Source organism: Schistocerca americana, chromosome X (genome assembly GCF_021461395.2).
Source record: "Schistocerca americana isolate TAMUIC-IGC-003095 chromosome X, iqSchAmer2.1, whole genome shotgun sequence".
In the NCBI taxonomy this organism is placed as follows: Eukaryota; Metazoa; Arthropoda; class Insecta; order Orthoptera; family Acrididae; genus Schistocerca; species Schistocerca americana.
This window is the reverse complement of record NC_060130.1, coordinates 851,807,210-851,951,388: the sequence shown is the minus strand read 5'-3', so window position 1 is coordinate 851,951,388 and position 144,179 is coordinate 851,807,210. Positions and strand designations below refer to the sequence as shown.

General features: G+C 40.2%; 2 protein-coding genes across 8 annotated transcripts; one reads left to right on the top strand and one right to left on the bottom strand.

The window, feature by feature from the left end:
• The first annotated feature begins 7,742 nt into the window (after positions 1-7,742).
• On the top strand, positions 7,743-19,891 carry LOC124556864 (thymosin beta). 4 transcript variants are annotated; one of them, XM_047130888.1, is made up of 7 exons: positions 7,743-7,900; positions 12,833-12,981; positions 13,250-13,363; positions 15,157-15,270; positions 15,611-15,724; positions 18,798-18,911; positions 18,999-19,891. In XM_047130888.1, exons 2-7 carry the CDS (start codon positions 12,843-12,845, stop codon positions 19,022-19,024), a joined length of 621 nt encoding a protein of 206 aa, XP_046986844.1. In that variant the 5' UTR covers positions 7,743-7,900; positions 12,833-12,842; the 3' UTR covers positions 19,025-19,891. The 4 variants fall into 4 exon arrangements, with proteins under 4 accessions (XP_046986844.1, XP_046986847.1, XP_046986846.1 ...); XM_047130889.1 differs by lacking the exon at positions 7,743-7,900 and adding an exon at positions 11,666-11,787; XM_047130891.1 differs by lacking the exon at positions 13,250-13,363.
• A 24,673-nt stretch (positions 19,892-44,564) lies between these two features.
• On the bottom strand, positions 44,565-142,503 carry LOC124555050 (annexin B9-like). Of its 4 annotated transcripts, none has more exons than XM_047128823.1 (9): positions 142,166-142,503; positions 140,294-140,340; positions 127,739-127,915; positions 120,144-120,348; positions 113,445-113,524; positions 97,604-97,676; positions 86,129-86,302; positions 75,897-76,078; positions 44,565-44,837 (listed from the first exon to the last, which is right to left on the bottom strand). In XM_047128823.1, the coding sequence occupies exons 2-9, from the start codon at positions 140,321-140,323 to the stop codon at positions 44,787-44,789; spliced, it is 972 nt and encodes a 323-aa protein (XP_046984779.1). In that variant the 5' UTR covers positions 140,324-140,340; positions 142,166-142,503; the 3' UTR covers positions 44,565-44,786. The 4 variants fall into 4 exon arrangements, with proteins under 4 accessions (XP_046984779.1, XP_046984777.1, XP_046984778.1 ...); XM_047128821.1 differs by having other exon boundaries at positions 142,146-142,502; XM_047128822.1 differs by having other exon boundaries at positions 142,194-142,502.
• Positions 142,504-144,179: the final 1,676 nt, after the last annotated feature.

Genomic DNA, 144,179 nt, shown 5'->3' with positions numbered 1-144,179 from the left:
AACACGATGCGTTTCAAGATGGTTCAAATGGTTCAAATTGCTCTGAGCACTATGGGACTCAACTGCTGTGGTCATAACTCCCCTAGAACTTAGAACTACTTACACCTAACTAACCTAAGGACATCACACACATCCATGCCCGAGGCAGGATTCGAACCTGCGACCGTAGCGGTCGTGCGGTTCCAGACTGTAGCGCCTTTAACCGCTCGGCCACTCCGGCTGGCGTTTCAAGATGCTGTGTCAAGATTTCATGACGTGATCCAGCTGAAATGTTACATTCTTCTGCAGTCTCTCGGACAGTCTGTCTTGATTGGCACCCACAATTTTGTTGACGTTCCTGAAATGAGCGTCGTCGGTAGACGTCGGAGGGCGTCCTGAACGTGGGTCATCTTTAACTTCCGCCCGGTCATTTTTGAACATGTGAAACATTCTTAACACCAAGTACGGCTTTAAGCACTCATCACCGTAGGCTTCCTGCATCATTTGGTATGTCTCTGTAAAGGTTTTCCTGAGTTTCATCCAAAATTTAATGCAGACGCGTTGCTGTTCTAGCTCTGCTGTCTCGAAATTCGCAAACTGTACGACACAACGTTCTACTCAATACAGAAATGAACAATAATTAACAGACATATAACAAAGAAACTTCCAGCAGTTACACATTAAACACAGAAGTGTGCAGGGATGACAACCACATTTCGCTCCAACACACCAATGGCGTGAAATTACGAATGCTCCGGAATTTTCTGAAAAGACCTCGTGTAAGTCGTTCTTGCATTCACAGCGCCAGATTTACATCTAGTGGCTAAAATTGGGACTTTTTTTCCAGCGTAAATCGGTTTCACACTAACGCATTATATGGTTCAAATGGCTCTGAGCACTATGGGACTTAACATCCATGGTCGTCAGTCCCCCCCCCCCTCCCCCCCCCCCCCCCCTAGAACGCATTATGATATCTACCAAATTTTGCTACCATACGATAATAACTGGACCTCTGATCGTAGCTGCACTTCAGTTTTAAACCCCCAGTACTTGGATGGGTGACCGCCTAAGCAAAACTTCAGTGCAACAGAGCAATTTGTGTGTTAGTTGAAACCTGTCATCTTCAGGAAGAAGTGTTACAAGGCTCGTTTGCTATACTGCACGCTTCACCATGGGAGAGTGTCACAGAGATGCTGGAAGAATATTGGTCTGGCAGGCGCTTGAAGATAGCCACAAACTATCCTATGAAATCAAATGAAACCATATGATTTCAGAGACCTTTTCAACTCTCAGACATCCCACGAAAACTACAGGGTGATTGCAATTAAAGTTAAACTTTGAAACCGCCGTAGAAATAACACCACAGGTCAGAATGACGTCAAATTGCAATGGAATATTATCGGAGAAGGGAGAAAACGTATGGCAGAAGAAAAATAAATAGTTACAAAATGTAGCAATAGATGGCGCTGTAAGCATCATAATTTAATAGTGGTCGACTACAAATGACAAATGAATCATACAACATTGCCTAAGGTGTACGTTTGACATTAAACAAACTGTGTTACTCAGTGTGCATGGGTGTAGAGGTATGATACTGTTAGTTACGTAAGACCATCCACCACGTCAAGGTCATATCACATCGAATGGGAAAAATCGGTTTTTAACTGTCCTGTGGCCAAAAACCGCATAAAAAGCATCACTCACATCGGTTTTTAATCATCCTGAGGCCACAAAAGCATCAATCACATCGGTTTTTAATTGTCCTGAGACCAAAAACCGCACAAAAAGCATCAATCAAAATCAAATTGGATTATTAATTTCCGTGCGTCTGGCGCAAAACATGTTCAATATGCTGTACACCATTTTCTGCAACAAGTTGGAATTGAGAAAGATTATGTTCCACAACTGATCGAAGTGTTTCTGGGGTTACGTTCAGAATGTATTGCGCAATGCGTGCCTTCAATGCGTTAAGTTCGCAATCTGAACACCTCTTTCAGATAGCCCCACAGCCAGAAGTCACACGGATTAACATCAGGTGATCGGGATGGCCAGGCTGTAGGGAAATGCCGGCTGATAATTTTAGCGTTTCGAAAATGGCGCTTCAGCAGCTGCTTAACTGGATTTGCAATGTGCAGAGGTGTGCCATCTTACATAAAAATGATCCCATCCACACATCCACGCTGTTCGAGAGCTGGAATGACGTGGTTGCGCAAAAGACACTCATAGCGCTTACTAGTGACGGTACAGGTAATAGGACCGGTAATATCTGTCTCTTCGAAAACATATGGCCCTGTGATAAATCCACACCACACAGTGACCTTTTCAGGATGAAGTGGTACTGGTTGATTTGGGTGTGGATTTTCCATTTCCCGTATTCGACTATTCTGTGTATTGACATATCCTGTCAGTTGGAAATGGACTTCGTCTGTCCACATAATCTTCCACGGCCAGTCATTGTCCACTTCCATGCGAGCAAGAAATTCTAAAGCAAAGGTCTCTGTTGCTGGCGGGTCAACAGAAAGCAACTCGTGCACATGGGTAATTTCGAAAGGATAGCAAAGAAGGATGTCTCGTAGGATTTTCTGCACCGTTCTCACGGTTATGTCCAATGTTCTGGCAGTTCTCCGTACACTACACGTTTGCACACCACCACTCGCTGCCTCCTGCATTGCTGTGGCCACTGCTTCCCCTGACTCGAATAAATTCGTTTCCCCCCTCTACCAGGTTGCACACCAAAAGAACTCGTTTTTTGGAATTTCCAAATCATTTTCTCCGGACCCACTGCAGTCATCGGACCAACGGCACTTTTTCAAACCGTTCAGTGTCCGGAACTTCTGCAGAGCGACGTGTGCAGTCATCATTCTTGTAATACAGTTTTACAAGCACAGCGCGATCCTGCATGTGAGACAGTCATGGCGAACGTCGCAGACGCGAAAGGAGAGAAAGCCGTGTAGCCGGCGTGTTTATAGCAACTTCAATGGGCCGTGCGCATGACAGGTGTTTTCATTTACGCATTCTCACACGTACAGCGCTATTTATTGATGAATTTTCACAATATTTTTGTTCCTGCCATACGTTTTTCCCCCTTCTCCGATAATATTCCATTGCAATTTGACGTCATTTCGACCAGTGGTGTTATTTATACAGCATTTGGAAGTTTAACTTTAATTGTAATCACCATGTATATTAGAAACCTTCTAGAGCCAACTTTAAGTGAGGAATCAAGGAATATACCTCAACCCTCTGCATATCATGATGAAAACATTGGACTAATTACAGCACGTACAGAGGCGTTGCAGCAATCATTCTTCCCGCGGTGCATGCGTGAGTGGAACGGGAGATGGTTCAAATGGCTCTGAGCACTATGGGACTTAACATCTATGGTCATCAGTCCCCTAGAACTTAAAACTACTTAAACCTAACTAGCGTAAGGACATCACACAACACCCAGTCATCACGAGGCAGAGAAAATCCCTGACCCCGCCGGGAATCGAACCCGGGAACCCGGGCGTGGGAAGCGAGAACGCTACCGCACGACCACGAGCTGCGGACTGGAACGGGAGAAAGCCCTGATAACTGTTGCAGGGGGAGGTACTCGCCGTAGTGCAATTCACAGTGATTTGAAGAGTATAGACGTATGTTATCACGCTCGGTCTCTACATTATAACGCGTTAACCTGCATTTCCTTTATATCATCCTCAAACCTATAATCGATATGTACAGCAGTTTTTGTTGGAAGAGCTATAAAAGAAAGGAACAACTCCACGTGGCACCAAAATTAAACCTCATAGCGGGATACTGCAACAGAGCAAACACGTCTCACATATGGAGCAGTAGTGAAAAAGGCAGAAGTATCAAAATTAAAAAGAAAGAACAGGGCCTATTTGGAGTACGACCAACGTCGCTAATTCCATGATGAGATAACGGTAGGCGCTGATCCAAAGGGGGAGGGGGAAGAATCATGCGGGTCATGTTCCCTCTCTTCCAAAAAAGCAATAGCACTGTACTAATCACTGACGTAAACAAGTTATTACGATTATATTAAAACATTTTATATATTTTGTTTTTATTAAATGTAGAATCCAAGACACGTGGCACGTAAATGTGGCTGCGGCTATATTTGGAAAGGGAGGGGGAGGGGTGAAGGGGGAAGACAGGAGTGGGATCCCCTCCCTCCAGAATCGAACGCTGGATCCGCTTCTGACATAACGGGGGTGACGCTACAAGTAGAAAGACATAAATATAGTGGTCACCATCACAGACATTTTATCTGATCAAAGTTTTGTAGCATATCTTTCTGATTTTTCTCTTCCTCTATTCACTTCTGGCTCAACATATGGTACTTCAAGTCAGGTTTCTGGCAGTGTTTTATTCGCCTAACGTTCTCCTGATTTCAAACTGTCAGCAGCTACTAAAAACGTTAATGACAAGCAAAATGTAAGAGTTTTGCCGTAGAGTTTACAGGCCCTTTGACCTGTCAGTAGACTACGGAATATGAATTATATATATAAATGGTTCAAATGACTCTGAGCACTATGGGACTTAACAGCTGTGGTCATCAGTCCCCTAGAACTTAGAACTACTTAAACCTAACTAACCTAAGGACATCACACACATCCATGCCCGAGGCAGGATTCGAACCTGCGACCGTAGCTGTCGCGCGGTTCCAGACTGAAGCGCCTAGAACCGCTGCTCGGCCACAACGGCAGGCAATTATATATATATATATATATATATATATATATATATATATATATATATATATGTGTGTGTGTGTGTGTGTGTGTGTGTGTGTGTGTGTGTGTGTGTGTGTGACGTCTGCTCTTTTGAAAAACATTTTTGATCCAATAGCTGTTAAGAATTAAGACACAAAGGCATTATAGACCTTGGCTGCGAGTGGGCATCGATTGAAATCGATGGAGGAAAGTTTTATATTTGTGCCGGACTGGGATTCAAACCCTGTCTCCTGCTTACTAGGCAGATGCTCTCATCGCTGAGTCATCCAGACACAGTGGTCATTGCAACTGCACGGATACCCAACGCTCCCCCCGTCAGACCCAAATTCTCAACTTATCCACACACTATAGATGTAGTGCCCATGCCCATTATCCTCATTACTCGCCGCATTTCGCCGATTCCTATAAGAAGTCGAGCCTGGTGTGCAACTGCACTGAAGAGGTCATGGGCCGTCTCGCCTTAATTACATTATACCATTCTTGATCCAGCAGACATTATGAAATTAAGACACAAAGGAATTACAGACCTTGGCTGGGAACGGACAGTGATTGAAATCAATGCAGAAAATTGAGAATCTGTGCCGGACCGGGATCCGAACCCGAGTCTTCCGCTTACTAAGGCAGATGCTCTGAACCCTGGGCTATCCAGATACAGTGGTCATTGCAACTGCACAGCAGATCATTGTATCTGGATGGCTCAGTGTTAAGAGCATCTGCCTAGTAAGCAGGAGGTCCGGGTTCTAATTCCGGTCCGGCGCAAATTTTCAACTTTCCTCACTGATTTCAATCAATGACCGCTCGAAGCCAAGGTCTGTTACTCCTTTTGTGTCTTAATAAGGAAAATATGTCACTTGGATGATTCGTGCGCAGCAACGAAGATTGTGTACTCCGTCAAATATGAAAAGAAAAATGGTGTACTGTGAGTAAGAGTTTGGTGCCATCTTATTAGATTCATATGAAAAGCAGCAGTTTCGCTGTAAGGCGAGGCAATAGTCGGATTTATTGGTCACGCAGAGTAACTCCCTCCCTCCTTTCTAACGTCCACGGCCGATGTGTGCTTATGGGGGGGACGCGCTTCTAGTCAATACGAACTCACCCCTGCCGTGCTTGCTCTGCGTCATGCCGGCTTTCCCCTCGTCTCACGCAAAGTTCCCTGTTCAAACGCCCACAGAGAGAGCTAACTGACCTTCGCACACGAATCTCGTGAGGCAAAACTGAATGACAGGCTTGGTAGCGTGCGTCAAATACACCTTTTCAGTCAACTTCGTGTGAGATAATGGCTCCGACGGTATTTAAGTCCCTAAACGCACGGTAAGACTCTGAATCGTCTTAGTCTCTGCTGAGAAATCGCTGGCCTGATTATCAGCGAACATTCAAACTTTGTGCCGAACTGGGACTCAAAAACCGAAACTGGACCTTTCAAGCAATCAAATACTCAACGCGGGCTAAGATATTTTCATTCTGGAATCCCTTTGCTTACAGAAGGCCTGCTCAAAAGTCTCTCTCCGCCAAACACACTGATCCTGGTATCGAAATTTTGCCTTATTATTCTGTTAACTGCTGCTTGGCAGCTGATAGTTAACAAAACGGAACGAGAAGTCATGTAGTCGATCGACTGTTTGAAATGTCCATCCATTCGTACATAAACGCATTTTTTCCGTCAGCATCTGTAGTTCCGTCCACGTTAAATATCAGAACTGGGCGTTAGGCGGTATGGAGCGGTCACAGAATTGCTTCTAGTCTCTCGACTGCTCTTAAAACGCTGTGAATACGACCTGCACAGGGTACAGATGGTTGTTCGAACTCCGCTATTGTGTGGACAGCTTCCTCAGATCGCCTCGCGGAGTAGTTGATAACTTTCACTCAGGTCAGTGGCCTCTTCTCAACGGCCTCCGAGCCGGTACCCAAGGTGTGTTCAGATTGTATCTACAGACAATATAGTTATCACTTTTTATGTAGATTATATGTTATCTGTGCAGTTAACACAATAAACTGGCGCTCTGCCCTTGAAATTCCTACTCTACAGTTGCATGTTAGGCAGCTTCAGCTCCTTATTACTACGTATCATAAATAAATACAATGCGTGATAAACGACGGGTGGTAATTCGTTTTTAGTCAGTCATCGTAAAAATAAAATTTACATGGTATGCGATGAAACAATGACGGAGGAGCATGTGACAACATACAATTTCCATTCTTTTTTGTATCATTTTCCATGTTTTTCTACTTGCGACAGACAGCTTTGGTACGTTAACTATATATCGTTCTAAATGTGGCCTCTTTCGATTAAATCATTGCTTTGCTTGTCCCTGTTTTTAAAATAATCCATGACACTATGAATCGAAGGGCTCTGTTAACTCTCTACGCCCTTACCAGTGTATTCTGAAAGCCGTATCAGCTTGTGTTCTATCCTAACCAAGAGACAGTTTTATTTCAACAGGTAGCTGGATAGTGTTGGGTAACAGGCTGCACAGCAGTAATGTCAGTATCACGCCGATTGAATATTACGGGCTTCCTAAGCAAACTATTATAAATTAAAAATAAATAGTTGATTACATATACCCTATCCGTAATCCTGTAATGTATATGATGAATTCGTGTAATTGTGAAACATATATCTTTTAATATTTCTTTATTTCAAATTATCATTTTTTGTTTTAAGCAGATTCAAACCGCCGAAGTGTCGTACTGCAGTGTTCTATCTGCACAATTGCGCTAAACGACGACACTGGGATGACTGTTAGCACGGGCTGTTGAACAAACCTATGTAAAAGCACATGTTCTTGGCCATCTGAAGATAAGTGGTTACCCACTGGAAACTAGTTACACGATGCAAATAAACGATAACACCAAAAATGACGTTTGCGGTGATTTTATTAATAGCTAAAACGTTTGGATTCTCATTCGAAGCTTATATGAGCTGGCTGGCTTTGTCGGTTGGTGAAGTGAGCTGCTGCAGCCCCCTCCACGACGCTGCCATTCCATCCCTCCCTTTCCACCTCCTCCTGTCCCCCCTCCAGGCTGTGTGAGTCACAGGTCTCTGTGCCTACTGCCTGCCGCTTAGTTGTCAGTCCGCTGCAGCCAGTTGTCGGAGAAGGAGCGCTTTGGAAGCTGTAGTCAAGCTACACACGTCCTAGCCACGTTTAGACTTTGTCTTCGCTTTGCTGCTGTAGTAATTCAGTTTGGTGAGTACTTGAGCATTTAAAATATTAGTTTTGTACATTTATATATGAAAAAGCGTAGAATTTTTCATTTTGATGAAGGGAAACGTCTGGCTACCAATTTTAGGGTGTGGTTTTTCCATGCTTGTTGGAGTGGCTAGACGCACAAAAAGTGACTTCTTACTGTGGTGTAATAAAATATATGGTACACCCGTGAGAATTAAATCCATATATTAAAGCAGATGGAATTAAATTTTAAAATCTTTTATTGTAGTTTGTAATTACAAGTTTATATATAGCTGTGCAGAACTTGATGTATTGCAGTTTTACTTTTTATAGGTATAAAAATGAAGCGTTATAGCTCTTAAGTGATGATTTATTAAAAGTCCACTAGTTCGAATGTTGCTGAGGAACTCGCCAGTCGAAACACTGGGCAACGTAAGTGTAGTTTGAACAGAGTAAGAGTTCGAAAAATCTTGTCCCTGACTGTTAGTGTCGTGAAGGATACTGCGTTTAACTGTTTGTAATTACTACGCATGATGCAAAGAAACTTGACTTCTTGCCTTCACCACCCCCCGCCCCCTCCTCCTCTGCCTCCTAAGATATACTGCATTAAGAAAACAGGAAGTGTTTCCGGTGTACGATGAACGTTAAGAAACGGGATAATGGCGGTGGCAGCTGTGAGGTCTGCCTCCCCTTCAGCCAGCACACGGACATCACACTTTAGTTCGTAAGGTTTCCTAACTGGCGATCGAATGGGCTGTTGGCATTAGTGAAAGTTTACTATAGTAAAGCCATCAAGACTACTGGTTAGTTAACTCTGCGGAACGACAGTAGAGGTAGTTACGTAGTTTAATCGGGGATGAAATAGAAAGGGCAGTTCAGTGAGCAGCTTTCGTTGTACGTGGAAGGATGGATGGATGGTAGTAAGGCCCCCTCAAAAGAGAAGACAAAGAATGTGATCATTTGCTGTTTAGGATCAGATTGTGTGTTGTTGAGAGGTGTAACTCGTTTTGCTTTATAGTAGCAGAGATCGCATATATTTTGACGTAAAGATGTACTTGAATGTCTACGTAACCCAAGATTGTTTATAATTCAACGAGGTCGTACTTTCTTTTCTTTACACAGCAAATGGAATAGTGTTTTCCAGATACCACATGGCGGTTTATGGGGCGTAGTGGCTTGCGTCCTGTTTACTATTCCTAACCTTCAAATTCAGTAAAATACCGGGGAGTTACTTTGATGCAGACTGGTGCTTTCGTGAGTAATCGTCTTAGAATTGCTCCGCGTGCGATATGTAGTGGGAACTGAGGCTGGTGATGCAGATAGGTCTTGTAGTCCAGAATCACTAAATTAATATGGGAATGAGATCGTAAAGGTGGAATACATTTTTCTGCGACAGCTGTAACTTCGCAGTGTGACTGTAAGCTGACGTGTCAATGGAGCACCGGAGGGCCTGCTATGCAATACGAAATTGTTGCAGTGCGCAACGTATACCATGGAGGTATACAGTAGTAGCATGGCACTCTGAAGCAGCATGGAAATCGCGTTGGGAAAATTTGTATTTGTAACTTTTCCTTTTCGCAATCTAACAGTCGTGACCTCTGCTAGGTGCAATCTGCTCCTCTTCTTTCGAAGGGCTAGGTCCGAAATTTTTGCTGTAGCGTAACAAATTGCTATTGTAACGGGTCGTGTGGCGGTGCGTCCGTGTAATTGCAGCAAGCGCGACCCGGCCGGCGTCATCGACCTTGGGGAAACTTGAACTCAGCTGCGCATTTTTGTTCGTATCGCCACCTTTAGGGCATTCACTCCGCCTACTGTTTTAGTGACTCCGTGACAAGACTCGTCATTTCTGTGGGCGTCTGCGCTTAATTCTTTCGCGCCCTCAATCAGATTCAGGTAGTGTTCTACAGTCGTGTTAATAAGTTCCTCATATTCGCTATTCGCATGAATATCTTTGGTCTCACGACCTCGTGCTCCTAAAGTGCAACTCTCTCTCTCTCTCTCTCTCTCTCTCTCTCTCTCTCTCGTGTGTGTGTGTGTGTGTGTGTGTGTGTGTGTGTGTGTGTGTGTGTGAAAAAAGTCTACCATTCCCGCGTGTTATCGGCCTAAATTTAAGATGGTAATTGGCGGTGGGAAGTAATCTCGTTAAATAAAAATGTTCCACGACTATGTTGCCAGTATTCCCATTCGATAAGACATCGTGGAATGCTGACGGTAATGGTGTGCCTGCTGATTTCCGGATTCTGTTTCCCCCTTTTGTTCGTGTTTTACCACACTGTAAGGTTGTAAAGCACCTCAATTTACAACTGATGTTCAGCACTTTATAGAACCGCCATGTGCCTGAACTACCACAGGAGCTATTAAGATTATTTTTTTGGGCAGACTCTAGAGATACAGAAAAGGTGCGGGCCATAACTGACATGGAACTGTGGAGGCGGTAAAGGTGTGTGGGGTAGCCAGGTGGTTGCATGGAGATTGCTTAGCGCATATGGAAACGGGAGCAGCTGCTACTACGTAGGCGTGCAGGCCGGTTGCCATAAACGGCAGCTGCTGAGCCGTCGCGCCCTAATATAGGAGCGAGCGCTGAAAGGCAGGAGCTGTGGCGCGCGGACATGCAGATGGAACAGGTGAACAGAGGATGAGTTAACGCTGTTGGGTCCTCCTTTCCAACAGCAGCGCCATACGCATTAGGCAAAGGACACGTCTTATGGTTCTAGATTACCAAAGCACTTTGCCTACAGGTCCAGTCTGCCGAATAATCAGCGATTGCCCCAGCAGTTTCGAAGTTCTAGTACTCGGAATGTCATTTTACATTTCCAGGATATTCTAACATGTGGCACCTTTAGAAACTATCGCAATCCCTTCTCCCGATCATGATGGCTTCGGAGAAAAACATAATGTACGCTGCATGTCGTGGGATCACATAGGTTTTCGCTACGGGGCAAGCCGTCCATTTATGTAAGGAATAATACGGAATGTGCAAGCGGAGGTATTAGTATCTTTGTATAACGTTGTACTCTATATTCAATAGGTAGAGCTAAGCAGTCAACTGCCTTGGCTGCGCAGTGCTTTTGTAGTTTGGCGTCAGTCAAGAACGTAACCATTAGCAATGTTTCGCTGCTTCCTTTTTTTCTGTGTGCTCAACAGCAAACGCGGCTGGTCGAAGTTTCGAAAAAGTTAGGATCACACATGTAGCTGCGCTCCAACCGAACGGCTAGTGTGGGATCCGGTTGTATAAATACTGGTGACGTCACAGTGGCACAACATACGGCATCAGTAAGAACTGCTCGGCGCGGTGCGTCCATCCTTGACCCTTCAGAAAGCCGTTTCTAACTTCATTGCTGTCTTGACAGTGAAGCGTGAAAATGATTAATAATCAAATCCCTTGTACCTCATTTATCCAACTGACTACAGGTCATGCGCTATGAACTCGAAATATCCTGAGACCATCGGAGTGCAAATTAGTGAACCTCTTCCGTATGGACAGGGAAAGTGTTATGAAGATAGCGCTCAAATTAGGTCCGAGCGCTTTGTCTGTTTCGAAGCGATTTTTGCGAAGTCGGTAACACTGGCTTTTCTAGTAGCAGTGCATACCAGCAGCTTTTTACTAGGTTGTGAAGTTAGTATGCCTTTTTTACCACTTCGTAGTATCTTTTAGATGTGGTTACTTCAGTAGTAGTTAGTGAAATTAACCTCGGTGGGGATGAAATGAAGGCGGGTGTAGGCTCTTGCCTATTGATCGCAGCGGGCCCTGTGCACTTCCCGCAAAGTCAACGGCCGCAGTAACGATTGTGTGGCGTGGCCTTCGCAAGCTATGCCCGTGGCGCCAGCTGCCGGCATGGCCCGCGCAACCTATGAAACCTATGGGGCTGTACCGGGTTTAGAAAGGACGTGGAAAATAATTTGAGGTGCAAGCTTTTGTATATAAATGACTAGGTGTCAGAAGCAGTACTATGGTTTATCGCTCAGGACACTGTAGCGTTTAAGAAGCTTGTGTTCATTCAGAATGCGTATAAATTCCATACTTGTTAAATTCGAACTCCCTCGAATGTGGACAATGGAGGGTATCAGTTGTAATAGAATGCGCAAACTGGTTATTACTGGCCACATTAGAGGAACTCGCTCCCAGAAATCGAAAGAACTAAAAGGATGATGTAATGCACTGAACACTTAGGTTAAGACTAATAAATATTTTTGTTAAAGAAGTGTGCCATTAAGATACACAGATTGAGTCATTCAAGCTAGATTTTTTTTGGTGCGGGGGGGGGGGTGTAGTAATGCTGTAAGCTGAATATCACAGTAATGCAGTTTAGGAGATTGTTTGCAATGACATTGGGAGATGGAAGAGCTGCAGTTTACACAAATTTGAACTGTTATTTACTGTACTCTTTGAAGGTGGTTGAAATGTTTGTAGCTCACTGGTTCATTGGCAGTTCTGTTGACATTATTAAGTATTAGCTTATGACTTAACCCAAAGCAAATTTGTCACTTTCATAAATGACAAAATGATGGAACTATTAACTGTAAGTAGATAAGCTGTGCCTTTCATAAAGGAAAAGGTGATCACTAGTGCACAAAATGCTACAGCAGGTTGCAGGAATCTAATTCCTTTGCAAATAAATTACACTGAAAAGTTGGGGGCTATCATTGCTTCTGCCTACAGAATAGAAATAAATAAGAAATGTGTAACACTGTTATAAACTGTTAACATTAGGTGGTGTTGTTAAAACATACCTTGTCTATATTAGTCGTCATTGATAAGTTGTCATTAGGAGTATTTGTTCCCAGGCTATGCATCACTTAAGTTTAATACACATACATCAAAAATTGCCACTTCATTGATTTTTCACTCCTTCATTTGAACAGAATGTTGCCTTTCTGAATTTGATCATTTTTTATTTTGTTTCGCTATTAAGATTTGTGTGAAAACATTAAATACTTTGAAACCTGCAGCATTTGAGTGATGGCCAACCCAGCAAGTCCATCCTTGAAGGATCTCCCAAAAGTTGCTCCAGACTTTAAAAGTGAACTGGAAGGTTTCAAGCCAGACAAGATGAAAAAGGCAGAGACTCATGAAAAAAATGTTCTGCCTACTGCTGAAGGTAAGATATCACTTGATTAGGCTAAAAAATTGGAGGCATTATTCTGTAGTTAGAGGTATTGTATACATTTGTTACATGGAAGGTACTGCAAATTGGATAACACTTCAGTTAAAAAATGAGTTACTGATGCTTCTGATTTTTAGTGTGTGTGTGTGTGTGTGTGTGTGTGTGTGTGTGTGTGTGTGTGTGTGTGTGTGTGTGTGTGTCAGTCCAGTGCATTCAAACAATAGATTCGAGGCATGTTTTTCAATACTTGTTTATGAATTAGATGTGAAACAGGAGAAGCAACACTCGGAACTTATTCAGGGAGTCGAGAACTTTAAACCCGAGAGGTTAAAGAGGACAAATACTCAGGAAAAAATAGTCCTTCCTAATGCTGAAGGTAAGTTGTTGGTTTCACAAGCAGCCATTTTGCTTCCATGCTTAGAGCCCATTACGTCTGCTTAAGCACTGCCCTGGAGAAGACTGCTCTAATACAATGATTCAAATTTTTCTTTTTAATATTGAAGGAAGATTGACAAGCAAGTCAAAATGTTACTCACTATGTTAATCCTGTGCTACTATGGTTAAAATTATCGTGTACTAAGAAAGTTCAGTGGGACTACTTTAACTGGAAGTTCAGTATACCTCTGAACATGGGACTTCGGTACTACTTTCCATAGAAAGAACTTGTCTGCTTTCTTGGAGTTCCACCTGTTTCTCCCACAGAATAACACATTCCATTAAGATATGTGGAAGAAGTGTTGGAAGGTGAAATATTTGGTTATTTATATGGGATGTAACAGGTAAAGCTAATTAATGCATGTTTTGCATAGCTAACATAACTGCTGAACAGCTTATTTTGACTGCAAGGTACTAGAGATTATAAAGGTAAGTACCTATCTGGGGATATAACATTCTAAGAGTTTGGTTGGTCAATTCACACAAATTTGGTACCTTTTTCATAAACTCAAGTTATTTTAGACAACATTGTGACTGTGCAGCAGTACTTTGAAGGTACCTGCCTTTGAAATATTCACTTATATGTTAATGGCATCTGCTAGTATTTCCTTTGGTCTAAAACAGTTAAAAATGAAATTTTTTTTCTGTTGTAGCAAAGGTGTGTGTAATGCTAGTAATGAAATGTTCTTGAAAATTGGCTTCCCCTATTTCTCATTGCAGAAATGAAGGCTAGCTCCATGAAAAGATACCTGCTTACTCATATGCAAGAGGTGTGACAGTGTTTCAAAATTTGCATAAAGTAGTGAAAGTACACTCTTTCACAATACGTAAGCTTGTATTGTAAAGTTACCTAAATATTAAAGGAAATGTTTGTGTTCAGCAAAATAAAGTGCTTAGTTACAAAACTGCCTCACAAGTATCCATAAACAGCAATTAAAATATTAATACTAGTGTTGAGAAATTTTGTGGTTTGTTCAGTCTGTTACTTTTCTGAAAGGTGATTTAATAGAAACTGTTACAAAATGTCATTTTACTCTGGTAAAAGAACTTCATCAATAACTAATGAACATTGTTAGCATCATTCGGTACCACAGACACAATACATATAGAGCCAGTATTGTTTCCCCTTTAGCAGTGTGGTTGGTGGTTGCCTCATACTGCCATTAATATGAAAATGGCAGTTACACTGCACATAACTTTATACGCAAGTGTGTTGCTGTTGGTATCTAACCCTGCCACTATTTAAGTTAACCATGTGAGGTATTTGACTGCTTATATGCTAATTCTGGCATAACTGGTGGTGCTTGCCTGTAAAACACTGTGAAGATGGAGTGTCAGTGTGCTTAAATAGGTTTAACTATTGCTGTTGTACACAGGAATCCTTGCTGTGTTTTGAAATGTGCATATTGTGTATGCTTTCTGAAATACTGGAGCAGATTCTACTGAAACAGTTAATAACCTTAATGCTCCTAAAGTCGATCACATTTCAAAACCGTGAATATAAAAATTAATATAACTTTAAATTTCAGACACCGTCAAAATTGCGATATTTTGTGGATTATGAAGTTCTAAAAATAAAAATGCTTGTGGGGGTTTAACACTTTTCACACCATTTACAATTGTCTATTTTAATACAGAATACCCCAAAAACTCGCAATGTAACTGCAAATAGAATAATTTTCAGTGTTTAAAGTTGGGTCTTGATGCTCTAATGTTTACTATAAATTTTTTCAGATGTGGCCACTGAGAAAACACAGAAGGCTTTGTTGCAGGGTGTTGAAAAATTTGACACAGGAAAACTAAAACACACAGAAACCCAAGAGAAAAATCCCCTTCCTGATAAAGATGGTATGTCTTAAAAGTTTCTTAGCATGTTTATATGGTTTCGAACAATGTGCATGAATTTTTTAAAATTAAATTTCTGCTGTAGAAAGCTTAGCAATAAAGCTCTATTTGTAAGAAGAATATAAAGGAAAGCCTTTTACATTAATTGCCACTATCTATGAATGCCATGGCTGTGTGTGTTTAAATTCATGCTTGTTTTGTAGTTAAATAAGAACAGTTTCTCAGAGCTTTTAAATATTAATAAACAAGGGAATCTTGCTTCAAGCTATTAACAGATAATTTGCAGTGTTCTACAAGCTTGTTTTTTCTGCATGTTTAACATTGGCTTTGAAACTTCTGGCAGTTGTTAGACAGGAGAAAGTTCACCAGAATTTACTGGAAGGTGTGGAACATTTTGATAAATCTTCAATGAAACACACACAAACACAAGAAAAGAATCCTCTGCCAGATCCAGAAGGTGGGTAGTTATTTATGTTACTGGTAAAAACTCTTACCTGTGCCATTACTTACTGGTTTTGGGATAAGGCTTTGCAATGCACTAATGTCACCAGGGTACAATTCCTGTGTCATTCCTTAATGTGGTAATCACTGTGCAACAGAATTAAAGGATAGCTTTTCAAAACCCTGTAAATTGTCTCCTAATTGTGGTGCATAAGTTTGAAATTTGGCTCGAAGGTGCCTACAACCTTCCTCTGTGATGGTGCGAAAGTGTGGCACCCAGCGACATCACCCTTGGGCTTGGCGACATGTCAAACAGCAAGGTGTCTACAGCTCAAGAGCTCATGTGAGCTGTAACATAGGTTGGTGTCACATTATCACCAAATTTCACCACAATTCTGCCCAATGCCACTGTGGACATGTTAAAAGTTCATCACAGCCCAATATCCACATTTCACCTTCTTTTTGATGTCTGTGTGATGAAAGTCATAACTGCAACACCCAGGCTTGAAAACTCTTGGTTCTCTTACAGGTAGATGAGGAAAAATGTCGGGCACTCTGCCACTCAGTTGCCACAAAAGGCCTCAGGGGGTGGCATGAAGGGTGTCAATGAAACCATCCCTTTCCCCGAGGAGTTGATTGCCAAACACTTCAGTCGAAAAGGAGTGCGTAGTGCGATGAACAAGATGATGTTGACAACCTTAAACACTGCTGACACCTTCTGATGTTACAACCCTTCTGATGACACTGTGGGGCTGGATCCCCATTGAATGTGTTTGCGCCCCTTTTGGAGTGCAGTGAAACTACAATTTTTGCTTTTGTATTCAGGGTGAAACCAGTAGGGACCATTCAACAAAATTTGAATGTGATCTGAACCAGTAAAGATACATGTGCTTTTTCAGCCCTACTATGGTGTGGTGATGCAGGAATGCAATATTAACATGTGCATGAATAAAATGGCACAGTCTCTCTAATAGCCTCCAGTTTGGCAAAACCTTTGGTGCACCCCTTCACCTTTGTTGATCACGTTAGAAATGTATTGTCAAACCAAGGCCTTCTTGTGGAGGTTCTGGGTGGTGGGGTGTCTAAAATGTTTTTATTGGCTGCCTGTGAGAAAAGTGTAATGCTGGGTGTCCTAATTCTGACCTCTGTTGCACACACATTCGGAGAGGATGTTTGGTGACAATGTGATGACATTATACCATCTTACGCTGACATGACCTTCCTTGTCTCTCCTCCCTCCCCCCCCTGCACATGTTGACACCTTGCTGTTACATGTCAGAGTGCGAGGGTGAAGTTGCAGGGTAAAGTAATTTTGCACCATTACAGGAGGTTGTTGGCACCTTTTGAGTCCAATTTCAAACTTACACACCACAATGAGGGAGAGGGTGTGCAGTTATGGGTTTTCGAAACTAGTGACCCTTTAATTTTGTTGTGAAGTGGAGTGGCTAGGTTCTGTGCTTGGTGCTGCATACACTAAGATGTCTCCCCAAAAACCTCTAGATATGCACAAAAATTTTATGGAAAAATGTTTTCATGTGGACACATTTTAATTGTAAAGGAATATTCTTGGGCAATTGGATTACTATGTTTCTCTGTATACTTGGCTATAAATGGCCCTATAAGAGTAGATACTACAGTTCATGGAAATAAGTATTTTAATTTTTGCTTTCTTTTGTAGTGGTGATGGGTATGCAGTTGCCAATAATCAGCATGATGAAAGTAAACTACCCAAACTCTAATCAACTGTGTTGATATATGTAGCTGTAACCTTTTTTCTCCTCTGTGATTTTGGTATGGATGCAGCTTCATGCAATTATTGTTGCTCATAGCAGCAGTAACAGTCCTCAGACTGCTGCCCATATGTCAGTTAGTGCAGAAATAGGTTTCCTGCAGTGCCATGACCATAGGAACAAAATTGTGATTGTACTATAAAGCACAAAATCTTTCATAGATATTTGTATTTGCACCCAAGAATTGAATTGTATCATGTAAATCTTACTCTGTGTAAACATGAAGTAGCTTTCCTTCCGAGAACATGTGAAGTTCTGAGCATACTTGTCCTTTGATGGAGTTACTTCGGTGCTGTCTGGATTTCAATGTCCCCATGAATGTTTTCTTGCTCACCTGTAGGAAAAAAATTGTTGGAGGATGATGATGATGATGATGATGATGATGATGATGATGATGATGATGATGATGATGATGATGCAACAGAAAAGTTTGGAGATTGTACACTACTTCAGCTCTTCTCCACATTTAAAAGTTGTGGTTCTTCACACTACACCACAAATTTCTTAGTGTCCTCCACTACAGCTTTTGCCTTGTTTTTGTGTATGATACTCCATATGTTAACTAAGGCCATTGTTTCTGCACTTCGGTCAAAACAAACATATTGCTGCTTTAATTTGGAGTATTGAATATCTAAAGTTTTGCATGGCATCTGTGAGGCTTTTAATAAATGCATGACTTTGCATTCAACAATTCAAATTTTTTAAGGTATGAAGCTGCATGTAATGTTATCTTAAATTGTTACTTTCACAGGCTGTAGATAGATTAACTTTCACCATGTGGTATAAAATTCATTTATCAATGAATATATTTGTTAAAAGTATATCTTTTTCACAGTATTGTAGGCAAGTTCTTAATATGCTTGCTCACTAACATCTCAAATAATATTTAGATTCCAGAATATACATTCTTCGCAACAGGCGGCAGACACTCGTAACTTTCTTTTCACAGAAGATAAATGAGTATGTAAATGTTAATTGTTTCTCAGCTAAACTGAGACAATTTCTCATTGTATTGTGCTTCTGCTTTGAGCAGGATTTTCTTATAATTATTTAAATAGTAGCAATAAACAGGTTCTCTTCTGATGTAAAATGTAAATGTTGAATGAGGTTAATTTCTGAAAACATTGCTTGACTTCATAACCCATCCTGCTATATTTAAAATCGGCAGTGCTTCATAAAAGTTGCCAGTAATTTGAAATGAAACAAGAGTACATATGAGTAGATGGCTGTTGTGCTCCAAAATTTGTTTGGAATCACATTAAAATTGTTGAATTTAATGATTAAAATTATCTTTTAAAGCAATCCAACAAGAGAAAGGAAAGCAAAATCTGATTGCTGGAATTGAGAACTTTGATACAAGCAAACTGAAACATACAGAAACTCAGGAGAAAAATCCACTGCCAACAAAAGAAGGTAGGACATGGATTCAAACTTGGATTATTCACAATGTCTAACCCACTGGTGTTCATAACCTTAATGCAATGTTATGTTTATTTGCAGCTATTGATGAAGAAAAGAAGGCATAAACATGAAACTGTGTAACAAAGACTGGGCTGTTACAGACTCGGCTCAATTGGGATCACATTTTTATCGTTTTTTGCTACACTTCACTATTTATAGAATTTTTTTATTGTCCGGCCATTAAACAACGAAAATTTTGTATTATGTGCTTCCACTTAAATTGCTGGTACAATAGTAAAGGAGACTTCCACTAAGACATTAAAGAAGTCATGACAGCAGTTTGTGATGTCTTAATGTAATGTCCTAATGCTGAAGCTGGTCAGAACTGTAAAGAGATTGTGATGTTTAAAAAATAGGCCTTTAGTTTGTAAAACTGGGATGCAGTGGTACTAATGATAATCAGTGATATTATATAATGTATGTCTTATTTTGTAAACATACACCTAAGTTTTTTTACAATCAACAGTAAATGCTTTATACAACTTTTGGAATATAGAACATTTCAAATGTAGAATACTTACTATTCATTTGTATAAAAGCGATATCCAGAAGGTTATGTGCAACACTATCCCCTGAAACTAAAATGTAGTGGGATAGTGATGAAATACAGAATTGCTCAATTTTGTAAGAATTTATTTTGAAAGGAACTATCTTTGTTAAATTTTTCCAGTATTTCTTTATACATTCCACCATTCATGATAGCAAATTTCAAAGGTTTTTCCACAGAATTGTGCAAGACAGATTTGTTGCTTTAATCATGTGCTAACTGTGTGAATGTGTTGAAAACTTTTGGCTTTTAATCATGAAGTCTTTCTTTTTGTGGGAATGTGGCAGTATTTAAATGTGGTGCGATGCATACTTTTGCACTTCATGAGCAGTTATGTCAGCTGCCAAGAAATTTTGTGTGAATAAAAGTTGGAACTTTGTCCAAATGTATGAATTTCCTGAATGTCCCATTACTCCCTATTGTTCTGAAAGATATTTGATTGGATCTTTCTTAACCTCAATAAATTAAACCAAATGAGAGTTGGGCACCTGTGCTCAATGCAATATCGGTCTTGTAGTAAAACGCATTGTTACATCCAAGCTAACTTCACCAAACACAGCAGTAATTACACTGATGAGCTTAAAATGTTGTGTGTTTGAGGAACTTGTCTGGTATTATGCAAGGTTGGATATGAATAATTGCAGATCAATTTAAGTGTTCATGTGTTTCTAGTTACAAAAGAATAAACAGCAAAAAAATACAAATGGTGCAATGTGAAGAATCTAAAGTACATATTTTGAAACAGAAAAAGTTGTGTGAAAATCGCATAATGGGTCTCTTTGGGGCTGTGTATTCTCAGAAAACTTAGTAGTACTACAGAAAGCGCTGTTAAATCTTTCTACACACACACACACACACACACACACACACACACACACTCACTCACACACAATGGTAATAAGTTAAATAGCAATTTCTCTACAAGAATGATGCGTCTGAGATGTTAACATTTCATTGCATTTGCAGTTTCATTCCAATAACTTCAAAAACTAATTTAAATTTCACATAACCAAGCCTTAATATTTTCTTCTTGATAAAGGGAGCTATCTGTCAAGGTGTTTCTGAAGCAATCGCTTAAGGACAGCACTGCAACAAAACAAGCTGTAAGAATTAACTTGTTTCATGTTGATAATGCAGGTACAATCACATTCAGCTGACATGTGTTGCAAATTCTACACAATATTAAAATTTAAATGACGAAGTGTTCCTGAAGTACCAAACATTTTCATTCAAGATTACTGAAAGTGTATGTATAAAGTGACTAGAGCAGGTCATATACTGTGTATCCATTGTAAGTTGACTGGTTTCTCACAGTTCCAATAAGGATATGCGAACAACTCCCTGTAATTAGATTGCTTAAAGGGTTTCATTAGTAAGGTGTGTGTTTTATTCCAGATTTCCTGTTGTGTATAGAAATGTTTTCTTTGTATCCTAATGCTGCAGAATCAAAATTATCTTACCTCAGTTCATTTGGAACTGTGTAATCTTTACCCTGAACAATGCTGAAAGCAAATATCCTATCAGAGCAGTGAAAGAATAAGGATTTTATAAGGTTTCCATTTCTACAGTGTTTGCTGTAGATAAATTTTTCCTAATTATTCTGAGATAGAAGGGAGTGAAAGTGTGTGAACTAATGTAGCAGTTCAGTGGTCAAAACAATGAAAAAATTCATAATGTAAGGCCAATTCAACTTAGGTTTCTCATCAGATTATGAATGCCCATAATTATTTTTTGGGACACACAAATAAATTAGTTTGTAGTTGAGGTGTATTTGTGAAAGTTAATCACAAACCTTTAGAGTAATTAAATTGTCTTTGTCTAGCAATGATTTGCCAAACACCAGACCTCATGGGATTCCAAATTTGAATTTTCCTCCACTTTGGCTTTCGTCACGTAGCACAATAATGCAGTGCTCTATTCTTACAAATGTAAGGCTACAGTCATGTCAGGAATGATGTAATCTTTGCTTGCCAACATGATCATTACAAAAGTGAGGGCACAGAATACTAACTACTGAAATTAAACAAGCAAAAACTGCCATAACCACTTAGCTCTAAGGTAACTGAAAAGTTTGCATTGGATACAGAGAAAAATGTTAGTTTTGTCAGAAAAACAAATGTTCTGTAATCAGATAATTCCTTAAGTTTTAGAAGCTATCCCTTTGGTCACTGATTGCGATGATTATCTCAAAAACGTCTCTCTTACATCCGCATGGTAGACTGTAAATAATGTTTGTATTGCAGGTTAAGTGCTTAATTAAAATTAGTTTTAGGGATTGAAATAGCATTTCCAGGTAACTACCCTGGCTCCCCATTTTAAAGGAAAATAGTTTCAAATTACCTGGAGACGAAAGAAATTATGAGCTACTTTCACTGAACTCAACCCATTGTTTCTGAAAGCCATTATCATTTCTTTGAATAATTATCACCACAATTCAGTTGGATGTTTTTATCATAGGAGCCATTATTATGTCCAATGCAATGAAGACTTAGATAAAAAGTTAATGTAATATCGTCTATCAGATGTTGCTTTCCTTGTTGGAATAACAAGTGGTATTCTGTGTGAAAAACGAATGTGATTGCTGTTGCTCATTTCGCAAATTGGACTTGAATCAAATTGAGACTTACCACTGTTGGAATCTGCGCTAAAACAGGCTTGAATTCTTTTATGATCAGCTGTTTTTATGTGACTGTGAAATGGTACAATGCAAAGGAGCTGCCGCCCCCCCCTCTTCCCAATCAATTTTCATCACACTATCTTGTATGGGAATATGACTTCCACTGATAGGTCTAATGGTTGAAGTACAGGGTGGTTATAATTAAACTTTCACTACTTGAGCCAGTGTAGATGGAAAACTATTTAGTGTATGGATACCTGACTTTTTACAAATGATGATCAGACTGTGTGCTGCAGAATTTGTTTAATGACTTGTCTCCAAGTGTTAGTAGTGGTATGGCAATGTAGGATTGAAACAAAATCATAAGTCTGCATCACAGCTGCAGTCAGGTGAGTGGGGATTTACTCATAAAGCAGTTTTATTAAAACAGCAATAATAGTTACGCTGCTCACTGGTATTGAAGTGTTAAAGGAATACAGAGGTCCTTCTCCTGCACCAGGGCCAATATGATCTGTAAGTTGAAATTGACTGGTGATTTGGGTATTCCTCCTGGGAGAGTCCAATGGCCAATTGGTAAACAAATTTTTTGGAGCTACTGTTGCCATGGTTCAGAATGCTGGGCACAATGTGCAGTCTTCAAGCAGTGTGTGAGTTGTCAAGACAGCTCAACATTCCATGGTACATACTTCGAAGGAGGAAGGAAGGAAGGAGGGGGGGAGGAGAGATTGTGGAGTGATATCTATAGTGCAGATGGTTGTCACATTAAGCAACCTTTGTGACCTGGAGTGTAAACATTGTACGCAATTAAGATGTTACCATTGGAAAGCAGATGTGCCTGGTGTCTTTATTTCAAGTAATAAAAGGTGTAGCAATCTGTAACAAATGTTAATTGCATATCCATATTTTGGTCACAGTGACTGAAATCTGGATATACAATAAACATTATTTGTGACTAATTGCTCTGCCCTTTACTATTTGAAATGTTACAATTTCATGTGGCAATTAAAATGTTTCTTTCAACGATTTGTCATTCCTCTTCCGCATGTTCTTACAAATGTTTCCACAAAGTTTCATTGTGATGTCTTTCATGAGGAGCCCCCTCAAGTAGTGAATATTTAATAACAACCACCCTCTACATTCATTGTACCAGGTAGAATCTGATATCTGTACATCTTTGTCAGGTTAGTTGAAAACATAACTGACAATGATTCGGAATTGTCTAATATGTGACCAAAATCCAAGAAGAAAGTAGTTTGATTTTACAAAACGGAAAAAAAAGTAACACAAAGAGGGGGGGGGGGGGGGGGGGAGAAATCAGTTGGCCACAAGATTTCCTGCACAGAAAATTACCTGTAGAATAAGTGGGCCAAAGTTTTTAGTCATCTGAAAGGGAAACAACCATTCTGAACTGTGGGCATTGTAAAGCAAGTGTGTAAGTCTGTACAGGGACTGGACATCTCCACTTTGTTATTAAGTTAATTTGTTTCCTTCAATTGGTGCACAAAGCAGTTAATTGTATATTTTTTTAGTTTTTACCCATAGACACTAGCTGATGATTTTTCAGCTCGGATTACTGGGCATGTCATAAAAATTTATACTGATAGACTGAATGTTGTAACTGCATTTACCATGTTACTTAAAATATAATGTATAGACAAAGGCACAATAAAGAAAAAAATTACATAAGATTTTTAGTGTTTGTTACAGCAGCAGTATTTAGTTTCCTTTTTAATACTGTCATACTGTATAAACATTTTTGAGATACTGCTAAATGCTTTTTTTTTCTACACTGTATATCTGTGTGCCATCATCCCCCCCCCCTTTCCCCATGTCAAATGCTTATCTGTAACAGTGCCTAAAAATTTTGTGCTGCTCATTTCTTAAATTGCTTCTTTATTGTAATACTTACATTATACATTTCACTGTTTTGTTTGAAACACTACAGACATTGCTTTAGACTGATTCATAAAAAGATTGTTTTAGATACTTGCTTGCATTTTCAGTATTCAGGAGTGCTACCTTTTCCAGCTGATCCTTTGTCTCAATTGCACAGATAACTATCATACATCATAAGTTTCTGATTTATAGTCTGCAAAATCATTTACATAGAGAATAATCAGTACTACTATAAGGATATAACTGTGGCACACCATGTCTGCTTGTTTGTAACTAAGATCTGTGATTGTTTTCCTTGCTATTAGGTCTCATTTCTACGCACAGTTTCCTATTAGAAATGTAAAATTTAATTACATTGCAGCGTTTCCCTCGAATACCATACTGATAGTTTCTCCATTAGCTTGGGATGATTTGTGCAGCCAAATGCTGTAGCAATGTCCATGAAGATCCTGTGAGTCTTATGTTGCTTGTCAAGTGAACTGGACGAGTTCAACTGAATATGTTGTCATCAATGTTTACTTCCCTTCTCTGAAACTACACTGTAGCAAGTGTAGTATTTTAGTTATAAATGGAGAGTCCAGGTTGGAATATCAAGTTATGAAAAGGATTGTGACTCATTGTAGAGATGACATGTTGAGTTGCAAACAGGCCCAACAAATAGATTGTTACCCACTAAGCTTTTGGACAAAGTGTTCATCAGACAAGGAAGGAAAACACACTCTCAGAAGCAAGCACACCTCACACACACATGATCACCTTATCTAGCCTGTCTGGACAGACTGCAGCTCTTCTGGTGAACTAAAGGAGCAATCTAGAGTGGGGCAGCAAAAGGGGGGGGGGGGGGGAGAGGGGAGAAGAGCATTGTCTAGCACTGTGTGCAGAGACTAGAAGGTGGCAGGACAATGCTGCCAGATGCAGGGTTGGGAGTCGGGAGAGGGGAGGAGGGAGGAAAGAGCAGAGCAAAGAGGGAAAAACTTTGGCCCTTATTGACCAACACCTCCAACCAATTTCCAAAAATCTAGCCTCCCACATCAGAGATGCCAACCCTTCCTTCACTGACTCTCCATCATCCCCCCACCCCTTTACCTCTTAGAGCCTTAATCATCACTGTTGATGCAACTTCACTCATGTGCATGGCCTTGCCACCATTGAATATTGGGAGATTTAATGCCCTTCAGACTCCAAACCCACTACCTCATTCTTCATACGCCTTACTAACTTTATCAAACAATGGAAAATCCAGGATGGAATGTAACAGAGCTGAAACTACACTGCGAGCAGCAGCACGAGTGCATGATGGGAGTGGTGACTCGACGAGAGTAAGGAGGAGGCTGGGGTGGGGAGGGGGAAGGATAGTGTGGTGGGAGTGGCAGCAGTGAAGTGTTGCAGTTTAGACGGAGGGCAGGACAGGAGAGAAGGTGTGGAGGAGGGGGGGGGGGGCAGTGTAAGTAGCAGAAAGGAGAGAAATAAAAAGAAATTAAAAGACTGGGTGTGATGGTGAAATGATGGCTGTGTAGTGCCGGAACTTTATCCTAACACGTACATCTGTGGCACTGTTATGGAGCATCTGGACTTCCTAGCCTCCTAAAACCCCAAATCCTTGGTCTAGTTCAGGTTCATTGATGATATCTTCATGACCCGGACTTGGGGCCAAGACACCCTGTCCTCATTTCTTCACAACTTCAAGACTCCTTCAGCTGATCCTACTCAACCCAGCATGCCATCATCTTGGACGTTGACCACCTTCTCTCTGATGGCTCCACCCACACCTCTGTCCACATTTAAACCAACAGTACCTGCATTTCAATAGCTGCCATCCCTTCCACACCAAAAAATCCTTCCCACAAAGCCTGTCCAACCAGGGACAATGTGTCTGCAGTGATATGAACTCCCTTAGCCTGTATGCTGAAGGTATCACAAATGCCTACACACAGGTAGGCCCCAAACTAAGTCCACATACAAATTTCCCCTGCCATACCCCCACACACCCACAAACCTCCCACCAACCCCAAGAACCAGCTACAGAGGAGCACTCCCTTCGCCACCCTGTACCACCCTGGACTGGAACAACTGAACCACATCCTTCGCCAGGGCTTTTGATTATCTGTCAGACCTCTCCCAAAGTGGTGCTCCATTGCCCACCCAACCTCCACAACATCCTAGTCCATCCCTATGCCACTCCCAATCCCAGCCCCCTTGTCACAGAACTCATATTCCTGTGGTAGACCCAGGTCCAGCACCTGTCCAATCCACCCACTGAGGACTTCCTATTCCAGTCCTGCAATAAGCTTATCGTGCCCCATAAAGGGTGGGGCCACCTGTGAAAGTAGCCATGTCGCACCAGCCCTGTGCAGTCATTGCACAGCTTTTTGTGTCAGTATGGCTCCCAAACAGCTGTCCGTCAGGATTAACAGCCACCTCCAAATTATGGCCGAAAGCAAAGTGTGCCACAATGTGCAGCTGGACATAATATGCTTAACATCACTAGCGGCTTCACAACCTGGGCCATCTGGATCATTCTCATCTCCTCCTCCTCCTCCTCCTCCTCCCCACCCCCTCCCCGCCAACTTTTCTGAACTGCGCAGATGGGAGTTATCCTTGAAACACATTATCTGCTCCTGAAATTATCCTGGTCTCAACCTACAGTAAACTGCACTCCCCACACCCTCCACCCACCAGTTTCGTCCCTTCTGTCCTATCGTCCTTTCTCAATTCAAATACACTTATTTCATTGTGCACTGGTATCTACCAACACATTCTCAAGTCTTTTCCCCACTCTGATCCTCTCCTTTCTACATCTACATCCATACTACGCAGGCCACCTGACGGTGTGTGGCTGAGGGTACTTTGAATACCTCTATCGGTTCTCCCTTCTATTCCAGTCTCTTATTATTCATGGAAAGAAAGATTGTCAGTATGCCTCTTGTGGGCTGTAATCTCTCTGATTTTATCCTCATGGTCTCTTCGCAAGATATACGTAGGAGGGAGCAATATACTGCTTGACTCCACGGTAAAGGTATGTTCTCGAAACTTCAACCAAAGCCCGTACCGAGCTACTGAGCGTCTCTCTTGAAGAGTCTTTTACTGGAGTTCATCTATCATGTCCGTAAGACTTTCGTGATTACTAAATGATCCCGTAACTAAGTGCTCTGCTCTCCGTTGGATCTTCCCTATCTCTTCTATTAACACTATCTGGTATGGATCCCACACCGGTGAGCAGTATTCAAGCAGTAGGCGAACAAGAGTACTGTAACCTACTTCCTTTGTTTTCGGATTGCATTTCCTTAGGATTCTTCCAATGAATCTGTCTGGCATCTGCTTTACCGACAATTAATTTTATATGGTCATTCCATTTTAAATCACTCCTAATGCCTACTCCCAGATAATTTATGGAATTAACTGCTTCCAGTTGCTGACCTGCTATATTGTAGCTAAATGATAAAGGATCTTTCTTTCTATGTATTCGCAGCACATTACACTTACCTACATTGAGATTCCTCCGTGCACCATGTGTCTATTCATTGCAGACCCTCCTGCATTTCAGTACAATTTTCCATTGTTACAACCTCTACTACAGCATCATCCGCAAAAAGCCTCAGTGAACTTCCAATGTTATCCACAAGGTCATTTATATATATATTGTGAATAGCAACAGTCCTACGACACTCCCCTGCAACACACCTGAAATCACTCTTACTTTGGAAGACTTCTCTCCAATGAGAATGACGTGCTGCGTTCTGTTATCTAGGAACTCTTCAATCCAATCACACAATAGGTCTGATAGTCCATATGCTCTTACTTTGTTCACTAAATGACTGTGGGGAACTGTATCAAACACCTTGCAGAAGTCAAACACGGCATCTACCTAGGAACCCGTGTCTGTGGCCCTCTGACTCTCGTGGACGAATAGCGCGAGCTGGGTTTCACACAATCGTCTTTTTCGAAACCCATACTGATTCCTACAGAGTGAATTTGTAGTCTCCAGAAAAGTCATTATACTCGAACATAATACGTGTTCCAAAATTCTACAACTGGTCGACGTTAGAGATATAGGTCTATAGTTGTGCACATCTGTTCGACGTCCCTTCTTGAAAAAGGGGATGACCTGTGCCCCTTTCCAATCTTTTGGAATGCTACGCCCTTCTAGAGACCTACGGTACACTGCTGCAAGAAGGGGGCAAGTTCCTTCGCGTACTCTGTGTAAAATCAAACTGGTATCCCATCAGGTCCAGTGGCCTTTGCTCTTTTGAGCGATTTTAATTATTTTTCTATCCGTCTGTCATCTATTTCGATATCTACCATTTTGTCATCTGTGCGGCAATCTAGAGAAGGAACTACAGTGCAGTCTTCCTCTGTAAAACAGCTTTGGAAAAACACATTTAGTATTTTGGCCTGTAGTCTGTCATCCTCTGTTTCAGTACCATTTTGGTCACAGAGTGTCTGGACATTTTGTTTTGATCCATCTACCGCTTTGACATAAGACCAAAATTTCTTAGGATTTTCTGCCAAGTCAGTACACAGAACTTTACTTTCGAATTCGTTGACCCTCTCGCATACCCCTCCTCGCACTACATTTCGCTTCGAGTAATTTTTGTTTGCTGTGAAGTTCCCTTTGCTTCCGTAGCAGTTTTCTAACTTGGTTGTTGTACCAAGGTGGCTCTTTTCCATCTCTTATGATCTTGCTAGGCACATACTCATCGAATGTGTGTTGTACCACAGTTTTGAACTTTGTCCACTGATCCTCAACACTATCTGTACTTGAGATAAAGCTTTTGTGTTGAGCTGTCGAGTACTCTGAAATCTACTTTTTGTCACTTTTGCTAAACAGATATATCTTCCTACTTTTTTTAATTTTTCTATTTACGGCTGAAATCATTGATGCAGTAACCGCTTTACGATCGCCAATTCCTGTTCTGCATTAACTGTTTCAAATAGTTCGGGTATGTTTGTCACCAGGAGATCTAATATGTTATCGCCACGAGTCGATTCTCTGTTTAACTGCTCAAGGTAGCTTTCAGATAATACACTTAACAAAATTTCACTGGATTCTTTGTACCTGCCACCCGTTATAAACATTTGTTTCTCCCAGTCTATATGTGGTACATTAAAATTTCCACTCAGAACTATAACATGGTCGGGAAACCTACTAGAAATATTTTCCAAATTTTCCTTCATGTTCTCTGCCTCAACAGCTGCTGAGCCAGGGGGCCTATAGAGACATCCAGTTACCATGTTTGAGCCTGCTTTAACCGTGACCTTCACCCAAATTATTTCACATTTTGGATCTCCGTCAATTTCCTTCGATACTATTGCACTTTTTATCACTGTAAACACGCCTCCCCATTCACTGTCCAGCCTGTCTCTTCGGTATACATTCCAATCTGAGTTCAGAATGTGGGCATTGTGACCATTCATTAATGAGAGCAGTTCTGGGACCTTTCTATAGACAATCCAGCAGTTTACTATTACCACATTAATGTTGTTATTCCCTGTTGCGTTTTGCCTACTACTTACCTTGTTGCGTCTCAGGAAGCATCTTGTCGGGCCTAGGGAGGGAATTCTCTAACCTTAAAAACCCACATGTTCACTCCACACATACTCCGCTACCCTTGTAGCCGCTTCCCGCGTGTAGTGCAATCCTGACCCATTCTGGGGGACCCTACATTTCTCCACCCGATAGCGGAGGGCGAGAAATTTGCGCCCCAGATCTCCTCAGAATTGTCTGAGCCTCTGGTTTAAGCCTTCCACTTGGCTCCAAACCAGAGGACCGCGATCGGTTCTGGGAATGATACTGCAAATAGTTAGCTCAGGTTCCACCCCGCGAGTGAGGCTTTCCACCTTCACCAACTCCGCCAACTGCCTGTATGAACTGAGAATGACCTCTGAACCCAGACAGCAGGAGTCATTGGTGCCGACATGAGCAACAATTTGCAGTCGGGTGCACCCAGTGCTATCGCCGCCGGTAGGGCCTCCTCCACATCTCGGATGAGACCCCCCAGCAAGCAGACAGAGTGAACACTAACCTTCTTCCCCGACCTTTCCGCTATTTCCCTAAGGGGCTCCATCACCCGCCTAACATTGGAGCTCCCAATCACTAATAAAACACCCCCCCCCCCTCACCCCACGTGCCTGCTCGGACCTTCCTGAAGGAGTGGACACATGTCCACCCACAGGCAGAGCGGGCGATGCTACACGGCCAGCCTCCACATTGACCCTTTTCCGTGTCCCCCTCCCCTCCCCGCCCATACTCTCCTTTCTCACAGCCTCCCAGCACTGTGTCTAGAAGCTTTGAGCTTTGTCCTGCTGCCATCTAGTCCATGCATGACCCGTCAGACAGAGCTCTTCTGCCCCCTTCCTTCTATTGCTGCTTTCGTGCAATGCTACAGAATGGTTGGAGGCAGTGATCACATGTATGTGAGGTGTGCCTGCTTATGTGAATGCGTGTGCTTTCTTTCTTTAGTGAAGAAGGCTTCAGCCGAAACCTCATTATGTAACAGCCTTTTCGTTGTGCATGCCTGCAAATCAGTGTCATCTTTACAGCAATTAGCAATCTATCCTTTTCATAATTATGTTCTTAATCATTTCATAGATTTTCAAAAGTGGAGATTGTGAACATTGGCCTGGAGTTTCCTAATAAATCTGTTTTTCATTTATGAAACAGTCAGTTTACTTGTTTTTGGTGAATGTGGAAATATACCTCCCTCTATTGCAGTATTCCGCATATGTTAAGGATATTAGTATATTTTCGATACATTTCTTCAAGATATGATGCAATAGCATTGAAGCCAGATGAATGTCTGACTTTTAGTTGCTTTATTAGATTTGAAACTTTTGTATCAGTTGCTGGGATGAATGCAATGGTGTGGTTTAAATGTGGTACTGTTATTCTTGTACTTACTTCATCTCTCTTTGGTCTCATAAATTCATCTGCTACAGTTATATATCATCTGTTTCAAGAGGACGTACATCACTCGTGCCATCCTTCAGTGATCAGATGAACAGAGGACATTTTGTTACTTTTCCCCTTTCTTTATTTATGGAGGACCATAAGTGTTTTGAGTAATTACCTCCTTTCTCTACAGCTGCCTTAATGAATATCATCTCTCTTTTCTCTGATGAACCTACAGTACTCAAAAAATGGCTCTGAGCACTATGGGACTTAACATCTATGGTCATCAGTCCCCTAGAACTTAGAACTACTTAAACCTAACTAACCTAAGGACAGCACACAACACCCAGCCATCACGAGGCAGAGAAAATCCCTGACCCCGCCGGGAATCGAACCCGGGAACCCGGGCATGGGAAGCGAGAACGCTACCGCACGACCACGAGATACGGGCAACCTACAGTACTGTTTCTTTTTATCTTGTACAGAGTATTGTAAGCCTGTCTCTCTTGCTTAGTTGTCATAATACTCGGAGCTTAGTTCTTGCATGGAGTACCTATCCAGTCACCTAACTTTTCTTTTTTTGAGACTTTGTTACTAGCCTTTTGCTGACAGAACATGTAACACAACAATAATAATAATAATAAAACAAAAGCCTCGTCCCATTTTCTGCCATTAATAGCTTATTTAATTCTTTTGTGAGTTACTCTGCCTTTTTGCACTCACATGGCCTGGCTAGTGTGTAGTGTATTACCTATGCATCTCAGTATCATCAAAGAATTTTTTGTTGTGATTAAATAATAATTTTCACCATTAGTTACTGTGGTACGTTCATCTATTTTAATTTTTTGGTCTAAGGCGCTGCAGTCATAGACTGTGCGGCTGGTCCCGGCAGAGGTTCGAGTCCTCCCTCGGGCATGGGTGTGTGTGTTTGTCCTTAGGATAATTTAGGTTAAGTAGTGTGTAAGCTTAGGGACTGATGACCTTAGAAGTTACACACACACACACACACACACTATTTTGGTTTCATGTATGCTGCAAGTGGTGTTTTAGTGTCTATTTTTCCTTATGCCTCTGTTCAAACACACAATAGTTACTACAAATTTTCTTTGAAAGCTATTGGATTGTACATTTTAGTTGTTCAAAGAGAGTTTTTATTCCACCATTTGGTGAGTAGTACAGGTTTAATGCACAGCATATCTTCCATGCAATATTTGTTTCCAATGCCGCAGCTTCAAAGCTCTCACATCTTGCATATTTTGTGGTGTTTTGGATGACTTGAATAGATTTGTTCAGAGAGAATGATTATAGCAAGGGAAACACTGAAAATGCTCTCAGCTGCCACTGATGAAAGATGCCTTGTGAATTGACGGAAGAGGCCAAGCTGGCTGCTTTCCAGCCATACTGTGAGGCAACAAGCAGAGATACAGACTGAGACCTCTGTTCTGACCTGCTCCCAAGAAAAGAGAGATGTTACACCCTGTTTAAGATGACATAGCTCTGTGTGCATGGTGTGTATAGTGTCCTTTGCAAATGTGGCAGTATCTAGATAGGTCAAACAATCTTCACAGTTGCAGAGCATTTTACCACATGCAAGCAACATATTAAACAAAAGGAATTTGACTTGTGGGCCATAGCTGAGCACTGCCTGGAAAACAGACACGAAACACAGTTTGAAAAGACCAGAGTCTTGGCTCATAATCAACATATTGGAATTATGTTACAAATTAGGCAGCTGAGATTATAATAAAGAGCAATAATTTTAACGCACACAAGGTGTACATACTTGGCAGGGTGTGGGGGAGAGGGGAAGGAGGGGCCTTGGAATTTTGAAAGAAAGCAAAGATAGATGCTTGACACTTATGGGCACCGGACCCTCATGACACTTGGTCCCACAGAGCGGGCTGTCCAACCCAACTTCCGTGCACGCATCATTTCGGGCCTCTCTGATTGGTACCAGATACTACAATCATGCCTATATATGCAAAAAATGGTGACAGCCCTGGCAGTCAATGGTTTCTGCTCCTGACAATGATGACAGAGATTGAAAACCAAGATGATTTTATTCAGACATTACCACTGCAAAAGACTGAGGATACTAAGCACTTTACCTCTTTCAGGCTGTAGTACTAAAAATGACCAAGAGAGAGACCCCCCCCCCCCCCCCCCCAAGTAACTTGAGGTAAGGTCTTGGGACCTGTACACAGGGACATGGAATGATCACTGTCTAATCAAATCTGCATTTTTTCACCCTCCCCCTTACCATTCAAGTGCGTGTCATACCATGCATTGTATAATGTTCTCTGGGCATATCCTCTGTTTCAGGGAAGCGTGTACGGGGGAAGGAATTGCAGATTATTCTATACAAATTTTCTTCATTTACATACAAAGAACAAGCAAGGTCATACCTTTTAGGAATGCACATAATTACTCAATGTTTACAAAGACTGCACAGTTTCTCATGTAAACTATGAGTGACTTCATAGAGTTCATTTCAGTAGAGATCCTTGGATCCTGCTATTAGTAAAATGCATGGGGTATTTGTATTATTGCAAGGGCGGTTCTTTACGGCTTCGCCCATGGAGCTCCTGGTTCCATGTAATTTGTTGCCGTAACAGTTTGTTCATTCCATAAAGTTTCAGCAACTTTTTTTGCGATGCCCATCTGCACAATTATTATTATTATTTTCGATTATTCCCATTTAAGAATGCGTTTGAACTTGAATTCCTTTATGATTGTTTATGTTTTTTCTGAGCCCAAATTTTCTTCATGTGTTCAATGTGTTGTTTCTTTCGCTCCGCTGTCCATTTGCATCCTGGTCTCTTCTGTGTTGTGGTGTCAAATTTATGTTTTTTGATGATGTTCCTGAATTCAGTTCTATTTTCTGCATCGTTTACTGTTATGTGTGCTTGTCTGAAGTCCTCTTCAGGTTCTTTTATCCATTTTGTTTTTCCCCTGCCTGAGTTGATGACTTTAAGAATTCGCTTTGAAATTCTGTTTTCATCCATCCTGTGGATATGTCCGTAGAACTGCATTCTTCTTTTCTTTATTGTATCCATAATCTTGTCTGTGTATTTATATAATTTTGATGTTGGTCTCTTCTTCCAGATTCCTTGCTCTTGTATCGGGCCAAAAATTTTCCTGAGAATTTTCCTTTCTTGTTTCTCTATTTCTTTGATTTTAGTTTGCCCACCTATTTGTGTTGTTTCAGATGCATACAGTGCCTCCGGAAGTACGACAGTGTTATAGTGCCTCAATTTTGCGTTAATGGTTATGGACTTTTTGTTATAATAGTTCCACGTGAGTTTATATGCTTTCTGTAGTTTTTTTATTCTTTCCTCATTGGCCTTTAGGTTGATCCCTGATGGCTGGACGATTTCTCCCAGGTACTTAAAATGTGGTACTTGTACGATTTTCCCATGGGTTGTCACAATAGGCAATTTGTCTTGTGGCACTCTTTCTATGTACTGGGTTTTCTCATATGAGATTTGCAGTCCGGTTCTTTGTGCAATTTCGTGTAACTTCTCTATGGCGTTAGTGGCTTCTTTTCTATTATTTGTGAGGATTGCAAGGTCATCTGCAAAAGCTAAACACTTCACATTGAATCTATTATCTTTTCTAATGCCAATTTGGATTCCTTTGACTTCTTTTTCCCATGTCCTGATAATTTGTTCAAGAATGATATTAAAGAGTAATGGTGAAAGTCCATCACCCTGTCGCACTCCAGTTTGGATTTCAAATGGTTCTGAGATATCCCCCATAAATTTAACCTTGGAGACTGTGTCAGTTAATGTTTCCCGAATGATTGCTCTTGTCTTTCTGTCAATGCTGAATACATCCAGCGTCTTGCAGAGCGCTACTCTGTCTATTGAGTCGTAGGCCTTTTTAAAATCTACAAAAGTGACCACTGTGTTTCGGGTGTTTCTCATCTGGAGAATCATTTTCAGATTCCAGATCTGCTCTATGCATGATCGTCCCTTGCAAAAACCAGCCTGGTATTCTCCTGTTTGTGGGTCAGCTTGTTCTTCTAATCTAGTCATGAGAACTTTTGATAGGATTTTATATGTGACCGGTACGAGTGAGATACCCCTGTAATTATTTGGTTCAGTTTTGTCCCCTTTTTTGTGGAGTGGATGGATGAGTGCGCATTTCCATTCAGAAGGGATCTGTTCTGTTTCCCAAATGTTTAATATGATTTTGTGAATTTTTCCTGTTAATCTTTCATCATTTAGTTTCCATAGTTCTGCAATAATCTGTAGGTCTTTCGCAGTTTAGAAGTTTGTTGAAATAGTCTGTGAGGATTTGGCAGTTATTCTTCGTGTTAGTTTCTAGCGAACCATCCGATTTCTTGAAGCAAAGATTGGGTGGCTGGTATCCTGCAATATGTTCTTTAGACATCTTATAAAAATTCCTGGTGTTGTTGTTCTTAAAGTCTTGTTCTACCTCATCTAGTCGCCGTTTGTCATAATTTCTTTTTTCCCCTCCGAATAGTTTTCGATGTTTGTTTTCGGATTACTAGAAATTGTTGCCATTTTTCTGATGTTTTGTGACTATTGAAGTTTTTCCAGGCACTGGTCCTTTCTTCTATTGCTTGGTCACATATTATATTCCACCACCTGTGTTTTCTCCTTCTCGGGGGTTGACCCAATTTCATCGTGGATTTGAGGACATCCACAAGTTCTGTCCAGTTTGTGGTGTTTGTCTGACTAATTTCCTGTAAGATGTTTTCCTTGTTGAGTTTTATGTATTTGGGGTCTGGTCTCAGCACTTTGTTTAGTTTTGGCTTTTTTCCTATTGGGTGGTAATCTGGTCTTTATCTGTAGAAGATGGTGGTCTGAGTCAAAAAATCCTCTTCTCATTTTCACATTCAGAATTTCTGCTGTGTTACTCTTGGAGATGGCCACATGGTCTATCTGGAATACACCCAACATTGTGTTGGGCGTCTTCCAAGTATACAGTTTATTGTTACGTTTTTTGAATTGTGTTGACATAATTACGAGGCCGAAATTTTCGCAAAAGCTTATCAATCTTTCCCCATTCTTGTTATTTCTCTTGTGAGCTGTATGGATTCCGGTGATTTTCCTGTGTTTTTTCTCTTTGCCTAATTGTACGTTAAAGTCGCCTAACAAGATTATTACATGGTGTTTGGCAATTTTGTTTGTCGTCTCTTCAAGGTCATTCCTTAAGTCATCCACTTTCTGGCGGTTCTTCTTGTTATAGTTATTTGTGGGTGCGTGTGCGTTGATCAAGGTATATGCTTTGTTGGCCGATTTGACGGAGAGCTTTGATATACGTTCTGAGGCAGACTGGAAGTCAATGACAGAGCCGCTGATAGATTTGTGGACTGCAAATGCTGTACCAAACCGTTTGAGTCCTTTCTCATTAGTTTTAACTGCTAGTTTTCCTTTGTAGAGCCTGTAGTTGTCTGTATCAAAATGGTTTTCGTCCGTAAATCGTGTTTCCTGGATTGCTAGGATTTTGATCTGGAATTTTTGCAGCACGTCTGTAAGTTTTTTGATCTTGCCTAGTTTGAAAAGAGTATTAGTATTAAGTGTACCGATGAAGTGTCTTTGTTTTGTGTGTAATAATTTGGACATCATCATGTTTGGTTTTCAAGTTGAAAACTAACTTGGTGGTGATCCTTCTGAGGAAAGATCACAAGGAATACGACTTGATTGTTGAGATCAAGAAGGTTGCTGCAGCCGCACCATCTAGGCGAACAGACGCTGACCCCTAACCGCTGGATACCAGGCAGACGTTAGTGGATTTCTGTTGATAGTTTTGGTCCATCCCGAGTATTTTATTTCCCCGGTACCCTCCATATCTGGAGAGCATTCCCCTATCCGCCACCTGGGGAGGCGCCCGATGGGAGACTATCAACTCCACATGCGGCATTTATTATTATTATTATTATTATTATTATTATTATTATTATTTCATGACTTTTCGTTTATTTTTGCACTTTTATGTAATTTAAGGTTTTGGCCAATCTGATTTTTAAGTTACTTGTTTCACACTTAAATCAGATCTCCTGCCTGGTTTCTCTTGTAGGATGAATGTGAATTATCTTAACCCCTTCAGTCCACGGATACACATGTGGACATTAAGTATTTGCATTGTAAAATTAATAAACTGTTTTTATTATTGGAAGACCTATATCACACATTCGTGTAGGTTGTATAGTTTCATTTTTACTATTTGATTGCATCACATTCTGCTTGCAGTGCCACTTATTTTTTGGAGATATAAGTCAGCAGAGTGAGTCTAAATGCAGCTACGAAGGCACTCTTCTTGCACAAGAACCATGTCCAAGAAGTTAAATATATCTTTGGGTAAGAAAGCCTTTGACAGTGTTGACTGGAATACTCTCTTTCAAATTCTGAAGGTGGCAGGGGTCAAATACAGGAAGCGAAAGGCTGTCTAGTATTTGTACAGAAAGAAGATGGCTGTTATAAGAGTCAAGGGGCACGAAAGGGAAGCTGTGGTTGGGAAGGGAGTGAGTGGGTTGTAGCCTATGCCCAATGTTATTCAATCTATTTATTGAGAAAGCAGTAATGGAAAATAAGAAAAAAATGGAGTAGAAATTAAAATCCATGTAGAAGAGAGAAAAGCCTTTGAGGTTTGCCGATGACTTGTAATTCTGTCAGAGACAGCAAAGGACCTGAAAGAGCAGCTGAACGGAATAGACAGTGTCTGGAAAGAAGGATATAAGATGAACATCAACAAAAGCAAAATGAGGACAATGGAATGTAGTCGAATTAAATCAGGTTATGCTGAGGAAATTAGATTAGGAAATGAGAGACTTAAAGTAGTAGATGAGTTTTGCTATTTGGGGAGTGAAATAACTGATGATGGTCGAAGTAGAGAGGATATCAAATGTAGACTGGCAATGCCAAAAAGCATTTCTGAAGAAGAGAAATTTGTTAACACCGAGTATAGGTTTAAGTGTCAGGAAGGATTTTCTGATGGTATTTGTATGGATGTGAAACATGGACGATAAATAGTTTAGACCAGAAGAGAACAGAAGCTTTCAAAATGTTGTGCTCCTGAAGAATGCTGAAGATTAGATGGGTAGATCACATAACTAATGAGGAGGTATTGAATAGAATTGGGGAGAAGAGAAGTTTGTGGTACAGCTTGACTAGAAGAAGGAATCGGTTGGTAGGACATGTTCTGAGGCATCAAGGGATCACCAATTTAGTACTGGAGGTCAGCATAGAGGGTAAAAATCGTAGAGGGAGACCAAGAGATGAATACACAAAGCAGATTCAGAAGGATGTAGGGTGCAGAAGTTACTTGGACATGAAGAAGCTTGCACAGGATACAGTAGCATGGAGAGCTGCATGAAACCAGTCTCTGGACTGAAGACGACGACTCAAAAACAACTGATTTTTAAAATTCTACAAACAAAGTTCTTGATAAGTGTCAAAATATCTTTTAGTCTACTGATTAAGACCTGTACTCATGGGAGTACCTTAAATATTTTAGAAAACAACATAATTTAGAAAGTAGCTGGGTAACATCAATAAAACAAAAAATGAAAACATTTTCTCACTGGGACTGAAGAAGTTAATCTTTAGACTTCTGAATTTAAATGTAGGTTATTCTTCACCATTGTATCATATTTGTCTTTCAACCTCTGTATCTCATTAACTCAAAAAGTTCATTTTGTGTCAGATTTTAAACCTGACAAGTGGTTTTTTGTTCGGGCTAGTACCAGTACAACTGTTAATTGTTTACTGCTTTGCATTTTATAATCATCATACTTTTTGCAGCATTACGATGAGAAGATACATCTTGTGGCACTGATTTGCTGAGATCAGTACATATTTCTCACTTTCACAAATTTAACTATATTCATTGGATTATCATGCTAGATGCTTGCACTTGCCATCTTGGTTTGTTTCACAAGTTTTGCTGTTCTTATATTCCTTCCCTCCTCCCGATTCTTAAAACAATGGCCATTTTAAACTATTAATATGCACATAATGACACATAATTATACTTCTCTTCATTGTATTTTTTTTACCAGAAACCAGAGAGCTCATTTGCTTTTGTAACAAGTTTCAAGCAATTCAGTTTGAATCTCTTTACACATACCAATCTTCTAAACATTTAGCTATTGTTTTTAGCACTGCTGATAGTAAGTAAAAAAACTTGCAGATTAAAATGTACAGAATATTTTTCAAGCTCCTTAATCTGAAGTTTTGTTAGTTACATTAATTAAAATAAAGAGAACCTCTGTGAATCTTTGCCAACTGTAGATTCAAAAGTAGCTCATAAAATTTATTGAACATACAAAACAATATATAGTCAAGGAAATAACAAGGACAAAGTACATTATTGTATCAAAACGTCACTATGTTTTTAATTCGAGGAAAGCACATTACACAATTCCTTCTCCAACACATGTACACTCAATTTAGGAAATAAGTTATATACAAAATTAATAAAAAATGCAAGAAATAAAATGTGTATGTGTTAACATATTAATACAAACATTTTATTGAGCCCATGGTATATCCAACTAATTATTATATGGAGGCTGAACAAAAATATGGTAACACCATGATAAATCGTTACTCAAACAAAAACACAAAGGCTAGCCAAGCCTGCAGGTTCCACTGTTGTATTTGACCTGAATGGCACATGTGCAGTGTCCTCAATATGTGTCAGTTGTGGCCCTAACAGTATTCTGTGCAGATGTTAGTGCTTTATGTCAGAGCTCAGTGTATTCGAACATTGGCAAATTCTTGGTGCTTGTATGGTGGGCACTTCTGTAATGAATGGAGCCAAAATGTTTGGTGTTTCAAGAGGCATTATATCTAAGATTTATACTGAATACAGGGAAAGCAGAAAACATCATGCATTGAATCATGCCGTGGGCGAAAGTGTGTTGTGAGATTGTGATGAAAAATAAGAGGAAGACAGTTGTAATAGTCACTGCAGGACTGAATGTCACACTTGTGTATCCTGTCAGCACCAAAACAACACAGGAGGTGGTCCACAAGACAGGAATTGCAGGGCGATCTGGAATTCCAAAACCATTCGTCAAATATCCAAGTGCTTGTAACATGAAAATGTGGAGCCAAGCCACAAAACCTGGACTATGGAACGATGGAAGAAAGTCCTTGGTCAGATGAGTCTTGTTACACACTATTTACATCCCAGGGGTGTGGTGACAATTTGGGGTTACTCTCCAATGTTGCATTACTGTGACAGACTGTGTGACCATTTTGTCTCATCAGGTCCATCCCTTGGTGCAATGTTTGTTCCACCACTGGTGATGCCGCATTCCAAGACGACAGGGCCCCTGTTTCCACCATGCAGGACTGGTTTTGTGAGCATGGAGATTGATTGTTGCATCTCCCTGGCCACCAATTACCAGATCACAATAACATTGAGTGTTTGTGGTCTGCTTTCGAAAGGGGTGCGTGACCGATATGGTGCATGACCACTGTCCACCTCCACTGTTACCTCAACTTGTGCAGGAAGAATGGTTTAAGATCCCCTTCAAACCCACATAGGACCTGTATTATCCAGTTCTACGAGAGACAAGTAGCTACAATATAATAAATTTATTTCTCAAACACAATTTTAACAAAGTCCTCAACATATTATGAAAGTGAAGTTCTTCCACAAGTGAAAAATAAACAATGTTTCTCCAGTGGCAAACAGAAATAAAGTTCCCAAAGCAAACAGATAATTAAGTTATCCTACATGTGAAAATAATCAGTTGACAACTGAAAATACAACATTTTAAAAGGTGAGCAAAATCGTGAAGTCTGAATAAAGTTAAACACAAAACAAGTCTGCACTGTAGCTTAAGTCATGGAAGTAGATGCTTTCAAAATATCTTACAGTTGTACTTCACAGGAGTAGTTCCGATGATCAAACAGTATAGAAAATAAGTCCAACAAGTATAGAAGCACAAAGTCAAGTCTTGAAACTATCTTGTGAGTGAAGAAAAAACAATAAAAATCACACACAGTTCCAGCTAGCATGTCACCGATCACACTTGGAGTCTACAAGGAGGACACAAGAAGGTGTCCTGAAAGGTGGTGGTGGTGGTGGTGGTGGTGGTGGTGGTCGTCGTCGTCGTCGACCGTAAACGCGTTACTGAAATCATCTTATTAGTTGTTCACTGCTATGGAACTGGCTTGCTAAGCTCATGCGCTGGTCTAAATAGCTGCCATGCAATAGGGTACATGTAGGCCTATTCTCGGCATGTGACACTGTGGATGCAGGAAGAGGTGTGGTATGTTGACAACCTCTACTGTAGCAGTGCACGTTGACTAGCCAGAACACTTTTGTCCCCACTTGCTGGTCTGGCTGTGTAGTTCTGGAACTAAGATTTCCCACAGCATCTGTTCTGTAGGAGCGAAGCTCATGGCAACCTAAACTCCTTAGACTTGGAGTGGCCAAGAGTTCGGCTTGCGAGCCGTGTCCTGGCAGGCATGCCATAGCACTCAGCCTCACTGCATATTACCCCAACACTACGACATGCTGTCTGAACATGAATAGGGGGAAACTGCAATAACACCACATTTAAATGGGAGTGCAGTCGCACTGCATACAACTTGGTTTTATATTTCACGTTTTGTAACAACATAGATCACAAACAAAACAGATTTTCAGTACTAATTATTTTTGATGCTCTGAAGACATAACAGTAAAAAGTGTCAGCATATTGACAGATTCAGACAGTTCCACAGATTTTCAGACTCAGGTTTCCATACAAACATGACATTTAGTTTTATAATAAAAAAAGCTTTCACACAAGTACATCGATTGACATATTGTAGCACTTTTGCAACCTATGGAGACATGGAAAAACTATTTGAGGAAAGCAATGTAGAATTCCTGGACAGTTTGAATGTAGAAGGATTTGCCATTAAAACAGGAATTACCTTGCAGGTGAATCAATTACATCTGCACACGAACATGGGTGGTGTCAACTGAAATGGCCAATGGCCTCAAAAACAAATGTAAGATTGACAGTGTTCTCAAAACATTTAGAAAACTACCATTATCATTCTCTCAAGGCCACAATGAATTCTACAAACCTTTTATTTAACAGCTATGTGCTTACACAACTGGACTGTGTATATCAGAGTGTGCCCTATCTATAACACAATTTTCCTTTTCAAATGCATCCCCATCAAATCACAAATAAGTTGTTTCTCACATTTGAAAGTCTTACTGTAAGCAGTGTGGAGCCAAGTCCACTCAAAATGCAAGGTCTGAAATCAATTCTCGATGTTTTAATTTTCATTCCTGCACTCCTTTTTCTTCCATAAATTCAACACTAGCGTGTTTTAAGTCTAAAAATCATTCCAGGCATGCTCCTCAACTAAAGCAACATACTTTGCAGTAATATATAAAGCCTCCATACTCTTCGTTCAGTTCCACTCAAAACTGTTGCAACTTCAAAAATTTTATTATTTATACCATCAACTTCAACTTCATGTGCTGCATGCCTGCAACTTTAACACAAACCTTCTGTCTGTCAAACAAAAGCTTTTGCTCTTTCACTGTCACTTAAATCTTTAAATTCTTTCTGCATCGAATTGTAATATCATTTCATAGCAAATCTGCACTACCAGTCACTTATGTGACTGCATAATATATATTGAGAATTCTCATACCGTCTCTGTTATTCCCATTCATTTTTAAAGGCTCATGATGACAGATCGCTAAACTATCTCTTTGTGCAAATAGCCACTGAACCTGTAAACATCCTTCGTACCATGAACAAATAGCAAAGGTAAAACAGCACTGACAACACGTTTCTGCCAAACTAAAGAGACTGACCGAAAAATGCCATGCTGCAATACCAAATGAAATATCGCACTGTACCGATTACTTCCAGGAAGAAATGAGCAATGCCGAGACAGGCCGAGCCTTAGCCCACTCACATCCCACGTGAAGTTTGGCACACCATGGCTGACCCTCACTTATACACTGTGCATTGTGCACTTCAAACTTCGATGTTGGCACCTTATGTTTAGGGATCCATGGCTTTTACTATATTGTATTAGGCATGGTAATGTGTTGTGTTTTGTTTTTAGTGTTTCTGTAGTTTTGTCTAATGCCTCTATTTACTCCACTTTTGTGATCAATGAATCTTTAGTTAATACCACAATGTTGTGTTAACTGTATATTTCTACAATTTACCGAAGTGCTGTCAACCTTTGACTTTCAAGTGCTCAGAAATTAATGAAAGGAGCATTTTTCTATGTCTATAAATCCTGTACTATGCAGCACCTGAACATTTCAGTCTCAAAATGTGAATATGTACTTCTTCCCATTGTGCTAATCTTAGCACAGGATTCAACTGCCACTCCTCTTCCCATGTTTTCGGCTATTGAGTCATTGTTCTCTTCTACAGACATTTAAACCTAGTCTTATCCACATGGAGACAACTCAGTGTGTTAGTAAATATATGGAGACTTAACTTTTCCATACTTCATGCAGCTTTTAAATTCAGTATCAGACACTGTTACTGTAGAAAATGCACTTAGTACCTGCCAAGGCAAACTGGTTACCTAACCAGGCTGGCAGCACCATTGTATTTACACCCTAGAAGCAAGATGCTTCACAAATAAAGACTATGGATTTTATTCTTTTCAAGATTCCAGACCAGATCTATAGAAGTCAGGTCATGGTGGTATAATAGAAGTAGGAAGGGAACGATCTTTTGCAATATTTTGTCAGTGGAATAAAGAGACTGTTATGCTCTTTGATTAATGACAAAAGTTCAGCTTTCCTTGTCTCTATGTATTTTTAATTTTTTTCTCTCTCCATTTTTACATGACAGTCTGAAATTTTTCCGTTAAGCCAATAAGGATAGAAGACCCCAGGATGAAACTCTGCATTTACAACAATGAAATGTTGATCATCACTGTTCTTTGCACACCATCACTTTGCAATATTTATTTTCAGTGTAGCGTGTATGAATCCATGGTTCACTTACATAAAACACTTCAATTTTGGATGACTCCTCATTCGGGCACGTTTTTAAAAAATCAAGTCACATTGATGGAACAGTTTTTTCTCCAAGTTTCTTTGCACAGAATTTAATGTCTAATAACACATCTATGTACATCAATAATTGAAAGTTTATTGTGAGCATTATAATTATTCTTCTTGGGGGGCAGATATGCAAATGATGCCTCTCTTTGCACCATGCCTTACTGTAATTTGCAAACCAACGACAGACTTAAATTTTGCTTGTCAACATTTTTTTGCACCTGCCGCCGCCTTCCCTGTTGGCACTATCACACCTTTCTTGTTGGCATTTTCGATATAATTAGTAATGTTAAACATAAAGTTGTAGTTTCCCATGAATATATTTTACACAACCATTTTTTGTGCTTACACTGAAGTACCAATTAACACTACTTTGAACTTGAACATGACTGTACCTTGTCATGTGGCCAAGTTAGTTTCCACAACAGCCAGATAACCAATTTGCCTTGCTGAATAATAAGTGGTACCTCAAACCCTGAAGCAATCGTGCATTACTTCCAGGTACTAAAAGTCTTTCAAGTCCATGCAGTTAATGTAGTTTAGCTTTTCAGTTGCTGTGATTATGTATAAATTAAACTCTGCTAAATAAAGGAGAAAAATGAAACACACAATGAAAGTCTGGTGCAGTTTCATTGTATACATATATTTTTCTGAATAAATAAAATTTGTATATTACACTCATTTCATATCAAGATCAAGCCGTCACCTTAGATCTTATAATAATAAACAATTACTCTTTTTGTCATATTCAGAAGCCCAAATTTCATTTCTAAACTAGTACAAGTTCACAATCTGAGATTCATTTTATCACAAAAAGTTGTGGTTACATACAGAAAAAGACAATTTTCATCAATCCACAATAGCAAGCAAAGCTCTCTTATAATCACCAGAAGTGTCACCCTGAAAAATAAAAATATAAATTTTAGTACATGGCGTATAATGGAAGTAAATGTATACAGAAATCACACACACACACACACACACACACACACACACACACACACACACACACACACACACACACACACACACCCTTTGGGGCTATAGAAATCGGCAAGTAATGTATTTTACATATTTTCATTCACTGACATCCTGTGGGGTAATATTCTGGTGTAACACACTATTTTGAAAAAAATGTATCATTGCACAAAAGAAAAGTTATTATAATTATAGGCAGAGTTCACACATGTACATCTAGCTGGCATTTGTTCAAACAATTTGGAACATTAACCAAACCTTTGATGTACATTTATTCACTTATAAATTTGTTGTTAACACTCAACTGCAGTTTCAGAATAGGAGAGAGAAAATTTAATTGTTCTGCTTGTTTCAGGCTGTTGTGCCTATCTTCAGACGGCTATACTTTTTTTTTCCCCCCGACAATATCTGAAGACTGGCATGACAGCCCAAAACCAGTTACAGCAATAACGCAAAGCTTTTAGAAAAGTATGCGTGAGAGGTTGCATTCTCCATCAATGATGTTAAATTTAATAGCAGCCATGGAGTTCAACAAGATCCAGCATGGATAAAATAAAACTGGAATATTCACCAATAAAACACTAGTAGGAAAAATAAGCTAACCTTTCCTCTAGTGAATCAACTTTGACTTTTGTTCTGCCTTATGACAATTCTTTACTTTTTATCGACAACAATGCGCATTCCCACAGAGAAGTTTGCGCCTGAAACACTAAAAGGTGAGAGTGCCTCAGAAATAAAATTGCCAGTTGGTATCCCAAAATTTAAAAATTTAGTCTACTGGACATAAGTTAGACTCACAAGACTTAATGCAGTTAAGCAAACAACTATGGGGGAGAGGGTGGGGGAGAGGGTGGGCGCGCACAGGAGAAGGTTTATGGGAACCCCATGTTGGTTGTGTTCTGAAGCACATGCAAAATGTTTGTGCACATATAATCCAATGTTTTCGCATCATTTCAATTTCACATAAGTAAACTGTCAAAATTTTCTGACCGGTAAAATTCTTTTCACAAGAACAACATGTCTTGATGTAGCAGAGAGAAGGGAACCAGTGGAAAAATGCTAAGGCAAATATGCTCCTGTTTAAAAAACTAACTGAAAAGAGAGGCACCAGCAGCCTCATTCTTCCTTCCTCAGCACCTTAAAATTTTCACAAAAAATTTGGCGTGTGAACATATTCACACTTGTTTATGCTGAGAGAAGACAGTGGTTATGGTACAGAAAGAGTGAATGTGGCAATGGCTGTGTGTGAGAAAAAAGAAACACAGCGACAGTGGAATGACAATAGTGCTAGGAAAAGAGTGAACGAGGCAGTGCTAGCAGAAGAGAAATAAACAAAAGGAGAAAGTGGAAGTTGGTGAGAGCTAATGATGATGTGAGACAGTCAATGACAAGGAGGAAGAGAGGGATAGTGACAGTGAGAAGAGATAGCAGTAGTTGGGAATGAATGAATGAATGAATGAATGAGATAGTAGCAGAAAGAGAAAGAGAAAAAGAGAGAGAGAGAGAGAGAGAGAGAGAGGGGAGACAGAATGACGGAGACTGGCTGAGAGACGGGGGGACCGTGACAGAGACACACAAGGAGATAATGTCAATGATCTGGACCGAATCAATGAGTGCGAATGGGCTAGTGGGAGCGGATGGGTCTGAGTGACTTACAGCAACAGGCTAATGTGTGAGTGAGTTGGGAGTGAGAGGCGAGTTGCACATTAAAAAAGTGCAAACATATCTGTTTGTCAAACATTTGGGATAATTGTAAAGGTGCTAAGGAAGGTAGATTGTGGCAGCTGGTGTAGTTCAATAAGAATGGCACTAAGAAGATATTTCAACTGATCTGCATTTATTTTATTATTCTGAATAATATATTGTACACTTAGTGCACCCCTGTATTCTTTAACTAAATTATCAAATTTAATTCAAGTGTCTTGTGGTAGCAGGGTTCATTCATTAACAAACATCTGCAAGATGTCTTCAGCCACGCCATCATTTGTGATAACAAGACATTACACGCAGAAGACAAGATCATGGCTGTATGGAAAGTGCTACGAACTGTGGATTTCAATATTCAACAACAGCTTTTGGATCAAATGTAATGATAAAAGAATCAACTGTTGGGCCTGTATACAGATACAGCTTTACAGCAACTGTTAAATAGGAGTGTATGTACCACAGACATGCTTAAATCCTGAATTTACATAGGACCAAAATGTTAACATTATTCTGCAACAGATCAATATTTTTGGTTGCAACAGGTACACATCCCTCTCCACGTATCACTTTTTGTTTTCTTACTTGATAGTGCAAGCTGTCTTGTTTTACTGCATGGCACTGGGACTTACAAAATCAATGGCTCAATATATAGGATCCTAGGCGGCCTAAGCAGGAGATCCTTACATTAACTTCTTCAAACTGAAAATGTTCTCATATTTCTTACTCAGTCTATGTACAACTGGGAATATCTAGCCAGCACTAAGTGGACAGGAAATTCATTAATGTCTAATCACGAGTTACAACAAACACATCTGTTTTTGCATTATTCAAAGCCCAATGTCATCTTTCTGGCTCCTGATTAATTATATTCATTGTACATAAGTAATTATTACCAATACCTGTAAGGGTACTATTATCAATACCTTTACTAATAATCTATCACATTCACCAACATCTCATGAATACTATACTGTTGGTCTTTTGATATTTTCCAGAAGGAACAGTTTCACCACAACAGATGGGGAATTCCCTATTCGATTGCACGCACTTGAGCAGATGCAAGACAGGCAGTTCAGAGTTGTATGGGCGCCCAATGGTGACAATTGGGCTGCAGCCCCTATGTTAGAGAAAGTGTGTCGGTGAAGAAGTGTTTGCATGATTACGACTTTGAGGAGTATAGTGAAAGCAAGAAGTATTTCTGTACACAAGGAAGAAGTTTGGTGAACTAATAATTAAGGCATTGAAGGTTATAAGTGGAAGAGAGATCATGCATTTTTTACATGAGTGGCTGCCATTTATGCCACATGGAAGCTTGAATATTATCAAGGTGACTTATCTTTATTGAAAACCAGAAGTAGTTAACTATAAGCTACCGAGACACTTAAATCTTTCTGAACATAACTTCAAGCTGAAACTTTTAGTTGTGGCTGGACTGAATAAGTGCTGTGAGACTGCATGAAACAGACTAGGGAACATTTACTTGTTGGAAGTATTAATGAACTGTGTTTCAGTTGCGCGACTTTTTATCATTCTAGTAATATTGTTGAATACAGATTCCTAATAGCACAGAAAACAGTGTGTACTGAGGTGTGCTGGGAAGTTATGCCTTTGAATTTTTTATGCCAAAATCCTTAAAGCTTTTTAAATAAAACATATGTTATTGACATTCTACATCTTTATTCTTCATGTCTACACATTAGTAGACCTCTGACACCAGAGTAGCGTGTAATACGGCTGTGTGTAACATAACTATGTTGGTGCACATGACACAGCATGCTGTAGTCTAATCTCAAATTCGAAAAGCTCATCCACACCTTGAGCTTTCTCTCCTTCAGCATGACAATGTGAGAGCACAAATGAGCACTGCAACATCTGTAACATTCTGGTGCTTCGGGTTCACTGTCATCTATCATCCTCCATGCACTCCCGACTTGGTCCCAACCGATTTTCATGCGTTTCCAAAAATTGAAGAATATGTTTGAGGGCTTTACTTTGATACTGAGGAAGTGGTGCAAACAGAGGCGAGATTGTAATTCTACCAACAAAGTTGAACATTCTACAGTGATGGTATTAATAAGCTGGTCTCTTGTTGGGAGAAATGTGTTTGTTGTGCAGGGGATGTTGGGAAACAAATATGTAGACATGAAAAATAAAGATGTATACTATTAATAACATTTGTTTATTTAAAAAGGTTTACGAGTTTTCACATAAAATAGTCACAGTCATTACATTTCAGCATGCCCTCTTAGTTTGGTTCATGCACGATATAATTCATTTGCCATCTATGTATCGCTATGTAAATCGTCACCTCTCTTTTCTCAGTAGCCTGACAGCCAAGAGAAAACTGTTGAGGTACAGGGAGAGGTCATATACATCAACACATGAGTTAATCAAATTAATGCAATCTTCGGATAACGTAGAGAAAAAGTTAAAGGACTTTGTTCTATGCTGAAGAAACTGTACGTGTCGCCGTGTGAAAGAACTTTGTTCTTCAGAAAAGAAACTAGGGATAAAAATAGAAATTAGGGGACATTAATCAACATTCTGTTAAATGAAAATATTGCCATATCTTCAAAGAGAACTTCATATCAGATTGCACTAGGAAGAAATCGTAGACACTGAATAAGTACAACTAGCCACAGAAGGGAATTAGGAACACGCTGTGAATGGTAACTGCGTGTACGTGGAAAGTGGATTTCATCACTTTTGGATTATGCAAGAAAGAAGAGTTACAGAACCATTGCATCACGATGCATCACATCTGCAGTATTTTGCAAAAGCGGCCAGATCATTGTCATGGGCTGTCGTACATAACTGAACGAAAGGCATAGTATTGCATGGCACTGCATTGCTCCTTAGTGTGATTAACAGCATAAATAGTGTGCTGCAAATAGTAGACGTATATTGTGTTGGATAGTTTACAGTGCTGCTTTAGTATCTTCTTTACGTCATTTAGTAACAAATCTAAAATTGATGACAAGGACTATATGGCTAATATAGCAAGTTTTGTGTTAGCAGAAGAGCCAACACCGTGTTACGAGTGGAGGCCGAAATGCACGCATTTTAGCTCACGCGGGCTGGTGTGAGGAGGGAAGCACTATACCGACGTGATGTCTGGAACATGACAAGGAATGAGAATTCAGAAAGCGGACGTAATTAGTTTGATACTTAACTTTAATCCATAAATGATGAACGTCACTCTTTACGGTACATGATACACAATATTATCTGTTCAAAATACATTCTTGAAGATAGTAATTATAGTAACTGAATATGGCGCCTTGCTGCTAGGTCGTAGCAAATGACGTAGCTGAAGGCTATACTAAACTGTCGTCTCCGCAAATGAGAGCGTATGTAGACAGTGAACCATCGCTAGCAAAGTCAGCTGTACAACTGGGGTGAGTGCTATGGAGCCTCTCTAGACTAGACCTGCCGTGTGGTGGTGCTTGGTCTGTAATCACTGATAGTGGCGACACGCGGGTCCGACGCATACTAACGGACCGCAGCCGATTTAAAGGCTACCACCTAGCAAGTGTGGTGTCTGGCGGTGACACCACAGCAAGTGCAGACTTACTTGAAGCTGCAGATACAGGAAAAGAAGTGTCAGTAAATGGATGGTCAGGGAAATCCAATAGAACTGAATACAAATACTTTTCTAGAGGTTGTGGATCAAGGTGCCTCCACACAGTAACCCAAAACTGGAAAATGGAAGATGGGCGTGGAAAATCCACTGACAGCAGATTTTTCAGGTACAATGAAACTACTTTGGCAACTCTTGCGCGAACAGAGTTGAAAAAAATTAGGCTAATCTCACAAAAGATTTTGCTGTGAGAATCAGACAAAATCTTAAAAGTGCGCGCACACACACACACACACACACACACACACACACACACACACACACACACACACACACACAGAGCCAAAAAACTGCTGCGTAGCATAGCTAGACAGTTCAAAGAAGACAGACTAGTTCTTGATCAATATCAGAAAGAGGGAGTTAATTAATTCCATCAACAGATGCTAGAAAGTCAAGATTGTGCTGCTGGTGAAGTGAAACAAGACCAAACTGAAATTAAAGTCAAATGAGAACACACTGAGCTAGTTACAGAATTAAATAAAACAAGACAGGAGCTTTAGGAACATATCACAAATGTAGATTAGATTAAATTATTCATTCCATAGACCCACAAAAAAGGGGATCCTCCTGGGTGTGGAACATGTCAGATAAACACATTACGAAAATGAAATTAGAAAAACTTGAGTTACATTAATTTTAATGATCCTCAGTCAATAAACAGTAAAATTGTTTACATGAATTAAAATTAAACTTCTAATATTTACAAGTTTTGATACTTACATCTATTTTCCATACATCCATCATTCACACAGTAGGTAGTTACTTGGTTGTTACAACGAAGTATTGTCAAAAATTAAAGTATAATAAATTTCATTAAAATAGTCTACTGCACTTGAGAAATTCATGGATGGAATATGCCTTGTCTGAAACTAAACTCTTAATGGTTGCTGGTAACTTATTGAAAATATGCGTTGCTGAATACTGGACTCCTTTCTCAGCAAGAGTAAGTTATTTTAAATCTTTATGTATATTGTTCTTATTCCTAGTATTGATACTGTGTACTGAGCAGTTAGTTGGAAAAAGAGATGTATTATTTACAACAAACTTTATTAAAGAATAAATATAGTGAGAAGGTGTGGTTAGTATGCCCAGTTCTTTGAATAGGTTTCAACATGATGTTCTTGGATTTACACTACCCTACACTCTTATTACACGCTTCTGTACTCTAAAAACTTTTTGTCGGTTTGTCGAGTAACCCCAAAATATAATACCATATGACATAATGGAGTAAAATAAGCAATATATATATGCTTGTGTCTGTATGTGTGGATGGATATGTGCGTGTGTGCGAGTGTATACCTGTCCTTTTTTCCCCCTAAGGTAAGTCTTTCCGCTCCCGGGATTGGAATGACTCCTTACCCTCTCCCTTAAAACCCACTTCCTTTCGTCTTCCCCTCTCCTTCCCTCTTTCCTGATGAGGCAACAGTTTGTTGCGAAAGCTTGAATTTTGTGTGTATGTTTGTGTGTCTATCGACCTGCCAGCGCTTTTGTTCGGTAAGTCACCTCATCTTTGTTTTTATATATAATTTTTCCCACGTGGAATGTTTCCTTCCATTATATATATATCCTATGTCTGACATCATTCTCATTAGACACAGACTTGTTTAGGCGCTTTAGCAGTTCGTTAGTATGTCGCTCCCAACTGAATTTAATATTAAGTTGTATTCCCAAGAATTTTACACTCTCAAATTCTATTTCCATGTAGTCATATTTTATACACACACTAGGAGGAAATCTCTTGGAAGTTCTGAGCTGCATATAGTGAGTCTTCACAAAGTTTAATGACAGTGAACTGGTTATGAACCACTGATTAATGTCTGTAAAAATTTGATTAGCTGCCCTTTCTAAATTTATATTTGACTTAATATTTATTGCAATGTTTGTATCATTTGTAAATAAGACAAACTTGGCATCTGGTAATGTAACAGATGACAGGTCATTAATACACAGAAGAAAAATCAGTGGGCCTAGTATGGAACCTTGGGGAACACAACATGTAATTTCTTCCCAGTCAGATGATGTCTGATTGTCTACTGCTGAAGTGTTATGTAATGACACCCTTTGTTTTCTATTAGTAAGACATGACTGAAACCACTTTCCAGCACCACCAGTGATGCCATAATATTTTAATTTACTTAAAAGAATGCTGTGACTCACATAGTCAAAAGCCTTTGACAGGTCACAGAATATGCCAGTTGCCTCCAATTTGTGGTCTAATGAGTTAAGGACATTTTTAAAGAAAGTCCCCGAGTGGAGCAGGTCCCTAAGATCACAAGTTTTGATTTGAAGGTGCAGGAAGTGCCCATCCAACACGACGGATGAGTCAGATTATGAACCTAGAAATAAACAGCAATCATTGCATGACCTTAAATGCAAGCTGAACCCAAGTCCCAAATAGTGAGACCGAAATGCAAGCTGAATGGCATGGTCTGAAGCCGACCAAAGGTTTCAGCTCGTTTTTTGGTGTGTAGTGGTGACGTAAGCAATGATGAACAAAAACATGCATGTTTTCTACAGGGCATGCAATTAAACACATTTCAACCTAAAGGAGATGTCCACTACTGGGTTTATTAGTAGTTTTAAGGATCCATTACTATCAGTAATGACCAATGCTGAAAATATCTCTTATGTTTTTAATCATTAGACTGGAGGTGCATATCAACTGGGAAATACTTAGCAAAGTACTGGTCAAAATGCACACAGGATAGCTTTATATATGGGCTGTATAATGAAGATTATAAGGAGACTGGTGAAACATGAACAGAATTTTTGGAGAAGAGATTGGGTAAGGACTGGTCTTTAGGAAAACCATTTGAGGATGAGTATGTAAGGCATCTGCCTTCTGAGATAGGAAGACAATTAGTGGGAACAATATCAGCACAACTGATCAGGGTAGAGAAATTTTTGGACGAACAGAGAAAAAAGAAGTAAGATCTGACGGAATTACATTTTTCTGGAGACACATGACTCTCAATTTTATTGTCGATAAGTATAGAAGCTGATGCAATAGATTTTGTTGAGAGTCTCATGTTTCTCAGATAAATAGATCACCGTCAGCTGAGGTACAGGTAGGATTTCCCAATTAGTGTAAGAACATAAAGAAAGCCGGTAGTCTGCAAGTCAACTCACCATGCTGCCCAGTGCCACTATATGCACCTGTAGGTGTGCACAGAGAACGCTGGTTAGCTTGCTAGTCAAGGTGGAGCAGTGCCACTATGGGTAGAATGTCATGCAAGCTCTGTAGCCTGTCTCACATGATTTTACGGAAACTATACATCAACAAAGTTTGATTTTTGTGGTACAAACAGCTATATATGTCGGCTTCATGGTCTTTCTTATTACGATATTCTCATTTAAGTAAGACACTTTGCAAAGTACAAAAAAGTTTGCAATGAAAATTATAGGTCCCTACGATTTTGTGTTTGGTGCATATTACAGTTTATTTTGTTGCGAATAAAATTTAGCTAAGATATTCAATTTTTCTTTAGATTTGGGAGGATGTCTGTCTCCAACCTCGAGAAAATTGAGTTAATATAGGATGCTCACTTACAACAGGTCATGCACAAGAATGAAATATTAATAACGTACTTCATATTTCCTAATCTGTTTTCAAGATAATGAAACAAGATTTTGGCAACTGATAGCACACAACGAGAAGAATATTTTGTCATATGGTTAACCTACAGAAGTTTCTTATCTAGACTTATACAGTGAAACCTAATGTTTTTATTTAATTCTTTTCAATCCAGTACCGTAATTTTTGAAAGGCACTGATAGCTAGTGAAAAGAGAATTTGCTAGTATGAAAATATATGTGAAATATCTGCTCTTTTGTTACAGCAAATTGACACAATGAGGTTTTCCGTAAGGTATTTACCTCTCTGGTTGCCTGTTGCTTGTTTAATAAGACACTCTGTTTTGAGATTCTGTCACAATAGCTATTGCAAGATGAGTTTCTGTAATTTATAGTGTGTTTTGGCAACAAAACCAAAATTAAACCTGTCAACATGAGAAATGTAGCTGTTCATCATAATTGAGGATGCTTCTTCAAATAAGAAATGGTTAACAATTCAGACAAAAATAAATCACAAATTCTCTTCCAATTTCAGAGGAATCCTATAACCTTGTTTATTTTTAATAATGAGCAGCTGGGATTCAAACTTCCGAAGGATTTTCTTTCTACACCTCAGTTATATTGGACATGTGAAAAAGTACAGCAAATAGCATATCATCTTTCCATTCCTATACTGTACAGAGTGAGAGAGTAAATCCTCTTACCACAAATATCTTTTAATTCACTAGTGATATTAACTTTGATGAACAGTTCGCAATGCTCTGCAAATCATCAGTGTGTTCAGAGCATCAAAGTTAGAAAAAGTTTTATTGAGTCAGTTATTATTTGAAATAATAAATTTGGTGCCTGTGTATCTGTGAATAACAAGGTTACAAACACATGATAGTCATTACTTTATGAATGCCTTGAGACTACTCATTAAGGCTAATGGATAATAAATATATATATTCTATCGTCGACACATCAAAAGGCAATAAAGGTGAAGATCACCACTTCACACTGAATGGGGATAGGAACAAAAAGGTGGTGCACTATTTGTTCAGGATTATTTTCAGATTTCTCAGATGAAGAAGAGGGAGAAAATCCTTTGCCAAGTTTCCATTCCAGGAAGTCTCTATTGAAAAGGCATTGGGTTATGGGATTCTACCAAAATTAAAAGGAATTGTCAAGTTATTTTTGTATGAATTGTTAATCTTTTATCATCTTTCGTTTTGCCTTAGGGCACAAAAAAACAACTGGGGTCACCCAAGTCAAAACTATAGAACATGAACACAGAGGGGAGTCAAACAACTACATGTCAGTCCCAATGGACAGAATACGAGACAGCTAAAAACAGGCATGTGGGAAAAGGGCTAAGAAAAAAATGCCATACAAAAATGGAAGTCCAAAACTAAAAATTAAATGGCCTTCGCCATATTGCTTTGGTGGATAAAAGTAAAACGTAGTCAACAGCCCGCATGTGATTCGCTAAAACGGCTGATAAATCAGACAGCAAACCCAAGCTGGAACGTAATTTGTTTAAAAAAAAAAAAAAAAAAAAAAAAAAAAAAAAAAAAAAAAAAAGACATTTCAGCAAGAAGTGGCGGACAGTTAAAATTTGGGCGCAATGTGTACAAAGTGGTGTGGTAGTACCGCTTAGCAAATGACGATGGCTAAAAAGGCAGCGCCTAATACGCAGTCAAGTTAAAATAATCTCAACCCTGTGGGAGGGCCGTGAGGAGGTTGTCCAAGGCGCTGGGAGAGGCTTAATAAGCCGAAGCTCATTCCCGTGAAGGGAGGACCATTGGTGACGCCAAAGGGACACCACCTCCTGACAGAAGGCAACGCAGAGATCATCAGAGGGAGTATATGTACTTGCAGGCTGAGGTATGAGGAGTGCAGCGTTGGCAGCAGCATCAGCAGCCTTGTCTCTTGGCAGACAGACATGACCAGGGACCCACAGAATGGTGGCACTGGCTCCATCCAGAGTGAGCAAGTGACAGTTTTCCTGGACCCACTGCACTAAGGGATGAGCAGTGTACAGCGCACATAGACTTTGGAGTGCAGTGAGGGAGTCTGGTGAGCAGAGGACAAAACTGGAAAGGCTGTGTCGCTGGATGTAATACGTGGCCTGATACAAGGTGAAGAACTCAGCTGTAAATACTGAGGAGTGTGCCAGAAGCCGATATCGAAAGACACAGGTGCCAATGACAAAGGCACACCTGACACCACCGTCTGTATGAGAGCCATCAGTGTATACAAAGATACTATCGCGAAGTTCCATGCAAAGGATGCAAAGGTTGTGAAACTGGAGGTGATAGACTGAGGCTGGAGTAGTGTCCTTAGGAAGTAAATGAAGGCCAAGGTTAACATGGGCCACTTCATGAAGCCAAGGTGGTGACGGGGTTCACACCCAGTGGGGAAGTTACAGGTAGTGTGAAGTTAGGGATGAGCCCCATACTGACGATCAACGGAATCATCAAAGACGGAGGCATAGGAGGGGCGGCCACGCGTGGCAGACAAACAGCGTGCATACCTGCTGAGGAGAAAGTCACGCCGGTAGGACAGTGGGAGTGCAGCAGCTTCAGCATACAGACTCTCAACCAGGCTGGTGTAAAAGGCACCCGTGGCCGAATGGATGCCATGATGGTGGATAGTGTTGAGACGGTGTAAGAGGGATGGGTGTGCAGATGCATAAACAAAGCACCCATAGTCGAGTTTCGAACAGACAAGGGATCAGTACAAACAAAGGTTCGATCGGCACCCCAGGAAGTACCATTGAGGACACGTAGGTGATTGCGGGACCGCTTATAGCGGGCTGCCAGGTAAGACAACCAAGAGGACCAAGAGTGTTTCCTATCGAGCATGAGCCCCAGAAATTTTGTAGTGTCAACAAATGGAAGGGCAACAGGCCAAGATGTACAGATGGTGGGAAAACCCATTTGTGCCACCAGAAATTTATACAGACGGTTTTGTCATGGGAAAAGCAAAAGCCATTGCCAATGCTTCATGAGTAAAGACTATCAAGATGCCGCTCAGTGGTTGGTTTAAAAGAGGGGGTTTGTTAGATTAGATTAGATTAGATTTACTTTCATTCCAATTGATCCGTAGTGAGGAGGTCCTCCAGGATGTGGAACATGTCAGAAAAACAACAATACATGACAAATATTTAAACTAAAACAAATAAGCTAATGTACCATTCCACAGGTCCCAAGTGGAATGATCGTCATTTTTTAATGAACACTAAGAGTCATTTTACAAATACTATTGCACTGAATTTAAAATAAAAAAGTTTTATATTTATTTATAAGGTAAGAAACATGTAATACAACTACTGTAATACTTATTTACAATGAACACATTACTGCACTGAAATGGTGCAGAAGTTATGTTGTACTTATATACAAATCAGTTGGTTTTCCTCAGAAATTCATCAATGGAGTAGAAGGAGTTGGCCACCAATAAATCCTTTAGGCTTCTCTTAAACTGAATTTCATTGGTTGTTAAGCTTTTTATGGCTGCTGGCCAGTTATTGAAAATGTGTGTTCCTGAATAATGCACACCTTTTTGTACAAGACTAAGTGACTTTAAATCCTTGTGAAGATTATTCTTATTTCTAGTATTGATTCCATGAATTGAGCTGTTGGTTTGAAAAAGTGATATATTTTTAATGACAAATTTCATTAAGGAATAAATATATTGGGAAGCTGTAGTTAGTATCCCTAGTTCCCTAAACAGGCTTCTGCAGGATGTTCTTGAGTTCACACCACATATAATTCTTACTGCACGTTTTTGTGCCCGGAAAACTTTAGCTTGGCTTGATGAATTACCCCAGAAAATAATCCCATATGACATTATGGAATGAAAGTAAGCATAGTATGCCAGCTTTTTCATTTTTATATCCCCTATGTCTGACAAAATTCGCATTGCAAACAGAGATTTGTTAAGACGCTTCAGCAGTTCTGTGGTGTGCTCCTCCCAGTTGAATTTATTATCAAGCTGTAATCCCAAGAATTTAACACCGTCCACTTCTTCTATCTTCTTGTCATCATATGTTAGACATATACTCTTGGGACACCCCTTACAAGTTCTGAACTGCATGTAGTGTGTTTTTTCAAAGTTTAGTGACAAAGAATTGGCTAGGAACCAGTGATTAATGTCTACAAATATTTTATTGGCTGATCTTTCTAAGACTACACTTGATTTGCTATTTATTGCAATGTTTGTATCATCAGCAAACAAAACAAACTTGGCATCTGGTAATGTTACTGATGAAAGGTCATTGATATACACAAGAAAAAGTAAGGGCCCCAAAATGGAACCTTGTGGGACCCCACATGTAATTAGTTCCCAGTTGGATGATGCCTGATAGCTTGATACATGTCTCTTTCCTAATAACACCCTTTGTTTCCTGCCAGAGATATAAGATTTGAACCATTTTGCAGCATTTCCTGTTACACTATAATATTCTAGTTTACTTAAAAGGATATTGTGATTTACACAGTCAAATGCCTTTGACAGATCACAAAATATACCAGTTGCCTGCAATTTTTTGTCTAATGAATTAAGTACATTTTCACTGTAAGTGTAGATAGCCTTCTCAATATCAGAACCTTTTAGAAATCCAAACTGTGACTTTGACAGTATGTTATTTGAGATAAGATGGTTATAAAGACGACTGTACATTACTTTTTCGAAAATTTTTGAGAATGCTGGCAACAGTGAAATTGGACGGAAATTTGATGCTATTTCTTTATCTCCCTTCTTAAACAGTGGCTTAACTTCAGCATATTTCAGCCATTCGGGAAATATTCCACTGATAAACGACTGGTTACACAGATAGCTTAATATGTTACTTAGCTCAGAATCACATTCTTTAATTAACTTTGTTGATATTTCATCATACCCACTAGATGTTTTTGATTTTAAAGATTTTATGATGGACATTATTTCTGTTGGGGTAGTGAGGGTCAAATTCATATTATGGAAGTTACTTGAAATGTCTGGTCTAAGGTAATCCATAGCAGCATCTACCGAACCTGACAACCCCATCTTTTCAGTAACAGTTATAAAATGTTTGTTAAAAAGTTCTGCAACACTATACACATCTGTCACCAATGCATCATTTACTCTTAATGCTATTTGTTCCTCTTCATGTCTGGTTCTACCGGTCTCCTCCTTCACTATATCCCATATTGTCTTTATTTTGTTATCTGATATGACTATCTTTTCCTTGTAATATATTTGCTTTGACATCCGTATTACAGTCTTTAATATTTTGCAGTATTTCTTATAATGTGCTATAGCATCAACACTGGAAATGTTTCGGATTGACAGATACAGTTTTCTTTTTGTTTTACAAGATACCCCTATTCCTCGAGTAATCCATGGCTTCTTTGTAGACTTTGCTCTAACCTTGGTAAGTTTTGGGGAAAAGCAGTGTTCAAATAAGGTAAGCACTTTATTAGCAAAAATGTTATATTTTTCATTCATGCCATGAGCACTGTAAACATCAGTCCAGTGAATGTCTCTGAGGAGTGTCCTAAAATAATCAATTTTTGGCTTACTGATTACCCTCTTGAGCTCAGATTTAACAGATTTTATATCCTGTTCAGTATTAACATTTAACAGAAGGAACTGCATGTCACGGTCTGAGAGGCCATTGACTATTGGTTTTGTAATATAATTTTGTTCATTTGACTTTTCTATAAAGATATTATCAATGGCTGTTTGTGAGCAAGTGGTTATCCTAGTGGGGAACTTTACTGTGGGAATTAAGTTGAATGATAGTGTTACTAACTCAAATAGGTTCTTATTGGGAGAGTCTTTAAGGAAATCTACATTGAAATCACCAGCAACCACTATTTCTTTGTTTTTGGTTGTTAAATGGGCCAGTACAGCTTCAAGGTGGTTTACAAACAGATTAAAGTTACCTGCAGGTGCTCGATATACACTTAATATTATGAAAGATTTTTTGTGAAAATCTAATTCTGTTGCACATGCTTCCATATGCTGTTCTAGGCAAAATTTATGAATGTCTATGTTCTTAAATTTATGACAGTTCCTGATGAATGTGGCAACTCCTCCTTTCTCCATTTCTGATCTACAATAGTGAGATGCTAACCTAAACCCTGTAACACTTAAAAGTTCTATACCAGTGGTCACATGATGTTCAGAGAGGCAGATTATGTCAGCTGGGTTTGAAGACTCTAATTCATCTATGCAGATAGTTAATTCATTAATTTTATTTCTCAGTCCTCGAATATTTTGATGCAATAAAGATAGCTGACATTTCACATTGACTGACTTAAAATTGGATGGAGTTAAAATATCTGCTGACAGTTGAAAATTCTTAACCAATGGCTGTTTATGTTGATGTAATAAGCTGGAATTATGTTTTTTGATTTCTTTCTCAAACTGAAGGTTTGTCTCAGTTCTAACCTCTCTTAAAATTTGTTTTCTTTCTGTCCTCCCTACCCTAAAAAAGGGTCTTTTCTGAATCCTATAACCACTGGTATTTTACCACTCATGACAGTGCTTCCCCCCTTTAACTTTCTTGCAATTTCCCCAGCCAATTTACCCTTCCCCTTCCTGTTGAGGTGAAGGCCATGCCTAGTATAATCCCACCTACTGACAGAATCAACATGAACCACACCAATGTGTGACCCCGCACCCGACATGAGCAGCCGTTCCAGCTCCAAATTAACTCTCTTGACAGAAGAGTTCAAATGAGGTCGGTCATGGCGCCCAAGAACAGATACAAACTCAACACTGGTATGCCTCGATGCTGATGCAATCTTCGCCAGGTCACACTCTATGCTGTACCCAGGATCTCTGTCAATACTGTTACCTGCCCCACCCACTATAACCATGGTGTCTTCCTTAGTGAAATCTTTGCAAAGTGATCCTAAATCCTCTGTCACCTGCTCCAGACCAGCACTAGGTTTAAAAAAATTGGTGACCTGGTATTCTGATCCTAGTTCATCCTGCAAGAGTTGGCCAACACCTCTTCCATGGGAACTACCTAACAACAACACTTTCTTTCTCTTTACTGATTTCCCTACATTCTTACTTTTCAATTTGCTGCTGAAAGTTTGTTGTGCCCTGTCTACACCTGTAACTGCTTGAGGCTCACCAGCTTCTAACTGAAGCAACAGGTCAAATCTATTTTCCACATTCACCATAAAGCTGTCAGACAAAGTTCTAGGCCTGTTCCTCCTGTTGCCTGTTGCCACTTCCCACCTCTCTTTACCCTTCTCCCTCCTTAACCTGTCAAGATCTCCCCTGGCCTTGTCTAACTCAGCCTGAAGGGCAGCAATTTTCCCCTCCTGTTCCAGTATCTTCCTATCTCTACTACAAATCCTACAAAACCACTGATGAGTCTCATTTACTTCCCCTATTCCCACGCCACTACAGTCACCCACATGGAAAAAACTACAGCACCCATCACACCAAAGCTCCGACCTAACAATTCTACGGCAAGTCAAGCACTTTTCACTCATGATAAACGTAATAATTTATTAAGAATAAGTCAGTTAAATTACAGATAAACACGAAAATATGGTTTCACAAATTTGGCCTATACGCAACTGTGTGTAAACAAAAACAAAAGTGCAAAGTTTCTGAAACAACAAGTTAAACTTTACGCTACTTTCCGGAAATGCTAGTTAAATAATGAAGAGGTACGCTAAGTTAAATTGCTGGAGAGAGCAAGGAACAACTAAACGAAATTCTATAGATTTGCTGCAGCAGAACGTAAACAGAAAATACGACTGTACGGTCTTCTCGCGTTTTCTGCTATATTACGTAATGAGAAATGAAACCTTTAATGGTACACTTAAACGGCACACTAATACACTTATTTACCACGTAATCAGTACTAATCTATGTGTTTTATAATCTAAAATAACTTATCTTTACGAGAACACCAAACCTCGCGCTAGTCGCTTGGCTGCAGGGCTGCCAACCATGGTTGGTTGGTTGGTTGGTTTAGAAGAGAGAGGGGAAGGGACCAAACTGTGAGGGCATCAGTCCCTTGTTCCCGGTAAAATAATTACACAAGGGAAAGAAGAAAAGAAAGGAGACATACAGCACAATAATAGGAGAATGAAAAGAACCAGAAGAACGTCACGAGGACAACCAGGAAAAGAAAACCACAGAGAGAAGCAAGAAACAGGTAAAAGGGGTAAAAACAAGAGAGCAAATGACCGTGACTGGCTGACCACAAGAATCAAAAGGGAAAGCCGGAAACTCTGACACATTAAAACATCCACCCTAAAAGCATTACAGTGGAGAACACAAAGGGACAAAGGACATATGTTAAAACTTACACAGAATGATAAAGCCCATCATCACGTATAAAACCTAAAACTTAATTAGCCGATGAGACGTTGTCAGCTAAAATTGATGGCAATGAGTTCAGTAACTGAAGAGTCCGTCGCAGGGCAGCCAAAGGACAGCTCACCAAGCTAAGGGCCACTGTCAGCTGGACACCACAACGACACTGAGGTGGGTCATCACGGCACAGGAGGTAGTCTTGTGTCACAAAAGTGCGGCCAATGTGGAACCAGCAGAGAACCACAGAGTCTCTGCAAGAGGCCAACATTCAGGACTGCCACACATTTGTAGTCTCCTTAATGGCACGCAGTTTGCTGCGTGTGCTGAGGTTATGCCAGTTCATCTCCCAAAGCTGCAAAACTTTGCAAGTTCATTGCCTGGGATTCCGACGTCACCTGAACGACTAGACTGTTCCAAGGCATAGATGGACTCCTGGATGGTCACTACCAAAGGATGACAGGGTAGTACTGGTTGATAGCTTGTAAGCTGCTCAAGGAGTCAGTACACAGAAGAAACGACTCCCCAGGGCATGAATGGATGTGCTCAAGAGCACGAGATATAGCCACCAGCTCGGCAGTGAAAACACTGCAGCCATCGGGCAATATGTCCTCCATGGACATACGCGAAGCCGACATGATCATCAGCCATTGAGCCATCGGTGTAAACCAGTTCATGGCCTTGGTACATGTCAAGAATCAAGAGGAAATGGCAGCGGAGAGCCGCAGAGTTAACCGAGTCTTTAGGGCCACGTGAAAGGTCGAGGCGAAGCTGCGGCCTAGGTGTACACCATGGAGGTGTACGTGAATTGACATCAAGTATAGGTGGTAAAGGCAAGGAATCCAGTGCCAAAAGGAGGGATCGGACACGATCTGCAATTGGAAGCCCTTACTTGGGCCTCCGATGCGGGAGATGAACTGCTGTGGGTGGGAAAAGGAGACGGTAATTCGAAAGTGTAGGAGAACTATGAACGTGTGCAACGTAACTGGCCAGCAGTTGTGCATGCCTCACCTGCAATGAAGGGACTCCGGCCTCCACAAGGATGCTGGTTACTGGACCCATCCTAAAAGCTCCTGTCACTAGGCGAACACCACAGTGGTGCACTGCGTCAAGTAAACCCAACGCTGAGGGAGGGCGCCGACAAACCACAAACCAGACCCCACAGTCAAAGCGGGCTCTGTACAACTGCAGCAATGTAGAGCGATATGCACACCAGTTGGTGTTGCTCAGGCAGTAAAGGGTATTGAAGTGCTGCCAGCACTTCTGCTTAAGCTGATGAAGGTGAGGAAGCCAAGTCAATCGGGCATCGAAAACCAGTCCTAAGAATCGGTATGTCTCCACTAGAGTGAGTGGATCGTCATTAACGTAAAGTTCTGGTTCCGAATGAACAGTACGATGCTGACGGAAGTGCATGACAGATGACATTCGTGGCTGGAAAATGGAAGATGTGGGCTAGAGCCCATGACCGCGCCTTGTGAATGGTTCCCTGTAAGCACTGCTCAGCAACACCAGTACTGGAGGAGCAATACGAAATGCACAAGTCATCTGGATACAGAGAAAATGAGACCGATGGCCCTACAGCTGCTGCTAGACTGTTAATAGCCACTAAAAATAGAGACACACTCAATATGGAGCCTGGCGGAACGCCATTCTCCTGAATACCATGGAAGGCACCAACTTGCATGGAAAGTACGGAGCGACAGGAAGTTGGGGATAAAAATTGGGTGTGGGACCCAGAGACCACACTCATACAATGTGGTAAGAATATGGTGTCGCCAGGTTGTGTCGTATGCTTTATGTAAGTTAAAAGAGACTAAAACCAGGTGTTGGCGTCTGCAAAAGGCTGTTTGGATGGCAGACTCTAGAGCCACAAGATTATCAGTGGTAAAGGGACCCTGCTGGAAGCCACCCTGACATGGAGCCAGTAGGCCATGTGACTCCAGGACCCAACCCAACCGCCAACACACCATACGTTCCAGCAGGTTACAAAGGTGAGGCTGATGGGCCAACAGCTATCCACATCAAGCAGGTTCTTATCGGGTTTGAGCACCGGAATGATGGTGCTCTCCCGCCATTGCAATGGAAAGACGCCATCACACCATATCAGGTTGAAGATGATGATGAGATGTTGCTTGTAGTCGGACGAGAGATGTTCAGTCATCTGACTGTGGATCCGATCTGGCCCAGGAGCCGTGCGGGGAAATGTGCCAGGGCACTAAGGAGCTCCCACTCTCTAAATGGGGCATTACATGATTCACTGTGGCATGTAGTGAATGAGAGAATTTCCCTTCCAGCCACCGTTTGAGACTACGAAAGGCTGTGAAGTAATTCTCCGACACAGAGGCTCGAGCATAGTGGTCAGCAAAGTGCTTGGCAATCACATTTGCCTCAGTAGATAACACGACATTTATGTTAACACCGGGAACACCTGTTGCGGCCTGGAATCTGAAAACACATTTGATCTTTGCCCAGGCTTGGGAAGGTGATGTATGGCACCGAATGGTTGAGGCATCTCTCTCCCAACACTCCTGCTTCTGTCGTTTGATAAGTTGGCGAATGCGGGCACAGAGCCGTTTAAAGGCTATGAGGTGCTACAGGGAAGGGTGCCGAATATGTCGCCGTAGAGCTCGCCGATGCTCTTCAATTCCCCAGTGACTTCCAGTGACCACTAAGGGACTGTGTCTTTAGCCGAGGGCACCCTATAGAACGATGGATCATGTTTTCTGCCGCAGAAACAATTGTTGTAGTGATTTGCTCAAGCAATACTTCGATGGCACCATGTGGGGGAGATTCAGTGATGACAGCAGAGGTGAAAACTACCCAGTCTGCCTTGTTTAAAGCCCATCTGGGTAGGTGACCATGAGCCTGACGCCAGGGTAGCGACAGGAAGATGGAGAAATTGTCACTTCCACACAGGTCGTCATGAGCTCTCCTGTGGATAGATGGGAGAACGTCAGGACTGCAGACCAAGAGATCAATGGACAAATGTGTGCTATGTGCCACACTGAAATGTTTAGGGGCACCTGCATTTAAGAGGCAGAGGTTGAGATGGGACAGTAAATTTTTGACAATTCTGCCTCTGCCAGTAAGCACAGTGCCACCCCACAAGGGGTTATGGGCGTTACCATCTCCCAAAAGTACGAAAGGTTTACGGAGTTGATCAATCAGTGCAGCCAATACTATAAGGGGTACTGCACCACCGGGAGGGAGATATACATTACAGATAGTTAGTTCCTGCGTCATCCATATCCTGACAGCCTCTGCTTTAAGAGGGTTTGAAGGGGCACAGGTTCACCACATACTGAGTTTAGGACATAGATGCAAACTCCACCTGACGTGCTATTATATTCGCTATGGTTCTTGTGATATCACCTGTAGCCACGAAGGACAAGGGTCTGCATTGCCGGGAACCAGGTTTCCTGGAAGGCAATGCAGAAAGCAGGTGTAAAGCTTAACTGTTGCTGTAGCTCAGCCAGGTAATGGAAAAAACCGCTGCAATTCCATTGGAGGATGACATGATCATGAGACTGGGAATGCATGATACACTCAATGAAGCAGTCTATGCCTCATGGTCACCTGCTGCCACCGGATAAGTACCTGTGCGCTCAACATCCATTGTGTGTGAGGGCCCAACAAGATCTAGGTCCTCAGAGGACACCAGAATCATCACTTCATCAGCAGAGCTTGTAGGTAGCAGTGGTGTGGGTGCTACCACAGTGCCTTGGTTCTTGGGGGTCTTTTTCTTTTTTCTTGCTGCTCCTTAGGTTTGTCTGGCTGGGAGGGCTTCACTGATTCAGTCTTGGGGACTGAAGAGGACTGTGCAGCCCCATGACCAGCTACCTGTGGTTACGTCAACCACTGGCGGGTGTCAGCTTTACCACTGGTAGGAACCTGGGAAGGGAGTGACCCAAGGGACCCCTTCCTAGTGAGAGGAGCCAAATAAAACAAACCCTTCTCAGGCTGGAAAGTGGGGACTGACGTCCCTGATGGTTCCAGGGGATGAGAGGGGTGTTGCTCCCAAAGTACGTGGTGAAGGAGCAACAGGAAGGGTAGTGCCCCCCACCATCAAGGGGGCACATGGAGTCTGGCAGATCAGAGCCAACTCTATGCGGCAGAACAGAAGATGGTAGAGCCGTTGTCATAGCGGCGAGCAAGGCGAATGGTGCTCTCCACAGTTGACACAGATGGGAGCTGGGGCCCATGGAGTATTGGGACGTGAAGGACATCCACAATCCCGACAGGTGACACTGGAAGTACAGTGGGAAACATATGGCCGAACTTCCAGCACTTAAAGCACCGCGTCATGGGAGGGATATATAGCTTCACATCAGAGCAGTAGACCATCACCTTGACCTCCTCTGGTATGGTACTTTGGACCATATTTAAGCTCTTATGGGGTGTGATGGTAACAGAAACATCCCCAGTTTGTCACAAGCGAGTAATGCCCATGACTGGGCAGAGAATGCCATTTTTATCACGACTGACCTTGACCACATTTTGGACAAGCCCTTCACCTCACCAAACTTGTCCTCTAAATGCTCCACAAAAAACTGAGGCTTCATGGACATGAATGATTCCGCATCAACTCTCTAACATACGAGGTGCCGGGCCGAATAAGCTTCGCTGCCATCCTTAGCCTGGCGTTCCTCCCATGGTGTGGCCAGGCAGGGGAATGGTCTGGAGTCTTATTTCTTAGCATTGAAGGTAGATCTCTACCGCTTAGAGACTGTTGGTGGTCCACCACCAGCAAGAGATGATAGACTATGCTTCATGGTCTGTCATCCACCCTGTTGCCACCCATTCCGACCAATGGCCCTCCCCACAGGCGCCACCCAGCCACTTCAAAAGCCACCTGGCAGGATGGCCATTGCCAGGAGTCTTGATACCCCAGGGGGATGGGCATGTACTCCTTGGCATACATGGGGAGGCATCAGGAGAGCGATCCCTGTGTGGTCAGGGGGCTACAACCAACAGGATACATGGCAGCTCCACCACAATGGACTGGCTACCATGCTGGATATCAGGTGCAACCAAGTAAACAAGTCCATTATCATAGGCAGCAAAGATAACAATACTGCACAGTTGATGGAAAAATATGCAGCCAAGAGGGTGACCTCACCCAACAGTTGGAGAATGAGCAGAAGTGCAGATCCACGTCGATGAAGGATGCGAAAGGTCTCAGCGCGTGATGGACACAATGCACCATGTAACGCACCCTTCCCCAATTGGCTCGCTCTTCAGGAAAATTTTGAAAATGGAGGTCAAATCCTACAGAGGACCATCATGTAAAGGCCGAAACATGTGAGACTTCTTTAGGTCACCTCTTATGACAGGCAGGAATATCTCGGGCCTATTCATACCCCCAGACCCGCAGGGGACTGGGGGTGGGGGGTGGGAAGGCGGTTAGTGAGACAGGTCCATGGGGAACTGAAATAGATGGCAAAATCGTCAACAAACAGAGTCTGAGATGCCCGACGGGAGACAGCCCATTATAGGGTTCATGGCGATAGCAAAGATGACAACACTCAGGGCGGGACCATTAGGCACACCATTTTCCTGGATGAAGGTGTCTGACAAGGCAGAATCCACACACACCTTGAAAAATTGGTCTTGTAAAAATGCCTGAAGAAAACACATGGAAGCCCCACACGTAAAGAGTACAGAGGATTCCACTTCTCCAGCAGGTGTCTTAGGCCTTCTCCAAATCGAAAAACATGGCCACAGCCTGGGATTTCCGCAGAAAACCATTCGTGACAAGGGTGGACAAAGTAACAAGATGGTCAACTGCAGAACGCCGCACTCTATACCCACACTGTGCATTCGTTAGTAAATGGCAAGATTCGAGCCACCACACCAGCCGGGCATGAATCATACATTCCATCACCTTGCAAATGCAGCTGGTAAGAGAGATGCGGCATTAGCTAGAAGGAAGGTTTCTGTCCATACCAGGCTTAGGGATGGGTACGACTGTGGCTCACACCAGCGTCCAGGAAATGTGCCCTCAGCCCAGATGCGGTTGTATGTGTTAAGCAGAAAGTGCTTGCCCGCAAGAGAAAGGTGCTGCAATATCTGAACGCGGATGGCGTCATGCCCTGGGGCGGAGGATTGGGATGAACTGAGAGCATGATCTAGCTCCCTCATAGTAAAGGCAGCATTGTACCGCTCATGATTTGGAGAAAAGAAAGGTACCACCCGAGCTGCCTCTGCTCATTTCTGATGGAGAAAGGCAGGTTGATAGTGGGAAGAGCTCGAAACTTCTGCAAAATGGCGGCCCAAGGTGTTGGAGATAGCAATAGGATCCACGATGACATCAGCTACTGTCAGGCCGGAAATTGAGGAATGTATCTTGGGTCCATAGAGCCATTACATGACACAGGAAAGTGTGGAACTGTTAAAAGAACTAGTGAATGAAATCCAGCTAGCTCTCTTGCTACCCCGAAGAATGCAACGAAACTTTGCATGCATCTTCTTTATAACGATTGCAGTTTGCCAGCGTAGGGTGGCGGTTAAAAACATGGAGAGCACGTCTCCGTGAGCAAACTGCATCGCACCAAGGGACTGGGGCATGACGTAAAGATGAAGTGCAAGGAACTGAAAGTTCTGCAGCAGTAAGGGTAACGTCGGTGAGATAGTCCACCTGGTCATCACACCTGGGGAAATCTTGTTCTTCGAAGGTTACCAGGGAGGAGTAAAACTACCAGTCAGTCAGTCTTACTAAGCTGCTATTTGGGTATACAAGTGGATGGGGTAGGAGTCAGCAAACGGAGAGCACACGGGAAATGGTCGCTCGAACAGGTGTTAGAAAGAACATACCACTCAAGACGATGGACAAGCTGGGCAGTGCAGAAGGGTAGGTCCAAATGGGAATAGGTATGTGAGGAGTCGGAAAGGAAAATGGAAAGAAGGGGTTAAGCTGGTTAAGAAGGTCAGCCAAGAGGGCACCCTCTGACAGGTCCTGGGAGAACCCCAAAGAGGATGATGCACATTAAAGTCACAGAGTAGCAAAAATAGGGGAGTTAGCTGCCCAGTAAGTTGAAGGAAGGTGACTGAGGTACATAAATGGTACAGAGGGAGAAAACAGGTGGGGAAGGAAAAGGCGAACGGCAACAGCTTGAAGATGGGTAGTCAGGGAGATGGGTTGACTATGAAGGTCATCTTGTATGAGCAGCATGATGCCCCCATGAGATGGAATGCCGATCTCACAGGGAAGGTCAAAATGAATCGGTAAGTAACGTGAAAGCTCGAAGCGGTCACGAGGGCCCAATTTTGTTTCCTGAAGGCAGAGTACATGGTGATGCTAAAAGCAGCTGTAAGTCATCTTTGTGGGACCAAAGGCCGTGAACGTTCCACTGGAGGAGAGTGATGAGGAAGAGACGTAGGGGTGTCACCTCGACAGCTGCCGAGTGACAGCTGGGGAAAAGGCATTACTAAAGGGCACAGAAGCAGGAGGATCCTGCTTCATGGGATCCACACAAGCATCAACTCACTTGTACAATCTATCTGTGGAGTCCTATGCCAAAAAATGGTTGTTTGTGCAACAGGCGTCACAGAGGATGGTTGGGCGAAAGGATCACGTGCTGACACCATCAAGGACAATCTTCGAGGTGGTGAAGGAGAAGGCCATTTGCCTTTGGTGGACTTCTTAGAGCCTTTCCGGTTAGATGGACGCTTGGGTGTTTGGCTGGAGGGACATAGGAAGTCTTCACAGTCCTTTCTGGCCTACTGGTTGAGTAGCCGGTGGTTTCGGCCCGTGGGGTGAGAGTTTGACAACTTGTTGCACAGCTGGATGAGGGGGGCGGGGAGGGGATGGTGATTTCACAACCTCAGAGCTGAATTGGAGGTCACATGTCTGTGTGGCCATGTCCTTCATGGAGCGAGGGGTAACAAGAACAGAACTATACATACCAGACAGGAGAACGCAGGGTTTGCGACTAGCCAGTAACTTGCGATCAACTGGATAAGGCCCCTTTACCTTTACTCAGATCTCTTTAACAGCCTGCTCCTCAAGATACACTGGACACTCCTGAGAGGAGGCGGCATGGCCACCATTGCAGTTGATACATTGGGGAGAAGGAGGTGGACAATTGCCCTCGTGCACATCCCTTCCACAGGTGACATGTGGCTGGGAGTCGACATGATGTTCTAGTGTGGTTAAAACAATGACAATGGTAGCAGCACACTGGGTTTGGAATGTATGGCTGGATGGTGATAATTTCATAGCCTGCTTTGAGCTTGGATGGAAGCACCATTCTATCAAAGGTGGGCACTACGGAGGAATCTACCTTCTTCATTACACGATGGACGACAATGACACCCTGATCAGAGAGGTAAGATTGTATTTCAGCCTCGGTTAGACCGTCAAGGAGCCTGGTGTAAATTACACCAAGGGAAGAATTCAAAGTTCTATGGGCCTCAACATGAACAGGGTAACCGAGGAGAAGCGAGGCAGCAAGCAGTTGTTGTGCTCGAGAATCAGAAGTGGTCTCCAAAAGCAGAGTGCTATTCCACTATGTTTGTAGCATCTGCAGACAGATAAAGCAAGGAAAAATATGGATGGATGGATGGGAGGGGGGGATGGTGACCATTATCTACAAATTGTCCAGGAACAAGACTGCAGTCATAGGAGTTGAATGCATGAAATGGAAACAGTAGTTGAGAAGAAAGTCAAAAGTTCAGCCTGCTCCCAACATTCTATCTGTACATTGAGCAAGCAGTAAAGAAAATCAAGGAGAAATTTTTAAAGGAAATTAAAGTTCATCAAGAGCAAATAAAAATTTTGAAATTTGACAGCGATATACTAATTCTGTCAGACATGGGAAAGGACTTGGATGATCAGTTGAATGGAATGTACAGTTTCTTGAAAAGAGATTACAAGAAGAATATCAATGTATGTAACACAAAGATAAAGGGATACAGAGGAATTAAATTAAGAAATGCTGCACTATACATTGCAGACTACCAAGAGCAAGAAAAAATTTCTGAAAAGAGAAATCTGTAAACATAAAAAATTAACTTAAAGGTTATCAAGTTCTTTCTGAAGGTACTTGTCTGTAATCTCATAAAGAAGCAAAATGTGAACAAATAACAGTTCAGACAAGAAGAGAATAAAAGCTTTTGAAATGTGGTGCTACATATAGAACACCGGTGACCTATTCTAGAGTACTGCTCGAGTGTTTGGGATCCGTACCATGTTGGATTGAAGGAAGACATCAAACCAATTCAAAGGAGGGCTGCTAGATCTGTGTGTGTTGCACAGATGCTTTGGGAACTCAAATGGGAATCCCTGGAGGGAAGGTGACATTCTTTTCGACAAACACTATTGACAAAATTTAGAGAACCTTCTTTTGAAGCCAACTGCTGAATTATAATACTGCTGCCAACATACATCGTGCATAAGGATCACGAAGATGAAATATGAGAAATTAGGGCTCATACAGAGGTGTATAAACAGTCGTTTTTCCCTCGCTCTATTTGCGAGCAGAACAGCAGGGGAAATGACAAGTAGTGGTACAGGGTACCCTCCGCTACACACCGTACAGTCTCTTGCAGAGTATCTATGTACATGTAGATGTAGAAGAATGCTAAAGATTACAAGGGTAGATCTAATACTCTATGAAAAAGCACTGTATTCAACTGGGACAAAAAGAAATTTATAGCACAACTCAAATCAAAGAAGGGATCAGCTGATAAGGTGTCCCTGATGCATCGAGAAATGAATGATTAGGTTTTGGATGGAAGTCTAAAAATTATGGAGGGATACCAAGGCTCGAATAAAATAAACAGGTTCAAATGAACATAAGCTGCAGTAGTTCTGCAGATATGAAGAGGCTGGCATAGGATAGACTAGTGTGGAGAACTGCAGCCTGTGCAAGCCTCTTCATCTCTGAGTAAGTACTTGATGTCTCGGAACATGCTCTAACAACTGATCCCTTCTTCTAGTCAAGTTGTGCCACAAATTCCTCTTCTCTCCAATTCTATTCGATACCTCCTCATTAGTTATGTAATCTACCCATCTAAACTTCAGCATTCTTCTGTAGCACCACATTTTGAAAGCTTCTATTTTCTTCTTGTCTAAACTAGTTATCGTCCATGTTTCACTTCCATACATGGCTACACTCCATACAAATACTTTCAGAAACTACTTCCTGATGCTTAAATCTATACTCGATGTTAACAAATTTCTCTTCTTCAGAAACGCTTTCCTTGCCATTGCCAGTCTACATTTCATATCCTTTCTACTTTGACCATCATCAGTTATTTTGCTCCCCAAATAGCAAAACTCCTTTACTACTTTAAGTGCCTCATTCCCTAATCTAATTTCCTCAGCATCACCCAACTTAATTCGACTACATTCCATTATCTGTGTTTTGCTTTTGTTGATGTTCATCTTATACCCTCCTTTCAAGACACTGTCCATCCCGTTCAATTGCTCTTCCAAGTCCTTTGCTGTCACTGACAGAATTACAATGTCATCGGCGAACGTCAAAGTTTTTATTTCTTCTCCATGGATTTTAATACCTACTGCGAATTTTTCTTTTGTTTCCTTTACTGCTTGCTCAATATACAGATTGAATAACATCGGGGAGAGGCTACAACCCTGTCTTACTCCCTTCCCAACCACTGCTTCCCTTTCATGTCCCTCGACTCTTATAACTGCCATCTGGTTTTTGTACAAATTGTAAATAGCCTTTCGCTCCCTGTATTTTACCCCTGCCACCTTTAGAATTTGAAAGAGAGTATTCCAGTCAACATTGTCAAAAGCTTTCTCTAAGTCTACAAATGCTAGAAACGTACGTTTGCCTTTCCTTAACCTTTCTTCTAAGGTAAGTCGTAAGGTCAGTATTGCCTCACGTGTTCCAGAATTTCTACGGAATCCAAACTGATCTTCCCCGAGGTCGGCTTCTACTAGTTTTTCCATTCGTCTGTAAAGAATTCGTGTTAGTATTTTGCAGCTGTGGCTTATTAAACTGATAGTTCGGTAATTTTCACATCTGTCAACACCTGCTTTCTTTGGGATTGGAATTATTAAATTCTTCTTGAAGTCTGAGGGTATTTTGCCTGTTTCATACATCTTGCTCACCAGATGGTAGAGTTTAGTCAGGACTGGCTCTCCCAAGGCCATAAGTAGTTCCAATGGAATGTTGTCTACTCTGGGGGCCTTGTTTCGACTCGGGTCTTTCAGTGCTCTGTCAAACTCTTCACACAGTACCATATCTCCCATTTCATCTTCATCTACATCCTCTTCCATTTCCATAATATTGTCCTCAAGTACATCACCCTTGTATAGACCCTTTATATACTCCTTCCATCTTTCTGCTTTTCCTTCTTTGCTTAGAACTGGGTTTCCATCTGAGCTCTTGATATTCATACAAGTGGTTCTCTTATCTCCAAAGGTCTCTAATTTTCCTGTAGGCAGTATCTATCTCACCCCTAGTGAGATAAGCCTCTACATCCTTACATTTGTGCTCTAGCCATCCCTGCTTAGCCATTTTGCACTTCCTGTCGATCACATTTTTGAGACATTTGTATTCCTTTTTGCCTGCTTCATTTTTATATTTTCTCCTTTCATCAATTAAATTCAATATTTCTTCTGTTACCCAAGGATTTCTACTAGCCCTCATCTTTTTACCTACTTGATCCTCTGCTGCCTTCACTACTTCATCCCTTAAAGCTACCCATTCTTCTTCTACTGTATTTCTTTCCCCCATTCCTGTCAATTGTTTCCTTATGCTCTCCCTGAAACTCTGTACAACCTCTAGTTCTTTCAGTTTATCCAGGTCCCATCTCCTTAAATTCCCACATTTTTGCAGTTTCTTCAGTTTTAATCTACAGGTCATAACCAATAGATTGTGGTCAGAGTCCACATCTGCCCCTGGAATTGTCTTACAATTTAAAACCTGGTTCCTAAATCTCTGTCTTACCATTATATAATCTATCTGATATCTTCCAGTATCTCCAGGGTTCTTCCATGTATACAACCTTCTTTCATGATTCTTGAAGCAAGTGTTAGCTATGATTAAGTTATGCTCTGTGCAAAATTCTACCAGGCAGCTTCCTCTTTCATTTCTTAGCCCCAATCCATATTCACCTACTACATTTTCTTCTCTTCCTTTTCCTACTGTCGAATTCCAGTCACCCATGACTATTATATTTTCATCTCCCTTCACTATCTGAATAATTTCTTTTATTTCATCATACATTTCTTCAATTTCTTCGTCATCTGCGGAGCTAGTTGGCATATAAACTTGTACTACTGTAGTAGGTGTGTAGACATGAAGTCTATCTTGGCCACAATAAGGCGTTCACTATGCTGTTTGTAGTAGCTTACCCGCATTCCTATTTTCCTATTCATTATTAAACCTACTCCTGCATTACCCCTATTTGATTTTGTGTTTATAATCCTGTATTCACCTGACCAAAAGTCTTGTTCCTCCTGCCACCGAACTTCACTAATTCCCACTATATCTAACTTTAACCTATCCATTTCCCTTTTTAAATTTTCTAACCTATCTGCCCGATTTAGGGATCTGACATTCCACGCTCCGATCCGTAGGACGCCAGTTTTCTTTCTCCTGATAACGACATCCTCTTGAGTAGTCCCCGCCCGGAGATCCGAATGGGGGACTATTTTACCTCCAGAATATTTTACCCAAGAGGACGCCATCATCATTTAATCATACAGTAAAGCTGCATGCCCTCGGGAAAAATTACGGCCGTAGTTTCCCCCTTGCTTTCAGCTGTTCGCAGCACCAGCACAGCAAGGCCGTTTTGGTTATTGTTACAAGGCCAGATCAGTCAATCATCCAGACTGTTGCCCTTGCAACTACTGAAAAGCCTGCTGCCTCTCTTCAGGAACCACACGTTTGTCTGGCCTCTGAAGAGATACCCCTCCGTTGTGGTTGTACCTACGGTACGGCTATCTGTATTGCTGAGGCACGCAAGCCTCCCCACCAATGGCAAGGTCCATGGTTCATGGGGGGGGAACCTCAGATGAGCTGCCCTCAAAGAGTGGGACTGGCTTGAGCAGTAAAAATGATTATCTTGTGGACAGGACGTCTAGGAGGATCCAAGCATATTATGGACGACAAGATGGACCAGCCTGGTACTGAATGTTCCCGTCAATATTTTAATATCTCTTTGTGGTAACATTACTTCTTACCACCACCACCCACCTTCTCACAACCACACACACAATCTTATTGTTTCATTCCCTGCTCCCCTTGAAACTAAGTTCACACTCATTCACTAATATTCAAGTAGCATTAACACATTCTTTGAGTTTTTTACAATGCTCCATCTGAATTTTCTATTACTGCAATCATTTGCTGTGTAACTTTAAATTAATGCAGCTATACATGAATTTCCTTTATAAAGAAATTTTATCATCCATCCATCGTGCAACAAATAGTGTTTGTTTTAATTAACATCAAAATAAGCTCTATTATCATTCACAATATTTGCACACAGAAATCATAAACAAGTTTGTCATGTGCTAATAGAACTACTTTAGACAGATGCCACAGTTACATTATTTACTAGGAAGCAGTTCCAGTAAAGCAGTGGAATATAGGAATGGCTTAATGTGCTATATACACACATGAAAAATTATAGACTCAACACTGAGAAACTTTAAACACATACAAGAAACATTAATTTTTAGTAATGTTTTTTTAATTATATCCTCTCTCATATATAACAATAACAACAACAACAACAAAAAAACAATAATAATAAGAAGGTATACTCACAGCAATGAAACTTTCCAATGTCTTTCCATAAATTGCTTCAAATTTTCTTTTGATGTCACCCAAGTCTATCTCCGAGCGTGCAACCACAATTCGTATCAGAGTTTTATCATTTGTGCCCAAACCAGCCATGCTTTTATAAAGGCGCTCAGCAAAGAATGCAGTCTTGTCTACGATGCACTTCACTGTGAATATATTTCAATGGTAATAAAATATACATCATCAGGTAATGACATACATATTCACATCTGTGTTGAAACATACAACTATGCTGTAATTATGAAATAATTAAAAAGGAAAGTAACTGGCAAGAGCTTTCTGATTCTGATGGAGATGCCTCCTGTAGGGATCATAGTGAAATAAAGAAGGAAAAGTGTATAAATATTAAAAAGTTGGTGGCGGCGGGGGCGGAGAGGGGGGGCTGGGGGGTTCAGAAAGGATAGATTAAATAAAGTAGGTGGTGGTGTGTTTGTGTCTGTTGGTAGTAGTTTATCATGTAGTGAAGTTGAAATAGATAGTTCCTGCAAATTACTATGGGTAGAGCTGTACCAAAATAATAATTGGCTCCTTCTAGCGAACCCCTAACTCAGATGATATAATAGCTGAATGCTTCAATGAAAACTTTAATCTCACCACAAGTAAGTACCGCACTCATACAGTTGTAATTGGTGGAGACTTCAATGTACCGCCAATTTGTTGGCGAAAATAGATGTTCAGAACCGGTGGTAGACAGAAAACATCTTCCGAAATTGTACTAAATGCTTTCTCTGTGAAAAACTTTGAACAATTAGATCATGAGCCCACATGAATTGTAAATGGTTGTGAAAACACACTTGACCTCTTAGCCACAAATAATCCTCATCTAATAGAGAGCATCATGATGGATACAGGGATTAGTGAACCCAAGGTCATTTTAGTGAGGCTCACAATAGTGTCAACCAAAACCACTAAAAATAAACGCAAAATATATCTATTTAAAACAGTCTCCATTGCTTCCAAGCTAATTATGTAAGTGTAGACCAGATATGGCTCAAATTCAAAGATACAGGATCGGCAGCAATAGATAGATTCATACCGCATAAGTTAATAAGAGATGGGACTGATCCACCATGGTACACAAAACATGTCAGAACACTGTTGCAGAAGCAACGAAAAAAACATGCCAAATCCAGAAGAACACAAAATCCCTAAGACTGGCCAAGTTTAACAGAAGCTCTAAATTTAGTGTGGACGTCAATGCAAGATGCTTTTAATAGTTTCCACAAAGAAATATTGTCTCAAAATATGGTATAAAACCCAAAGAGATTCTGGTCATATGTGAAGTACACCAGTGGTAAAAAAAACAGTCAATACTATCACTGCGTGATAGCGATGGAAATTTTACCAATGATGGTGCCACTAAAGCGGAGTTACTAAATGCAGTTTTCCGTAACTCCTTCACGAAGTAAATATTCCAGAATTCGAAACCAGAACAGCTGTTAGCATGAGTGACAAAAGTTGATGTCTTAGGCGTTGCGAAACAACTCAAATCACTTAAGAAAGGCAAGTCTTCTGGTCCAGATGGTATACCAATCAGTTTCCTCTCAGAGTAAGCAGACACAATAGCGCCTTTCTTAGCAACCATATACAACCGCTCACTTGACGAAAGGTCTGTTCCTAAAGACTGGAAAGTGGCACACGTCACACCAATATTCAAGAAAGGAAATAGGAGTAACCCATTGAATTACAGACCCATATCACTGACCTCAATTTGAAGTAGGATTTTGGAGCATATACTGTATTCAAATCTTATGAATCACCTTGAAGAAAGCGACTTATTGATACATAACCAACATGGATTCAGAAAATACTGTTTTTGTGCAACACAGCTAGCTCTTTATTCCCATGAAGTAATGAGCGCTGTCAACAAAGGATCTCAGATCAATTCCATATTCCCAGATTTCCAGAAGGCCTTTGATACCATTCCTCACAAGCGACTATTAATCATATTGCGTGCCTATGGAGTATCATCTCAGTTGTGTGACTGGATCCGTCATTTCCTCTCAGAGGAGTCACAGTTCGTAGTGATGAACGGCAAATCATGGAGTAGAACAGAAGTGATATCTGGTGTTCCACAAGGTAGTGTCATAGGCCCTCTGCTGTTCCTGATTTATATAAATGATCTAGGTGATAATCTGAGCAGCCCCATTACATTGTTTTCAGATGACACTGTAATTTACTTACTAGTAAAATCATCAGACGATCAATTCCAATTACAAAATGATCTCGAGAGAATTTCTGTATGGTGTGAGAAGTGGCAATTAGCACTAAACAAAGGGAAGTGTGATGTCGTCCACATGGGTACTAAAAGAAATCCGATAAATTTTGGGTCCATAAATCGCACAAATCTAAGAGCTGTCAATTTGACTAAATACCTAGGAATTACAATTACGAGCAACTTAAATTGGAAAGACCACATAGATAATATTGTGGGGAAGGCGAAACAAAGACTACACTTTGTTGGCAGAACCCTTAGAAGATGCGACAAACCCACTAAAGAGAGAGCCTACATTACACTTGCCGTCCTCTGCTGGAATATTGCTGCACAGTGTGGGATCCTTACCAGGTAGGATTGATGGAGGACACCAAGAAAGTGCAAAGAAGGGCAGCTCATTTCGTGTTATCATGGAATAGGGGTGAGAGCGTCACCAATATGATACGCGAGTTGGGGTGGCAGTCACTGAAACAAATGTGGTTTCCTTTGCGACGAGATCTATTTATGAAATTTCAATCACCAACTTTCTCCTCTGAATGCGAAAATATTTTGTTGACGCCCACCTACATAGGGAGAAATGATCATCATAATAAATTAAGAGAAATCAGAGCTTGAACGGAAAGATTTAGGTGTTCCTTTTTCCCACGCATCATTCGAGAGTGGAATGGTAGCAAAGTAGTACGAAAATGGTTTAATGAACCCTCTGCCACACACTTGCAGAGTAACAATGTAGATGTAGAGCATGCAGCTGCTCACCCGAAATTTAACCGAGCTGTCATCGCATTGCGAAAACATGAAGGTGCCAAATTAAATGCTTGTTATCTCCCTTTCCACTTCTGAGAAGTGGAGTCTACCACAATGGCAGCTGCCATTAGCCAACATCAATTTATGTTTTTAGATGGTATTATGTCCATATCAAACATTGCTAGCTTGTTTTGTCCCAATACAGCTAGATTAATAATTTTAGAAAAACAGTTCAGGAACTACCTTATGTAGTGATGGTACACCTTTTCCCGGGGTAGATTACAGAAGTAACACCACAAGGGTCTTATGAAGAGTCCTCTCTGCTTCACTTGTGATGTGCAAAAATACTTGTCATTTTATTTGATATAAGGTGCAAAAACTGGTTGTTGCTAACAAATTAAGCAAAGTTACTGACCCACATAAAAGTTAATAATAGAGGTCTCAGCAGCAACTGGAGCAGTTTTACATTAATTCTACACAGAGGTATGGAATCTGCACATGGAGGAACTACTGATTAACAAATTCTATCTATTTATATTGACGATTTCCTACAGCATAATATTTTGAGGTTAGTCCCCTTTTATGCCAAAAGTAACCACTACTGAATAAGTTAAGAATATGGTAAATACTTAGCATTTGTTTCTAATTTTACTACCGTGATGTGTTATGGTCTACCAGTGCTGCTCAAGAACTTCAGTGAATTTGAGGTATTTGTCAAAAGGCCTTTAGCATAGCACCACTTTGTTCTGTGTCGTTTATTGTAATATCATTTACCTATTTCTGCCACTACAACTTTATTATAATGGTAAGATAACATTTAATTGTTAGACAATGATTTTATTTTTAGACTAACTATCTCAGCACACATACTGACAGCAATGATCACTGTTGACTGTACACCAACAACTGTGCTGAAATTTTTGTATTTGTGTAGGCATGGATTTTACCCCCTCTACCCTCTCATGACCTCCCAACATAGACATGATACTACACCCATTATGGTCATTTACACACACACACACACACACACACACACACACACACACACACACACACACAACAGAGAAAATTCATTACATATTCAAACATTTGTGGCTCACAGATTGTAGTAATAATTTCGATTCACAGGGGTGGCATACAAGAGGTTAAGTCATGGATGGCCTAGTGCTACGAAGCACGCCTACAACTGTAATTTGATGTTACGTACTTCAACGAGTAATACACTATCCAGTGTGCTGTATTGCAGCCAACTGGTTTAGGTTATTGACTAATGGTTGAACCCACTCTGGAAGTAACTATTCTGTTTTAATATGGTGTGTGTGAGTGTGTGTGTGTGTGTGTGTGTGTGTGTGTGTGTGTGTGTGTGTGTGTGTGTGTGTGTGTGAGTGAGTGAGTGAGTGAGTGAGAGAGAGAGGGGGGGGGGGGGGGCGGGTTGCATGCTAACAACAAGATTAACAGCCTGAAGACATTACATATTTTAAGACTTTTGGGCCTGAAAAAGGCACAGCCTGTAATTTTTTCATTACTTAATATTCTGTGCAAAGGCCTATAACTTCAAGTATTACCTGCATTCTGGGAGGCAGAGAGCTTATGAGGTGGGCAATAATCTCAGTTTCCCATGCCAGGCTTTTAGGAAGGTATTCCTAAGGTCACCTGAAGTTCTTGACCTGGAATCCATCCGTTTTCCAGCATCATCCATTTCATACTCACCCATACAATTTCAGTGGGATTGAGCTCTTGGGCAGAAGGATGCTACTTAAGGATAGGAATACTTTTATTCCTGCACTACTCCTGAAATGTGGTCTGAAGATCGGTCCTACTGTAAACACCCTCAGGATATGGTTTTTACACTGATGGAATGTTTCACAGGATAAACTGTCAGCTTGATGCTGCTGAATATACTCATGAATAGCGTCACAGTCTCAAGTTCAAAGAAAGAGATCAAATGCCCCACCGCCTCTGACACATGGCCAGTGCAAGATGACTTGGTTGTATTTCAGTTTGAAATTGTCCCTTTTCAGCCTGTGTACCCTTTATCAGACCACATCAAATGCTGAAGAAAATATTGATTAATCAGACAACTGTAAGTTTTTGTCAGTTAAATTGACACTGTTCACAACAAATGCTAGTCAAAAGAGTCAAAATCTGTATCCCTCATGGCAACAGATTGGCTTTGTAGCTGTGCACCCCAAATTCAGGTTTGAATTTTATTCACCTGGCAAAACACAAGAGTGTGTTTTAATGGTACTATTTTTAAAAACAGATTTTGCCATGATGTTAACAACATCTCTGCCTTATCTGCAGCTGAAACATGCAAAAATGCAGTTTCTATATACTTAGAAGATTCTCTAGCTTTCCTGGTACCACTGTATCAACCACCAAGCAGTGCACTTAGGACTGCCATGCCAAGTCCTGACCCCCAAATTTGACAACTTCCCTTCATTCACTAGGCAATGCAACAATAACAAAAAACCTCTTGACAATTACCTGTAGTTCATAAATACAGTACCTAGAGACTCACAGCAGGATTCAAGAGCAGATACATTAATCACTTAAGATTGTTATTTGCTACAATAAAGCAAATAGTATGCTTATACATACACATATATAGCTCACCATACTGAAAGATCAGTGTAAGGCCAGCATATATGGGGATAAAATCTAACGTGTCATATTATCTTACATTAAAACCACTCCAAGTTGTAGAGGTCATCTATCACAAAATTAAGCACTTTCCTCTCTCCGTATAGGCTTCTTTTGCAAGAGTGCACATTTTAAATTTAATACATCGGCATTCACTGCGTTTCATGCCCCTATAATGAGGGAGCCTTTTAGTCAAGCATGTTGAGTAGCAACCAGTCTTCTGCATAATACCAAGGTGTAAAGTTTGAGACCCTCATAAAAATTTATTTTTGTGTTACACTTTCAATCTTTTACGAAGGCAACATTTGAGATCTTTCTAAACCAACAATAAGGTTATGCTATCTGAGAAATATTTGTTTTTAACAACATAATATTATGTCATAATCAATAACTAATATTAAAACTGTACTGAAATAAGCTACTTTTGATTCATGATCCTGCCACACAGATTATGTTCACTTTTTTGAAATACGGTTATGTTATGTGAAGCAACTAATTTGATTACAACTCAATCATCCTGATAAGTGAAAATGGAAAATAAGTGTTTAATTAACAATTTCTGTCTCTGGTAATGGAAAATTACTTCAGTCACAGTTCCTTACAGCATTTCATTCTAAACCCAATAATAATAATAATACACAGCTGATCACTAAGCTGTCAAAAAATTTCAGAATTATTAAGTCCAGTATGTTTATGTGCCAGTAATCAAATCATAAATACCTCATATTAAAAGCACAAAGCTTGCATTCTCTAATATTTTCTGAACTAATTTCCATCTGCTTGCTGAAAGGACAGGTATAATCAAATTGTAATGTAATTTGTTTCAGTAACAGCAGTTCTGCCCAAAAATATTTTCAAATCAGAGATCTTGGCTGGCTATACATCTCTGAACACCTTGTGATTACGTTCTCAGGAACGTCCACCAACATTGGTAATTTCTACTATGATCATAATGAATATTATGCCGAGCAAACTTGACAGAAACTCAGGCACAGTATTTATCATTTTCAAGATGCATGAACGGTGCAACCAAACCTGGACTCTAGCTTATAATCCTTTCACATGAAGTTTTGATTATGCCTTTCCAGTTGTACAGGCCATCGACAAATCTAATTTTTGTCAGTTACCAAGCAGTGTATCTTTCGATAATGACACTGTATTCTCCTTATGGGAAATTTATTTGTTTTATTAGTATGGGTCTAGAATATTGACCAAACCATTTCTGTGTAATATTTCAAAAAAATATTCCCTCTTCACCATTTTCCAATAGACTGAAAAACTGGTGTGTTGCTGTGCTCATTCACAACAGTGCTGCACAGTATTAATTCTGGTCATGATTTCTGCTGACCATTTATATAGTGCTGTTAAGTGTTCACCAGACTGTACATCAAACACGTACTGTTTTTTTTAGTGGATGTGCCACAATTCGATGTGGAAAGGCAAGAAGAAAGGTCCGGTGATTTTCTAGCAGATATGATGCTACACTGAATAAAATGTAACACTTGCAATAATAACAATGTTTTGTTCACAGGTGCAGTAATAGGCTAAGAGAAAAAATTCTTTCAGATTCCTCTTGTTCCTTGACTGTCCATAAATATTGTCAGACAGTAATTCCAGCTGTTTTAATATCCTTCAATATATTTTAGCAACACGCAGAATTCAAATTTGGCGTTTTTTAAATTAAATATTTACATACAATCCTCAGATAGCAATATTGTTAATAGATCGTACCACAGTAAGGTTTACAAAATGGATTATGTTTTAACTAAACACTGTCCCACAACAATTTTTTTTGCTGTAGAAAGCACAGTGTCAATATGCATTCATGGACGTATTATATGGCAGTGGACATGATGCTGCAACAGCTGGACAGGAAGAACCATGATATGCTGATGTGTGCCAATGCAAGCACCCACACAGTGCAGTGACAACTTTATAAAACACATCAACACTGTTGGTGCCAGTCAACAACTGTTGAATTGCACTTTCTGTTAGTTTGAAGTAGGTCTCTTATTGAAACACACCTTTAAATAAACACGGTTCCCAAATACCGTTTAACATCCCATCAACAAAAAGAGAAGCACAAGTTGAGGTACACATGTGGAAGGAAATTTGCCCTGCCCTTTTCAAAAGGACTATCCCAGCTTTCACCTCATTTCAGTTCAGGCAAACACCAGGAAACCTAAATATAGATGGCTGGACAAAGATTTTAATCCCAGTCCTCCCTCAGGACATACCACCACCTGATTTTTGTCCCCCTTCAGGTTACTGAAGACAAGTTTATTCATTGTTCTCTGAGAGACAAGGCATTTAAATATGTTGTATTCCAATAAATAGGAAGAAAGAAAACTTTAATGTGTGAGGTAGAATACACTAAAAAATAAAAATAAAAAAAAATTATCAGCATATCTTGTGAAAATCCACACAAATTCCTATAAAAAAGATGGTAAAAAAATAGACAATTAATTTTGGACTGATCCTAGTAACTTAGTCTCAATACAAATGTCAAAATAACATTTTTCGACTTCGGTAATGATTTACTAATGGCAATTTGAGTTCAATGCAGGTACAGCTCAGCTCAAGTCCAGACAATGGAAATACCCATTTCTCTTTTACTGGCCTTTCACATTAAATCAACACAAGTATATACTTGCACCCTCTGTCACTCTTCAGCAAGATGATGCAATGAATTGTGTCCATGCTTTTTCCTGATAATGTCAACAACAGTTGGTACAGTATTACAGGATGTTTCACATGTGATAACTGAGGGAAGCCCGCAGCTCCCCTACGCCGAGTGTAAACAATGATGCAATCTGAATAAATTAAGTTATCTTTATTTTTAGCAGGTTCCCAAAATTATGTCTCTCCATGGCAAGAGTAGCCTGACACATTCTGAATACATTACCAAACACTTGATGAATTTCGGCTGCCGAAATTTGAGAGATGACTAGCTGAACCCTGTCTTCTAACTCTTCAAGTGTATGGTGATTGTTTACATATACCTTATATTTAATATTTCCCAAAGATAAAAATCACGTGGATTTAGAGCTGGAGAATGAGGAGGCCAGTCAACTATCCTATCATCAAAAACACTTTGTATTATCATCACAAAAGCATTGACAGTGTGTGGTCTCTCATTGCCCCGCATGAAATAACGGTAGGTCTCTTGGTTATGAGTTATCTCACAGAGAAAGATTAGTAGAATAATTTGTCTTGCACTAATTTTGCATTAATTGCACACCATACACCCATTTTCACATCATGCACAGGCTGTCGAAGTAACAAATAAGGATTTTCTGAATTCCAGCATCAACTACTCTGCTAATTTAGGTACCCTGAACAATGCAGCCATGTTTTGTCAGAAAAAAGAGCATTTCAGAATCAACCTCTCCATCATGCACGGACTAACAGCCAGGTGCGACAATGACACCAAGCAACAGAATCCAAGTTAGTCATTGCACTACTATTATTTTGTGTGGTTTCAGTTTGAGTTTGTGCACAGCTCTATCAGAAGATGCTACTGACACACCAATGTGAAGAGATAAATGGCACAAAATTTTCTCACATTTCTTTCCAAGATCTCATGTACATCATCTAATTTATTTTCAAGTAAAACACTGGGTCCTCTAGATCTTTGTTTGTCTAAAATCGATCCAGTCTCTCAAAATTTCTTCACTAATCTGTGTATTGTCAAATCACTGTTTTTACATGTTTCGACCCAATAAACATTCATCGATCCTACGTGAATACAATAATGAAAACTTGACAAAAACTCAAATGAAAACACCCCTACACTCAGTCACACAGTATGGGAGGTATGCGCACAGTGTTACTGTCTGAGGACCTGGCCAGGCGATATACATGCAGGTGAAGCCCCACACTCGGCACAGGTGTCATAACACCCTGTACTCTATGTATCATCCTTCCTTGTAACGACTCACCTGTATCTTTAACAAGGAAGTCTAATACAAGTTTCACAATTTTGTCACTTTCAGAACACCACCCACTCCTTTGGTTATCTTCCAGCAACTGTTTTGCTTCAAGAAAGTTTCTACCATTCTTGTACCATTACCTATGCTATCAACATAATGATATTTTTACAGTATGTCAGATGGTTTCAAACGCTGTTACATGTCTACTATATGAAATTTAATGTTATCATAGCCCATGTTTACATTTCCATAAACTGACAATATTAATTGTGATACGTATTCATTTCCATGAAGTTCAACTTCAGAGGAAACATGGGGATCTCTTTTTCTGGTTCACTTAGAAGTAGGAACTCTACTTGCCAAGAGCTAGCACACTAGTACACAATGAAAATAATTCCGGCAACTTTCTGGATACATCGTGTAATGATAGAAATTCAGCTTCTTGCTGTCTGCTGGAGTAAGTTGTTTCATCTAACATAATTTATTTAGAGTCTTTTTCCTTCCTTCACTAAAAGCTGAAAGTGACAAACCTGCTTTACTGTTCTGGACAGTGATTGTTCTACACTATTTAACCATATAGCTTATGATGAGCAAAAATTAAGACTTTTTCAACATAAGTAAAATATTAACAACAGAACAAAAATACTATACCACAAACATACCTATTGCCATCAAGCCCTTCTTTATGCTTCCTGAAAATTCACTCTTAATGGCTTCCTCCAGGGTGTGACCCGTCAGTTTCTCATATTCCACAAACACTTGCCTCAAATGATTTTCACTACGAGAAACCAAAATTGCATTGAAAACTGACTCTTCTGTTCCCCACTGCTTCTCACCTGTAAAAGTTTGAAAATATCAATAATAAACACACACAAATGGGCGAAGTCCTATTATGAAGCTGATATGAAGGGTGTTTCACATTACCACTTACAGGCTTCTACATGTTCTAGAGGGGATCTAGTAGATAAAGGTTCAATAAGGAGCCTACATCTGACAATTTACCATTCAAATGTAAAATAAATTTGAAGATATAGTCACTTTCAAGTCTCCCACTTCCTAGAATACACACAAAGGAGAATACGAACTCCAATTTGTACGCTCTACAGGATCCCACAGCACATGCAATGCTTTAAGTACTTGTCAGTATGTTCTCTTCTATGTAACAAAAGATGTCCTCTTCAATATCTAGTGTGTGGTGTATTTGTAGAGCACCATAGTCAACCCTCTTAGTTGCAAACATCTCAGTTTTTGTCGTCCACTGTTGTAGTTGGATGGCAGTGGTATGTGATGCCATAAATGAAACTGGGACTGAAGATGGCACCCTCTTCTCAGTTTATTCATGTACTGGGTCTTCAGACATCTGAAAGTGATCTGATCCTCAAACTTACTTCATATCCAAACAGTGGTACATTTCCAGAAATGGGTTCCTTATCGAAACTTTATCTACTTAGTCCCCTCTACAACCCCCACAAGCATGAAATAGGAATTGTGGAATGTCCTGTATATGCTATTGCAGGCTACAGTACTCCATACTCCACTAAAAAAAAAATCACATGCAAGCTGTAACTCCTGGTTAATGAGAAAGCTCCAAGATATTTAAATGAAAGAACTGTTGCATTTTCATCAGAAACTGAGGAAATAAGAATGAAGCACAAATATTGAGGAGCTGGAAGAGAGAAAAGCCCATGATTGAGATCACTTTTGTGCCAGATGTGTTTTCCATGAACTATATTTGGAAAAATAATTATGGAAATAACATAAGTGTGCTAAATAAGGTGAGCATGAAAATGTATCCACGTATACAAATAGAGTACAAAATTTAAGCTTTTATGGCCAAATTTCAGTGCTTGCTTGAAAGTCTCAATAAAGAAAAACAAAAGGAAAAACGTGTTTATAAATTTTGTAGATTTAGGAATCTCTGACCACTCCACATTATTCACCAAATCACGAAAAATTAACACGGAAATTTCTTGTAACAATAGCCATACAGATTAATACGAATATAAACATTTTGCCATGTATTGTTTCGTGTTTGTTACTATCTCATTTAAATCCTGTCTGCCTAATAAACTACGAAACTAGAGTGAGACAACAGCAAACGCGGAAGAATATACATATCATGTCATGTTTATATTCGTATTACTCTTATGCCTGATAGTGATACAGTCAGAAATGAAGCACGGCAACTGACTAGGTTTTTAAATCTAAGATGACTAATTTCTGTGCAGAATGTAATGAACTAAAGAGGCGCCTGCAAAGATTTTCAAACGGAGAAAAATTTTCGCTAAAATTTCGTTCAGAACATCATCTATCATACGCAGTCTATTATTTGGTTCTTGTTGATCATTATCAAAGAAAGAAGTAGTGTAAGTAACAACAAATGTTTCGGTAATGAGACGACTCCTCTCTATATTTTATTTGTAAGTGGCGGTAGCGCGCACAAAAGCAAGCCACGCCACGAGCGGCAACAGGCCGTAAACACGCTCTATCAGAATGCGACAAACAATGCATGACACAGTACAGTAATGCATTTTCAGCTTAGAGTGACGTAAACACCTATAACAAAGAGAACGGCACTTATCAGATCAAAGAAAAATAAGCAATCAATTCAAACCAGACGAAGCACGTGAAAAAGGAAGGATATCCGTATAAATACGGACGGAGCGCGTGACGCGTAGCAATTGCTACCTGGTAAACCGTAACTGCTAAGCTTACGACTCGAACCGAACTACTGCAGCTGTATCGTCATTCATTCAACCTAAATTGTGTCGAATATTACAACTAGGCGAACTTTGTTTCGATTTGGAGGTGCGACCTAAAACTTTTCTCTCCCCTTGAATTTCGAGTCTCAAATTTCAGGTGCGTCTTAGATTCGGGAAAAATTTTTTTCCTTGATTTCGAGTCTCATTTTTCAGCTGCGGCTTAGATTCGAGTGCGGCTTAGATTCGAGTAAATACGGTAACTGGATAACTCAGGGTATAAAAATTTTAGCACCAGGAAGAGGCAATTCCACAATGAACTTAAATACAATAAAAATTGGCATTTTACTGAAGATTTTAGACATTATAAAGCTACAATGAGACAAGTTGTGAAGGCAGCCAAACAATATCTCCATTTTGCAACATACAAATAAGTCAGACATGGCATGGTCAATTGTCAAATCAGAGTTAGGCATTGGAGTTAGTAGTAATGAAATATCTAGGATTACAGTATATGGCAGCCTTATTGTAAACTCATCTCAAATATCAGAGTGTTTAAATGAATTCTTCACAACTGTGGCAAAGTCAGATGCTGTCTTAGCAGAGTCTTAGAGTAAATTAAGACTATTTAGACAATACCAAGAAGCTGAGTATCTCTCAGATTTTAAGTCTCAGTAGAGGATATGGAACAGGTTACATTACCATTAAAAAATAAAAACTCTGCTGGGTGGGATGGGGTACCCACTGAAGTCATTAAAGCCACGTATCACATAATAGCACTTCTATTAACTAAAATAATCAACCTTTTGAATAGGGATGCTTTTCTGATATGTTGAAGTATGCTGAAGTCAGACGTATGTTCACGAAAGGGATGAGGAAAGACATGGGAAACTATCATCCTATTTCTATATTTCCAAGTCTGTTGAAAATTTTGGAAGAAGTAGCCACAAACCAGACCCAAAAGTTTATTATAAAAATGATAATATTATAACTAACCAATTTGGATTTCAACAAGGGAAAAACACTCTGGATGCAGCAAGTAACTTTCCTGGAAAGATATGGGAAGGATGAGATCAGAGGAGTAAATTTGTAGGTATCTTCTGTGATCTTACAGAAGCCTCTGGCTCCAAAACCATACCTTGATTACATGCAAATTAGATAAACATGTGAGCAATGATGACTGATTCACTGACTGAGTGACTGATTGATTGATTGATTGATTGATTGATTGATTGAGGGGGGGGGGGTATGGGACTAAATGGTGAGGTCATCAGTTCCACAATTCAAAAGTTACGTGCATATTGAGCCACCCCCGAAATGCGGTCGTGGAGCCAGACTGAAGGTATCCCATACATTGATGAATGTCCCTTCTTTTGGCCCTTTGTACTAACAAGGGAACCTCCCCATCGCACCGCCCTCAGATTTAGTTATAAGTTGGCACAGTGGATAGGCCTTGATAAACTGAACACAGATCAATTGAGAAAACAGGAAGAAGTTGTGTGGAACTGTGAAAAAATAAGCAAAATATACAAACTGAGTAGTCCACGGGTCGCATAGGCAACATCACGGACAAAGTGAGCTCAGGAGCATCGTGGTCCCATGGTATCGTGAGCAGCTGCTGAACAAGAGGTCCTTGGTTCAAGTCTTCCAACGAGTGAAAATTTTAATTTCTTTATTTTTGCATAGTTATTATCTGTCCGTTCGTTCATTGATGTCTTTGTTCACTGTAATAAGTTTAGTGTTTGTGTTTTGCGACCGCATCGCAAAACCATGCGATTAGTAGACGAAAGGACGTGCCTCTCCAATGGTAACCGAAAACATTTGATCGCAAGGTCATAGGTCAATCGATTCCTCCACAGGAAAACACATCTGATATATTCTATATGACACTGGTGACGGCATGTGCGTCACATGACAGGAATATGTTGTCGACCCAACTAACTTGTACACTTGGCGAAGGGGTAAAAAGATTCTTCTACCTTGCCCGATTTAGGTTTTCTTGTGGATGTGATAATCACTCCAAAAAAAGTGATGAAAACTTAAGAGTTTGTCACATAAACTGAAAATAAAAAATTAAACTTTTCACTCGATGGAAGATTTGAACCCATGACCTTTCGTTCCGCAGCTGCTCACGTTACCACGAGACCACGGCGCTCCTGCGTTCCGAATGTCCTTGACGTTGCCTATCTTCCCATGAAGTACTCAGTTTGTATATTTTGCTTATTTTTTCATAGTTCCACACAACTTCTTCTTGTTTTCTCAATTGATCTGTGTTCAGTTTATCAAGGCCTATCCTCTGTGCCAACTTATAACTAAATCTGAGGGGGGTGCAATGGGGAGGTTCCCTTGTAAGTATACTAAAATTGGGTGGATTCTGTCAGGGGGGTCAAACTATGAAGTGAGGAAGCTAAAAACATTCACAGTAGAAGGCGTTAAAGGGTATGACAAATCTTAAAACAAGAAAAGCAGAGAGAGAAAAAAGCAGTCTTTGCATGGGGGAGAGGTCATGAGTCCCAGACCAAGAGAGGACCCAACCACAACAACTCTGCCTCTGCTCCAGAAGGAAAGCTAAACCTTATAACTGAAGAAGTAGAAAAAAAAAAAAAAACTGTCACAAAGGAAACTGAGGACCACTTCACCCAACCGCGAATCACCTGCTAACATTAAAGACAAAGAATCTGGAAGGCTATACTTAGTACAAAGGGCCAAAAGAAGGGACAGTCCATCAATGTACGGGATACCTTCAGTCTGGCTCCACGACCGCATTTCGGGGGTGGCTCAATACACAAGAGGAAAAAATGGGAGAGCCTAGTATGACCAATGCACAGATGGCATAAGACAGTGAACTCCTTCCGAGAGGAGTAGAAGGAAGAGCACCAAACTGCAGTAGTCTCCTTGATTGTGCGGAGTTTATTACTGAAAGCAGTAGTACCACAAATGTGATTCCACTTTTGGGCAAAACAGATTTTGTGTGTATCTGCACCTGGAATCATGAAAGTGAATGGGGCAAGTATCTGCCCCTCTAGCCAAACGGTCAGCCAGTTCATTCCCTGCGATGAACACATGACATGGGACCCAGAGAAAGACAACTGAGCAGGCTGCACAGCCAAGGTCAAACAGAAGGTCATCGATAGTAGAGACCAAAGGGTGACAAGAGTAGCATTGGTCTATAGACTGTAAGCTACTCATTGAGTCTGTACATATTAAAACACTGATGCATTCTAATCGGCAATCCCACCCGAGGGCAGGTATCAGGAATGAGACATTCCTCATCTGCAAAGAGGATGGTGTAAACAGGACAGTCAGAGAATTGTCAAATGGCAATTGCATGAGAAACTGGGAGATGGCTCCATCATATTTGTTGATGAGGAATCCGCACTTTTGTGACAAGACTGTCAAAGGGACTAGTGCAAAAGCACTGATAACCCAGTTGATCATCATGGGGTGCATATTGCTAAGTATTTTCAGAGTGGAAGGAGCTGCTGAGCCATAAACCTGACAACCATAATCTAGTCTGGACAAAACCAGAGCACGGTGAAAATGGAGAGGAGTATCACCCCAAGATGTGTGGGCCAGGAGGCAGAGAGTATTAAGCTTCTGCATGCATGTAGTATTCAGGCCGTGGATATGAGGTAGCCACATCAGCTTTTTATCAAAAATAAGCCTCAAGAAATCGGATCGTGCTACAACATCTAGGCACCAGTTGCTTAAATAATGTTCTGAATCGGGCTGTACTGTGAATCGACAGCAAAAATTCATAACCTGCATTTTGCAGGGACAAAACTGGAAGACATGGGAAAGGGTCCATGCAGAGGCCCCTCCGATGGCGACTTGGAGCTGACATTCAGCAGATGCTACTGAGAGAGAGCTCTACCAGAAGCAAAAATCGTCGACATACAACACCTGGCTAACCATAGGCCCAACAGAGGTGATAAGCCCATTGATGGTGATGAGGAAGAGTGTGACAAGTAACACACAACCCTGTGGGATACTGTTCTCCCGAATCCGAGGAGTGCTGAGTGAAGTGTCAACTCAAACCCGGAAGAGCCAGTGAGACTTAAAAATCTGTAGGAGGCAAAGGTACAAGAAATAGACACTGGGTGGAGTGGGTCATATTTTTGGTGAGTCTCAGCATAAGATAAGATGATCCAGAGACTTTTACTTTTGGATATTCTTTTCTCTCTTGTAAACAGGACAATCTGGCTAGCAAGGAGAGTGGCAGTCATGACAATTTACACACACAGATGGTGGAACAAAAGAGCTTCCCTCACAGAGTGGGTATCCACAGTTACCTTACAGAGTGTCTGCCATACAGCAAGAAGACGTATGCCCAAAACGCAAGCACCGAAAGCACCTCTTGGGTGGTGGGATGTATGGCTCCAGATCACATCAGTACCACATTACCTTGATCTTCTCTGAGAGAGTATCTCCCTCAAAAGTCAGAATAAAGGTGCCAGTATCAGTGTGGTTGTCTTTATGACCCATCTGCACACGTCTAACAAAATGAACATTGCATCACTCCAGATTAGTCCAGAGTTCCTCATTGGTTTGCAACACGAGGTCCCTATGAAAAATCACTCCTGGGGCCATATTCAGAAACTGGTGAGGGGTAACAGACACTGGGATGTCACCAAGACCACCACAAGCATGAAGAGCTCCAGAGTGGCCGGCAGAAGCAGCTTTGGTCAACAGGGAGCCAAACTGCATCTTACTGAGAGACTACACTTCGCCAAACTTGTCTTTGATATTCTCAAAAAACATCCATCCTAGTACAGACCAGGTAGTGTGGAAAATGTTCCATCCCAAGACGGCGAGCCTGGCCCTCCTCCCAGGATGTAGCCAGGGAAGGGAAGGCAGGAGGGTCATAGGAAGCAGCATTCAATGATCCTTTACCATTCAGAGAGACAGCTGTTTGAGAACGCCCAGATTTTTGCAGCTTGATACGCTTCATGCGCCAAGCATCCACTCTGATATCATCCACTCTGATTAGGAGCTATCCCTGTGGGCACCACCCAGCCACAGGAAGGGCCATCTGGCAAGGCAGCCATTGCCAGGAGTTCTGATGTTCCAGGATGAGAAGCAACCACTCCTTGGCATACATGGGGAGACAACAGCTCAGGTATCAATAGTTTGATCCCTGTGTTGTCATGGGGCTCAAGCCAGGTGGGTACATAAAAGCCCCACCACACAGACTGGCTACACGTGCTGGTGACATAGTGGGGTGTAGGTGGGCTATGACAGGGAAGGAAGAGGGAAGAGGAATCCATGCCATAGACACTCGGGAGAGAGGTCTTCCCAAATGGCTCACACTGAAGGCAGAAAACTTAGAAGTGGAGCTCAAACCCCAAGGGGGACCAAACATGCCAAAAAGGATGAAAGAACAGACAAGAGAAACAAAATCACAAGCAATACAAGGAACCAGGTAGATAGCCAGGTTGACATGAATCGGAACACCAAGAGAGGGGAAGAAGAGGGCAGCATGGAAGGAGTGAGGATGCAGAGGAAGGGGCGCAGTGAGGGAAATGCAGTCCGGGAAGGAAGAATGGGCTGCAATAGTTAGGGACCTCTTGTGTGCCACACACGAACTGAAGACAGAACCGTGAGCCCCCAGGGCAGGGGTTGGGTGGAATGATGGTGCAGGAATGATTGGGCTCTATTGTCAGCCCACTGGATATCCTAAAAAACTACTTGCAGTTAAGTGAGTTGAAACTAAACATTATAAAAAGCTATATGGAACATTTCAAAACCAAACATTCGAAACGTGTGGAACTTAAAATACAACACACGAACCACCTAATGGAAGAAGTTGACACACTCAAATTCTTTAGACTAAATGTGGGCAAGAACCTAAGCTGGAATACACATATTGACTTCCTATCAAATAACCTAAGCAGTTTTGCGCTTTCAATGCAAATACAAACAAGTTCTAATGGCAGGAGTACAAAAAAATAGCAATCTTAGTTATTTTCAATTTGTTGTTAGGTCATTAGGTATGGTATATTGCCTTGGGGAAGTACATATAATTTATCTCAACTACAGAAATTGCAGAAGAATGCTGTCGGATACATGTGTATGGCACAACAAAAAGAATATTTTCATCCACTAGTTTGGAAACTGCAAAGTATAGCTGTTCCCTCCATATACATTTACAAAATTATAATCTTCCTATGCAGCAGACAAAAATTTTTTTAAGAAGAATCATTAACTCACACATACAACACAAGGAATAAAGAGTGTCACCAAACATGGTCTCTGTTTGGCTTCCTAAAAGCGAACAAGAGAGTGATAAAAAAAATTGGACATGGGATGGTGGTGAGGATTTAACCCAAGCCAAACACTGAGCAGTCTCTTACACTATTAGTTATGCAAGGAGAACAATGAGCACTAATTTTACCTGGCAGGTTGCTTTAATTTGCATGTGCAACAACCTGATTGGCTAACTTCAATGCTTAATAACTCAGAAAGGACACAATATATCAAATTTTTTCCTTTAAAGTTATTTCTCAGCACAACCTCCCCTACAACATATTTACAAGCTTTTCAGACTGTTTCTGACCACCATGTATAACAAATTCATGAGCAAAAACACATTCAATATGAAGTAAGAATTTTTTAAAACAAGGCTACAGCAAATTCTGTGGAGAAATGCTTCTATTCGGTAGAAGAATTCAGAGGTGGTTTGTGACGAAGCAAGCTGGGATAATTTTAATTCCCCTCTTGTTTTGCCATCTCCCTCTTTAAACTTGTTTTGTTACTTTTAACTATTTACCCCATTGGCATACATGAATATAATCTGCATTTTCATAAAAGAGTAAGGTTGGCCCTCAGTTTTAAAGAATGTAGCACCAGATCTAATTTTCTGCTTAGTTTTATGCATGTAGTTGATTTTCTAATTTATTTCAATTATTCCTAGTTAGTATCTTTTGTTATAGAGTGAAATCAGTAACTGTTTTGTAACTTAAATTCTATTGTTGACATATGAACAAATATAAATTCTGCACTAATTACAAACATTTGGAAGACGAAATGCTAGGATCTATTTGGCTCTATTCAAAAGCATGTTAGCAAAGCCAGCTCTTAATTAATTCCAAAGTAATTGACAGTTTCATCAAAAGTATTGTTTGCATGACTATATTTGTTAATTTCATCATTTAAACAAATAATTCGGCTTACCCCTTGTAGTAGAAGAAACTGTTAAAAAGATGCAATTTTTCTATATTTTTAGTTAATTTAATGAGTTAAGTTTTAATTGTAATTTCTGTAAATTAAACTTTGAAATATTGTAGCAGCATGTTGAGGTTCCCCTGCAAACTATTAACGAGGCTTATGGAAAGTTTAAACAATAGTGCACTGGTCATATTTATATAACTGAGTATTACTGGGGGATTGTGCAAAGTGAAAGTAAAAGTCAAGCGAAACACAGCTGTGCACCTGTAGGCTACATCATTTACTGTAGTCAGCGTCCAAATTACAAACCCCATTTTTCAGCCAGTGTAGCAACGCAGTACATTGACACCGAGAGCAACAAACGAAGAAACAAAGCAGGTGGAACCGCTACAGATGAAATGATAATTTGAGTAAGGGGAAATTTCAAGATAGATTTTTTTAATTGTACGTACATATAACAAAACTATTATCATTAGGATGCTGTTATGAACATCAGCTGTTCTGGTTATGATGAAATTTTACCACAATTTTGATGTGTCTTCTGTACCTGAATCATCCGATTTAGGATATGTATGATATGAGACTAACAAAGCACAATTCACAATGTTGTTTACCAGGGGTAGGATGCCAAACGGGTCAACTTGGAGCAGGAGAGGCACCGCAGGACGTTCCAATTTCCACTATCTATACTTTTACAAATGAATTCATAAAACTTTGTCAGCATGACCAGGAAGGATTCAGGAATCTCACTTTTAGCAGTGGAAGTTCAAAACATAACGAAATAATTTTTTTTACATGTGCAATTTCATCATTTTTTCCACTTACTATTTGCTGCATTTGTTGCTATTGGTACACTTTTCTTCATAAATAAGAGATTCTTTGATGAATTTTGCACAGCATACAAACCATACTTACAGGAGTAAGTAACTCTAGAATTTATTCAGTTTACGAAAAAATGAATGAGGTGTTACATTTTAAACTTCATGTTTACAAAAAACTCAAATTTTATAGTTAATTATCTCAATTTTTACCACAGTTTTTAATAGATTTGGAAAATTCTAGAGTTTCATACACCTGTAAGTATGGTTTGTATGCTATGCAGAATTCATTGAAGAATCTCTCTTACTCATGAAGAAAAGTGTACCTATAGCAGCAGCCAACAGTAAGTGAAAAAAATGATGAAATTTCGCATGTAAGGAAAAATATTTTATTGTGTTTTTTTAACTTCCACTGCTATGAGTGTGAATCCTAAACCCTTCCTGGTCATGCTGACAAAGTTCTGTGAATTTATTTGTAAAAGTATAGACAGTGGAAATTAAAATGTCCTGGGATGCTTCTCCTGCTCCAAGTCGGCCTGCTGTTTGATGTCCAACCCCCCCCCCCCCCCCCCATGTTCTTTGAGATGTGGTTTGTCTAATGCAACTAAGTGAAAGGCTGCTTGTCTTGCACAATACACATTGTGTTTCTTTTTATTTGTGAAGCGTTTGGGTTTGCAGACCAACTAAGTACATCTCCATGGTGGCACTAGTAAAATCACAAAAAGTAAGCAGAAATAAATAGTACTTTAACCTTACAAAACTTGTGTTATAAGTTGTTTCTCATCTAACAACAAGATAATAGTAAACAACAGCAATTTAATAACATATGTAATTATCATATAATGCAATTATTAGATACAAAACCAAACATGTATCATATATATTATAAAGAAGTGTAACATGTCTGGCACAATACAAACAGCATTTCACTTAGTAGTATATGACAAACTACATCTCAAAGAATATTGGCTCTTTGGGAGAGGGAGCATGGTTACATTTACACATCTAATGTAAGAATTTCTAAATTAACATTACTCATTTCATTTGACTCTGCTGCCATCACATTTTAAAATAACAGTAAATTTCTTATACACTTTTCTGATGAGCAGGAAATTTATATTTCAATTAAATCCATAACTTGGGTTGTATATTCATCTATATTCTCCCTCATTTATTGTTAGTGACTGAGTTCAAATGAAGCGCAAATATATACACCATTCTTTTAGATACGTTCAGAAAATTTCACTGATTACAGCAATAGTGGCAAAATCTGATCTAATTTGAACTCATGGCATGATAAGGCTTTCTGCTGTTGGGCATGACAAATATTGAAATGCAAACAGCTGTACAGATTGATATGATGTAAAATACAAAGTAGGGAAGTACATCTTATTTTCCATTTTTTAACTAAAAAAAAAAATCTTCAATTACTCATGATTTCAAGCAAAAATACCTGCTTCAAAAAGTGCGTTTGCATCTTGTTGGGCTGCTGTCTCATCCACATCTGTATTTTCATCCCTGTTTGCCTGTTTAATGAAATGAGAAAGGATATTATAAACAAAGGATTGATTTCTAAGAGCAACGGCCAAGATTTCAAAATAAATACAAATAAAAAAATCAATATTTGGCAATTTCTCATTAAGCATTATAGTAGCACAGACTTCAAACTGAATCAGTTCTTTCATTCTTGTGTGTGTACCCTGAAATTTTCTATCTCCTAGTTTCATTCTTGCAGATTACTACACCTGCTGTGTTATGGAATATTTTAATTTTTGAGTGTCAATTATTGAATCAATTAGTATTTACATACCACTGCACTTCAGTCTACTGCATTCAGATGCCACTGTGTCAGAATACAAATTGGATTCAAGACCAGCAATGGGGTTATCCATTTCATGTCTTATCTTCAAATAACGGATTTCATTTATACAGAATGTTTCACAGTCTTTCAAAAAAAATCATCTAGGGGTGATAGATCATGTCAGGGGGAGCAACCTTTGTTAGAGACAAAATGTTTGCCGGCACTGTCTGGCTGTGTTAAGTATCTTTTTGTTAATCTCATCGGCCCTGGGACAGCGAAATATCACCGAACTATCAGGGTCTACTGAACAGGTGTGCTGCATTTGCATACTACCTATGCCAGTAAACCACCAGAGTTATTTTCAAGAAGAAAACCTTAGGAATTAGTGTCTCTAGAGGAGAAAAATATTTTAGAAGTGAACCAGGAACTCTGCCTATCCCCCTTCATATGGGGCAGATGAATGGTTTATAGGCAACACACAATGCATATGAACACCTCTCAGGGGCACAACCAGTATTAAAAGATGCTAGTGTCACTGGGAAGCACTGGTGAACATTTTGTCTCTAACAAAAGTCATTCCCCATGGCATTCTATCACCCCTAGATGATTGATGCGAAGACTTTAAAACATGTATATCTTGACAATAACTGCACTGCATAATCTTTAAATTTCTTTAGTTTGCTTTTTCTTCCAAACAATCTTTCAGTGTGAATTGTATTGTTTTTACTGGTGTACAGTCTTTTCCAGAAATACTTCAGTTTTGTATAAGAAGATGTACTGGGGGTGGACAAAAATATGGGAATGCCAAAACCAAACCATGTTACCAAGCCTAATATGGTGTAGGAAAACCTTTGGCATTCAAAATAGCTTCCAGTCATCAAAACTGATAAATAAAGGTCCTGCAGATGCTCATGATGGAGGAGTGGCAAATGCGAAGCCAGCAAAGGACAAAGAAGTTCTTGCGAGATGCCCGCATGGAGGACCTCCACAAATCTGTGGTCTCCTTTACCCCCACAGTTTGGCAAAGGGAGTATACCATTCCATATTCCAAACACTTAGAACTTAATGGAATAATACCAATCCAAGGCCCAATTTCAGAATACCAGTCTCAATAAGTGGCTTGCCAGTAGCCAATTTGACCAACCTGTCAGCTAGTTCATTTCCCAGAATCCCAATGTGACCTGGAGTTCAGATGAAGACCACCGAGTGTCCAAATTGTTTGAGTGAGAAAAGTGAACCCTGGATAGTCAGGACCATGGGATGGCAAGGGTAACATTGGTTAAGGTCTTGTAAACAGCTAAAAGAGTCACAACAGATGAGGAAGGACTCGCTTGTGCAGGAACGGATATGCTCAGGAGCATGAGAGATAGCTACCAACTCCACAGCAGAAACACTGCAGCTGTCTGACAAGCAGCAGAGTTCATTGCATCCCGCATGAACATAAGCAAAGCCAGCAAGACTGTCAACCATTGAGCCATCAGTATAGACTACTTCCAAACCCCAAAACACACTGATAATGGAGAAAATTTGGTGACAGGGGCCTTCAGCATGAGCCGAGTCTTTTGAACCTCATGATAGGTCAAGGACAGACGTGTGGACAGGGGAAAACTGGAGTTCAGAAGAAAAAAAAAAAGGACTGAAGGTGGATGGCAATCCTAACCCCAGACCTGGGCCACCATTGCAGGTAGTGAATCTCCTTATCTAGAAAGAGGAGATGGTACTTTGGGTGCTCTGGAGATCTGTGGAAGCATAACACACAAGCAATTAACTGTTTGTGCAGAACCTGCAATGGTGGAACCCCTGCCTCCACTAGGAGGCTGATCACACAGCTATTCCGAAAGGGACCAGTCTCCAGTTGTCACCCACAATGGTGTATTGAGTCCAGCACCTGTAATGCTGAAGGTTATCCCAAGCCGTATGTGAGACTCAAATAATCTAGGTGGGACTGGACCAATACTGTGTAGAGCCATATCAGAGCAGAGTGGAGTAATGCTCACCAGCATGTCTTCTAAGCACTCTCAAGCACAAAGGAAAGCCGACTGACATGCAGAAGAGGTTTTAATCAGTAGGGAACCAGAGTGTATCTTACTAAGTACATCAACTTCACGAAACTTATGTGATGGCCAGGGAGGGGAAGAACGAGGAAGCAAAAGTAACAGCAGAGAGAGAACTGTTCTCCTAATGCGAACATTTTTTGTTAGGCTTTACCATGACTGTTATTGACATTAAATGAAACTACAAGTTTACTGTTACCAGTCATTGTTGTTTTATCTCCACAACGTGTTTCAAAGGTTTAAACCTCCATCATCAGGTGGATTTACATTTGTTAGTATGACATGCGTCTGTGTGTTGTGTTATGATTTTTTGGAGGAACTTGTGGCACTGTCTCTTGTGGTTAGAGGTCCCTTCCACTGCTGTAACACATTGCATGTACTGTATACTGTCATATTTTGTAAACAAAAATGGCATTGGGAAAATAGCTGGGAGCAGGAGGGGGAGGAGCTCGAATGGAAAGAAGTGGGTATGGCGATGAGTGGATGGCAGAAGTGGTGATGATTTGTGGCTTTGCACATGGGGCACATGGGGCACAAGCACAACACTCGCAATCTGAGTCATTGTTTCCAGAGTTGATCATGGTCCTCTGCTTTGGAGGCAAGTGGAGTGTCTCAAACAAAGGCTTTGTTGACACTGTGGTGGTTTCTACTGCCGATTTATGAAACTTCTAGCTACAAATAGGCCTGACCTTATGAGTGGTGTCAGTATAAGACAAGGATCAGTGATCATGATATCATAGCAATGGTGGTTACAAAAGTTAATAAAACTACCAATACAGCCAGGACAACACTTTTGCTACAAAGAGCAGATAAGCAGTTGTTAGCATATCACTTAGACAATGAATGAGTACAAGTATGATGAATGTGGAGGAATTACAGGCAAAGTTTAAGCACATTGTAAATCACGCTCTGGAGAAGTATGTACCGAGTCAGCAGATTAAGCACTGGAAAGACCCATTGTGATTTAATAACAAAATTCGGGAAATGCTGATGAAGCAAAGGCTGCTGCACTCTCAGTTCAAAAGACAACGCACAAATGACGATAGGCAAAAGTAAGTAGAGTTTCATGCGTCTGTTAAGAGATAATGTGCGAGGCATGCAACAACTACCACCATCATAACTTAGCAAAAGAGCTTGCTGAAAACCCGACAAAATTCTAGTCCCTTGTAAAACAGCTAAGCGGTTATAAGGATTCTATCCATTCACTTGTTGACCAGCCTGGTGTGGCAATCGAAGGTAGCAAAAGGAAACCTGAAGTTTTCAATTTCATGTTTAAGAAATTGTTCACACAGGAGAATGGTACAAACATACCTTAATTTGACTAACACATAAATTCCCATAAGAAGGATTTAGTAATAGGGGGCCCTGGTGTAGAGAAGCAACTGAAAGAGTTGAAAACAAGAAAGTTGTCAGGTCCAGATGGAATCACAATTCAGGTTTATGAAGAGTAGTCTACAGCACTGGTCTCTTATTTAGCTTGCATTTATCACTAATCTCTTGCCCAGCACAGCATCCCGAGAGACTGGCAAAAAGTGTAGTTGACTCCTGTATACACTATGTGATCAAAAGTATCCGGACACCTGGCTGAAAATGAATTAAAAGTTCGTGGCGCCCTCCATTGGTAACGCTGGAATTCAATATGGTGTTCCCCATGCTTAGCCTTGATGACTGTGTCCACTCTCACAGGCATACGTTCAGTCAGGTGCTGGAAGGTTTCTTGGGGAATGGCAGCCCATTCTTCATGGAGTAGTACACTGATGAGAGATATCAATGTTCGTCGGTGAGGCCTGGCACGAAGTCGGCGTTCCAAAACATTCCAAAGGTGTTCTATAGGATTCAAGTCAGGACAGTCATTACAGGGATGTTATTGTCATGTAACCACTCTGCTTCAGGTCGTGCATTCCCCGAATTGCTCTTCAACAGTGGGAAGCAAGAACGTGCTTAAAACATAAATGTAGGCCTGTGCTGTGATAGTGCCATGCAGAACTACAAGGGGTGCAAGCCCCATCCATGAAAAACACGATCACAACATAACACCACTGCCTCCGAATTTTACTGTTTCCACTACACATGCTGGCAGATGATGTTCACCGGGCATTCGCCATACCCACACCCAGCCATCATATCGCCACATTGTGTACCGTGATTCATCATGCCACACAACGTTTTACCACTGTTCCATCATCCAATGTTTATGCTCCTTACACCAAGCGAGGCGTCATTTGGCATTTACTGGCGTGATGTACAGCTTATGAGCACCCGCTCGACGGTGAAATCCAAGTTTTCTCACCTCCCTCCTAACTGTCATAGTACTTGCAGTGGATCCTGATGCAGTTTGGAGTTCCTGTGTGATTGACTGGATAGATGTCTGTCTATTACACATTATGACCCTCTTCAACTGTCGGCGGTGTCAGTCAGTCAACAGACGAGGTCGACCTGTACACTTTTGTGTTGTATGTGTCCTTTCGCATTTCCACTTCACTATCACATCGGAAACAGTGGACCTAGGGATGTTTAGAAGTGTGGAAATCTCACGTACAGATGTACGACACCAGTGACACCTAATAACATGACGACATTCAAAGTTCACGAGTTCCACAGAGTGCCCCATTCTGCTCTCTTACGATGTCTAATGACTACTGAGGTCGCTGTTATGGAATACCTGGCAGTAGGTGGCAAGGATTTGGAAAGCATTGCTTGTCTGAAAATCAGATAGCCCTTTTCTCAAAATATCCTGCGAACTATGGCCTAAGAGCAACAGGCAGATTCCACATTTCGAGATCTGAAAAGCATTTGACATGGTGCCCCACTGCAGACTGTTAATGAAGGTATGAGCATACAGAATAGGATCCCAGGTATGTGAGTGGCTCAAAGACTTCTAAAGTAGTAGAACCTAGTATGTTGCTCTAGACAGAGGGTGTTCATCAGAGACAGGAGTATTTTCAGGAGTGACATAGGAAAGTGTGATACGACCAGTATTATTCTCTGTTGACATAAATGATCTGAAGGAGAGGGTGAGTAGCAATCTCTGACTTTATTGATGACGGTGTAGTTTATGGGGAAGTATTGCTGTTGAGCGACTAGTTTCTAGTTTTTATAATGAAAAGCAGCTAGTTACAAAAGTAGAAACCTGCAAGTTAATGCAAATGAATAGGAAAAAACAATCCCGTAATGTTTGACTACAGTGCTGCTCAACATCACACTGATTGAATATCTAGGCATAACATTGGGAAGCGATATGAAATCAAACGAGCTTGTAAGGACTATAATAGCGAATGCAAATGGTCGACTCTGGTTTATTAGGAGAATTTTAGCTTAATTTTTTTGCAATCTGTAGAGAGAGCGCATATAGAACACCAGTGTGACATTCTTGAATACTGCTCGACTGTCTGGATCCCCACCAGGTCAAATTAAAGAAAAACATCTAAACAGTTCAAAAGGTGGGCTGCTAGATTTGTTACTAGCATGTTCAATCATCATACGAGTATTTTGGGAATTCAAATGGAAATCCCTGGCATGAAAGTAACATTCTATAGTGACCCAGAACCACGTTCCGACACCGACGAAGTCTATCAGAGCTACAGATTGCACTGTAATGATAAGGTCTATTAAAGTGCAAGGGGGATTTGTCCAGTGCATGCCTGGAGGTGTCAGTCACATGGCATCATCTGTAAATACATTTACTGATCGAGCAAAATTTACAAAGGTATGGCTTCTTCAAAGCTGCAGGTAGTGGCGGGACATGGGTGCACGTCCCACGAAGGAATGCTGACGCCCTGCCAGCATGTTGTGACATCACAGCCACAGGTCAGTGGCTCGGATGTGTGTGGTGCTGCTGACAATAGCGGGCGAGTTGGGTGTAACCTGCCAGATGTATTGCAGTGACCCAGATTGGCTACCGTCTCAGCGCTCTCAAACACAGCTCTGTCATGCACTTATGTGGAATCTACGAACTGTGGTCCCAGATGCTGGTTGTTGTGCAGAGAAGCTCTGGTCACCCAGTATGGATCAACCAAGGCTGCAGCAGATGCTCTCGAGTTGGCCAGGAGGGTGCACAGATGCACCATGGCTGGTCTGTGTGAAGATGGCAGTTTGTAGATCAACCCCAATGACTGAACGGGTGGGGGGTGGGGGGGGGGGGGGGGGGGTAGGTTGCACACCGGCCTTCTCATTGGCGATGACCCAGTAGGCAGCACTGGCTGGACACGGCTATGGTATGCATCACTGATCACTGTTGGCTGCCTCAGTGTGCAAGTTGGCAAGCAGGTAGCAGGCTGGCCACAATCAAACAGTTCATCGTGATTTCTCAGAAACTCATTAGACCACCATTCCCTTTGGTTCTTAGAAAAGAACAGAATGGTAGTATGACAGGATGCGTTCTTGTGCTCCAAAAGCTGCACTATTTATAGAGTCTGAGCCTCGCCTACAACATTGAGGCTCTGGACACATGAGTATATTTGTCCACATTTATCAGACCCGTCAGCACTTCTTACCTCACTCTGGTAATTTCAATAATGATTGCAGGCCATCAAGCTCAGTCTGTCAATGTTTGCCTTTGTAGCAGTGCTCAGATGCGGAGTCACTAAGTGCTTTCTTACAGTGTCTTGCTAAGCAGTACAGCACTGTATGCATTTCTGTCTGGTTCAGCTCTGACTTATTCCATTCCAGGCTCACCAGGTGGACGTTAAATAAAATTTTTAAGCCTGTGCAACCAAATTATTCTGATGTGCACCAAGTCTTTTTGATGAACATTGGTGAGAAAATTTAGTGACATGGCATTTGAAGCTGACTGTAGAATGATTCTACTGCCATTAACATTCATTTCGAATAAATGCCACAAAGGAAAGATAAGAGAAATTAGGGCTTGTATGGGAGAATACAGACAGTCTTTTTCCCTTCACTCAATTTGTGGGTGGAATGAGAAAAGAAATGACCAGCAGTGTTACAAAGTACACTCCACTGTGCACCATGCAGTGGTTTGCCAAGTATGTATGTAGATGTAGATGTACACTTACACCAAGAAATGCATGAGAATTACTTCCAGAATTATGTACATTTCTGTCAGTGACCATAGCAACAAATTCTTGTAAACTATAACTGCTACTCAAATGTTCCTTTGCCTTCAGCAGGAGATGTTAATGTGTTAACAGTTTTTACAGTGCGAGGTGCTGCACAAGGGATATTTTTTGTGAATGTTGTTCAACCTTGTTGGCCAATGGGGTGGTGTACGGAGCGTGTGATGCTTCTGGCACGATCACACAAGGGACTGCTCAGAGGCACAGCTCTCTCCTATACACCAGCACTTGTCCTGTTACCACACTCCTTTTCTGCATACCCAAGCCACGAGTTAGATTTCCATGTGCTGTACTTTTGGTTCCTGTGGTTGCCTCTCCCCTTCTCCAGATGTATATCCTCTTAGTGACAAAAGAAATAAGCATGTCATTTCTTATTAAAAGTAGATTTCAACACCACAAATCCTACATAACCTTACACAGTTAACAGTAATTGAACATGGCAAATATGTAAATTCTGGCATTTCAATTTTTGCTGTGATTTTTTGCGCTTATACTTCAAGAAAGCCACTGCATTCCTGAGGGTGATATATACCATAAAAACATTGAAAGACTAAAAAATTAAGAGCTCCACAAGCAATGCATGAAGGCATATATGCCACAGTCACATTTTTGGTGCGAATATTGTTAGGAAAAGGAACCATGTTAACATTGCTAAGTACCTTGCGATATGGCGACAATTTTTGTGGTAAACCAAACACACCTGCGAATTTTCTTGAAAGCTGGAGCCTTCAATCAATTAAGGATCCAGGCATCAGTTACATTACTTCCATTTGTGATTTACATTTTCTGTGCAATGACAAATGGCACATCTGTAATGGGTGAATTTAATTCTTCACCTGTCAGTGAAAGTATGTATTGTAAGGTTGAGAGAACAGCCTAGACTTCAGCAGAATTGCTTTTAATTAACACTTCAATATTCTGTTTTTATGGGCAACCAGGCCATCGTGTGAGGCAGGATAGCTTTGCCCAATCCACACGCGAATAATATACAGAAATGCCTCAACTTTTCCATATGGTCAGAAAACTTAGTCCAAAACCTGATGATTGGTATCTTTTGTGGGCTTTCCCACTTTTGTGGTGGTTGTGTACACATTATTGTTTTACTTGAGCACTGCCTTTGCTGCTGACTTCTTGGAGAAGAACAAAAACTGTTGGTAGCTGTTTTCCAACCATTGGGCTGTTTGCAACTGTGCATGCTTGTCAGTACAAAACAACTATCGCAATGGAGGACTGAAGTGACAAGCAGAGGATCCACTAGAGCTAAATATAAAATTAGCCATTTTTTTTTTTACAGAGGCTAGAAACAATGGATGTGCAGTTACTACACAACCAAAGTAACAGTGGGCAGCAGCCTCATTTCTGGGGGAAGTTTTGAATACAAAGCCTTAAACACCGGGACCAATTCTTTCAAAAGGAAAAATGGAATTTGACAGTGCCTTGTCACCAAATACATAAGTACCCAAGACAAGTGCACATTTGATGAATTATTGGGAATAGCAAGATTGTTTCAACTTTAAACTTCCACTAAAATTCCTCAATTCACCCTCGATTTCATTGTAAGTAAGCATTGAACAGAATGTGGGTATCACATCTCTCGTAAGACAACACTGTTTTGAGGTGAGAAAGTTAAAGAAATAGCTGTAGGCCAACTAAAACAAAGAAATTCATCATCAAATTTTGGAAAAAGTTTTCTACTTTATGTAAAAATGGAGCTGTTTCTGTACATTGTTGACTTGCAGGATCGGCAAAGCTCGCTCTCCTTATACAATAGACTGGTTATTCATGAAACCATAATATCACCTTGTTCATTAAAAGTAATTCCACTGAAGTGTATGCTGTTTTGTCAAGCCTACAACATATGATTATACTGACAAGTGAAGCATTATGTTCATTCACAACAAAAGTGCCCTGTTCTCATCGCACAGCAAATGGAAATCACAAGTAGAAGTGATGCAATAAATAAAATAAAAACTTAGATTCATAATCAGTTGTTGGTTCCAGCTTTTGAGCAAATGGTTTGATCTGCTTGGTTTGTGGCAAAATTATCACCAGATGGTGAGGTATTTAGCAGCATTAATGAGGTTGCTTTTCCTAGTTACAATCACACTAGAAACTGTGATTGTGACATATGAGCCTTCACTCACTGCCCGTGGTGCTCCGAATTTTAATGCTTTGAATGTTTTAATGATATGCTAGCGTGTGTGTTTGGATCTTATGAGCATTCAATGCCGAGGTCATCAGCACCCTTACACTCATTAAAAAACTGATGTGGAGATAAACTCTAAAACTGTTGCACACTCGTGCACTCTAAATTACCACAGGGTCATCACTTCACATGTGCTGAAACAACTTAGAAAGAGGGAAAGAAGCTGTAGATGAAATTAAAACTCAGAGAAAACAAAACACAGAAGAGCTAAAGGAAAGCACAGGGAAATGTGACTGGCTGACCACTTACAAAAAAACTTGGGTGAGCAAGTCACCCTGTTGATACATTAAAACTATCTCCCTAAAATCTTGGGAAAAATGATGGACAATCCACAAAACTTTAAAACTTGAACCACATTTGTTTGGACGTTACATAAAATAGAGTGCAGATCCATCAGCAAAATCCGCCACAGCCCACTGGTTGGAAAATAAAACACAGTGCAATAAAATGTGGCACACACTTATCTGCATGGCTCAAGCACCACACATTGGAGGGCCCTCTCGGAAGACTAGTAAGAAGGCTGGAAAGATGTACGCCACAGTCGAGTTGTGGGCATTACTACACAGAACTTATTGTCTGTCACTTCCAGCCACTCGTCTTCCCATTGACACATGACTTTGTACCTCAACAGTGAGGTGATAGCATGCAGGGGGATGGTACACTGAAATGATTGAGGATCACTACACGCCTCCTTGGCTGCTAGATCTGCCCTTTTGTTCCCTGCAAGACCCATGTGTCCTGGTATGCAGCAGAATGACACCTTCCCCACCTGTTGTAGTTGGCAAAGGGCGTCCTGGATTACTTGACCCACTGGGTACAAATGTTGGAGACAGTGAAGCGAACTCAAGGAATCAGAACAGACGAATTTAGCACTGGAAGACCATCTCATCTGCTCCAGTGTCGCAAGATTGCATATATTCCTGTGTCAAAGACAGTAAATTCTTGATGCAGGTGGACCTTGAGGACACAATCTGGGAAAATGACAGAGCAACCAACAGAGCCGTGCAGTATCACGAGTCTCAGAATTGTTGGATCTGAAGTGCAATTTTCCCCTCTCTACAGTATCACCGTAGTGACAAAACGCTGATCCTGGCTGGCATTAGCAGCAGTTTTTGCAAAATTCTCCGCCAGCATCTGAGAGATGGCTCCAGGTGCTGTTATTGATAAACAACTGCATTTACCAGAAAGCCGCCTGAAGTCTTCTCATTTTCGTAGAACAAGTGGAATGGTTGACAGAGTCCAGGAATGCTTGCCATGACCTTTTCTTGCTCTCCTTAATTATGCATAAAGCCTTGGCTTTTGTGACTCTGCTGTAGTGTGGCATTTAACATGTTGAAGAGCCGTACACCTGTCCCACACGACTGAACAGCACTCACCTGTCAACCAAGGTACATGTCACCTCTCAAGATGACCCGAGGACTTTGGGATGGATAAGTCAGTGGCATCATGGATCAGTCATGTGATGTGGTCCATCCATTTCTGGATGCTGTTGCAATGTTCAAACACAGCCAGCTGGCTGAACAGCACCCAGTTAGTGCTGCCGACCATCCATCTTGGCGGCTTCTCTTCAGGTAGTGCTCCATCCAGTAGATGAATGAGGAGTGGGAAGCAGTCACTGGAATGAAGGTCATCAATGACCTCCCATTGAACAGTCAGAGGGCTGGAGAGCAGAAAGAGAGGTCGATGGCTGAAAATGACCCACTAGCAGTGCAGAAATGAGGGAGTACCTGTGTTGAGTATGCACAGCTCATTAGACATCATGAGGCTCTCCAAAATCTGGCCCCCAAGGCAAGTAGAGGTCGAGCTCCACAAGACACGATGGGCACTGAAGTCTCCCAACAGAAGAAATGGTCGTGGGAGTTGTCCCACAAGATCTACGAGAGCCTCACAGTCTTTTACATCTTGTGGAGGTAGATACAGAGAGCAAACAGTGATCATCTGACACCATGAATTTTGACAGCAACTGCTTGCAGGTCAACAGCCAGGGAGAGAGCAGTGGAGGGGTGCACGTTACTGACAAACACAGCTCTGTCCCCAGTCAAGTCGTCCTTTCGGTGAAGGATATAGCCACATAGCATAGAGGTGTCAGTGGCTTTAAAATGTGTTTCCTGCAAACACAGGCATAGGGGGCATTCCTACACTAGCAGTTTTAGTTCTATATGGGTTCTGAACCCACTAAAGTTCCACTGTAATACGGGAGCCATCTATCACTAGGGCTGCACTTTCACCCTGTCTTTCCACTGGAGAAGGGAGCCCGTAATGGGTGGGGCCTCAATCTTGGGGCAAGATGATTGCCCCAGTTCGACATCAAGGTCCATTAGTTCCACCAGAGTCCAGAGTGATGCCAGATAGTATGACATTAACATTGCCTAACTGTTTATTTCCCCAACTCCGTTGGTGTTGGATACTTGGCTTTTGATTTTTTTGTCCTGGGTATACTTCAGAGCCAAAACCGGGGCAGTGGTAGTGAGACCACTGGACAAGACCTGTGGACAAACTAAATTTTTGGAGGAGCAGGGAGCTCTACGACATTAGCGACAACAGACTTGACTGATGTTTTGGGAGGAAGGGTAGGCTTTGAAGGAATCGCGGTGGCACAAGTGCACTGGCAAATACAGGTGCTAGTGCTGACACTAGCATCCTCCATTTGGGTAGCTGCATTGGCCTTCTGAACTGGTTGTTTAAGAGCAGACGAAAAGGAGGTAGCAAACTCTGGGGGTTTCATGGCTTTATCAATATTTCTGGCCTCTCCATATGAGATATCTTTATTTGTCTTAATTTTCTGTATCTTCTTTTCTTCAAGAAAGACACTGCAGTCCCTAATCCAGACAGGGTGATCGTCAGAGCACTTTGGAGATGAACAACCAGCACCTTCATGGACAACCTTATCACATTTCCAAGTTGCTGCTCTCTTAAAATCTGAGGTGGTGTGCCCAAAGCACTGGCATGTATAACAGCGCATTGGGTTAGGAAAATAAGGCTACATGGTGAGGTGGGAGGAAACCAGCCTTAACGTGCTCCGGAAGCTTTGTGCTGCTGAAAGTCAGTATCAATGAGTCCAGTTTCACAAGATAACCATCCACCCATTTCATTATGTTATGTACATCAATGACACCTGCTGGGACCACTCAGCTTTTACTTCTTCTTGGGGAATGTCAACCAGAGCCCCGCAAGTCACAACACCTTTGCTATATTTCACAGTGTTGTGCAGTTCCCTTTCTATTGCATACTGCCCAAAGCACTGAGCTACCTGAATGTTCTTCACTTGTTAGGAATTAGATGTTTCTACCAGCAGGGGGCCATTTGACAAGCGTTTGACAGGTTTTAAACTTCCATCAATTCCCTCTAAACCTTTTTGTTTGTTCAAAGGTCACACTTTCTCAAACCTCCTCTCTTTCCATTTGGTTATAAGAAATAAATGCTGGCCACCAGTATACCTTCTGTTACTCAATACTGACAATGTCTGTGTAATTCTGAAGTCTGGAGCACTGGCTACGCAAGCCCTCTAGTTTGAATGAGTGCTGGTATCCACCAGCAGCCCACCCTTTCCTCTGGAAGGAGGAAGAGAAGATTTCGAAGGATCCATGCTGGTCCCATGAGTAGACAGGGAAATAAGTGTCCACTCAGACAGAGCCCCACATGCCTGTGTAAGCCTTATACAACTGATGTGTGGCAGTTTTCCAAAACGTTGCCAGCGACAACTGTTCCACCCCACCAGTGTGCAACACACCTTGAGATCAAGGGTTTTTTATGGAGGCTTATTCCATCCTCGCAATCCAGGCGGTCAAGCCATGACCCCCATTCCCTGAGACACACAACATTCCACTGCCATGATGCATGGTGGTTGCTGAAGCATGCCCAGAGCTTACAGTGACAGAGGACTGGTGGCATTTACCAGTCCCCAGCTCAGGAACCCTAGGATCACCATGCCTGTACCCAGCAAAGGAATGCTGAGCCCCTGACATGATATGCTACCAACTACCCAGCACTGCATGGGTATGTGCTCGTTCTAATTTTCTTGTAGTCCATCTCCACCTCTTCCACCCCCGTACCTCCTCCACTCCCCTCCCTCTCTGTCCACCTGCTCCACCCATCCCCTTCCTCCCCCCCCCCTCACACTATCCCTCCCTCTATTTCTTACCAAGCTGAATGCTATGTTTATGTGAATACATGATATGTTTTTGAACATTTCTTGAGGAGAGGAAGCAGATTACGAAATTAAAAATACAGGGCGGTTTTAAAAAAAAATACATACTGCTGTTCATACCTTCCTCTCGAACAAAGATACAAGAATGGTAATAGTGTTGGTTAATGCTTTCATGGTAGCTAAACAACACTTCCTTGATACATTTATTATTTTGCTTCTGGACAAAAAAGTTATCTGGGGTGGCCAAGATAAGTTATCTAGTGGATAACGTCAGAAGCTCTATGAGGCTTTTCATGGACATTGCTATCATCCATTGAAGGTTGGAAAGTCAGAAGTCTCTAGCATTTTGCAAGAAGACCTGCAGAAGATAGGTAGCTGGTACGGGACTGGCAATTTATTCGTAAGGGAAATGAGTTTTATGCACTGCACATAAATAGGCAAAGAGATCTGTAACTATTTCATTACGCTATTGGCAAAAGAATGAATGAAAATAATAACTACTGCGAAACACCTAGGAGTATCTGTCTGAAGTGACCTAAAGTGGAATGACCACATGAAACTAATTGTGAGAAAAGCAGCTGCCAGGTTGAGATTCATTGGGAGGGGGGGGGGGGGGGGGGGGTCCACACCACTTTTTTGCCTGATTATTAGATATTATTCATCAGTATTGAACCCTTACCAGCTAGGATTGAAAAAAAAAAAAAAGAGTGAGGAAGTCCAATGAAGAACAGAAAATTTCATCATGGGATTGTTTACCAAGCACAAGAGCATTACAGAAATGTTCAACACAAGACATTTTAATATAGGTACTGTGTACCAGAGATACGTTTACTGTTGATATTCTGAGTGTGACCATTTCAATTCAAAAGGAGTCAAGCAACATTTTACTTCCTCCCACTTACATCTCACGAACTGACCGCAACAAGATAATCAGAGAAATTAGAGCTCCTATGGAGGTTTATCAATAGGTTCTTTCCCACCCAGCATTTGTGAATGGATCACAGAAATGGGAAAATCACAGTGGTGCTAGAAACACCCTCTGCCACACAACATAAAGTGTGCACGCAGAGCTGAAAATTAATTTATATGCCAGTCTTATTATTCTCAAAGTGTCACAATGAGACTAGTAAAAAATTTTATGTCTCTGTGTATGTGTCGTGTGGGTGCCCAACTCCCACTACAAGGATACATTGCTCAGACAAATTTCTTTGCAACACAGTGCAATTTAATGCTTATTTTTGATTTTTAACAGTTCAGACTGACACTTTCACCTCTTCCCAAGACATCCAGTCAAAATTACCAAAAACTTCAATAGTTGGTTTTCCTGTTTCCTTGCGAAAATGGAAAGAAGATCAGGATTTAATGTTCTGTCAATGGAAAGGTCATTATAGATGGAGAAAAAGCTCCAATTGGAAAAGAATAGGAAAAGAAATTGGTTGTACCATTTTCAAAGAAACGATGTCAGCATTTGCCCAATGCAATTCCTGGAAAACCCAAATCTAGGCAACGAAACTGCAGTCCTCCTAAAAACGAGTTTCATATCTTCCCATTGCACTATCTCTCTCAGTTCCTATTCAGACATGACCTACTCTAAAGAACTATTTAATATAGTTGCGTTAATGCTGTGGCAAAGAACATTGTTACAGTATATCACTCCATATTTTAGCTCCTCCTGTGGGCATTTCCAAGAATTAAGTCTAACCTATCTAGATCACTATCGCAATTCACAGCTGTGAATAATGAATTGTGAGGGTGATCTAAATAGCTTACAGTTACTTTTTAAACTTCATTATAAACTACATGATTAGCAGTGATAGAGATTTCTCTTTCTGCATATTTTTATGACTCCAATTATGGAAAGTACTCAAAGTCTTTGACAGTTATGTCAGCAGTCATTTTCTCATCATATTCTTTTCACTTTTAAGATCATTTAATTATTTCAATGGTGAACTCAAAATTCAAAAAGCAGATTACTGATTGACACATTCTAAAATATTACCAATGTACTCACCATACAGAGAGATACAAGGAAACGCTTGAAGTGTCCTGAGGTGTCATCTTTTAAATCATGTTCCAGGGTTCTTCCATACACTGAAAGAGTATAGAATTACATGTATATAAAAACTAATACACTGGACATTATAATAAATATAAGAAAAATCAACATGTACACAATGTTACACATGAAATGCATATAAAAATAAATTCAAAGTTCAACACTTGCAAGAATGACAGACTTTTAACTGCTGTGTTATCTTGTTAAAAATGAATTGTCTGACATGGAAGCCCTCTGTCAGCAGCTGACAGTTAATCATTAGTTCTGCAAGGGATCACAGTTTCACATGAGGCTCAGGAGCCCAACACATTACTTCATGGTCACACACATCTTCATTATTTTAATTATGTCCTGTATTATTCTGAAGGCCTTAACCCTCCAAAGAGCCAGAAACAATAAAAGGTTATTTATTGAACCTGAGAAATCTCTAACTGTGATGACATGCAAATATGAGACTGTCATACATTTTGAAGGTCACAAAATTACAAAATGTAAGGATTACATTAAACATTTAATAAAATAATACTAATTATTCACACACACACACACACACACACACACACACACACCATGGCTATGAGTGGTTATGTTAATATGAAAAATAGATACTGCATAGAGTACTTGTTCACATATCATTATGTATAAGTGTACACTGTTTGCATCTGGTACTCTAAGCCTTTTACAGAAAAGAACAAGCATTTCTGCAACAAGAAACACAGTACTCAGTTCATCAAATGTGTAGTACAAGCTACATAGACTATTTATTACCTTTTACCTGTAAATAACCTATTTAAGTGTGTCATCTATCCATACATCCAAGAAACTTCATCACTATAAAACAATAACTGACTATGTGACCATTTCTAATGGTGACACACAATAAGCATAAAGTCATGGTGATGAAACTATACTTAGTAACAGTTTTGTTTAACTAACTCATAAGGTTTATGACTGTTGTCCCATTGCGTTGGTGTCAGCTTCAAAGATAATTGGTCCACACAATATGAAAACTAGTGTCATGTGAGCTGACAGATACATTTGACATTAAGGTGCCTATTATGCAATACTTCCCTAATGTGCTGTACCTCTACTTTGCTGAACTCTGGTGGAGATTTTTTAAAAAAAAAGTCTAGCATGTTCAAGGATGACATAGTGCCGAGTACATCATTGTTGAGCTAGACAGAGTGTGTAGAGGCCATTATAAAATTTATAATGTAGGAAGTTTTTGTGGCATTGGTGCTAAGTAAATATTTGTGTTCAGAGTTAAGTGGATATTACTGTACTCTTATTGTTGGTTTTGTGATGGAATTACCTATAATTATTGACAATTATGTTTTTTTCAAAGTAACATTGTTAGCAGAGCAAGACTTGTTTGTGCAACATGGCGTGATTTCAAATATGTGATAGTGTCGCATATTAAGGTACGTATCGCATATTGGGGAACTACTCCTCCCAGAATTTCTTATACATAGCTTATACAATAACACAATAAAAAGACAACATTTTTTACATTTATTATAGTAAAATAATAAAATTTGTGTTTACTTTTATTTTATTTAAATACCATGAATGGGGAGTCTTTGAATGGTCCTGCAAGTGGAAACTAGGCAAGTTTTCTGGACCTTCTTACTCTGGCAGCATTTCATTCATAAGATAATCAATATTCCTCCATATTTAAAGAACTAAATTCATTGTATTTATAAAAAATAATATATCAAATAAAATTAGAACAGTTTAAGTGTTATGGCGACTATTCCTAATTACTGCACATACTCTGTGTAGGTGGCATTGGCACCTAGAAGGAAACCTGAGATAAAGAAGCCATGGTTTGTGCCATTACATGTGTGACGAACAGCAAGATCGAGCACTTAAAAGACTTAAAACTTTTTGCTGATCAAAACACAGGCTGGAAAGGCACTTTAAGAATAAAATTCTTACATCTGAGGAGTTAATGGAGGTTCATTTTGGTAGGCCTGTTTTGTCACCTCAACTGAAGATGATCTTATGAAATACTGCCTTGCAATGGAAGAATGTTTTCATCCTGTTAAATGTAAGGACATACGAAGCATGGCCTTATGGCCTTCCAGTTACCTATAACAAATAGGCCAAGGAGTCCCTTCAGTTCAGAAAAGCTTCAGCAGGAAAGAAATGGCTCCAAGTTTTCCTTTAAGAGACATTCTAGTTTGCCAATGAGAACTACTCAGGGTCTCACAGCAGCAATACTGAAAGCTTTTACTCCACAAAATGTGGTGAGATGTTTTTGATATTTGTGAATCTACACTACCTGAAGTCAACCATAATGCACACTGAGCCTTCAATGTTGCTGAAACTGAGGTGACATCTGTTCAGCAAGGTTATTGCTATGAAAGGGAAGAGACAAGTTGCTGCCTTGACATCAGCAGAAAGGAGAAATCTCATCACAGTTGTGGCTTGTATGGAAGCAGCTGGCCATTATTTTCTGCCACTAATCATCTTCCCACGGAAGAATATGAAGCAGAAATTGACTGATTGTGCACCTGAATGATCAATAACAGCTTGACATCCAAGTGGCTGAATGCAGGTTCATACTTTACTTAGTGGTTTGATCATTTTGTGAACACTGTAAAACAATCATCAGAGGACCCTATCATCCTGATTCTTGATGGACATTATTCCCACACTGAACACTAATGTATCAGGTAAAGCACATAAAACAGTGTTCATACTGTATGTTTGCCAGTTCACTCGACACACAAAATGCAGCCACTTGATCTGGAATTTATGGGGCCCTTGAAAACTTACTACGCCTGAGAGATAGAAACATGGCTGGCAAGTAACCCAGGTGATGTTGTCACCCCATTACAGCCAGGTTATTTGGGGCAGCTTGCAACTGAGCAGTAACAATGGAAGCATCTGTGAATGCCTTCAGGAAAACAGCTCTCGTCCTGTACGACACAAACTTCTGTAGGGAGTATGATTTATCAGTTCATCACCATGCTGACACTCCTCCAGAAGGTGATGCCAGGAAAGTGGAACTAGTCACAGTACAAGAATCTTAACAGAAAAAAAAAAACAGCAGCCGAAGTTAAGAATAAAGTAGCCAAAAAGTTATTCAAAATGTAAAGTAGAAGAATCGTCCAGCAACTCTGCATCTGATGTCCATCTTGATGAGTGTGACAATTCAGACAGCAACACACACACACACACACACACACACACACACACAGTGTGTTCACAATTAAAGTTCCAGTTTCAAAATGCTGTAGAAAGAGAACCACTGTGCAGATTGATATCAAACTTCAATAGCATATCATTGACAGAGGTGGAAACATCACAGAACAAAACAAAATTTAATGAAAATTTTACCAATGGATAGTGCTCTATGCATCATAACATGCACACCAACACAAGTCTGGCACACAACTATTCACCAGATTGCATCCAAGACTCCCAGCAGGATTGTCTCCGAAGGATCACCCGCTGCTAGTGAATCTCTTTTACAAGAACAGTGACTGGTCACACCAATATTCAAGAAAGGAAATAGGAGTAACCCACTGAATTACAGACCCATATCACTGACTTCAGTTTTCAGTAGGATTTTGGAGCATATACTGTATTCGAACATTATGAATCACCTTGAAGAAAATAACTTATTGATACATAACCAACACAGGTTCAGAAAATATCATTCTTGTGCAACACAGCTAGCTCCCATGAAGTAATGAGTGCTGTTGACAAGGGATGTCAGATTGATTCCATATTTCCAGAAGGCTTTCGATACTATTCCTCACAAGCGACTATTAATCAAATTGCACGCATATGGAGTATCATCTCAGTTGTGTGACTGGATTCATGATTTCTTCTCAGAGGGGTCACAGTTCGTAGTGACAGACGGTAAATCATCGAGTAGAACAGAAGTGATATCTGGCATTCCACAAGGTAGTGTCATAGGCCCTCTGCTGTTCCTGATTTATATAAATGATCCAGGTGATGATCTGAGCAGCCCCCTTAGATTGTTTGCAGATGACGCTGTAATTTACTGTATAGTGAAATCATCAGACGATCAATTCCAATTACAAAGTGATCTAGAGGGAATTTCTGTATGGTGCGAAAAGTGGCAATTAGCACTACACAAAGAAAAGTGTGAGGTCATCCACATGGGTACTAAAAGAAATCCGATAAATTTTGGGTATATGATAAATCGCACAAATCTAAAGGCTGTCAATTCGACTAAATACCTAGGAATTACAATTACGAGCAATTTAAATTGGAAAGACCACATGGATAATATTCTGGGGAAGGTGAAACAAAGACTGCACTTTGTTGGCAGAACACTTAGAAGATGCGACAAACCCACTAAAGAGACAGCCTACATTACCCTGGTCCATCCTTCGCTGTAATATTGCTGCACAGTATGGGATCCTTACCAGGTAGGCTTGATGGAGGACATCAAAAAAGTGCAAAGGAGGGCAGCGCATTTCGTGTTATCGTGCAATAGGGGTGAGAGTGTCACTGATATGATATGGGAGTTCGGGTGGCAGTCACGAAAACAAAGGCGGTTTTCTTTGCGGCGAGATCTATTTACGAAATTTCAATCGCCAACTTTCTCTTCTGAATGTGAAAATATTTTGTTGACACCCAACTAGTTAGGGAGAAATGATCACACTGCCAGGTACTTAAGTGTGAATTGCAGAGTAACCATGTAGCTGTAGATGTAGCAGGAATGTAGCTGTATTGAAGGCACACACTGTGTAAGACATTGTGAATATGACCCTCAAGGCCCTCTGATCCACTGTGGAACATGTCGTTTACCGATTTCACCTTGTAGCAGAAAACAATGAATACCATGTTGAACACTTCTTGCGTCAGTCTCACAACAATCAGAAAGCAATCTCATTTTGCTTTTGATGTGGTTTTTGGCCTCAGGACAATTAAAAATTTATTTTCCATATCCAATGTGATACAACATTGCCATGGTGGATGGGCTTACCTAACTAACAGTGTCACAACTGTTGACTGCCAAACTTGTGCAGTTAAGCACACTGAACAGTCTGGATGGTGTATTGTGCAATTTAAACCACAGCCGGCATATTGTGATTCCTACTATGCCCACTACATGGTGCCAGATGGACGAACATTGTGCACCTGTCAACAACTCAATGCTTCAGCTTTTCAGCTAGTGGTCTCCTTTAATCCAAAGTATTTACATTCTACAAGAATGTTCCTACAAGAAGTTAATAAATGAAATTTTTTTAGAAGGCAGAACATATCAAATTTTTTGTACACTTACTTTCAGGTGTAACATAATGAGCTGCTATAATCAACCATGATATTCCTCTCCTCCCCCCCTCCCCCCCCCCAATAACAAACCATGCAACAGCTATCTTAATTGCAGACGATACCATGTTAATATGTTGCAATCCAAGCTATTCGCAGCTTTAAGTGGAATCCAATACTGCAGCAGTCTTAATTCTGCAGTATTTTAATGAAAACAAACTAAAATTAAACACAAATAAATCTGTCTATATTGAATTTGATCTTGGGAGGCAAAAAACTCATGAAAACCAAATCTTAATGGGTGACGAATACATTAAAAAAACAATACTCGACCAAATTTCTTGGCCTATATCTTGATGCGGAGTTAAACTGGTCTGATCATGTGAATGATATTTGCAAAAAGCTAAGTACTACCATATATGTCCTAAGAAAACTGACACCTTTTTGTAACATCATCACTCTGAGGCAAATATATTTTGCACTATTTGAATCCCATCTAAGCTATGGGATAGAGGTATGGGGATCCAGCAGTAAAGGTAATATGAAAAGTGTACTTATCTTACAAAAGAAGGCACTTAGAATTATGGGAAAGAAATGTGCCATGGAGTCCTGCAGAAATTTGTTTAAAGAATTTAAAATACTAACTGTTCATAACCTGTATGTGCTGAAGATAATCATTATGGCAGTAAACAGTAACAAAACACTTAATAAAGAAATACACGATCACAACACTAGAAGTAGAGAGACCCCATATCATCTCTAATAGAACAACACTATGAGAAAAGCCCTCACTCTGCAGGCATAAAACTACTGAATTGCTTCCATCCTAATATCTCCAAATTGCCCATTACAAAAGTAAAAACGAAATTAAAATTATGGCTCCTAAACAATCCTGTGTATTCAATAGATGAGTTTCTTGATTTAGTAAACTCGTATCATGGAAGACCATCTATCTAAAAATATATGTAATCTCAGATCTTAGACTGTGTCACAAACTGTAAATACTTGAATGTCAGATATGAATACTATGTCACAAACTGTAAATTCCTTAATCTAAGTATGGCAATAACAATTTTTTATGTATAGTCCATATATGTAACTCTGTTCTCTCAACTAAATTTAGAAAAAGTTGTGTAGATAAAAGTATCAGCCAATAATATGTAACCCTAGCAAGTAAGGCTCTGACTTATCCAGAAGACTGGAACAAAAAAAAAAACCTTTTTGTAATCAGTTGATGTTGGATCAAAATAAATAAATAAATAAATAAATAGATCAGGACCAAGTCACTCATTTACCAACAGTTTAAAACAAACAACAACAGTATACAATTGATGTGTGTTGTTTGGACTGATGATTATTATCCAGTATTGCTATATTTAATTGAATAATTACACTTACTTTTCTCATAGACTGAACAAATTGCACGTATTCCATAGTTGCTTAGTGTGCACATTATCTCAATAATAGCTTCCTCATCTGTCCCCAGGCCTCTGACTGCATCATTCAATTCTTTAGCATAAAACTGTGGCAGAGGTGTCATCAGCCCAATAATGACATTCTCAAAATTCCCACTCAGTTCACTTTTTAAATTTGATATTAAATCCTGTGGAAGAGCATTACAAGTATTAACAAAAAATTAAAAAATTACTAGTTATGTAATACTAAACAAGGATTTATACATACCACGAATGAAGAAAAAATTACTATTTTGTCTCATCTGTAAACAAGGACATAAAGATTATGCTGGGTGGTTACAATTAAGGTGCAGCTACTTACAGAGCTCCAGAGTTGGCTGCAATTATTGTATGGCAGCAAAGCCTGGTAGATAAGCTAATGTATTAATGTGGAAGCGATTTATGTTGGAAAAAAATTAGTTCTGTTCTTGGCCACCAGGTGTAAATTTGGCGCTATGAATGCAAGAAAGATGTACAGAAATGTTTCTATCTGTAATGGATTACGAACCAGACATGGGCAGAAAAGGTCAAACAAAAGAAAAAAAAAAAGGCATAATTGTGATTTTATTATTAACCACTATGGCTTCTCAAATGACAGAGTGGATGTTGTGCCATCATAGAAACAGTGTACAGCACCAGATTTGAACCTGGCAGCCAAAATTTGAACTAATATTTTTCCAGCAGAAACAGTTTTCGCATTAACGAATTTGCATATCTACCAAGCTTCACTTCCGTACGATAATTACAGCCCACACTGGCAATCTGTCAATAGCTTTAACTTCATATTGCCACCCAGTATTTGTAACAACTGGGTGTTGTGAAATGTTAAGAAGCACTACATTTTACCACATAACTAAAAGTATAGAATCAAAGACAGATGCTAAGCAAGATGCAAAGAGATTGGATGTGTGTCAACCAGAGTGGATTGCAACAATTGTCTTATTACTAGACATGTTTAAACTGACTGGCAATGATGGACTTCAATCCGCATCTAGATTGGCATGACCAATTTCATCTGTACACGAGTGAGTCATCTCCTAACGCTATTCAGATAATGTCCACATTTTGTGAAACAACTATTTAACTAGTAACACTCTGCTATACCACATTTGTTATTTGCAAGTCAATATTCAATTACTTTCAATATGTCTTCACTTACCAAGTAACACAGTCTCTCTCTCTCTCTCTCTCTCTCTCTCTCTCTCTCCCCCCCCCCCCCCCCCTTTACCACCTCCATCCAACACAAACCCCACCCTAACCAAGTTCACCTGCCAAACTGCACTCCAGACACTGTGCATGTGTATATTTGTACGCCAGCTCAAGATAGGATTGTTCTGGAAACTAGTCAATTTTCTGTCCTTTTTTGTGTGCACCTGTAGATGACACAATGCGTTTGCTTTTTGATGAGTGGTCTTCTTTACACATACAATGCTACAGCTATTTCTTGGGCCAAACAGGTTAAATTAACATTAAACAGGTGGAAAGGGATAGGGTTCAGTAAGAGCTCAAGAGAAGCCCAGACCCAGTTCCTGACAAGAATATCTCAAACTTAACATTCAGAATTGCATGGGAGAGGGGGTGGGGTGATGGGACAGAAGAAAGTATACCTGGATCAGAATTACAAACATCTAGCTGTTTGAATAGCTGCTACCATAGTAACAGCCAGCAAATGTGCTTCTTTGCACTTCCTGCGCAGCATTGTCAAATCACTCCGTTACAGCAGGTAGCACTTACTAGCCAGTTGCAGAAAACACTTGCAGCTGGTAACCTAACAGTTGTGACCTACTTTTGTTGGGCACTCTCTGTGGTGCAAAGTAAACTTGCTACAACAGCAATGTCTGAAGCTTGTAGCTGAAGCGTGCAGGACAGTGTGGCTGCTAAATGTAATGTTCAGTGACCTGTTCACTTTTCGCATAGTCAGGCATGTGTGCTCGGTGCGGGAATATTTCAAGAAGAAGAGAGAAAATAGTGTGACTCTACTGCCTCTAATGAGTGCAGTCTAAAAGAACTGTTAGATGCATTTAAACACACTATGAAAGTTTGCGAGGAAAAAATACTGTGCAGAACAATAAGGGACTGGTTCATCTTGGTTACAGGCACCAAGTAAAAAAGAGTGAGATAGGACAATGAGTAACAGACTTTGATGAAACCTAAAAAGATGCTGTTTCTCACCACACATGTGCATATTATGAGAGAAAAGAACATCTGACCATTTAAAAAAGCTGTGTTACTCTTCACAGGCAAAATTAATCACAGGCAGTGAAAAACTTTGATATTAAGAGTGAGCCCTCAGTTTCAGGAACAGAACACCTAATGGACACAAAATTGTAATGAAAAGAAGAGATACCATTGTATGGCATTATCTATTTTTAAGGGACAATGTTAATGTACCATCTGAAGACAAATGTGGCTTGATGAAACATAGATAAAAACCAGTCATTCCATCACAAAAGATTGGTAAATTGGAGTGAGTATAGAAAGTAGTATCTAAAATATAATTATACCCTTAGGCAGTTGCAGTGTCTCTCCCATGGACCGTAGCACATAACAGTGCCAAGGAAGGAAGTGACTTGACTACCGTATTTACTTGAATCTAAGCCGCACTTTTTTTCTCGGTTTTTGTAATCCAAAAAACTGCTTGCGGCTTAGAATTGAGTGCAAAGTAAGCGGAAGTTCTGAAAAATGTTGGTAGGTGCCGCCACAACTAACTTCTGCCGTCGAATATACGTAGCACTACACAGGCATGCTTTGCAGGCACTAAGATAAATACTGGCACCGAAACCTCTGTGTCAGTAAATAAATTAAAAGAAAAGGTAGAAGAATGTAAACATTATGCCATGTACTCTTTCATGTTTGCTGCTATTTCATTTACATCCTGTCTGCCTAATAAACAACGAAACTAGAGTGAGAGAACAGCAAATGCGGAAGAATATACATATCATGTCATGTTTATATTCGTATTATTCTTACGCTGAATAGTGATACAGTCAGAAATGAAGCACGGCAACTGACTAGATTTTTAAATCTAAGATGACTAATTTCTGTGCAGAATGTAATGTACTAAAGAGAGGTCTGCAAAGATTTTTAAACGGAGAAAAATTTTTGCTAAACTCTCGTTCAGAACATCATCTATCATACGCAGTCTATTATTTGGTCCTTGTTGATCATTATCAAAGAAAGCAGCAGTGTAAGTAACAACAAATAGCAGTCTCTTGCCATTGTCTTGCTTATGAGACAATTCCTCTCTTCTTTTTTATTGTAAGCTGCAGTAGCGCGCACAAAAGCAAGCCATGTCACAAACACTTATTATCAGAATGTGACAAACAATGCATGACACATTAAAATAATGCAGTTTCAGCTTAGAGTGATGTAAACACCTATAACAAAGAGAACGGCACTTATCAGATCAAAGCAAGGTAAGCAATCTGATTCAAACCAGACGAAGCACGTGGAAAAGGAAGGGTACCCGTACAAATAAGGATGGAGCGCCTGACACAAAGCAATGGCTACTTGGTAAAGCTTAACTGTTAAGCTTATGACTCGAACCAAACTACTGTAGCTGTATCTTCATCCATTCGACCTAAACTGTGTTTCATGTTAGAATGGACCAACTTTGTTTCAGTTTGGAGGTGCGGTCTAAAACTTTTCTCTCCCCTTGAATTTCGAGTCTCAAATTTCAGGTGCGGCTTAGACTTGGGAAATTTTTTTTTCCTTGATTTTGAGTCTCATTTTTCAGGTGTGGTTTAGATTCGAGTAAATACGGTAAGTGGTTTTTACACTTTGCTGTAATTCGTCTCCTCCATTGTTTGTAGACATGGTTCAGGTTTCACATCTTGAGTGAGTAATGTCTACCACACTTGCACACTAAATCTCATCTCACGTTAACGTACGCCCCTCTGCAGAAGTATGCTATACTACATGCACACTAAAGTGGTTGGTAAGTACCATAACAGTTTATATTATTTTAATGTATTTAGTTACTATAATTACATCAAGGATTCATATAAATTTTAGCATTCCTTTCATATCAAATACACCAATAAACATGAATCATTCGGATTACTGTAAAACACAGTGCATATCTTGTTGCTTTCCATGAGCTATACAAATAACAGAAAAGCAGTGCAATTTTATGCACAGGAATGTTCCTTAAGTGAAATGATATTATGATCCTGTAAAGCAAACTCAATATTGCATCAGAGGGTGGATGAAGACAGTCAGTACGGAACTACACTGCTGTCGCAGCCTGAGCCATACTCCATGCGCACACACCGGTGAACTGGTATCATTGCTCCCTTCCACTCTTAACAGTGCTTCCTTATTAATCACTTTGTTAATTCTGATTCAGGTGTAGTTAAGAAAGCAGTTAAACAGGGGCAGATGTGAGAAAGTCACAGGATAGGAATACGTGTACATTAGCCCTACAAACACAGACAGTGTACAGAAAGGTATGAAGCTTGTGACAGCACATAGATAAGAGCAGGACAGGTGTCACAATAAGTGGCAGAAGTACATGGGAGATAGAATACTGAAGACTGGGACTGGGAGACTCGTGAAACAGACATTTAAAGGAGGACAGGTTTTTCTTAATATATGCAAAAAATCTTGTCTTGCACAGTGGAGGGGGGAAGCAAAGAGGTGCACAGGCAGACAGGATTCTGAAACAACCATTAAGTTGGTTTTCTTTCCAGAGAAGTGTGTACTGCAACTCAATAATGATACCAATTACAATTATTGAAAGCAGTGCACTGGTTGCAACCAGGTTCCTATATTAGGACAGTGGGTAGTATCAGCTCTTAGCTTACAGGAAACAAAATGTGATTTGACTACAGCAAACTTAATGCATACAGTTTCCAAGATAAAAGTCTCGTTAAAGCCAAACTATCATCATGGGATGATCAATTAACCAGTGAAACTCAACATTTTAAATTCTATTTTTCTTTTATCTATTTAGGTCCATGCTTGGAAATAATCACTTTCAGGATCTTGTACATAAACCAAGTGTGGCTATCATTACTATAAGAATAATTTTCACTGTCGCTGAAATGTGAAAACTCATTTACTCTGATTCTCTTCACTCTTTAATCTTCTATGGTATCATATTTGTGACAATTCTGCATTTACAAAGAATATTCCTTGCCTAGAAAAGGGCAGTTGAAATTACCTTTTGTGTCAGTTTTTTCATACCCTACCAATCAGGCATCACATAATTGGAGCTTTGCCATATATGTACAAGTAGTCCTTCACGTGAATTGTGTTCGAGCATGGGCTCATTCAAAATGAACTATGACAGTCTCTCAGTGAAGGCTATAAAGAAATTATTGTTTGCAATTGGATAACAGTTCCTTAACCATTGTACAAAAAAATATGCACTCCTCTGCATGTCAATTTTCAACAGGATTCCCACAGAACTGGAAAGTGTGAGTAAAACTATAGATTTTCATATCTAAGTTGAAAGGTTTGACTTTGTTTACTCTGCATATGAGTTCCTCACAGTATTTTAAAGAGGTTGCTGAAATGTGTTGTTATAAACCATCTCTATTTTTTAAAAATTCTTTTTAATGCCATTCTGTAAATTACAATAGCAATTTAATGTCCTGGTGAGAGGACTGGAATAATGTGCTAGGTGAACATATTGAAAAGGCCTTACTGTGGGTTTTTACCAAATATGATCATGTACCAAGGGATTGGAAGGAGTGAGACAGAACACTGGTAGGGCAGGTAGATCGTGGAATACCATTATGGAGCCACTGGAAGGATTTAGTTGAGGACACTTCATCACCCACCCTGATGAAAGGTACTCTAAGCCAACAAGACAGGATGTGATTTAGTTGTTCCAGTTCACAATAATAGTTTGCAATGAGGTGAATGCCCCTTGTAAGTGGTTAGCAAGTGTAGATAGAATATTAAGATCATGGGTGATAAGCCATGGGAAATTTAGGTTAAGAGAGTATGTCTTCTAAGATCTTCAGGATTTCAGAAGAGTGTTTGTTCCTTAGATATAGCTTCCACAGACAGCTAAAATGTGAAACACTTTTATGCAAGGGTACCTGACAAAATGGAAGCACTGTTGGTTGGCTTAATACAATCAGAGTTTCTTATTGCACTATCACAGATGGAAGTAGACATCTGGGAAATTGGCTCACTGTGCACAAAGCAACCAAATGAAAAACACTGGTCGAATGGTGCTAAGATTCATGTAATGGGGAAAGGGTCTCCTGAACCCGGGTCCCTGTAATAAATATACTATACATGAATCTGAGCTAGACAATGGGTTTAGGATTTTGGATGTTTAAAAAGGATTCCTCAAGATGGCTCATGAACAGATTAGCAAATTAAGGAACCATGCTACTATCTATAGCACTGCCCAATATGTTCTAAGCAGGAGGTGTTGTGGATAATGTTATGAACAGACATAAGAGGGCAAGGAGAAAAATTTTTGGCATTGTTTAGATATAGGGTCGATTTCAGTGAAATTTTGCTTTTTGTTATGTTGGTATCTTTGCACACGAATAAGTTCATCTGCATAATATTTGTACAGTGCGTGTACTGTCTTCAAATGGATAAACTGGTATTTATTGTGTCATAAAATGCCTGTTTTGGATGATTTATCACCCATGAAAATGCATCTAAACTCAATGAAGGTTCATACAGAGTCTAGTATTTGATTATCAAAAGCTAAGAAAAAGGTTGTCAAGTACAAAAACCACCGTACTTCTCTATAAGATAACCAACGTGAAGGTCATCCCAGAACTGCCACCACATGTGAAAATATCATGACTGACGATTACAGACATATGAAATAGCTAATTCATTATCATTGAAGAAGAAAGTGTTGTACATCAGCAATGACAGAGTGAGCAGAAGCAGGTGCCCTGTAATAATAAAAATACAAAATGGTGAAGGTGATTTATTTTATCAGGAAGATTATGGTCAGAGTTTCATGGGATGTAGAACGAATTATTCTTAATGATTACCTAGCAGCGAATACAGTAAAAATAGTCAAAAATTACATTATCTTCAGGAAAACACACCTGGGCATGAAGATGCTTTTCCATTGGGGAGAACTGATGGATTTTAAGTACAAAATGTTGGAGGATCCACCTTCGGACTTCCATTTGTTCAGAAGACAAATCTACTCACTGTAAAAATGTTGTTCTGACTGTATTAAAAAAATTGGGGGCAACGTTTAAAAACAAGAGCACTTTTGATCTAAAATGCGAAGTTGTTCGCTTTCAGCCTGAGAAAATTTCTCCTTGCTACCATGTTTTTTCAGAATGGTGTGGTATATCTGAGTGAGCATCATCTCAAAAATAGCAGTATTTGATAACAGCAAGGCTGTGCATATCACTGATGCAGTTTACTGAAAATAAATATCAATTTTTGTCCAAAGATTATTAAGTGCTTTGAAGCACTTAAATTTGCATCAATATACGGTAGTTATACATTTATATACTACACCGTACACAAGTGCACACATGAAAACCTATAGTAATTTGAAATGGCATGATTTTCGAAGCTCTCACCAAATTTTCTTACCTTCCCATACATTGTTTTATAAGTGTCCGCTATTTCAATGCGCTGTACTATGCTCCGTCTAGTTACTATATCAATTATGGCCTGCTCATCGGTGCCAAATCCCTTCATTGCTTTCCTTAATATTTCTGCATCGGCCTTTGGATCAAATGGTTCAGCAGGATACACTGTTGGTGTACACTGAAACAACATAACTGCTTTTTTACATTGCAGATAACTTAGCAATTGTGCTCTGCATTATGTATAGCAATTCAATATTTTACACTAATTAAAGTAACTAATTACTGCCACTATATGACAATATAAAATTTATAGCAACTGCACAAAAATCAGTTAAATATTAAAGTAGTAAGACTGCTCGTTGAAGACCCTACCACATTTCATTTAACTTAAACATTATTACAGTATTGTTTCTTATATACATTAACCAAGAAACTCAATTTTTCAGTAAATACACAACATACATACAAACATACCCACTATAACTTGCTCAGACACTCGGATAGGTTAACAAATCTCATGTTGTTAATCAGGCAGTAACCCACAATACCATCCTTTCTGTTGCTTTTCTTAGTACAAACCTAATGTCAGCATGTGCAAACACATAATGTTTCATTCAAATGAACAAATCTTATTTTAGTGTAAATACACAGGGCTTCTACTAATTCAAGATAACCTACAAATAGCAACTGTTCAGGAAATCAAAGCAGCTACAACAAATATTGAAGATATTACTGTTAAAGTAATTCTATTCTAACCTACAAAATGCAAACCAAACAGCACTGCAATCCACTTAAACGTCCCTCAACAATGTGAGGGATCAAACTAACCCAAGATTGACAAAACCACGCCTATATCAGTGGTAGGTGCTGTGAATGACTTACAGGTTTGAGTAGCTTGCCATCAACTCTGACCGCAGATGTAGATGCGGCGGGACCCTTGTCAGAGGGGAGCGACTTTTTATTGTTTGCAAATAATGAAATAAAACTTACGCAGGGTCAACATGACACCACACTGTACGATATGTTCTACCAGTTTCCATTCATAGGCAATTTCTTTTTTAAAAAATTAAATGAATCTGTGATTTTCGTTTCTGAGAAATAATTCTTACATTTTTCTCAGCTGTGGTGAACCACTCACATTTCCTGATCAATGAGGAAATTCAAGGAGAAATCCACGAAGACTGACCAACTCCGATTTTGATGATGGCAAGGAACACTTTTCTCAAGAAGTATCTGAAAGTGAAGATGAAAATAATGATACAAAATGACAGCAATGAAGCCGACTTCTTCGAAGTTCTTCCTGAAGATGATGTGATGTTGGATGATCATTTTAGTCGACAAGAATCTTCAGCCTTAGCATCAGAAGCTGATGGGTAAAGCAGAAACATCGAGCTGGGCAAATATGAAGAAACTATCTTGCTTGATAGTGATCTTTTGCTGTCCAGAAACATCAGAGTCCCTTTCAGGATCATCATTACAGACTTCTCTGTCGCCAAAGGAAATGTTCAGAACCTGGTAGAAGAGGTAAAATTGTTTTTCTTGTACATCAAACGAGCAATAGTTGAGGACCACCAATTTTATGGGCATTAAAAAAAAAAAAAAAAAAAAATCTTTCTACTTTTTCAGCAAGAGATTCAACTCAAAATCAGCCCAAGAAGAAAGGGGAAAAAAATGATAGATTTCCAAGGAGTTTTGCTTCAAAATGTACACTCCAGCAGAACCTGACAAATTCAAGATGAAAATTTTATTGCTCCACAAGAACCTTCTTTTTTGAAGGTATCGCTTACATATGAAAAGCGACAAAAACTCACCAAGGTTTGATATTACCTACCTAGAATGTTCAAGAGACAGAACCTCTCAATCTAACAAATTGTCATGTCACTTGTGTACCGCAAGTCTCTAGAGGAGCGGAAGATTCCAAATGATTGGAAAAGAGCACAGGTAATCCCAGTCTTCAAGAAGGGTCGTCGAGCAGATGCGCAAAACTATAGACCTATATGTTCCATTAAGTTTCGGGTGTGCAGCCGCAAGAAATCTCCTTCGTCTAATATTTCGGCTGTAAAATGTTCAGCCATCTTCAGTCTTGCGGCTCACTCTGAAGATGGCTGAACATTTTACAGCCGAAATATTAGAAGAAGGAGATTTCTTGCGGCTGCACACCCGAAACTTAATGGAACAGTCTTTGCGCCGCCAAAACCTGAAGATTCACATATAGACCTATATCTCTGACATCGATCTGCTGTAGAATTTTAGAACATGTTTTTTGCTCGAGTATCATGTCGTTTTTGGAAACCCAGAATCTACTCTGTAGGAATCAACATGGATTCCGGAAACAGCGATCGTGTGAGACCCAACTCGCTTTATTTGTTCATGAGACCCAGAAAATATTAGATACAGGCTCCCAGGTAGATGCTATTTTCCTTGACTTCCGGAAGGCATTCGATACAAGTCCGCACTGTTGTCCGATAAACAAAGTAAGAGCCTACGGAATATCAGACCAGCTGTGTGGCTGGATTGAAGAGTTTTTAGCAAACAGAACACAGCATGTTGTTATCAATTGAGAGACGTCTACAGACATTAAAGTAACCTCTGGCGAGCCACAGGGGAGTGTTATGCGACCATTGCTTTTCACAATATTTATAAATGACCTAGTAGATAGTGTTGGAAGTTCCATGCGGCTTTTCGCGGATGACGCTGTAGTATACAGAGAAGTTGCAGCATTAGAAAATTGTAGCGAAATGCAGGAAGATCTGCAGCGGATAGGCACTTGGTGCAGGGAGTGGCAACTGACCCTTAACATAGATAAATGTAATGTATTGCGAGTACATAGAAAGAAGGATCCTAGCGGAACGAACACTGGTAGCAGTTACTTCTGTAAAATATCTGGGAGTATGCGTGCGGAATGATTTGAAGTGGAATGATCATATAAAATTAATTGTTGGTAAGGCGGCTACCAGGTTGAGATTCATTGGGAGAGTCCTTAGAAAATGTAGTCCATCAACAAAGGAGGTGGCTTACAAAACACTCGTTCGACCTATACTTGAGTATTGCTCATCAGTGTGGGATCCGTACCAGATCGGGTTGATGGAAGAGATAGAGAAGATCCAAAGAAGATGGTTGGTTGGTTGGTTGGTTGATTCGGGGAAGGAGACCAGACAGCGAGGTCATCGGTCTCATCGGATTAGGGAAGGAAGTCGGGGCGTGCCCTTTGAAAGGAACCATCCCGGCATTTGCCTGGAGCGATTTAGGGAAATCACGGAAAACCTAAATCAGGATGGCCGGACGCGGGATTGAACCGTCGTCCTCCCGAATGCGAGTCCAAAGAAGAGCAGCGCGTTTCGTCACAGGGTTATTTGGTAACCGTGATAGCGTTACGGAGATGTTTAGCAAACTCAAGTGGCAGACTCTGCAAGAGAGGCGCTCTGCATCGCGGTGTAGCTTGCTCGCCAGGTTTCGAGAGGGTGCGTTTCTGGATGAGGTATCGAATATATTGCTTCCCCCTACTTATACCTCCCAAGGAGATCACGAATGTAAAATTAGAGAGATTCGAGTGTGCACGGAGGCTTTCAGACAGTTGTTCTTCCCGCGAATCATACGCGACTGGAACAGAAAAGGGAGGTAATGACAGTGGCACGTAAAGTGCCCTCCGCCACACACCGTTGGGTGGCTTGCGGAGTATAAATGTAGATGTAACAACTGATTTTCCATCTACAGAACTTTGTGAGGAGCTCTGTAAATGGCAGAATACCATGTTTGACACCACATGAAGAAACAAGTATGAAATTCCTCCTCCTCTCAATGCAACTGAAGGTGGGCAATTTGGAGCTTCATGTTTCCTTTATCAGCCTGACAAGATGTTACTTTCATACCAGAAGACAAAAAACAAAATGCGTAAGTCTACTATTTGCACTGCACAATATTGGAACTGTGAAGCCAGACATGCAAACACCTGATGTTGAATTTTACAACTCCACACTAGGTGGGGTTTATGTTTTCGACAAGTTGTGTCCCATCTATTCAAGAGAAAGAGGTACCAGAAGATGTCAATGTGCTAATTCTACAGAGTACTGGACACTGCTGGAATAAACACCTTTGTATTGCATCAGTTGAATAACAACACATTGTGACAAGTCGAGTCGATCCGACTTTCTGACATTATTGGCATTCTCATTGGCGAAGTCCTTCATGAAGCTGAGGGTGACCAACTAAGGGCTACCCAGAAATCTATAAACTGAAATAATAGCAGTTATGTGGATTCCAGAGCCTGCCAATTTGAGCCCCCCCTCCCCTCACACCAGTGCCAACCAGGAACCAGAAAGAGGTGGTATCAGTAAATGAATGACAGAAACACACAATATTTGCAAGACCTGTGTCTTGCCCATTTGTAGGCAACATGAGAAAACTAAATGGTTGTGCTTTCAGTGTGAGCCAGAATAAATGACAGAAGACTGAAGAAAGTATTACCTATCTTAGCCTAGTTGTAAATAGTCTTTTACTTATTGTTTGAGTGTTTATTTTGTAACAGTATGACTTTACCTAGATCTCTTCATATTTAAAAAAAATTGTACTTCATTATTTTACGAAACTATGAAAACAAAACACTGTACCAAAAATGAGATGGGTCAAAAAGGCCAGAGGTCATAAAACATTTCATGGCATTTCAAGTTGTTGAGTGAAGGTTAAGCAATCTGCACATAGCAGACTAATGACTGTTTCAAAGTAGGACAGTAGTATGTGGTGTGAGCAAGAAAACAAAATGATATAGTCAACTTACAAGGGAATTTTCCCAAGTGTAAATAAATTATCTTTATGGAACTTGGCGGCTGTAGAGAGTGGTCAAAATAATGCAAACATAATTTTTCAATTTTGCTCAGTTTCACTTTTAAGGGGTCAAACACACTCCAAAAGGTAATTTGACACATTAGGTTTAGAGGAAATTTCTTCGAAACCATGATACACGAAAAATATGTTGAAATGTAATAAGCATTTTTGAAAACTGTACAACCAATTTTTCTAATAATTTGAAATTTTGCAAAATGCTCCATCCCATTAATCAATTTTGAAAAATGAAAACTTTTGTTACATCACAAATTAAAGAACCTTTCAGGTCACATCCATTCATTTGTAATAAAACTGGTTTCCAAAGTACCATTTTTGGAGAATAAGCTATACACAATGTGCTGTCCGAGTGTTTTCAACATACCTAATTAAAATTTCTAGATGTTGATTATTATTCTAATTTTGCATTTTACATACATTTGTTTGATGTTTTAAACTGTTATTTTACTTTTTAAATTCCTGTCTTCTTTGTTTACCATTTCACATAAATTTATTTTGTTACGTGAAATAATAACTAACTACTACTACTACTACTACTACTACTACTACTTCCTCCTCTTCTTCTTCTTCTTCTTCTTCTTTGATCGCTTCTGCCAATTATTTTCTGGTCATCATCTCCAATAGGTTTTCTTTCCGAATTGTCCAGTATCTTTTTATACGTTCTCACCTTTTTTGTCATTCCTCATCTGTAAATACCCTTTTTATTGTTTGTCGTTTGTCTATTTTTGGTTTAAATCTTATTCAGCAGGGCTCGCTCGTTAGCGCGCGCGTGTTTGTTTAAATTTAACAAATGTGGGTAAAATCTCTAAAATTGTTGCACACTCATGCACTCAAATTGACCACACAGTCACTCTACCTCACACACACACACACACACACACACACACACACACACACACACACACACACACTAAAACAATGGAGAAAGAGTAAAAGCAACTATATGTGAGCTTAAAACCAAGTAAAATGACAAAGGAGCTAAAAGAATGGCACAGGGAGCAGTTGCTGGCTGACCACTTAAAAATCATGTATGAGCCAGTCACCCGGTTAACACACAAAACCATAACCACGTCCCTAAAATCATGAGAAAAATGCTGGATAGTTCATAAAACTTTAAAACTCAAACCACATTAATTTGCACGTTGATTAACAGAGGGCAGATCCATCGGCAAATCCACTGTGCCCTGCTGGTCAGAAAATAAAATGTGGTGCACAGTGATTTGGAGGGGCCTCACACTAGAGCAAGAAGCCATGCGTCACAGAGCTGTGGCCTATGTGAAGATAAATAAGGAGGACATCATCCCATCTTTGTAGCCAAAAGGAAGTATTCCACAGCTGTGTAATTGGCTTTAATAGACAGAGCTGATTATCAGTCACTTCCAGCCACTCATCTTCCCATTGACACATGCAGCGGGATACCACACAAACAACTGAGGATTGCTACACATCTCCTTGGCTGCTACATCTGCTCTTGGATTCCCTGCAAGACCCGTGGGCCTTGGTACCCAGCACATAGCAAAAGGCACTCAGGGAGGCAGAACAAACAAGGAATTTAGCATTTAAAAAAAAAAGTCTCATCTGCTCCGCAAGGCAGTTCGACCTTAAGGACATGATCAGGGAAAACAACATAGCAACCAATGGATTGTTTCAACCCACCTGCGAAGACAGCTGTAAAATTGTGGTGCTCATTTAAAATGGCAGAAAATAAAAGTATTAAAAACATGCAGGAGTGTAATCTCTCCTGTACAGCACTAAATCTAAATCTAAAATCACCCTAGCCCTCGGCAGTAACCATGGTGGCAGACAGTTAAAACCTGGGATTTGGAGCTGTACATGCTCCACACCAAGTGACTCCAGCACATGCTGCATGCAGATCCTGAACGGCAGTGTTTCTCGAGGATGATGGGAGGAAAGAGGTGAATGAGCAACAGTGTAGGATGTAGGTGAATTCGAGGCTGTGAAGAACTTGCATGCATGGTGCACAATAAGGAGTTGCTGTCAAATTGTAAGTAGCAGTTCACCAGCTTCAGCATAGAGATTGGGTATGGGGCTGGTCATATATGCACCTATGGCCTGCCAAATCCCCCTCATGGTGAACAGCATAAATAATCTTCAAATAAGAAGGCCTCAGCAATCCATACTTTGTGCACCCATAGATTAACCATCAACACATGAAACCCATATAGAACTGGAGCAGACACACCCTGCCTATTCCCCCGAGACCTGTGACTAAGGCATGTTACGATATTCAGTGGCTTCTGGGTTCTGGCTTTCACGTATCTCAGACATGGCAACCAATTTGGACACACACACACACACACACACACACACACACACACACACACACACACACACACTTACTGCAGAAACCTGGAAACCCAACTTTGCAGTCCATTCCTCTAACCTCCACACTGAGAGTTGTGACTGATTGCTTGCTGTTGCAACACTGGAGGAGAAACAGAAAACTACAAAATTGTCCACAAATAAGGAGCACTGTATAGGACTCTTTACTGCAGACATGATGCTGTTTATGGCTATTGAAAAGAGGGTCACACTTAAAACACTGCCCTCAGGGACACCATTCTCCTGCTCAAAACAATCTGACAGCGAGTCACCAACTCAGGACCTAAAAAAATCACTGATACAGGAAAGACCTTATGAAGATGGTGAGGTGGTGATGAAATCCTCATTGATGCAGTTGCACAAGAATACTGTATCTCCAAGTAGTGTCATATGGCTTACTGATATCAAAGAAAACGCCAATACAGTGATGTTTAACAGCCACCTCTAGCTGGGTCAGATTGTTGACAGTGAACCAAAATTTCCAGAATCCACACAGAGTAGCTAAGAAGTTACCTCGTCTCCTATAACCAGCCAATATTACTGTTAACCATTCGTTCCAGGGTCTTTCCTACACAGTTCATTAAGACAATACTCTGGTAAATAATAGGACATGTGCAGCCCTTTCTTGGTTTGAGGAGAGGTATCAAAATTGCCTCTTCATGAGTTTAGGAAGTGACCTGTCTGTCATATCAAATTAAAATATTTGAGGACGATTCCTTTTGACATTACTGGCAAATGTCTAAGCATGCAGTGCCGGATTTCGCTGCAACTGGTTGCAGTACCACGAGTCTCAGGCAGCACCAATTCCAGCTTCCACATGGAGAAAGTATAGTTGTAAATCTTCAAATTGTTGGACCTGAAGTCCAACTTGTCCCTCTCTACATTTGCACAGTAGTGACAAAATGCCGGATTCTGGCTTACACTGGCAGTAGCTTTGCAAAATGAGCATCGAGTGACATTTCTGGGCGCTGTCTGGAGACACACCTATTTCAGCAATGCAGCTATTGTTACACAACCATGTTTTCCAGGAACTCTCCTCATGGCTTCCCATACTTTTGTGGAACAAATGGAATGATTAATGGAGCGCAGGAACACTTGCCATTACCTCTTCTTGCTCTCCTTAATTATGCATAAAGCCTTGACTCTCATGCCTTTAAAAGGAAGTGAAGTTGTCTGCTTTACGGCAACATTAAAACCATCGAAGAGCTACACACCTGTCCTGGATTGCTGAACAACACTCATCTCTGTCTACCAAGGTACAGGTCACTTCCCCAAGATGACCTGCAGACTTATGGATGGATAAGTCAGCGGCATGATGGATCACTTGCATGATGTGGTCTGCCCATTCCTGTAAGCTATCATGGTATTCAAACACAGTCAACCAACTGAACAGCACCCAGTTAGCTCTGCTGATCATCCATTTCGGTGGCTTCTGTGCAAGCAAGCAATCCTTCATCCAGTGGGTGGATCCACAGTGGGGACTGGTCACTAAAATGAATGTCTTCAGTTGCTTCCCACTGTGCTGAATATGCAAGGGCTGGAGAGCAGAACGAGGGGTCAATGGCTGAGGATGACCCAGTAGCAGTCAAGTAAACATGGGGTCTAAAATGCATACCTTAAGAGCTATGAGCAGTTCTACAAGGTGAGTCAAAAAGGACTTTACAACTTTGGAATAATAAAGAAATTTACTGAGATAACTTTTAGAATTGGTAGATGTGTCATTTTGTAGCAAACAAAGTCGAATTTTATTCACATACTGCATCAGTAGCCCATTCCTCCCCCAGGAGCACCAGTGCAGTGCTCAGTTAGAACGGCTGCTTGCATGGATGCACAACATGCTTGCTGTGTTTTTGGCTTCACAAAAAAAAAAAAAACTCGGCAACAATTGTTCTGCGTAAATTTCGCACTCTGGTACACATTTGTGACAGTCTCAAACTTAATGTGTTTTGTGCCCTTTAACACATTGAAAGTGCATGGCCCTTTCTTCATGGAGAAAACTGCCATTGATATTGCATATCGGGATATGCTTGAAAACTTTTTAATTTCACAGATCGATGAAGATGACCGAGATGGGATGGTTTACTACCAGCAAGCCAGTGCACCACCTTATTCCCTCATGGAAGGTCAATGTTTCATCAATAATCACTTCCTAGGTCAGTGAATTGGCCGTGAAGAGCCAATAGTACGGCTACCTCACTCCCCACACTTTACACCACTGGATTTCTGCTTCTGTGGTTCCACTGAAGAACAAATACATATCCCACCCCTACCAAACAATTAAGCCAACCTGAAAAAACTAATCCACACTGCTATTGCAGAAGTTACATCCGATTTGCCGCAATGAGTGTGGGAAGAAATTGATTAGTGGTGTTTGTCACATCACAAATGGTAGTCACATTGAACCAAAATGACATTTGACACTTATGTGAAACTAAGTTCTTTGCTACAAAATGATACATGTACCATTTCTGTAAGTTAACTCAATAAATTTCTATAACATTCCAAATTTCTATATCAGTCCTTTTTTACTCACCCTGTATAATGGGATAGGTGACACTGCAGCTAAGAATTTTCACCAATTTAAAAGTGGCTGCAGTTATATTTGAAAACTGCAGGATTTGGTACCAGATACATAATTTTGTGTTCTTGGTGAGGCATTGACAAAAGCATCACATGGTGTTATAGGAAAAGAGAACTAGGCCCTTAAAATTAAAAGTAAATTTTTTTTTAAAGCTCATAATTGTGGGCTACCTTCACTCCACACTTGGTAACCACATTATCAGTTTATAATTATTGCCTGACCCTTGCATACCAAGATGATCTGACTATCAGTGAGAAAGCAAAATCTTCATATAATCTGAAAGCACTGCTCACTTAACAGTTAAAAATGATACCACGTGTCTTCCCAGTACACCAGTTACTCTTTATGTGACATTTCTATGTGATTTATCATCTTTCTCCCATTCACTCTGCTGCTTGTTTAGTGTATACTTCCAACAGTTTCTTGCATAACATGGCATCCTTAATGAAGTTTAGGAACTTTGGTTGTTCTGTAGTGTGGTAGGACTTTAGTGTTAAGAAGCTGGACGTGTTATCACTGTCTATGAGAAGTGTGCCATTATGGAGATGTTTTAAAGACTTAAAAGGTAGTGTAATTATCTTCAGAGCTTTTTAAATGTAGGAGGGATAGCTCTTTATAAGACATCCCCTTTTCACTATACTTTCGCTAAAATTACTTGTTATTTGAAGTTTGTCACATGGCATTATGGTGCTGCCATTTTGGCTGTCAGGAGCACCTTGGGTAGGGCTCTGACGATAGGTAGCAGGATGCTGGCAGTGTCTAATAACAGATTACAAGTGTACACTATACTACTCTAAAACTGCAACTGAAATGACCACTGTTGCAACACAGTGTCAATGGAGAATTGTTCTTGAGAGATAAGAGCTCCTATTGGAGGAACTATGTTCCCAAGCAAAGTGTCATCTAAAAAGTGATCTTAATCTGCCTATAAACTGAGTACTTTTAAACACATGTGTCCTGTTACTATTCATAGTAGTGCTGCTTCTAAAACAACTCGTCAGCCAGATGCCTTGCTCTCTTCCCCACAAGTGCCATCCTAACTCCACAACAACAATCCAACAGAGCCCCACAAACAGAGAACTTATCACCCAAAAAGCCTTAGCATATATATATATATATATATATATATATATATATATATATATAAAAGAATCTGAACACACTGTGGTGCTTATCAATTAGCATCACACAGGAGAAATTTGTGGCTTCTGGAATGCTGAGTATTAAACCACACAAGTGAAATGACCTATGACATCTCCACATATCAATACTATTGAGCAGAAAGCTAATGAATGATTAATGCAATCTTGGATCTTATCTTCCCCTTAATGAGTTTTATAATACATGTAGAAAATATTCTCTGCTGATGACAGCAGCATTAGCCACTGATAAAAAAACCTGAACTCCTGGAGGATGTGTATGACTTGGCAGTATGTAATAAATTTTTATTGTTAACAAAAATTAGCTTGAATTTCAGCTTAAAAGGAGAGAACGTCTGCCACTTTCAGCATAAATGATACATCGTTTAGTGTGTAGCAAATAAGTATTTTAGGGATGAATATTGATTTTCAGTTGACAGGGAATGAACACAGGAAGATACTGGCAAAGAAACATCATAAGCATGTTATGCCCTTAGGGTCATTTCAGCATGTAACAACCAGTGCCTTGTGGTTCGATATTATTCCTATGTCCATTAAAAATTTCATCTATGAGGTTTACTTCTAGGAATAAAATGCATTAAACACACACACACACACACACACACACACACACACACACACACACACAGAGAGAGAGAGAGAGAGAGAGAGAGAGAGTTTTCAAACAGCAGAAAATCACCATATGATTAACAACTGCAATTTGTTGGGATTATTAAAAATCAAATCAAGGCTCATAGCAATAAAATACTGAAAAATGTGTATCCTTCCCTGAGTGCATTTACCTACAATCAGTTGGCCGCATCATGAAAAACATTAATAAGTAATAATTGTGTCACAAATAGTTCTACACACTATTATGGAACAAGAGCCAGTTTGGAGTAACAGTTACCTAAGGGGAAAAAATTCTACAGAATTTCCTATCTGGAATTAAAACTGCAGGAAATGAAAGAGTTAACTAAAATACATTTATTTATACATGCAGTCAAAGCTGATCTCTTAAAAACTGCATACAAAGTTTATTTAGAGTAATCTGAGTAGGGGTTAATAAAAAAAATAAGTGAGCATAGTGCGTAATAATAATGTCTCGCCATTCTTTCCGAGTTCAATATTTCAATCATGAGGGGAGTCTCACTCAGCTTTTCAGACTGGCATAAGGAAAGAAATGGATCTATAACAGAGGCGTGGCAATGCCACAGCAAATAATATAAAAGTAATGAGGTAGTGCATAAGATGTTAGCCTCAGATTTGTGGGGATGAAGGCTAATGCTCTGTCTGGCCATCGTGATTCATGTAATCCTAAATCACTACAGGCAAATGCCAAGATGGTTTGTTCACCAAGGCAATGGCTGACCACCCGTATGCGAGTCTAGTGTGTTAACCACTGCACCATCTCATTCGGTTTCTTGGGGAGGGAAATTATGAATTATGAACAGGAGACCATAAGGTAAACGGTGCAGGCATGAAAGAGGAATGGAAGTCCACATGTCACAATGTGTGCCTTCCAGCATGTAATCTCACTGTAGAGGCATACTTAACTTTTCAAATTTTATGCAGGCTCACAAATATCTCCTCATAGATAAAACAAATATTTTAAAAATACACTGTAGTGCAACAACTATGCCTAGTTACTTACCGGTGACCGGTAATATGACTGAGAAGCCATTGGTGAATGTGTGTTATCTGAAATAAGCAACAGTAAAATTATCAAAACATTATTTCAAAATTTTCACAGCAATAGACCTACATTTAATGAAATATTTCATACATAGATCTGATATAAAAAATCTGCAAGCATATCTTTTGTTATGTTATTATCACCTAAAGAATTAATGGCAGATCATACAATAATGTATGTACCTTTTTCCTGGTTGCTTAAAACAAAAAATAATCAGCCCATAGATTACTGAGGCTAGGTGAGGAAAGGGGTGTGAAACTTTCATTCACATTTGATGTGTGGTATACTGTGTAATCAGTTATATTAATGGAAATAAATTAGAATATCACCCCTAAAACCACTGGCTCTATTGTATATAATTTTCATCAGAGTATATGCCCAGAACAATCAGTTTCAATCTTTGTCTAACACAGTAGCATAGCCCCAGGTAATTTTCACACAAAAATGTAACTTTTGCTATAAGTCCCATATCTTTTTTAAAAAAATTTAAGATGAGAAAATAACGAGTCCTTCCTCACTTCATATTTCCTAGCAACACTTCTGATGCTTACAATGGGATTTTCATTCAATTCTGTAGTTGCATATAGTAGCTGGAGATTAGATTAGATTCAGTTTTCGTTCCATAGACCCAAAAACCAGATGATTATTCTAGGTGTGGAGTAGTCTTTATCTTTGTTGATGTATGTTATATTGAAACTGCTTGAAAGATCAAATACACTCACAATAATATGCCGCCTCAAAAAATACATTAAAACAACAGGTGTTGCTTTTTTCCGGAAATTCCTTTCTTGCTACACTAACATGCAAATTTTATTTCTTTCTTGGGAAGTGTTTGATATAGGATGATGAGTCTGCAGAGAAGTTTGGTAAATTATCTAATTTTTATTTTCAGACAGTCTAATTACAACTGAATGAAATAGTTTTCAGCCGTCCCTAAAATAAAATTTATCAACATATCATAATATTATACCCAACCATGGAGGACAGGGTTACAAAAGCTGAAAATGTGACTAATTTTTGTCTGCTACATTTTCGAAAACAAATGCTACTGTACAGCATAAACAGAGAACAATCTGATTCAAAATACGTATAACTGCACGAGGAAGTTGCTCTAATAGAAAATAAAAGTTATTTGACAACAAAAGTTCAGATTGCTATGGGAATGGTGTTACGGCCTGCTAATTACCCCCAATATTTTCGTGTGATAATTAACCCAGCCCACCCTAGACTAATAGTACGGTATCGAAAGATGTGAAGCAATGGAAGCGAAAACTGGCTAATACTGTGAAAGGAAGGTATGGAGATGAAAACTGTTCCACTCGGTAGTATAAGACACACAAATGAAGAAATGAAACGGCATGAACTGTGTTAACTGGACGTCTAGTTTTCTTAGCTCATGAGCAAGGAATGAGAAGAGTATGTTTACCAATTACGTAATGAAGTAAGAGGGAACGATGCATTCGCCTAACCCTACCTTAAAACCATACAATTAGTGTGAGTGGTGGTGCGAGGAGAGACTGAGGCTGCTCCAGGAAGGACGCAATAAGATTATATTATTATGAAGATCATACCAAATTGTGTACTGTTACTTCCGCTACTAGAGCTCGCGAAAAAGAATCTATCCTAGGCCAACTCATCTTTACTACAAGATCGAGAATCAGTAACATCTGACAAGAATCCCACAAAATCGCGGTACAGTGGAATTCATTGCCTCAGTTTCCATTCCTTATGGAAAACAGTAACTTAAATTTAACAATTATACAGGGCAATTAAAAACCTGACAGAATTTATTAAAAAAGTATAACAATACCTTGCAAAACAAGGGGGTACCTGTTTTCGTCAATCGTCCAGTTATTACCTGAGCCTTAGTGAAACTTGCTTCTTAGATGGAAACAACAAGAAACTCTCCTAAACCTCTTGTGTGTAGCACCAACACAGTCAGAACACAAATATTTAATGACACGTCTCAGCGTTTGCCTCAATTCACAACCAATGTCACGTGAATCAGCTACACCATAAAACTTCCTGTCATGATGTCATTCCCGTTGCTCATACTTCGCGGTTACAAGAATCACTTGCGCATGCGCTGGGACGGCAACTGTAAATGTTTGGTCACGGGGCCGCGGGGTTGTAACGCTATATATATATTTCACACAGGGACTTCCGCTAACATGACCTCGTTCGCTGCCAGGCCACTTGGAGTGCTTTAGGTTTACACCAGTCCGTCATCTCGCTTTCTCATTGGCTAATTTTTAGGCTTCTATATCTGTTTTAGTTTCTTACGGGAAGTGTTTTGAACTCGTAACATTGCGCTGCTCGTTTTGACTTCCCGTGTGTTTTGCTCTGTATTACGTTGTAAATATGTTGATTGTATTCTCATTGCGTTCTGCTAGTATCCTTAATACTGGGTGGGGTAAATGATTCCGTAATTGTCATTTCTTCATATAAAACAGAAGCTGCTTACGTTGCATGGTGTTCTGTGGACGTACGGTACGTTTATTGTTATTGCTTACGCATCTGTGTGTCTACTGCTCAATTTAAAAGCATTGAAAGTATATTGCTTTTGTTGTACTTTATTTATGTTTGTGTCCGTTTTCCGTACCTCCTCGGATAGAGTTCGTATTTATACTCGAGTATTGCACAAATATGCAGTTTCAGTGATATAGAGCATCAAAGATCTGTTCAAGATAACCCCTTTTTTTTCGGTTTGTTGTACTGTAGTGGCAGGAAGTCTGGTACCGATCTAGTATACACACTTTACCTCGCATTTAACGGAGAACTCCGTGTTGGTAGGTTTTTATGGTATTTTGGTTCGTATTCATCATTATTACATCTTGTCACGGAATGAATATGTTATTGTGCTTTAAATGGTGTTGCTTTTTGCCACTGAGTTCCATCCATTTTACAGTGGATTGCAGAATGTGGATGTAGATCAGTATGTTTTGTGCACTTGGTGACTAGAGCGTTCGCCCTTGCAAATGCTGAAAACGTGCCAGTAGCTACGTAAATGTTTTCACACGTTATTAACAGGTACTGCAAACAGTAGGGAACATTTTGTAGAAGTCACTGAAAATTTCGGTGGCCTACATTAAATGCGAGAGTATAAAAAAAAGGATGGAAACAAAAATAACTTACAATACGAACAATATACTTAAAATGCATTCAAAGGAGCAGTTCACACACGGATTAGTAAGTAGTGACAAATAGAAATAAGTCCACATTATACCATGCGATGAAACCAGCATGTGTTTCATATGAAGCAAAAACAAATACGGAACCATTTACCCCACTCAGTATTAAAGAATGAGAGCAAAAATAAGCAAAATACGAGCAACATATTTACAATGCAATTCAAAGAGTTTAATACACACAAGAAAGTCGAAGTCGGGAACATAATTCCCACTCGATAACAGCCACACTGTCGAAATGACAATTTTTTTTTTTTTTAAGTAAATTAACTCTAGTACCAGACCCACACATAAAGTATAGACGAAAAATATTATCGTATAGTACTGGAATTTCGCAAAGCAAGAATACGGATTGTCGCGCCGTATTTTCCCAAATTTGAAGTTCACTGCCAGTTTACTCGGAGTGCTATCATCTGTCGATTTTTCCATACCAAAACCTGGCCCTCGCGTGTCTGATATTTTTTGTGTTCTGTGTGTTTCGTGTTATCATGATCTACCGCCACCTCATATATTCGCTCATGTCATTCGTCCATAACTATGTGACTGTCGTGGGATGCACTTAATTTCCAATAATAAATTCTAGTCAACTTACATGAGAGCTGGCAGAATACTGCTGTCTCTTTAATTCTTCTACTTTACATCTTTCGCGCTGCAAT

Bases quoted from the DNA above. Each gene is read 5' to 3' on its own strand.
- LOC124555050 (XM_047128823.1), bottom strand. From the start codon at position 140,323: ATGGCTTCTCAGTCATATTACCGGTCACCG. The intron at 113,525-120,143 runs GTAAGTGTAATT...ATACTCTTTCAG, and splicing joins TTGTTCAGTCTATGAGAAAA to TGTATGGAAGAACCCTGGAA. The intron at 76,079-86,128 runs GTATGTTTGTGG...ATATATTCACAG, and splicing joins GAAGGGCTTGATGGCAATAG to TGAAGTGCATCGTAGACAAG.
- LOC124556864 (XM_047130888.1), top strand. From the start codon at position 12,843: ATGGCCAACCCAGCAAGTCCATCCTTGAAGGATCTCCCAAAAGTTGCT. The intron at 13,364-15,156 runs GTAAGTTGTTGG...AAATTTTTTCAG, and splicing joins AGTCCTTCCTAATGCTGAAG to ATGTGGCCACTGAGAAAACA. The intron at 15,271-15,610 runs GTATGTCTTAAA...AACTTCTGGCAG, and splicing joins TCCCCTTCCTGATAAAGATG to TTGTTAGACAGGAGAAAGTT.